Source organism: Gymnoscopelus microlampas (genome assembly GCF_963454915.1).
Source record: "Gymnoscopelus microlampas genome assembly, chromosome: 16".
In the NCBI taxonomy this organism is placed as follows: Eukaryota; Metazoa; Chordata; class Actinopteri; order Myctophiformes; family Myctophidae; genus Gymnoscopelus; species Gymnoscopelus microlampas.
The window spans coordinates 28895167-29028311 of NC_139953.1; the positions used below are offsets into that span (position 1 = coordinate 28895167).

A 133145-nucleotide genomic window follows, 5' to 3' on the forward strand; every position below is an offset into this window, starting at 1 on the left:
GGTGCCAATTTTCTCCGTTTTTCTCCATACGCTTTCAACTACGCGACCCTATCGGTTGGGGGGTGTATTGCACTCTGATAAATTATAACTATAAGACCGATCGGATTAAAATGCTTTTTATTGAACAATACGGGTACTTCAGAGGGGCGTGAATAATTGCAACATCCGTGGCCATGGGGTAAGCACTTCATATTTGAAATATGAACGTTTATGTAGATGTACTGGCCAAAAAGGGAGAAAGTGCAAACACCAGGTTGAAGTTTCGTCATGACTGACAGTCATGTTTCAGGGCTGTCGGCTACGTGGCTCTGTCACCCAGGTCTAAACAACAGTAGATAAAGTGTTTGTTTTTCTTGTAAAAAAAATCATCAGCATTACCTCGTCCCCGAAGTGGACTATCTTCTGTCCGGTCTGAAGCAGCAGCTTCGGGTAGCAGACCACCTCCTCACGTTCGACCCTGTGCATGGCGTACCGGGCTCGGATGTGAGGGTCCATCAGGCTGTGATCGATGGCGTTGTCCTGCTCCACCGGCGTCATCTTGTCCCAGGCCGAGCCGTGCTGCTGCTTAATCTTCTCTCGCTCTTGCATGATCTTCCTCGCCATCGGATTGATGGAGGCGAAATACTCGAACTTCTTCTCCTCCATCCTGTGGCCATCGAACCCCGCCATGGTCGCGGTAGCCATTTTTGTTTTACAGCTGGGTAGTGGCTAGGAATTTGCTAGTGGAACCAGCTGTGTGGGCGGGGTAGGTTGTAAACATGGTTCTTCTCGATTCATCCATGTGTTCACAGCACCATCTACTGGTAAAGTTAGTCTCTTCTAGCCCTGAAACATGAGTGACTGACTGAATGAACTTCAACCTGGTGTTTGCACTTTCTTCATTTACGGCCCGTACATCTACATACACGTTCAAATATAAAGTACTTACCCCATGGCGGCCATAAATGTTACAATTATGTACGGGTTCTTAGAAGTACCCATATCTTCCGTATTGTTCAATAAAAAGCATTTCAATCCGATTGGTGGCCATTTTCTCCGTATTTCCGTATTGCTTTCAACTACGCGACCTTATCGGTTGGGAGGTGTATTGCACTTTGATACATTATAACTCTATGAGAAAATGACCATCGATCGGATTAAAATGCTTTTTATTGAACAATACAGAAGATACGGGTACTTTTGGCTTTGGGGCCCGTAAAGAAATTGTAACATCCGTGGCCATGGGGTAAGCACTTAATATTTGAAATCTGAACAGTTATGCAGATGTACGGGGCGGGCCAAAAAGGGAGAAAGTGCAAACACTATGTTGAAGTTCATCCTCGACGGTCGTGACTCGTGACTGATTGATTGATTGATTGATTGATTGATTGATTGATTGATTGATTGATTGATTGATTGATTGATTGATTGATTGATTGATTGATTGATTGATTGATGGATGTACTTTATTTAGTAAGACATGAGAACAGACGATCGTCGTGTGATCCATGGCTATATTGCTTGAGTTAACTTACTTTGCTTTAAACCAGGTCTGGCAAAAGTGGCACGCGACACCGCATTCGCAAAACACCAGTTAAACTGGCTTTGGAGTGACGACACAAGAATTTGCTTCCTTGAAAATTATTTATTTTAAATAACTAACTTGGCAGGAATCACAGGATGCATGTAACACTCGGGTGCATGTAACAACAAGGAATTCCCCAGGAATCCCAAGACTGTACCAGGTGCCATAAACAGGTATGATGATGATCATGAGACGCGAGAGACTCCACATTTGGTCATCGGGTCATAAACGTTATAATCGCACGTTTAGTGCGAAGAGAACACTACACAGGTGACCCCCCACCCATTCGTTCTCCATGAGGACGAGGACCTTTTGGATTTTGAATACTTTATTTGGAAGTTTGCAGAGAAAAAGGCACATGGAAGTACAGTTTACAATACAAGGTCACCTAAATAGGATTGCCCAGGAGAGCCGCAATGGCTTGTTTCAAATGGGATCCGCATGTACACATACACTCAATTCCAGAGGTGGACGAAGTACTGGACCCCAGTACTTGAGTAAGAGTACAGATACTCCTTGGTCAAATTTACTCCACTATAAGTAAAAGTAACTCAGTCAAAATGTTACTCAAGTAAGAGTAAAAAAGTCATTGCTTTTGTGTTCCAAAGTACATGCTTTGAAAAATACTTAAAGTACAAGTAAAAGTAGAAGTACATTTCTTAATTTTTAGATCAATGAATTGCTGTAATGTCTTCACACTTAATTTATAGGACCTTGTAACTCTTGTTTCAGAGAAGTACTGTAACTCAGCACTGAAACCAGCACTGCATGCACTAATGTGCTTGTAGAACCACTTATACAAAGCCTGCAGAAACACCTATACAAACATAGAAGTAACTGAGGAACCAGAACTAAATACTTTTACTCCTATACCCATACAAGATGTAACAAAGAGGCGAGCGGAGGGGGAAGACAGAAACACGGCCAGTGTGAGAGCAGAAGTTAGGCCAATTGCATTCTAGGGAAGACAAGAAAACAGCCAACCTAAAGGCCAAACCACACCAAGGCAATTAGTCGCAACTCCTTGCAACAGGAGTGACAGAGTATTTCTACATTGCAGTATTGATACTTTTACGTTTTTTAAATACTTTGACAGGAACATGGGTATCCCAATGTTGTGGTGTATCTCGTAGACCAGGCCCATTGCAAGTTGCCTACTCTGTCCTCAACCCTGAGCCATCTGGCCCTAGCAAAATGAGCAGGGGTTAGATGAGTTGTATGTTTAAGGCCAAGAAGTAGCCTTACTAGTTTGTTTTGGGATGTCTGGAGCCTTATTTTTAAGGCCTTAAATTGTTGGTACATCGAAAACTTGTGAAATGGGACATTCTGCATTATGAGTACTTTAACTTTTGGTACTTCAAGTACATTTTGATGCCAATACTTCTTGAATACCTGACTTTTACTTGTAACAGAGTATTTCTACATTGCAGTATTGATACTTTTACTTAAGTAACAAATGTGAATACTTTTTCCACCACTGCTTATGAAGTTATGACGACAGAGGCCGCCGGGCGGGAAGAGGAGCTGCGGCCCGTCCCACGGGAACGGGCCATCCTGGAGAGCTTCTTCACGCAGCTCGGGATGTTCTCCTTCGACCGGGCGAAGGACCACATGGAGAAGGAGAAGGACAACAGCGACAAGAGTGCAGGAGCCATCTGGACGGCTCTGCTGGCCGCCCTGGCTCACCTGGCTGCGGCGGAGAAGGCCTACCACAACATGACATTCCTGGGACAAAAACTAGGTATCTGCACAACATGACATTCCTGGTACAAAAACTAGGTATCTGCACAACATGACATTCCTGGTACAAAAACTAGGTACTGTATCTACATGCGTAGCACAGTAAAAGCCACAGTGTTCCTTTTTCCATAATATGTTAAACTCGGGATTCTAACCTGGGTCTCCCGTATGAGACCAAATTTGTACCACCACCAGGCACAAATTGCGCTAATGATGAGCTCCAGGCACTACTACTTGTCAGCCATTAGGTGTCGCGAGTCGACACCAGGGTCTACATTTTACTGTATTTGTGCTAGTATAGTTACATTGTATTAACATACTGTACCATACAGATGAGCGTTTCTATTCATTAAAATAAGTTCCGCATTGCAGCTTTAGAAGAATGTACAAATGGATTGGACCAATGGATTGGAAAGCCCCAAAAATATATATTAAAAAAAAAGAAAGGAAACGGGACTCGAACAAATGATGCGCTGTCAGGCGTAGAGCCTAAGTGCCCGACCGCTAGGCCAGCGATCCGACCCAAAAGTGTTGATCATTAAGTAACTAACCACTACTCTCCCTGCAGGTGGGCAGTCATTCTTTAGCCGCAAGGACTCCATCCGTACGATCTACACCTCCCTGTACGATGAGCTGCATAAAGTTGTGACAATGGGACGCCACTCCGAGCCAGGCTCTGCCCCCTACCTGGAAGACCTGCTGTCACACCTATCAGAGCAGCTGTGCCACTTCACCCAGGCACGTGTGGAGATGGCTGACCTGTTCGAAAAGATGCACTCACTAGGGAGTCAGAAGAACATCAACTCGGATGATCTGGTCACTACCCTAGACGCTGTGCTTCAGAAATACAGCTATAGGTGTGTGTGTGTGTGTGTGTGTGTGTGTGTGTGTTGTTGTTTTAGCTTGTGTAATCTGGATCTGTGGACATCTTTAGATGAATATAAATATATTATTATATTTGTCGATTTGGAAGAGAGCTGATTAAGACATACTGTTAAAGGAAGGAAGACCGTGAGGTGGGTGCAGGAAGTCTTTCTGCTGACTTCACAGCAAGGGTCAGACTTTGCTCAACCAAAATAGCCATACCCTTTGCATGGTTGATCAGTGAAATAAATTGCAGCAGGTCACAGTCTGACAACACACCACACATCAGACATCACTGAGTTGGCAGTGCAGTGAGGGGTGAAGGTGATATGCTCTGCTAGCAGCCATCAGGCCAGGGGGAAATAATCAGCAGATAGAGCAACTATATAGATGGCTGTTCCACGGCTATGCTATGCTAGCATATTATTCCACAACAGTGAGTGAAACGACTATGGTTTTAGGTCGCTCTAAATTAGGGCAGCTACCGTCGCAACAGTTGTCTGGCTTTTGCTGTAATACCTAATTCCTTCTATCCAGATTCCACCACCCAATCTTGGGACAAGTGGAGAAGTGCTTCCAGGCGGAGGTGGACGTGGTGACCCAGTTACTGCGCTGCCAGACAGAGGTCTCGGAGTGGCGCTTCCTGCCTGCCCTGCTCAACCTGCATGGTGCCAAATCCAAGCTCACTGCTTGGGGGCAGCTCTTCCAGCGGCAGAAAGAGACCCCTAAGCATCTCTTTGGAGGCCAGTCTCAGAAGGCTGTGCAGCCGCCTCACCTCTACTTGTGGCTGCAGCGCTTCCACGCAGCTCTCCTGGCCAAGTTCAGCTTCTACTTCCATGAGGCGCTGAGCCGACAGACGGCATCGGCCAACATGAGGGCCCTGACGGCCCGCACCACACCGAACTACCACGGCAAGATCTGCTCCTTCATCCGTAAGCATGGCGCCAACAATGTGTCCCTGGTGTTTGACAATCAAGGCTCAGATAGTTTCCAGGGCCACGGATACCACCACCCTCAGTCATACCGCGAGGCGCCCAAAGGCATGGGGCAGTTCCCCGCCGTGGTGTCCCTGCCCTCTGGAGAGCGGCCACTCACACACTGGCCCAACATCATCATGATGATGGGAGACCGTGCCTCTGAGCTGAACACTCTGGACAAGGTGGTGCACTTCTACGACAATAAGGTCCAGAGCACGTACTACCTGACACGGCCCGAGCCCCACTTCACCCTGGTGGTCATCTTCGATGGCAGAAAGTCTGAGAAGGATTCACATATCACCGCCTTCCTGCAGGAGATCTCGGGCTCGCTGCGCAACTCCAAACCTTTCAGCGCCCTCAAGCCCGGCTCCAAGGCCTGAGCTGCTACTTGCTGTTTGAGTGACCCCATTTGAAACAAGCCATTGTGGCTTTTCTGGGCTTTTTCAATCCTATTTAGTTTTATTATTATTATTATTTGTAAACTGTATTTCCATGTGCTTTTTCCTTCGCAAACTTCTAAATAAAGTATTCGATCAATCAATCAATCAATCAATCAATTTGTCGTAACTGCGGAGGGGCGTGATAATTTAGGTAAAAAAACAACAAAAAACAGTCAGTGCCAGTTTTTAATTGTTTTCTCGGTTTGGGATCTCGCTGTCTCTCGTTTTTTGGGGGATTTTATTTTGCATTGTGTCAGAATCCCTGCTTCTCACTTTGACACACATGTAACTCATACCTGCCAACTCTCCTGCGTCCTCAAGGAGACCCCTTTTATTTGACCATTCCTCCTTGATGGCCTTTTTGCGTGGCAACCCATGTGTCAAAGGCGCGTCAAAGGCCCATATAAGACTTTCACACACCCCACTGATATGCAGCCACGGCCATTAATGTTGATTTGCGTAGTTCCTTGGGTTTTTGATATACAAATCACCATGGCAGTATTTGATCATTTTTTGTTTGAAGGTGTGAGTGTTTGTTGTTTCTAAGTAATACATTGTTACTGAATGCAATTATAAAGAGACACTTTTAAGTAATTAGTGGTTATTATTAAAGATGGCTCTTTTATTGTTTCAGTCAGACTCATCACATCAATTTCTAGGCCTACTTTTCGCTTTTTAATGGATCCTGTTAGTAAAGCCTGATAAAAGTGTCAAACTCCCAAAATCCACCAGAATACTGGAAATTACATTTGGTCAATGGTCAGTGTCACCCCCCCAACCCCCGCAAAAAGGTTTGGGAACCAGTGCCTTAGACTGAATGTCACTATCATTGTGAAGGTTATTTTAAAATACTTTTGTACAGTTCTTCATCCTTATCCCCCTTGAAGAGATACTTTGGACTCTGCCGCCAGGTGGGAATAGAAAGGCACAGACAGTCTAGTCCAATGATTCTCAACCTTTTCAGGCTGTGACCCCCCAAAATAATCACATATGACTGGGGAGTGGACCCCCCACCCTGACAAGCACTTGGAACTGTAGGATTTGAGGCATTACATTTTGTTTGACTCAGTTCCACAGATAAATATTGTGAAAATAGCAGATCTACAAGCTCACAATGCCTGGCAATGTGAGGCGCTGTAGATTGTCTATTTCATTTATTTTGCCTCTTTTTTATATTATTTGACAATTTTGCAATTTATTTGGTAAAAATGGATTACATTGTCACTTCACTATCATCTGGGGACCCTCCTGGGGGTCCTGGCCCACAGGTTGAGAACCACTGGTCTAGTCTATCCTGAATCATCTTAAAACTGGCAAATTCATTTGAATTGATTTTTTCATAACGGGGCGCTGGAGCAGGAAACCAGGAGAGAGAGGTAGCCAATCACCGACAGACACTCCCATACAGACAGACTGGGTCAGCACCCCGACCCAACCACCCAACAGGAACAAGCAGGTCTGCCTCTTACACCTACACTGCGACCTCTACAGACCTGGTCAATGGTAAGTTATATTGACCAGATCTGTAGAGGGCGCAGGTGAGTAATTACAATAATTTCCATCTGGTGGACATATTATATTTTCTGCCCAAAAAGTGTATTATTCAGAGAAGGTGGGGTCCTGAAAGGCTTCCCACCGTGGAGAATAGTCTTTCAACAACCCAAAACAGCCTTTGATTTCGATGAGTAACAAAATAGCTGTTTTACTAAAGTTGGAGACCTCACACAGTAGTGGAATGTTCAGTCGATTGGGAATAGCACGCGCTCCTAACAGAGGGAAACTCACAGCACGCTCTTGACCAGGGCCATCTCCCAACAGGAATACCTGTTCACAATGAACCGATGAGTCAGGGCTCTGCGCGCGCCCACGTGACGTCTCGTTGTCATTCTGTGAGTCAGTCATGTGATTGGGTCAGTTCCTGCTAGCCTAGCTCGCAACACCCGGGGACGAGCAGTTTGCTGTATCATGTCGCAAACGGCGCCCCAGTTCACCTCAACGCTGTAAACAACGATTTCGTTATAAAAGACAACAACATCAAAAAGAAACCTGGGATTTCCTCGCAAACCGAACCGCTGTGCATCGCTACAAATGGATCTATGGTGGTTACTGGTGGTGGTGGTGCTGCTGGTACCGTCCGGTGCAGATGGTTCGGGTGACAGCTTGTGGTACCAAGATCTGTGCAGGTAATACACCCAGACAGAATGAAAAGAGCCGTTTATGACACGCAAGCTCAGGCTGTTAATGGCAACATTGTTGCTGCATTATGTTATAAGACCCATATTGCTGTTGATGTTTTCTATTATAGCTACATTGTTTGCATTCAGTGAGTCTCTCCCCCCTCCCTTCCCTTGCTCCTGTTGTTGACTCTTTCTCTGGCGTAGACAGAACCTGCTCTTACTCTGCTTGTCTTGTGTTTAAATTGTAAAGTGGTTGGAATAGATAGAGGAGAGTAGCCTACTGTAACTGTCAACTGGCAAGACCAGCTTGGTAAAAGGCAGCAATAGGCCAAGTGAATACACCTTTACTTGTGTGTTATGTTTGTGTAACTCTCAGAGCTTTTGATCATAGCAAGCATATGGAGTAGATTTATGCAAATGCTAGTGATTTATAGGCAACAGTTGGCAAAGTTAACAGTACACATAATACCAATATATTAGTAATTAAATACAAAACGGGGAATCATTTTTATTTTCAGACCTGTACATATCCTTTTCATTGGACTATAGCTATTACCCAACACTTCCCTCAAGGGCTGTAAAGGGTAAAGGGTACCCTTATGAACAAAAGCACTTCATAAACACATGTCATTACTCCCAACATTAAGTAACTATTTTATTGCTGTATTGAATTAACAAGCAGCGAGACTCACTCACTCACTCACTGCATTTCGGCTGATTGAGACAAAACATGCTTTTGATTCTAATTGGAGATGACTGTGGTGCTCTCATGTTGCAGTTATAAATGGGAAGCCATAGACCGGGACAACGGGGTCAGGTACACCCTGAAGCTCTGTGAGTCGTCTCCAGACACGAACTGTGGCCCTGGCGCTGCTGTCTGTGCCCGCAATGTCACCACACAGCAGGAGCAGTCTGTCGGTGAGTACAGTGGGATAGAATTGAATTACAGATCCACTGAAATGAGTGGAACATACGAAAATGACTTGCACAGGAGTGGCATACCTACAGAGCTGGGCAATATTATCAATTAAAAGCATTATCAAAAATAATGAATGACCACCAAATGTCTATATTTAACATCTCTCCATGTTGTCACATTCTCTTAACTACTGTAAGTAATTCTACTTAATCTTTTATACATCTTTATTTAAATCATACTAATTTTCCTTTACACTGTGATTGATACAGTACAATGAAAATAAGAATATTTCATTATCTTGGTATTGAACTTCCTTGTTGATAGATTGCCTAGCGCGCACGCACGCACGCACGCACGCACGCACGCACGCACGCACGCACGCACACACGCACGCACGCACGCACGCACGCACGCACGCACGCACGCACACACGCACGCACGCACACACACACACACCTCCCACTCTATTCAACATTCACAATGACTCTCATCTTATGTTGCGTTTGATGGAGCCACGACACTGTGGCATCTCGTGGATGTTATGACTAATTTCCCGGCTGAGTTGAGTTGACATTGTATGACGTTCTGTGGTCATAGTAGGTTTCCTTTCCTATTCAATACTTTGGACGGCCTGAGAGATTTAATACTTTATTTTTTTTTTAATCTGACCATGTTGTGTGTGAAGTTGAAACACTACCAGGCAGTAACAATATGTTTGATGCTCTTACTGCACTCAACCCCAACCCTTAGGTAAAACCCAGCCAGTTGCAGATATAATTGCAAAAGATTTGTTGAGCAAATAGGTGGCTAGGGGGGTAGGGTAGGGGGGCTTCAAATGTGTCTATAAGGTAGTAAGTGAAACTGTAAAAGATTCCCCTCAGAGCTTCTTTCAATCGGAGGCGTTGACGTTTCCCCTCAGAGCTTCTTTCAATCGGAGGCGAAACCCAGCCGACACTAGTACCTACTACTGTCATCACAGGAGCCTCTCGCAGAGCTAAGGGAAGCTGTCAGCCCATTATCAGTACAGTATTAGCATCTGCAGATCTCATCTCTGATGGTGCAGCTGAAGGCAGCTGAAGCCAGGCCAGAAACTGTAGGGTCCATCAACCACGTCTTTGTAAGGAAAGATACGTTTAGTTGTGTAGAGCATTTCAACAAGAAGGCAGTTCAAAATGCACCATTGAAAAAAACAACACAAAAAACACACATTTATAAGATGACAATTATATGAATTATATTTATATGAAATATAACAATAGTATTGTTATATTGGATATTGTTTATTAAATTAAATATATTGCATTTAAGTTTATTTTTTATTTTTCAAAGTTTGAATTGCTTTGCACAAGCTACATTTGATTCATCTTAATAAAGAAGCATTTCTATTTGACACTATGTAAGAATATGTAATGCATTAGGTGTATCAAGTTGGGCTGTGTATTTCAAATAAGTCTAGTTTGTTTTGACAGTAAAGGTAGGGTAAGTGATATTCCTTTGTTAAAATAAGTGTTAAATAACTGATCTATATCTACTATACCTGATAGTAATCATTGCTATGGAGTGTTTGTTCAGTTAGAGGGGTCTACTTGTCTCTCCAGCTCTAAGATAAAAAGAAAATGCATTTTCAGGTTGGGATACCAATTTTATCCAATCAGGAGAGAGAACTCATACAGGATATAGGATAAACAAGTGAAATTGCACGTGATCACACAAAGAAATGAACAGACAAAATTGGAACTGGAACAATATAAATTTGAAGCTGATAAATGGGTACTCTCTCCTGATTGGTTGGAAATTTGCAACCATCTGGAAATGTATTTTCTGTTTACTAAAGAGCTGGAGAGAGAGGGAGAGCCCTGTCACTGAACAAACACGCAGTCTATAGCAATGATTACTATCAGAATATAGTGCTTTAATCTTAAAAAAAAACAACGCTTTGTTTTGAACCAAAAATATCACTTACCCTACCTTTCAATTGAAGAATAGAAAAGCAAAGTGGTTAGGTATGCGTTAATTAAATAGCTTTTCTCATAGCTTTTGCTAGCAACGAGCATTAAGTTAAATTTGTATCTTTCATTTCAGAGAGAATGTGGCCAACTATAATCTTTCTAAATAATGATAATAACTATAATGAATGAATAATGATAAATAACTGCTATTACTTTTAGTCCAAGTGAGTGCGAGGTATTGTTAAAGAGAGAGTCTTTACTGCTGTGGGTGAGCTGAAGTTCTGGTCTGTGGCTAATCACATTGTCACAAATTGATACTTAGCATTTGCAATGGCTTGGCCTGCCGTGGGGGCTGCCAACAGCATGGTGCATGCATTCACTACCGAAAACATTGAGGAATGCTTGAAAATTAGACAGCCATTGCAGAAGAAAGAAGCGACAATGAGACAGAAACAGCTTGTAAATATATATATTTTTAAATATTTATTGTATTTATTTTGATGACATGTAATGAGGTCAGTGCTAACTGAAATCAGCTCTGTCCTATTAGGCCAGCTGCCTGCCTGTGTAACGTAATGAATGCTTTCCTGGTGAGGTTGTGGAAGCTTCTCTGAGGCGGCCTTGGGGATTTCACAGTGCTCACAATCAGCATTTCTGACACAAAAGTTGTGGTACCATCACATATTTTATTCACTGTCAGTAGAGTAGGCCATATGTGTAAATATAGATTTGGAACAGCAAGACATACTGGTAAAATGTTTTACTTTTAGACTCAACCACATGAATACTAGCATCCCTATTCTGGGCATATCATAATAGGCAACGATTTGGTGAAAATAGCTGATCTACAAGCTCAACGCATCATGTTGCGAGCTTATAGATATACTGTACTGTAGCTATTTTCGGCAAAGAGATTTTGTGTAGCGGGGGGGGAAAGGAGGGGATCAAGTACAGACCTCTGGGGGGCCCCGGTCAGCAAAGTATATAGGGTTTAAGTGCTTAACCACACTGAGGGATTCTAAAATCGTAGGATAGACTAGAGTGGTCATTTCAAGCAAGATGTTCTGACAGGGTTAATAGTTCAAATATTTAAAAAGTTATTGAATGGTATTTGGTGTATTTTGTGGTAATTAACTTCAGGTCCATGCGCAAAAGCAGTTGAAAATCACAGACTTCAGGACATTTTGTCAATTCTTTGCCCCATGCCTCTCAAATCTGACAGGGGGTCTGTCAGTCAGTCTGTCAGAGTTATTTCAGAACAATACTACAGCTACTTGCCCTGCCGCCTGTGGTCATGACCTTTCCACCAGTGACCATTCGGTGTTGGGACACGCTGCCAAAGAGCATGTAGTGTCATCAGACTCAGCAGCAGTGTGTCAGAAATTGCCTGGAAGACCTAAGACCTAAGCTGCTGGTGCTAGCTCCCTCTCACCATGGTGTCTGGGGAACGGCAACGAACAAGACACTGGAACGACACAAGTTCATTGGCTTAGTTTGTTTTTTTAAATCTTTGTTGCTCAAACTCCAGCTTGGAGCTTTTGGGAAACACCATGGGGTTGGGAATACCAGGTGTTTCCTTTCTATTCAGCTTTAATTTGAGTAGTATGAGATGAAACGTGCCTTTTTCAAAGAAGACACAAATTCCGATTCAATGTTAACATGGATAGACATCCAAGCGCACTTACAGTAGAAAATGTAAGGTCAAGAAGAGTAAGTGGAACGAATTCTAGTCAATCAATGAGTGACAATAAACCAAGTAGCTACGAAGTTCTGTAACTACTGTGGAATAGCAGTGAGACACCAAATAAACCATCATACTGTCTATTACTTACTGTAGATAGATAGACTGGTAAATGAATTCATGTAGTACAAAATTAACACTAGCATCCTTTTTCTGGGCATGTCATAATAGGCTTACATTCTGCTAAAAAATTAAATATGCGAACATTCTGGAAACATAGTGAAAATAGCAGATCTACATAATGCATGTTAATGCGACACATTGTGTGCTTGTAAATCTTCTATTTTTATTTTTTCCCCCTATTTTCGCTATTTGACGAACAACGAAGTATACTGTATGGAATGAAAGTAATGAAGAGAGCGAGAGGTTTGCTATACTCAAACCGAGCCAACCACCTTATCCTTGCCACCCACACATCCACATCTTTTATTCCTCTGGCTTGGTGCTAATTATGTGACAGTGCTGCTCACACTGATCCAATCATGTGCAATCACAGGCCACAGGGCTCGAGGAAGAAAGGGAGGCAGGAAGGAGAAAAATAAGCGGTTTCATCCAAACAGGAGAGAGAGATCATTTATCAGCTTTAAGTTTATAGTGTTCCAGTTCCAATTTAATTGTCAACATTTTTTTTTTGGTTTCTTCACTTCCAATTCCACTTGTTTATGCTGTATTCTGAATAAGTTCTCTCTCCTGATTGGATGACATTTTTGTCCTGACCTGAAAATGTATTTTTTTGTTTTAAAGAGTTGGAGAGATGGGGAAATTGATGTTAGTCACACACTATTCTACAGAAATGATTTCCCCCCACTTTATTATAAGGTTTTAACAGAAGCATTCATTGTACATAAACAATTGACATATGACCATTAAATAGCTTTGTATAAATCCACATTTACATTAACAAATGGCATGTAAAACAAATACAATGATTGCTATGATATAGTGGTAATTAACAGATATTTTAACAATAAAATATCACTTACAGCCCTTTAATAGCACCCACTGCTCCTAACAGTTAGAATGTGTAAATGCAGAGGACAAATGTCATACATGTGCAAATGTACAGTGACAGAAAATACTCCAAATGAGTAGGGCCTCAATTATTATTATCGCTAAGCAAAAGCCATTCAACCAACGCTTGCTTTCCACCTCTGTTAAGTTGGTCTCATTATACCTACAGGAAATCCAGTTAATCAATTTGAAAAAAATGCTTGTTTCTTGTCCAGTGACATGGGACCCCCACACATGGGCCATAAAGTTCTCTAGATAGATGAGGTTATGGGGCAAAATATTATTAGATGTTGTATTTGGTCCCGGTGACCACCATCAAACTCTACTGTGTGGGAAACTAAACAAACATAACAGTACCGTTTATGCTAAGGGGAATCGCCCTGGCCAAGGGAGATATTAGTCTTCTGGGCTACAGGCAGGGCATGATAATCGACACCAAACATGGGCTTACAGTATGTAGCCCAGTTAGGCCTAGGCTACATACTGTATATCAAAATAAGAATCAGGAAGTGTTTTTTTAAATAAAAGCTCGCCCAGGGAATGTTGGTTGGAGGAAGAAGGGAATGCAGCCAAGAAGGATGCAAACCAGAGAACAAACAAACAGTTCAGTGTGATGAAAGAGGGTGGATGGGGTCAGAGGTGTGGTAGAGCAGCTGACCTATCACATGACACCGCCATGACGATGAGCACACCAAGGAACTGATAAATGTGGAAATTGAAAATGCCCCCGTTTCCCTACCAAAAGCGTTCGTGCGCACACACACACACACACACACACACACACCCCTCCCACTCTCTTCTCGTCCTCTCTTTCATAAACGTTCACAATGAATTTTTCAGCCTACTTTGCGGTTGATTGAGCCACTTGTGTCCCTGATCTGATCTGTACATCATGTGGATAGTACTGTAGGCCGTGTATCAGGGTCTGTCTGGGGCTAAGCTTCATCCTGTTGCATAATTGGTGTTAGTTAGTAGGTCACGGAAATGTTCAGACCCTGTCCTCCTAGCACTGCTGAATAACATTCCTTTATGGCCCACTAGAGATAGGAGAACCTGCAGTGTTGTCACACATGCATGTACACACACACACACACACACACACGCACACACGCACACACACTCAGTAGTACACTCACAGTAGACCTATTAGGTTAGTGAGAGTGTTGTTGCTTATCAGTACTCTGCCAGGGGAACATTTTACTTGTGTGTGTGTGTGTGTGTGTGTGTGTGTGTGTGTGTGTGTGTGTGTGTGTGTGTGTGTGTGTGTGTGTGTGTGTGTGTGTGTGTGTGTGTCAGACAGGTCTGTAATCTAACCCTAATCACCATTACACCAGACACCATTCAGCAGTTTGATCTCAGTGGGAAATTTGGAACTGGCTGTGGTTCTAGTTAGAGTTTTTTTTTGTTTTAATGAATAGTACATAGAATGGGACCTTTAGACACATTGATCAGTTAATGTTGTTTGTAATATTGTTGTTTGCAAATTGTAACGGTATACTATACTGTAGAGTGACTGTAGACATGACTGCAGTTGGGAGAGTGAGATGTGTGACTGACTGTCACTCTCAAGGGACAATGACATTCTCCAGAACCATATGCAATTAATGAGGACCACAATAAACTTTATTGTGTTATAACTTATCCTCAAAGACGTTTCATTTGATGCCATCACTGGTGGTTGAATAAACAAACAAACAAACAAACGGATCAGATTTCCTACTGTCTCTCTCCTGCACTGTCTCCATCTGAGCCTTTTTTACTGTCGGTCTCTTATACACTGTCTCCCCCCCAGCTTTCCTACTGTCTGCCTCTGAATTTTCCTACTGTCTCCTGCACTGTCTCCCCCCCAGCTTTCCTACTGTATATCTCAATAAAAAAACAACAAGGGCAGTATACTTCCAACTACATTTGGAAAAATTACAATGAATGAATGAATGACAATCAAATATGTTTAAAACCTTCAAAATCTTACGCTTTTATCGAACGTGAAATTGTAATGTAGCTAGTTTAAAAAAAAAGTATAATATGAGTAATGTTCAGGACCTGTCTTAGCTGAGCTAGTAGCTAGCTTAGTGCATTTGTCTGTGTGCTGTGGACTACAGAGAGTCTGTCTGTCTATGTCTCTGTCTGTCTGTCTGTCTGTCTGTCTGTCTGTCTGTCTGTCTGTCTGTCTTCTGTCTCTCTCTTTCTGCCTTATTTGAGCCTCTACACACACACACACACACACACACACACACACACACACACACACACACACACACACACACACACACACACACACACACACACACACACACACACACACACACACACACACACACACAGGGTCTCTCATTCTCAGGCCAAGTTTATCTCTACATAAGACGCCAGTGGACAGCCTGGCAAAATAATGTTTTGACCTGGCCAACCTCTCCCCCGACCCCCTGTTGCCAGTATCTCTCACACACACACACACACACACACACACACAAAGGACCTCAACTCTAGTCTGTAACAGCCTGACCTTACTGTAGACAGGCTGCGAACACATCCAGTCAAAACATATGCTGTCATCATTCGACTACATAGTAAGGTCAGAGGGGAAGGCAATGGGAAACGGCTGCTTGTGACTGATCTTCCTGGTTCTTTTGCTTCTAAAGGGCTGCGAACAGTTTACATGCATAGTATCTGATGATGCACGGATCATTGTCTGCCCTTATCAACCTTTAAACCTGATTTATAATTTTCTGTACGATGGTGTCGCTCACAGGAAATAGTTAATCTACAAGCTCACAACCTGTCACATCATGACACGTTGTGAGCTTGTAGATCTGCTATTTACGGAGCTGAACAGAATATAGATAAAGTATTAGTTTAGGGCCCAAGTTATCCTACTAGCACATACTGTAGATGTTTTGACTGTTTGAAGTCGCAAGATCAACTTGACTAGAATTATCCTACTAGCCCATACTGTAGATGTTTTGACTGTTTGAAGTCGCAAGATCAACTTGACTCTCTGAATGGCATTAGTAATTTAGACTAGAATCTGATAAGATCAGACATTGAACTCGGTTCTCTCTCTCTCCCACGCAAAATGCATATTGCTGTGTTTATCATCACTTCTCTATAATTTACATACCTGCTGTCATCTGAGTCATTTGAAAATAAATTATGATTTTAAGTATTCCCAGATTGTTTCCATTACGGTCCGGTCTCACTGTCACCATTTTACTAGAGGTGAACTTCTGTGTCCAAAATGTAGTTGTATGTAGATTGGTGACACATTGATTGCATTTACTCTATTAATAATGAGACCAAATGTGTCTCCGACCACCTTTCAGCTTTTGACATTTTGGATTTTCAATGCATCTCGGTTGCATTTACACCTGAATTCATGAGTTGTGCTGCGATCCGATTGCGTCACCCTGCCTGGACGCATGTTAATGCCAGGTGTGCTGTAAAGGCGGCTAAACTAAGCTCTCTTCTACCAGTATGTTTGTGAGACACCCATTTGCCTTTAAAACAGTTTGGAATGGCTGCCGTGGTTTCACTCTTTATCACAGGTCTGCCATATACGGTATACGGTACAGTTCTCTCTTCTCTGCTGGAATTTGACCTGTGCTTTCAGTGGATGATAACCAACTACCGGTACACTGTTAACCACTTTAACCCTGGCATCAAAATGTTTCAGAAATAGCCACTGTACAAGCTCACAATGTGAGCTTGTACAGTGGCTATTTTCGAAACATCTAAAAAAGTTTTTTTTTTCTTCTAAATGGGGCTTAAACAGTCTGTCTACCTGGCCCGTTGTAAACACTCTGTTGTTCTGTCCTTTACCTGACCAGGTGACCTGTCACAGAGCTTGGCTACTGGCTTGGTGTTGGACTACAACACCACCAGCAAATGTCCCACCAGCAACAACAACGTACAGACCAGCGTCAGCTTCCTGTGTGGAAAAACCTTGGTGAGACACATTTTTCTTTCTCTACTTGGGGGCAAACACGGACGTTTGGCCCGAGCCTTCCAAGTCTCTCAACAGCTGTGGCATAATTCCCAATGTTTATTCACTGACTAAATGCATAAATAATAGAGTATCGGCCTCTACTCCTAGAGGCCATTCTGTTATCTGTCTGTCATAGACAGAGAACACAATAAGGGTATCATACTTCAGAATGTCAGTCAGACAGTCACACTGCCCCCCCCCCCCCCCCCCCCCCAATTATGGACGGATTATGGTGGGTTACACAAAAATAAATCTCTACCCATTTAGGCCTGATTAGCAGAAAATGATATATAATTGTCACTCATACAATACTGTAGTGTTTTCGCAGTGCTACACCCTCTGTTCTATTTTTCAAAGTGACCATTGGTAGTTTTCAGACTGGATGCGTCCTGTTAGTGCTCTGTAAAATCCTGAGGGTGAACTCTGAGAGTGTACAAATGGATAAATTGAGGATTGTTAAACCATCCGACTTGGTCCAGAGCCGCAGTGTGATACTAATGTTAACTTTATCCTATTGTATCCAATGTATGTATCCAATATCCAATGTTGCTGGCTGTCATGAAAACCATAATATTAACTTCAAAACAAGTGGCACGTTAAGGGAGGTTTTGTAATTTACATTAACCTCTCAGTTAAAGTTCATTTAAGTTTTTTGTGGCTTGACTTTGAAAACAAACTGATTCTTTTTTATGTACAATTGTTACACTTTTTAAAATGCTTCTCTGATTGGAATAGCCTTGAGAGAACACACTGCATGAGAAACTTACTTCTCAAGCCTGTTTATCAAATTAATCTTTATTATCACACATTTGTTTCAATCTGTGATTGACTGAAAGGTAAACTCATTTGAGAAAAATCTTGCTAATAGTTTAGTCAATCGTTTATGCATTCTAACCCATGTGGCAGTGTGCAAATATTTGTATTTACTGTAACAAACAAAATTGTGTTCTTCATGACAGGCGCTCTTTATTTATTTTAGACGGCTTTGAAAACCTGTTTTCTCCAGATCATGAATATAGCCTGTTGTGTAGGTTATGCAAGGCTGCGTTAAATATTTCCTTAGCCTATTTTTTAAACAGAATACAACTAGGCTATCCTTCTGTGTGCGTGACAAGGGTGGATTGGGCATCTGGCATACCAAGCATATGCCCGGTAGGCCGACCATTGATTAAAAAAGATGAATTAATGAACATTTCTGCTAATAATTACATGACAAGTGTCATGCATCGACCATGTTGCCTAGGCAGCCCATATGGGCTTAAAGGACATTGATCAAACATATCGTTTCAGTCACAGTGTTATTGTTTTTACTGACCTTTCAAAATGTTTACAGGGTCATACATAGCTGTTATTAAAAACACTGAATGACTTTGCTGTTACAATAAAACAACTTATTTTGATACACACAGTACGCAAATTACAGCCTTTGCTATGTATAAGTAAGGCATATCCTGTTATGCCATCCTCATACAGCCTATAGATCTAGCAGCCTATAAAAGATGCATTCTCAGATCATTATAGCCTACCCTTGTTTTCTATACTTTAGCAAACTAAAGTTCCGATTGCATGCCGACAATATTTTGCATGTAATCATGTTCATACACCCATAGAATATAGTCTTCTATTGCTCATGTCCAGGTTTGTAATGGGTCCAATACATCATCTCCAGTGGAGATAATTTCCCCAGTGTAGGGTAGCTTGCTGCCATGCCATGATGTGATTTAGCCTGCATCCTCCTTATAAGAGCAACACACTCTCATTGTTTGTGAGTACTGTAGGCTAACTATGATATTTATGGGTTGTAGTTGTGTGTATGGTTTATCATTTATTTTACTCAAGGCTCCAGAACATGGAGGGAGGCTTTTCAGTAAAAGTGGTGGTATTAAGGGCATCTGCGTTTGTATGTGCCTCGACGGATTGGGGCAGTAGAGTATCTGCGCGCCGGTTGTGGTGGGCCGGTCTGGGCCAAAAAGTCCCAGTCCAGCCCTGGTGCGTGCACGCCTGGGCGCGCATGCTTTCTCTATAGATTTATAGGCTGTTGTCGATCCCTATGAACCCATGACATCTTAATTATCTAAGCTTGGGGAAATTAGAAATGTTGAAAAAAATATTGAAATTGTTCTAATTGTTTGTTGCTCTAAAGTCCAGTGCAGTGTGCACTCGAGAGAGTGCAAATCTCTCCCTCTTTCTGTCTGTCTGTGGCATGTGATGATTACAATTATTGGGGTTGTGTGCATGTATGCACAGGGCTGTTCGGGGAAGGTATATTATAAAGGACTTATTACATCATTATGATACTACCAGGGGAGACAGACAGGCTGTATATAGAGACACATCTTTGGATGGTGAACACAGCAAAAAATAGTATGGTATGTTGTCATCACTAGGACAAACATGAAGTTACAATGTTATAGCCAAGTCCAGACATAGAATACACAGAACTACTATACACTGGAACTAAAATGATGCAACAGCAGACCTTAGCATATGTCAGCCTGGGCATGCAAAGGCATTCACGTACCAGTATGGCTCAGTATGAAACTGTTTCAAATCGATATGCACTATATTGCAGTGAAAAGCTGTTTCAGCTGCTCTTTCTTTAGACTTGACAAATGTAATGAGCTTTGCATTATTTTATCTGGCAATTTCTCACAAATAGGACTATAAATGTATTGATATGTAATGTGAGAACGTGATTAGTGTCCTGAAAAGGAATCCATGGCATTTGTCAACAACAAACTATGGAAAACTTTGCTTTCACAAATGGCCAAAGTAGGAAATTGATCGAGACCATGTTGAAACTGCTAAGCCATATCATGACTGGAGTCAACTATGACAAGGCAAACGGCTGCAGACTGTCTGTCCCTGTGCCGTCCACACACTGTATGGACTATGTCAAGCGGCACCTTATTGCAATGGGAGCGTGAAACTCCTAGCTCCAATGTCAGCACGTAATTTCTGTCATTCAATGTTCTGTGTACTCTTCTAATTATGATGGTTAATGCCTTGCATTAATTATTGTTTGTATCACCAGTTAATGAGAGGTTGCGCTGGGTTTTTCCCCCCTCACTGCCACTTCCAGTGTTCGAGTACTCCACGGCAGTTTCCATTAGGTATCTCTCTAAATGGACATAGAGATTTTTATAATCTTTAACTACTTAACAAGAACAATGTTGGTGTGACTAAGCCCAAAAAATATATTTTTAAATATGGATTATCAACTACAATGCAACATTGACAAGTTGGCATTCCGGAGCCTTGGCTTGTGCTGGCAAATTGAATGCCTACGAATGACTAGTAGTGGTACATCCCATGAGCCAGAGGGACATGAGCATTGTAATTAGCTATTCAGTAGTGTAGGTCCGATAAGCCGTCCGGACAGATTGCACCTGACTTGCTAGTTTTGCTCTATACCCACGCGGGATATGTATTCTGTTACCTAGAGGGAATTGTGCTTGGCCTGCTAGCGCCCCGCACAATAACTACTGTATGACACAGCTTTGTGTTCACAAGATTAGCTGTAGACAGACAAAACAGACAGACATAATGCAATATCTCTGCCTGGTGGAGATAATGAGTGTGTCTGATCTGCACAGCTGAAACAATGCATTAGTTGTAATAATCTATTTTTTTAAATACGGAAAATAGCAGATCTACAAGCTTGTAGCCATGCAATTCTTTTAGCTTAAGCCATATATGCAGCACATTTCCCTATTGTATATAGGGCTTAAGTGGTTCAAAATGGTAATTTGAATTCATCAAATGATTGTTTGCATATTGTGAGGCAAATATGAGCAATGAAGAACAGAAACAACAAGTTGTGACGGTAATGAACTCCCAATGATTCAGTGTGCATGAGAAGTATGCCTCACATCTGGGTTTGAAATGATGGAAGTAGGCCTAACACCTGGCTTTGAAATGATGTCTCACTGGAAACAACATATTGACTTGACACAATATTTATTTCCTGCCAGTGGGTTCAGTGGGCTGCTCTGTGTGTGTTTGTATGACAGTCTTACAGTATATGTTTCCTGTCAAATGCCGTTCAACGGGGGTTTCATACTAAAAAGAAGACTAGAACAGACAGTTGATGAAATGAAAGTGGAGGAAAAAAAGTGTCAAAAAGAGTGATAACACGTAATCAATTAAGATTGATGAGTTTTTATTGGTGATAGAATGCATTGCACACAATACCTACGCCTCTATTTCTACCTACTGGTAGAACACCTGACCAGACCATGCGCAGAGCGTTAGATCAGATGTTAAGTCATCTTTTTGCTGTCTTTTACATTACATTGTTATCCTATTTTTTGCTAGTGTTACTATTTATTCTGTACCTGTTCTCTACCATTACCTGTGTCTTTGTTTGTTCTTTACTGCTGACCTGAATTTGCCTCTGGATAAATTAAGATTTATATACTGTATCTGTCTGTCTGTCTGGCTGCTGTATCAGTCTAATCCAGGGGTCTTCAACGTTTTCAGCCCAAGGACCCCCTCTCTGAGAGAGAGATGCAGCAGGGACCCCCACTATGTATTGCATACAATTGTGTTGCAGATTACAGCTTTTCATAGATGTTGGATTCATGTTAATGTGTATTTTCAGGCATTAACCACTTAAACAATCAATACTTTCACTTTGTACTTGGTCTGCTCTTTTTCCCCCTATCTTTGCCGAAAATAGACGATCTACAAGGAGGCGTGGTGAGCTTGTAGATCGGCTATTTTCGGCTAAAGTTGTCCTTAGACTAGGGTTCATATAGGGTTCAAGTTATTAATGTAAAAAACAATGATCCTATCACACAAAGATTTGATGGACCCCGTGTAGTACCTCTGAGGACCTAGGGGTCCCGGACCCACTGTTGAAGACCCCTGATCTAATCTATTTAACTAATCTATCTGTGTATCTAAGTATATACACATTTTGTCTTTGTTCCCCAGGGGAGCCCAGAGTTTGTCACCGTGTCCCAGTGTGTGCATTACTTTGAGTGGAGGACCTACTTGGCCTGCAAGAGTGGCAAATTCAAACCACATAAAGAGGTAGGTGTCTTTAGTTTTTTTTTGAGAGACCAACTGACTGTAGGAAAGATGCGTCATGTCTGTGTGTGCGTGTGTGTGTGTGTGTGTGTGTGTGTTTGTGTCTGTGTGAGGAGAGTGTGAGATGCATTTCCACGGTGTGGAAGGTCGCACTGTCACATGAGTCCATCCAGAGAGACAGTGCGCACATTACATTCCAATACAGCAGTGGTTCTCAAACGTTTTCAAGGACCCCCAAAGTGTATGTATTTAGCTGCGGGCCATAAAGATTTTACATTTTCAAAAATGTTCAAAGCCACATAACGAAAATAGCAGATCTACAAGCTTGATCTTGCAGCTTGGCTGTTTAGCTATTTGTCGGACGACAGTGTATTATGCACTGTACAGCTTAAGTGGTTAACCACTTGAACCCCAGCATCCATATTCTGGGGGGAACATTAGCCAACAATGGCATATCTATAAGCTCACTTGTAGAGATTTGGTGTAGACAGAGATTTGGTGTAGAGTTGTCCAACTCAGGTCCAGTTTACTTTAGAGGTTTAGAGGATTTGAAAGTGGTTAAATGTGTTGAAATGAAGTGGCTGATCTTCACTGGGTCCTCTGTCTGTGTCCAGGTGCCCTGCTATGTGTTTGACACAGACGGAAAGAAACACGACTTGACCCCCCTGATCAAATTGACTGATGGCTACCTGGTGGACGACTCTGATGACGAAGTGGACTTTTACATCAACATCTGCCGCAGCCTCAGTATGGACATATGGATGGATTGATGGATTGACATGAACATTTTATTGAATCATGATCCAGAGTCTTCATTCTTTAATGTTGTTCACCCTCTCTCTCTCTCCCTCTCAACCTCCTTTCTCCTCCTAGACCGTCCAGGCACCTGCCCCGAAGGCTCGGCGGCGTGTCTTAAAAACAAGCAGGGTATCTACAGCATGGGCTCTCCCACCCACCAGCTAGAGCTGGTTTCTAATGACAGGTACGCAGTTAATGCTAAACCATATATTACACACATACTGTACTGTCCATCTAGCAGCAGTGTGCTCCACCAAGGCTGATGCGTGCCTGTCCGTCCATTTGCTTGAATGTAGAGGAAGGATAGGAGTCTGGGTTGCACTGTCTGCTCACTACTCTTAATCAAAGTTTGCTCCTCTCCTCTCCTCCTCAGATTGCAGCTGAGGTATGAGGTCAGTACTGTGCCTGGCTCCTCTGTTCCAGACTTCTGTAATGGACACACTCCTGGTGTCACCGTTACCTTCATTTGCCCTTCGGGTAGACAGGAGGTGAGACACGCACGCATGCATGCACGCACATACATACACACAGAACAAGCAGCAGAAAAAAACATAAACATGAATACATCTTTCATGATGAATTGGCCATCATAATGCATCATGTCCACGTACAGTACAAGTTAATTTATTGAATGTAGTCCCGAATTTAATTGTCTTCAGAATACGGTACGTTTCATTTTCTACCAAATGGAAGTGACTAAAAATGTGAAGACAAAATGTCACATTTTCTCTAAACTGCCTAAAAAGTGGTTCTAGGCAACTTCAGAGATCAAAAAAAGAAAAAAACTGTTGTCAAACGGATTCAAACTCGGCTCCGCCCCTCCACTCCACCCCCCCCTCATCTCCCTCACCCCCCGCTCCTCCCCCTCTCAACGTCACACTGAAGTAGCCTGGTAAACCCCCCTCCCTCCGGAAATCTCATTTGCATTTGATTTCAGGAAAGAGTCTGGCCTACAGTAGCCTGAATTTTCTTTTCGTTTCACTCCATTATTCAGTCTGAAAGCCCTCTCATTGCAGCTGTTTTCTGAGATGGGGGCGTGGCCAAAGTTGGACTCTTTAGCAATTGGTTCATTCTGGATTATTATCCCAATCCCGATTCGCCGTACAGATTTTCAACCGAGAAAAGCCCGCCTTCGACAGCGTCACCAGAGCCTGAATGCGAGGCTAGCGATTCAGGGGGTGGAGCCAGGCTAGGCCTACAGGCCTGTATGGGCAATTTGGGAGCTGGGCTGGTTTAGTACCGTTGACTGACAACCCCTTCAGCCAATCAGCAGTTCGTTCCCCCTCAGCCAATCAGCAGCTCGTTTTCCCCACCACCAGCCAATATGACGCAAGGGGACTTTTGAAGGGGCTATGCCAAAAATAGGTTACTTTATTCGGATACATACGTGTCACTGCCCGCCCCTGCTGGTTCTCAGAATTTTTATTTTTAAATAGGCTCTGTCATGATTAATTGACAGTTTTAAAACCGAAACATAAATAGTAGGGAAAATACGGATTTCAGAAAGAGGACTGTGTTTCAATGCAGGAAAACACCCCAGCATTATTATATAGTGGCTGATAGAGGGGAAAAAATACAAAAAAAAAAAATATATATACATATTTTTAAAATTTAGGCTTCAAGTTACCTAGAATCCCTTTAATAAAATAATTCAACAGCAAAGAGTAGTACTATGTCTCCGTATTGTATTGACATTAATTATGGAAGTCAGCCGTCTGAGTAACGCAGGTTAAAGAGGAAGAAACAGAGATAAGGGTGAGAGGAGATGCTTCGGGTGAATTGTTTTCCTTTTACACAGTTGAGAGACCAGAGTTCACATCTCAGCATTCTACGCCCAGGGTCAAAGGTCAAGGATTGTTGCTATAAATAGAATATTTTGTCTCCGCTCTACCGCCTCCATTTGGGGTCTGATTTAAATCTAACTTCATTCAGGGGTTCAGTACCAACATTGCATGAACGAGTTCATATTTCACCTTTCTGCCTATTCAGATCATATAATCCCACTTTCAAACCATACTACTATTGTACAGTATGTACCTGATGCTGTGATCTTATTCATAATGTTCAGTCATCATTTTCCATTTTCCTCATCTCCCATGGTGTCTAGGACCCCAACCTTTTACAATACTCATTATTTTTAAACCTACCCTTCTGTTTTCCCCCTCCCCTCTCCTCTCCAGGGGACCGATCCTAAGGTCACAGCCAGCGCCAACTGTCGCTATGAGGTGACGTGGGGGACGGAGTATGCCTGTCACAGAGATTACCTGGAGAGTCACACCTGCAAACTGACCAGCGATCAGCATGACGTCTCCGTAGACCTCACTCCACTCACACTCGAATGTGAGTGCATCATGTACACACACACACACACACACACACACACACACACACACACACACACACACACACACACACACACACACACACACACACACACACACACAGTAGCGTGTGCCTTCCTGTCCAGTCTGGCCTTTGCTATGTAAGCTATGAGGACGTATTTTTAGCCTCCTTAAAAGGGAAGTAAGTTTATGAATAATCTTAAGTGACCTTAACCTTCCTAGCTTGCCCTAGCTCATTGTTATTTCCAGTCAAATCACGTGCTCTGACACCCTCTGTGCACATTGTGACTCAACACATTACTCAGTCCATGTATCGGTACATCAAACAATCCATGTTATGGGACAAATCATTGCGATTAGACGATTATGTAATAATTGTGACAGGCCTATTAATATAGCTTCTCAATAAGTTTATCCACTTGAAGCTTATTTTATACCTTGGTTATTCGAAAATAGACGTTCTACAAGCTCACAAGGTGTCGCATCGCCATGCGTTGTGAGCTTGTAGATGCTATAAAAAAAAGTCTTTTTTTTAAACACAAATCTTGTCTCCTGCGGGTTCCTGGCGCAAAATCCTTTCAGATGGGGCAGTCAAATACATATCAATTTGGTGGTCCTGGGCATGAAAAGGTTTGAGAACCACTGCACTAAGCTGTGTAACTTTGTTGTAAATGAGATGCACATAGATTCCAGTGTCAAAATAATAATGCTTGAAACGGAACCTTCCGACAGTATGAACATATTTGAAGCCTCTAGCTGTACTAGAGATTCAACCTATTCAACGCTGGTCAAAATATGGGCATTTTCCTCTGTCTCGTATGGATTATCATGTGGAATAGAAGTGAGCCATGTCAGCCATCAACTGTCCCAATGTATTCATTCTTTTGCTTTAAAGTCTTTACAATTAGAGAAGTAGACCAGTTTAGAACTAACTCATTTTTCGTGTGTGTGTGTGTGTGTGTGTGTGTGTGTGTGTGTGTGTGTGTGTGTGTGTGTGTGTGTGTGTGTGCGTGTGCGTGTGCAGACACTGGGGCTGACCTCTACCACGCCGAGACCAGCGGCGACAACAACTACGTGTTCTACCTGAACGTGTGTGGGCCAATCAGATCGAGCATCTGTGGAGATGAGAACTATGTATCAGCCTGCCAGGTGAAACCCAGTGGAGACGTCAAGAAGGTCGCTGGCAGATATCAGAACCAGACACTCCGGTAAGGAGAGAGAGAGAAACCAGCCAACTATCTGCTGTTTCTTTAGCTATCTCACTAGTTCTCAACCTGTGGCCCGCGAGGGTATTGCCAAATAATTGTAAATGGTAAATGGTGCATTTATATAGCGCTTCTATCCGAAGCGCTTTACATTGATTGTGCCATTAACCCATTCACACACACATTCATACACCGATGGCGGAGGAAACCATGCAAGGCACCAACCTGCTCATCGGGAGCAATTAGGGGTTCAGCGTCTTGCTCAAGGACACTTCGACTCTAACTCTAGGGGAGCGCCCCAGTCCGGGATCGAACTGGGAACCTTGCGGTTTTCCAGTTCACTCTACCCGGCCACTCTACCCCTGAGCTACTGCCGCCCCATTGTCTAAACACTAAGATTTTAATGATAATATAACATAATATTAAAAGTTTACACCAATAAATGACTTAACTTAAAGTATACCACGTTAGTTCTATTGATCCAAAGTGGAACTTAATCGATTGCTTGATCAATAAAATAAACATGCTCTGAAAATGCGTGCGGGTGGGCTGCTCACGATTTTCAAGTGGGCCCTGATCCAGAAAAGGTTGAGAACCACTGATCTATGTCTCTTGTCTGTTAACTGTAAATTTGACTTTATCATTTATTAGACTTTACTTAACTTAGTTTTATCCCCACTCCTCTCCTGACTTCCTGTCTCACCCCCCCCCCCCCACACACACACACACACACACACACACACACACACACACACACACACACACACACACACACACACACACACACACACACACACACACACACACACACACACACACACACACACACACACACACACACACACACACACACACACACACACTCAACTCTCTAGCTATTCTGATGGAGACCTGACTCTCATCTACCCAGACGGTAGCAAGTGTTCCACGGGCTTCCAGAGGATGACTATCATTAACTTTGAATGCAACAAGACAGCAGGTGAGACCCCAGTTTAAAACCTATGGAAGAGGACAGAACATACTGTAGGCCTGACATAAAGTAGTAAAAGTTGCATTGTACATACACTACAATACAACGGTTAAATCAATATTAAATCACATAAGAGATCAAAACGTGCAAGATTAAAAATGTTGTGCAATGAGAAATTCATAATTTCTATACTCATTTCTTTCTTTATAATTTCATAATCATGGTTTTAACACCTTACATTTCTGTTTTACCACTCTGGCAACTGTTTTGTGTGTTTGTTTTTAATCCTCAGGCAATGGTGGTCCTGTGTTCGTGGGTGAAGCCGACTGCACTTACTCTTTCAACTGGCCGACGGCCTATGCGTGTGTGAAGGGAACGGAGGACCCGCTGTGTAGGGTCTCCAACAAAAACAACAAGCACTATGACCTCTTGCCCCTCACGCGATACCCTGGTGAGACAGAATGTATCTCTAACTACGTACATGAACAATAGTGCCCCTATTCTGGACATGTCATAATAGGCAAACATTAGGCGAACATTCAATGAAAATAGCAGTCTACAAGCTCACAACCTGCTGCTACCTTGCTAATGAAAACAACAATACACCCTTTTGCAAAAAAAGCAGTTTAACTTTTGTGCAAGCTAGTGAGGTACAATAAACTCTCTCTCAATCTGTGTTCTCTCTCTGAACCCATCTCTCCCTCTCTCCCTGTCTTCATTCAGAGTCTGAAACAGCCCAGAACTGGGAGGCGGTGTACGCCAGTGCGCCAGAGAGAGACACAGGACGCTTCTACCTCAACATGTGTCGCAGAGTCATTCAGAGAGGACCGGCCACCCACTGCCCAGAGGACTCTGCCATCTGCGTCGTAGGTGAGGACAGACGCACGGGCAAACAGAGGGACGGAAAAGCAGGGGGGATTTCAATGACTAAGAACAAAAGAAAGAGTGGGATTTAAAATACATAGTCAACTAGCCATGCACATCCCTAGTGTCCTGCTGATGTCTTACGTATATCCTGCTGCTTTTGTGGCTCTGTTACTTCAGATGAGCACACTAATAAATCCAAAAGTCTGGGACTGTTCCTGTCCTCGGCACCGACGAGCGAGCCAGGAGGTGACATCAGGCTGGTTTACACTGACGGGGACAAGTGCACGAGCAACACCAATATCAGAACCATCATCACGCTCAAGTGCAAACCAGGTGTGTGTTTGTGTGTGTCTCAAGTCAAATGTAATTTGTGTCGCATTAAATCCTGTGAGAAAGTCATGCTACGTGCATCTGTGAAAAAAAAATTGCTATATTCCCCAGTGTGTATGTGGGGCTGTGTGTGTGTATGTGCATGCGTGTGAGTTGCTGCTGGCCTTCACAGTGGATTCTATTCTCGACTCACATTGTCACGTTTTCATGTTCGCTGTCTTTGGGCCGTTCTTGCTGTCCTCTCATCAGGTGATCTGGAAAGCGCTCCCATCATGCGCAGCGTGTCGTCTGACGGCTGCATGTACGAGTTTGAGTGGTACACCGCTGTGGCCTGCGTGCTGTCCAAAGCAGAGGGAGATGACTGCAAGGTGGACGACCCACAGTCCGGTAGGACACGCAGACACACACACAAATATGTGCACGTATACGTCCCATAACAACCGTATTAACCCAGTATTGATTCTACAAATGCCTCCTAAATCAGTAGTCAATATCTGTCTATGTAGGTGTGCTTGACATTATTGGACACACAGGCTGCCACTGACTATCGCCTTCCTCTCTGTCCCTTTTTACCGCAATGCCCCTCTCCCCCGCTCCAGACTTCACCTTTGACCTGTCCCCTCTGTCCAAGCCCAATGGTGGCTTCTACAACCTGTCCAGTGATGTGTACGACTATTACATCAATGTGTGTGGCTCCGTCACCGCCCCCACTGCCTCCTGTCCAGAGAAGACTGGCGCCTGTCAGGTGGACAAGAGGTGAGGAGCAGCGAAAACACGGCACTCATGTGTCATGTACCTCGTAATCCGTTAGCCACACAGTAACATCCTCTGTGATAACGGGTCCATTTGTTTATATTCGTAACCTAGAGTTTTACAACGCAATATAATAATAATAATAATACTTTGGTTCCCGCTCCTTTGGGGTATTTTAGTCACAATTTGTCCTCTGCAACTATTAGGATCAGTGAGCTCAATTAGCACAGCGCTCGGGGAGCAGTTAGGGTTTAAGTGCTAAAATAGTGGCAACGTGTTGTGAGCTTATAGCGTCTGTTTTCGCTGAATGTTCAACTATTATGACCAGAATACTGGGGTTCATATGGTTAAGTGGTTAAATGTGATGTTTGTACTCAATTGTTTCCCAAAACCTGAGGAAATCGATTATTGTCGAAGCGTTGGTTTATCCTTTAAATATAATACGTTTGCATCGTGGCTACGAGCTGTGCGACCTCCTTCTTTTTAATATAAGGTGGTTAAATAAAAAACTCTTGTGTCATTGACATGACTTTTTCTTTCATTTAGCTTGAAGTCGTGGAGCCTGGGGGAGTTTAACTCCCATCTGTCCTACTATGACGAGGTAATCCAGTTGACCTACTCTAATGGTTCCCAGTACAACAACGAAGGACACACCCTGCGGTCTACACTCATCACCTTCCTCTGTGACAGAGATGCTGGGGTCGGACAGCCTGAGTTCCAGGTAATCTCTTCTCTTCTCTTCTCTTCTCTTCTCTTCTCTTCTCTTCTCTTCTCTTCTCTTCTCTTCTCTTCTCTTCTCTTCTCTTCTCTTCTCTTCTCTTCTCTTCTCTTCTCTTCTCTTCATAAAGCATAAACCGTGTGTATACATGTATTTCAGGTGGAGGACAATTACACATATATCTTCCGCTGGTACACATCCTACGCCTGTCCTGAGAGACCCCATGAGTGTGTGGTTACCGACCCCAACACTCTGGAACAATACGACCTATCCAGGTAACATTGCTCTACACACACTGTGCACCGAGAGTTGATCTGATACCATGATGTGAACCATGGTGGGCAATATCCAAAATGTAATATGCAAATGCTGTCCTGCTGAAATATCGAATGTGCTGTTACGGCTGACATTCCTTTCTGACTTTCTGACATTCCCCAAGTATCATGATATTCAATATTGATATATCAATATTACAATATTAAATGTAAGCAGAAAATGCAGCAAGACAATTATTGAACATTCCATTAAGGATGGGACACCTTCCGTTAAATAAACTAACTATTAAAACATTTGAGTTCTCCGTATTGGTCCCTCTCACTATCTTTGTGTCAATACCACTACGCTCATCTCACTCGCTCCTTCTTTTAACTCCTTCTCGGCACGGTTCTTTTGCTTTGTCTTCCTCTCTATTCTTCCCCAACCCCATCCCTTTCTCCTCTCTGTCCGTCTCCAGTTTGTCTCGTCCTGGCTCCAGTAGGAATTGGCAGACCATGGACCTGTCAGACTCCGACAACTTGAAAAAGTACTACATCAACGTGTGTCGGCCCCTGGTGGCTAATACGGGCTGTGACCGCCAGGCGTCTGTGTGTCAGATGAAGTACGAGATGCAGCAGGTGTGTGGTGTAGTCCCACGTGAGACTGGGGAGATTGTGAAGTTAGTGTGATATTGTAAAGACGGATTTATACTGTACTTAGTTGTGAGCTTATAGAATGTGAGCTTATAGATTGGATATTGTTTGTGTGTGAATACCACGCGCAATGAAGTATATATCAAGCCCTTAATGCATTGCAGGTTTCTCTCGGTTGGCCTTTTGCTTCATCTTCCTTTACTACTGCAAGCATTCTATTCGCCTTTGTATAATTACAATGAGCACTGGCACACTGGATTTTGGTTTGCAACATAGCGTTTTTTGTTTAAAATTGAGGGTGAAGCTTGTTGCTAATCATGCCCAACCAAGTTATAAAAGCATTAATATACGTACGTAAGAGAGGCCATGTGATATAATATGGTATTTTATCATACACTGGGCATTCTACGGCAACAACACCGTAGCCATGTGTGTTGCCATGATATAATCATGATACAGGGGTGGCTGTAGCTGAGTGGGTAGAGAGACTGGTGAACTGGTGACCTTCAGATTCCTATCGGAAGGTCTTCAGTTCACCCATAATGCAACGTGTTGTGAGCTACAAGCCTTGTGACCTACATGCATTGCGAACTTGTAGATGGGCTATTCGTCACACGACAAGGTATAATGTAAGTAGTTAAAATGACGTACCTGCATTGCATTGTCCTATTGTGTACTCCAGTCAACAAGACAAATTCCTGCACATTGTTGTGTACAGTTTTAGTGATTGTGTTTCTTATTACAGATATCATGGTTATACTATTTTCTCCCTCCCAATAATACTATTATTTCTAGTCCTGCCAATGTTTGTCTTTAAGAGGATCTTATTGGCTTCCATTTTGCTCCAGTTGTTGACTGATTGATTTTGTGTTATTCTATCTTCTATCTGTACGTCGTCCCCATTTTTGGACTCTCCATCGTTGAGGCCCAAAGCCAAAGTGCTGCCATGGCGTAGCACTTTTGTTTTGGAGCCAAATGTCATGTCACATAATCATTTCCTCAGCTTGCTGAGACTGCTGTGACCTGAGGTTATCTTGCCATTTGTTATGCTCTGAAAGTTGGGCCAATTCTTTCATACAATAAGTGTGCAGCACATCGTTACAGTGGCCTACATATAAGCTGCATGTTTATTGTTTTTGACCAGCAGGATAACGTTAGAGTTACTTAAAGAGCTACTTATCCCATTTAGACCTGAGGCCGATTATAAAAACGGCTTCTAAATCCTGACCCAAGTTTTCTGAAAAACTTTGAAAAATAAAATAATAATAATGTTGCTATATACTGTATACTGTAGCAACAACTACACACATACTGTAGGTGTTCCTGGCTTGATAGGTATAACAATGTATAGGTGTCTAAATGGGTGATAGCTACTTTACGGTGTGGCTCTGCACCAATAAGCGTCAAATTTCTTATGCACACTTTTTTCTAACAAAATGGCAGTAATGAAGGTGTGGAGTTAATACTACCAGTGGTGACTCTGTCTTTGTTTCTCAGGGCGTTCTAGCAGAAATGGTGTCAGTCGCTAACATGGGCGTGGCCAAGCGCGGGCCCATCATCGAGGGGCGGGACAAGCTGTTGCTGGAGTATACCGACGGCTCGGCCTGCCAATCAGACGGCCTACAGCTTACTTACACCACACGCATCCACCTGGTCTGCTCCAAGGGAGCTGTGGTGAGTCTGCAGCACGTGTCAATGCTACACTGATGAATTGAGTACAATGGGATAACAGTCTCCCTCATGTGTGCCTTATTTGCACAAAGGGTGAGGCACAGAATCAGGATAGTACACATATATAAACATGAATCTTTGGCATGTGCCTAATTTATCTGTCTGTGGTGCAATTTTACAGTCGTCGGCTCCGCGGTTCTTGATTTACCAGAACTGCACTGCAAACTTCATATGGGAGACCCGCGCTGCGTGTGCCATCAGAACGACCCAGAACAGTGTAAGTGTCAAATGATGGGCTGTTGATGTCCTCAGTGAGACAAGAAAGTTGAAGTTTGATGATCTAAGGTTGCTTTGTGTGTGTGTGCATGTTCTAGAGCTGTTCTGTGGTGGACCCCAACACTGGATTTGAGTTCAACCTGCAGCCCCTGGCCTCTGAGAAGGGTTACACAGCCACGGGAAATGGCAAGACGTTCATGGTACGCTGACACACACACACACACACACACACACACACACACACACACACACACACACACACACACACACACACACACACACACACACACACACACACACACACACACACACACACACACTTACTGTGCAGTATGTGCATGCAAATACGTCTGCAAGCTGAGTTGCTAAATATTGTAAAATGTACCATAGCATGAATTCAAAGGGGTGTAATCTTTTTTCCCCCGCCCCTTTCAGTTTGTTTGTTTGTTTGTCTGTTAGCAAAATAACTTGAACAGATGGGCAGATTTTCATGGACCTTGGTGGGAATAATCAGTAGGCTGGCCTATGGAGATGATTCACTTTTGGGTTGCCACTGTCAAAATTACATGTATATAACTGCATTTTGACGATAACGGATTATATCACTTTTTTATTATCAGTATACAGTACTATTAATACAATTGTTTTACTTGTGCTTTCATTTACCACCATGGATTTTTACAGTTTTGTTCTTTTGTTTGTTCTGCTTTGAATATTGCCCACTCAACATCTATTGCACACCTGTCTGCCTCATCTAGGGCAGGGCGTGTCATTTGCTTACTTTGTTAAATGTGGGCCTGTAAAGCCCTTTGTGGGTGTAACGGTGAGAGCTATACCAATAAAGTTGAGTAGAGGTACTCATAGTGTAAGCCAGTGGTTCTCAAACATTTCTATGTCAAGGATCCCCAAATGTATATGTATTTGGCTGCCCATTTGAAAAGATGTTTTCTCAAATAAGAGAATTTTCAAAAGAAAATAACATTTTTGGAAAATGTTTTAAAAAAGTAGCCGCTCACACTGAGTTTGAAGATGAGCTATTTTCGAATAGCCAAAGTATAAAATATTGCTCATTTTGCTGGAGAACCCCTTCAAGGACCCCTGGGGGTCCCCGGATCCCACTTTGAGAACCAGTGCTGTAAGTAAGTGTGTCCTCTTTCCTCTCATTCAGGTAAATATCTGTGGGGGGGCAGTCGCGTGTGGGTCAGGGGCAGCAGGCTGTGAGCTGGAAGATGGCAAGGCCATAAGCCCTGTGGGAGTGGAGAAGACCCTGCAATACTCCACTGACGGACTGCTCACCCTCACATACAAAGGAGACCTGGATGTACCCACAGGTAACAGTAGACTGCAGATCTGCTCTGTTTTCCTTCTACACCGAATTTCTTTGCAGAAAATAGCTGATCGACAAGCTCACGACACGTTGTGAGCTTGTAGATCTGCTATTTTCGCCGAATGTTCGCCCCCAGAATAGGAACTCTGTGGTTCAATTGGTTAAACTGCTATTGAAAGGTGAGAAATTGAAAGAAAAACACTGACTTATATCCCCTCCCTTTTAATGTGTCCTCCCTCAGGCACTCGGAACACATTCACCATTACCTTTGTGTGTAATGCTGACTCCCACCCCGGCTCTCTGAGGCTGGTGCGAGAGGAGCTGAGCTCCTCCACTCACACCACCCACGACGTCTTCCTGGAGTTTGCCACCGCGCTGGCCTGTATCCCTGCCCCAGTAGACTGCCAGGTTACTGGTAAATCCAACAGAATCATCATTTGAGCGTTCACGTGTCTGAACACTTAAAAAAGAAAAACTGTGTTTTTAGCTTCTCATATACAAGTTAATGTATATAACTAAATAAAGTAGCTACTATATAATATATTACATACTGATGTCATATGTTGGTAGAGTCTATAATTAGATTCCTTTGTGTGTATAGATTCCCATGGTAATGAGTATGATCTGAGCCGCCTTACTCGGGATGCGGAGGACAGTCCCTGGGTTGCCATAGATACCTCACCCCAGGCCAAGACGCGCAGTTTCTACATCAACGTCTGTAAACCCCTTCCCAGCATCGACGGCTGTCCCGGTAAAACACACACACACACACACACACACACACACACACACACACACACACACACACACACACACACACACACACACACACACACACACAACCATGCACGTGTGTAAACTGCTGAGGAACATCTACTGTACGTACCATTGACATCAGTAAAGGACCTTTACCGGTCGAGTCTTGAATCACGGCATTCTAGTTAACATTACTGCTGATGATTTTGCAAAGCATACACAGTTTATTTGATTATGGAATAATTGCCTGATTATTGTCTCTGAAAGTTCTGAAATGAATGGAAGGCAATGGCTTCCTCCAAAATCAAACAAACCATTGTATGCTTTGGAAGAAAGTTGGCAATAATGTCAACAATACTGTGAGTCGTATTCCATGTGCCAGAACATTCCAGACCACCATTATGGTCCTTTTAATGAATTAAAAGGACAATTCTATTCAATTCATGTCCTCTCCCTTGACTTCTTCTAACCGCTTTGACTGCATGCTTATTAACATGCATTAAAGTACATCAACATGATGTCTTACGTCAGATTTTAACAACATGACCTCTGCCTGAATTTGACACAAGCCTCTCATGACCATTTACCCTGTTGTTTGTTGACTAGAGGTCTTTACTCTGTCTTTACTCTGATCTTGCACTTGCTAAATGCCTAAATTGTAATTGTGTTTTGTCTGGGCTTGGCATTAAGTCTATCCATGCATGATCATAATATAATTTGAATAATCTCTCTCTCTGTCTCTGTCTGTCTGTCTATCTGTCTGCCTCTCTGTCTCTCTCTCTCTCTCTCTCTTTCTCTCTCTCTCTAGTTGGTCCTCTCGGAGCATGTTCTAGGGTTGGCAGTACCAGTTTGAACATGGGCTATGTCCAGTCCAGTCCACAAATGGCTGACGATGGCTCCATTACCATCGTCTATCAGAATGGAGACCGCTGCGGCGCTGCTTCCCACTACTCAACACGCATCATCTTCCAGTGTGTTGACAACCCTGTGAGTATGAGAGCACTGTGCCGATTGCCAAGAAAACCTCACATTACACTCTGATTACTTAAGTCATTTCCTCCGGGATTTTCTTTTCCAGGGATGTGCCGATCAATCGGGGTCTGATCTAATTTGTGTGTGTGTGTGTGTCTGTTTAGGGCTCGCCAATGTTTGACCGTCAGGTTGGCTGTGAATATGTGTTCATCTGGAGGACCTCTGTGGCCTGCCCTATTAGGAAAACCCAAGGTACAGTATGTGTGTCTGTGTGTGTTGGAAGACTGGAGGATACTTAAAGAATTACAGAGAGGTCAGTGATAGCTTAGTGACTACAGACCTAGAATTTGTTGGGAAAGGCTTTCCACTGTCTGCCATGGTAATTGGGCAAGTAGAGCATATAACTGGCATTATGGAATATCTGTGACAATGTGAACCTGAGCAATATGGCCGCAAGCATTTCAGGATCCAATTCCGTGATTAGATTTTTAGCAACACCAGTTGGTAGTGTGATCCATTACAATAAACATACATTGATTGACCTGCCATTAATGCAGAAGAATGGTAAGTGTAACTCTCTTAAACTTTTGATAGAACTAAAAGACATCGGCTGTTAAATACTTTGCATAATGTATTTAACTACCACTTCGAAGTCAGTGGCAACTAGTTAAAGGCTGCCATCTAGTGGCGACATGAGTGACAAATGTTGCATTCCAGCAACTTGCCTAAGGGGGCATTAAACCCTTGGCTGATTTTGTATTTATTTTCCAGTTCAGATAAAAAACTACATCAGATTAAAAACATTGCAGGCAAGCTACGCAGCTAAAGCAATTGATAATGGGTGTGTTCTGGGAGCCCAGAGCCATGGGCCATGACAAATAGGGAAGCAAGATCGCCATCTCCGGTTTACTTCCCATATCTGCGTGACGTAGGTGGCCGCCTGGGATGACGGATCTTCCAAAATAATTGAGTATCTTTGCCATGTCTGTGCCAGTGTGCAAGCATAGATATTATGCTTGCACATAGATGTTATTATCTACATAGATGTTAGCCTGATTATCAGACTGAAGCTGCGTGGAGCTTCAGTCTGACATTGGCTCCAGTGTAGGCGATTACAAGGGGGAGGGGATTTGAATTTCCCTAAACCAATCATAAGGGATCCCCACCCCCACCTCCGACTCTCATTGGACATTACATTTTGTACCGAATAAATCCTAGGTTCACATTTACAACACTAGACCAAGAGGCAGTCCACTCAGAGAGTGGGTGGGGTCTATGGTCTGGAACCAGCCTACATACAGTAGATGTAGATGTTAGATTTAACATATTCATTATTAATTTGATTGGCTGCGTTGGCTTGTATCACAATGTGTTTCGTGTTCATAAACATAACTGGGTGTTTGCAAGGGCAAAACCGCTTTGACTGAAACATAAATAGCAGTCAGCTGTGCATGATTAGAGTCAGCTAAAGCCGCTAGCTGCAGTGCATGATCATTTGACCTCAAGTACAAGTCTGTCTCAAACTAGAAATATATATGTTCCAGACATGCTGTAAAGAAGACTGCAGTTTCCCCCCTTGTTGCGCAGAAACCTGTCTATAAGGTCAATGTTATGAAGCTTGCTTGTTTTTAGCCTGCTTTGGTTTTTAACCTGACCTAGAGAAAACACTACAAAATCAGCCTCGGATTTTTCATCGGATTTATACAGAAGCTAGCCTGGCACTACACTTATTAATGGCCATCAGCCTGACCATTATAATGTTGATTTGAACAGACACACCCGACACACCCCTTCTGTCCCATCCCAGCTCTGTACTAATGACACATTTGAAGATTATTAACCACTTAAGCCCTTTGACGAATATCGACAAATAGGGAAAATTGCTTATCTACAAGCACACAGCATGTTACATCACAAACTTGTTGATCTGCTATCTTCATTATTTAAAAAAATGTTATGATATAATATCTTGCCCAACATAGGGACACTAGGTTGAAAGTGGTATAAGTTGTTCTTCTTCCTTCTCCCCTCCTCCAGGTGATGACTGTCGTGTTAAGGACCCCCGCAGTGGCTTTGAGTTCAACCTGAGCTCCCTGAGGGACAAGGATTACCCAATACCGAACGGGAAGTACAAGTACCACCTGTCTGTGTGTGGCGGGCTCAAGCGGGGGGTGTGCACAAACAAGGACAAAGGGAGCGATTTGGTTTCCTCCTGCCAGGTGGAGGGAACTACACACAGGATAGCAGGTATGGACATTCACAAATATATACAATATATAACACAAATCACCTGTTATGAAGAAAAAGCCCTGCCTAGTGCCCTTTTTCTGCTGAAACATTACATTACATTACATTACAGTCATTTAGCAGACGCTTTTATCCAAAGCGACTTACAATAAGTGCATTCAACATAGGTAGGGAACGAAAACTACTAATCTGTGCATTTTCTGCAAAAACAAGCAACCAAGAGTATACCTAGCGCTAAGGTAAAAGTGCAATATATTAGCTACCTACTTTCTTAAACAGATGAGACAAAATAGCAAAATCAAATGAGCAAGAGCTAAAACAAATAAGTGTATCAACTAAACAAGATCCAAAAACAATACAACAATAAAACAAGCGTTCGTACAACTAGTTAACAACAAGTAGGCCAGGCAAAGAGGAAAGGTAGTGTTTCCTGAAGAGGTGGGTTTTCAGCCTGCGGCGAAAGATGGGCAGTGACTCTGCTGTCCTGACATCAGTGGGAAGTTCATTCCACCACTGTGGGGCCAGAACATGAAAGACGGGACATCGTCCTCCCCCAACAGTGGAATGGGGTATATCTCAACCTTGTCTAGGAGCTCCATCGGGACAAAGTTAGTTTAAAATCATACTTCAGACTATTTAACAAGGGTCAATTTACAGACATTTTGTGAAGGGTTGGGCCAGCAATCTTGAGATGCAATTTATCGTGATTCACCAGCTGATAAAAAGCAGCCCATGTCATATGTGCAATTCTCAAAAAAGTATCAACTATGCTCAACTTTTGAAAGCACTCTGCTCGTCAAAAAAGTGGCCACCTTTAAAATAGGACAGTGTGAACATACCTTAGGGCAGGCCCTAAGGTATGTTCATACGGTCCCATTTTCAAGGCTGAGGTTAAAGTTAAAATGAACAATTGTTGGTTATTGTAACTAAGAATTGCATCTTTTCTTGCTATTTTTAATCGGACTGCGGGTTACTGTCGAGGTGTGACTGAAAGATATCAATTTCAGAGAAGGTTGCGAATTCATGGGGAACAAATACTTTAGACCCACATTTATATTACAATATTCCCTTGTAGGACACCACAGTCGATATGACCAGAAGTTATAAAGTACAGCGCTCTGTTTTGCAGGAATTCTGTAACAAACCATCATAGATTATGAATGTTTTATAGGCACACTTGATCTTGGCAAATAATTTTGTTTTTTACATAAAGGAATTCTAAATTCTAAATTCTAACTTATTTATTAAACGCAGAAGGCTTTGAGTCTCTCCTAGGCTTGGGCAATATCTAAAATTCAATATTGTAATATGTGGGGGATAATTAGTTAGTATATTGTGGGATCATGGAAGCATTGCAATATTCAAGTCTTTTATGTCTGCTGTTTTGTAGCTGGTCTCTGTAGGCTCAGCTTTATTTTGCTGTTCATTCTGTGTGCTTGTGATGTATAGGCATGGCGTCTCAGACTCTGACCTACGTGGGAGACCAGCTCATACTGAACTACACCAAAGGAGAGACCTGCCACAAGATCTACCAGAGAACCACAGAGATCCACTTCACCTGTCACCCTGATATGCACCCAGTAAGATACAAGCACGCACACACACACACACACACACACACACACACACACACACACACACACACACACACACACACACACACACACACACGCACAGGCATGCAGTGTTTGTAATGTGGACATTAATATCAACACGAGACGGCGGTACTACAAATACTGTTGATATCCCGAATTCTACCTCTAACAGTGCCTATCTCCCAGCCTACTGTATGGACCTATGGGAAATACTGCAACCACAGTAGTACTGCACTACTGTGCATAGGCAGAAACAGCACCTACTTTTTAATGTGCCAACTGACATATTGTTTTAAAAGGAAAATGTCACCCCAAAATGCTGTTCCACTATTAGAAGTAGTCAGGAATTGATGTTCAAGAACTGACGTGGTTACCACTGAATTATTATTCAAGATATTTTGGTGTACCCATATTCCTCCAACATAAGTACATCTAAATTCACATCCATTCATGACTCGTGCTAGTTTTCCATAATTACTTCCTCGATACCAGTTTCAGAACATTTGCCATTCAATGACAAATGCAAAAAGGTGCCACCACCCCGTGTATGTCAACAGCTGATTATAAAGCATTTTATAGCATAGGATGTTGCATATCCTATGCTAATGTCACCATGAGACAGTTCAGATAGCTGTATGTAGAATAATGAAAATTCAAGTCCAAACGTTAATACATTTAAGTATATATATTTTTGATAGTTTGGGAATTTTAATTGAATTTTTCCTCTTGACAATTGGTGTGAACTGTGTATGTTGTGTTTTGTAGGGGTATCCAGAGTTCATTAAGGAGACTCCAGAGTGTACCTATCTGTTCAACTGGCGCACCGCCCTGGCCTGTGTTGCCGTCAAAACCACCAGCTGCTCTTACAAGTAAACACCTCCACCCAACACAACATGACAAAATGCAACTTTGATAAATGTAGTGTACTGTTCTTTTTCAATTGTAGAATGCAAAAATATTACTTTTATAACTGTGTGTGTGTGTGTGTGTGTGTGTGTGTGTGTGTGTGTGTGTGTGTGTGTGTGTGTGTGTGTGTGTGTGTGTGTGTGTGTGTGTGTGTGTGTGTGTGTGTGTGTGTGTGTGTGTGTGTGTGTGTGTGCTCATCCATCCTCAGCGATGGCCAAGGCCACTCCTACGATCTGTCATCCCTCGCCATGGACAACAGGAACTGGGTTGTGGAGCCCTCTACTAGTGACACAGAGCAACGCTTCTACATCAACGTGTGCAGGTCTCTGGTACCTCTGGGAGGTAGGTTTGCCAATCATATATACACACACACACACACACACACACACACACACAGACACACACAGACACACACACACACACACACACACACACACACACACACACACACACACACACACACACACACACACACACACACACACACACACACACACACATACACACAGACACATATACATTTGTTTTAGTTGACTAAAATCGTATTATTTAGTCAACTAGCTATACTAAAACTAAAACCTTTCAGATGACTAAAATATGACTAAAACTAAATGAAAATGTGCTGTCAAAATCAACACTGCTTTGATCAAGCTGAAACCTTTCCCAATTTTTAAATAAATCTCATAGATGACTAATGTTACAGGCTGGACACATTTTATCAGAGTGATACAAAAAAAACTGAAATAAATCCATATCCCTGTGTGTGATAGGTCCATGGGCATGTCCGTCAGGCGCAGCGTCCTGTCTAAAGGACAATGACGACTACGTGAGTCTGGGGGAGGCAGAGAGCGCCCCCCTCTGGGACCGAGGTGTGCTGCAGCTCAAATACGGCAATGGAAAGCTGTGTTCAGACCAGATCAGGAAGAAGAGTACTGTCATCCGCTTCCAGTGTGACAAAGATAAAGTGGTGAGGAACCCTCACACACCCACATGTTTTTTATTTCAGTTAACTAAAATGTGTTTGTTCTAGTTATCATTATCTTGAAGAATTGAGAATAATGAACTAACTTCATTCCATCTCACTGTGTGTGTGTGTGTGTGTGTGTGTGTGTGTGTGTGTGTGTGTGTGTGTGTGTGTGTGTGTGTGTGTGTGTGTGTGTGTGTGTGTGTGTGTGTGTGTGTGTGTGTGTGTGTGTGTGTGTGCGTGTGCGTGCGTGCGTGCGTGCGTGCGTGCGTGTGTGTCAGGACTCTCGTCCCACCCTGATCTCAGAGGTTGAGGAGTGTGTTTACACCTTCCTGTGGTCCACTGCTGCTGCCTGCCCTCTGAACAGCAGCCAGCATGATGACTGTAGAGTTATCAACCCTGCTACAGGTCAGACACGCACACACACCCCCCGAGTCCTTGCAGCATATGCTTGCTTCTCTTTATTCTAATAAGTGCTGCAACAGTTGATTATTTTCTTAGCGATTATTCTTTCAATTACTTTTTTTAAATACTTTTTTTATGTATCGATGATTAAGATATAGTGAAAATAGCAGATCTAAAAGCACACCGCGCATCGCAATGTGATACTTTGTGAGCTTGTAGATTTTCACCTTTTTTTTCTTCTTTCTTTTTTAAACTTTTCTCCTATAATGGCATGCCTAAAACGCCAAACGATTATTAATCAATGATTTTTTTTTCATAATCAATTAAATCGATTGTCAGCTTGTATGTGTGTGATGTGTTGATGGCGTGTAGGTTATCTGTTTGACCTGAACTCCCTGGCTGTGGATGAAGGCTACACCGTCTACGACCACAGCGACCGTACCAACATGTTCAGGCTCAACATCTGTGGAGAGGTCGCCAATGCTGGATGCAGCCCTGGAACTGGTATGTAAAGGCTTGGGCTGATGTTCGATAATGTCAACTATTGTGATACTTTCGCGCTATCAATCTCATATTGCATTTTGGGTTAACACAAACAGGAAAGTAAAACAGCAAACCTCCCACATCTAAGTATTTGTGAAGCCTCACAAAATCTCTCATATGTCATTATTGCTTCTGGAACAAGCAGATTTCCTATCACTTCAACAAACCACTCAGTGGGGATTGTTTCGCATTAAAATGACTGAGGTGCTGCTAACCTCTTTCTATATTAAAAATAAAAGAAAGCCAACATTATCAAGCTATGGTTCGATCCAGCATTGAATAGGCCTTTGAACAGAAAAGCTGCTAATTAAACAGTTTCCTACCAGACACATTGTCAGAGAGCCATCTGGGCTCCATGTTACACATTAGTTCATGCTGAGACAGACCCAGTGTTTATATTCAAATGGTTTATGCAATAGCACAAGACTTGCGTCACGGCTTCTTATTCCTCCATGGCACAACAGTGTTGGATCACAACTCTACCGTAGGTGCACACCTCATAAAATAATTGTTACCAGGATGTCACATACTGTATCATTCCTTTATTCCTAAGTTAGATTGAAAACCAGAGGGAAAATGAACCCAGTAAATTGTCTGTGTTAAGGTGTCATATACTGTAGAATATTTTAGAAATGTGTTCTATGAAGTATTGTTGCACTAATGTGAGACCTGTAGTCCCATGTACCTTTTTGGTAGTGTTCATGGTAACACTTGCCAATGTGAATTCCCTGTATTAAACTGATATTTTCTCTCAGAGCTTCATCCTTAAATATTTGGGCCAGTGTTTGTAAAATGTGGCTTGTAGTTATTGTGGAGACTAGAGCAAAGGACTCTTAGGGCATTTCTACCTTTTCCCCTTGAATTATGGCAGCTCTCTATAAACAATGTTTTCCTTTATTCCGTCTTTATCAGTCTAAAAGCCCCAGGCAAAACCCTAGAGTCCATGCTGCCCCTTATGGAAATTGGCTCAGGGTGGACAAAACACATAGGATGTGAAACGTATTTTTTAATGACATGATTAAATGTTAAGTTAATGCAAAGTTGCAACATCATGCCTCAAGTCCATGCTTTATGGAGCATGCATGCCTCAGCAATTTTCATGGCAATTGGCCATTTTGATATCTTGTGTTCAATTGGAAAAAGCTAGAGGAAAGGACCAAACCAGAATTTAATGTAAAACTGCTAATCGAGTACTTTTGTAAATAAAATAAAAAGCACCACACAATGACCAGACGCCTCAACCTTTTTCTTGGCAAGTTTGCAGTCGATGGAGGAATGGTGCGCAGTGCAACTCCGGGCACAGTGCAACACACACATATGCACACACACTTGTCTCCAGTTATAGTAGAGGGATGTACTGAATGCATGTGCATGTGTTTCAGGAGTGTGTGTTAAAGGCCGCAACAGCGCAGTAAGCGGGGGACAGGAGAACAGGAAGTTGTCATACCAGGACCAGGTGTTGGAGTTGACCTATTTGGGAGGAGATCCATGTCCTGCCAACACTGCCCTCAAACACAAGAGTGTCATCAGCTTCATATGCAGGTCTCCCTCTCTCTCTCTATCTCTCTCTCTCTCTCTCTGTCTCTGTTTTTCATTCTTTTAACTTACTAAAATGTACTTCTTTGGTCTGTGGAGGTATTGGTATTATTCCCAAAGATGTGATAATGTAAAAATGATGTCCTGGTTTCCGCTGTAGGTCTGCCGGTTCTGGGTCTGCCTCCACTGAACCCGTCCTGATTGCCTCTGACCCCGACACCTGCACTCACTTCTTCTCCCTACACACAGTCCTGGCCTGTGAACACCTGGTAAGAGTGTGTGTGTGTGTGTGTGTGTGTGTGTGTGTGTGTGTGTGTGTGTGTGTGTTAGGGTGCAGTAAATTGCATTTAATCAAGTGAGTTGGAATTTTTAAAAGTATTTAAATGGGTAAAATACGCAGCAAAAACCAGAGTATTCACTTAACTCTAATGAAAAAGTTTAAGGGTGTAAGAAATTACACTTATGGGTGTAGACTGGCTGAGAAGTTAAATGAAAGCCAATTGTGTGTGTGCTTCTTTGCTTGTACTTGGAGTATTTGTCAAACTAGCATGTGTATACCCGCGCACACGTGTGCATGTGCGTGCGTACATGTGTGTGTAGTGTGTTGTCCAGCTGTGATATCAGTTGCAGTCTAGACTTGTTACTTATTGCAGGAATTAGCTAACAAGCTAACCAATACATCCATGACGCACAGTAGCCCAGCAAACTGACAGCAGAGATGTGGCAGGTTTAAGTTCATGGTCTGCATGGTTAATGTGCACAAGTCGTTTCTATTGGTCAAGTTTACGCTTGACTCTGGCTCATGAATTTTTTTTAATACTACATATTAGTGCTGGCTGGGCAATTAGACGAAAATATATCAACATTTTAGAACTAATTAACGACATTTAGAACCAATTGCTGACTTCATCTTGCTCATTGTAGGTTAATCGAATACTCCAGAAGCAGGGTTTTCAGGGTCTCCTATTAGAAGGACAATATCAGTCACCAGAACCAAGGACAGGTGTTTTCAATTAATCTAACAACACAGTTACAATGGGTTTGTATAGGAAGGGGGCGGGTCTGTTAAAATGAATATCAATGATCTAAATACCCAATCAAGCAAGTTAAAAACTGTCTGGGGTGCTCACAAAAGCCAGAGTAGACGTTAAAATGACCCCAAACATGTTTGAAAGTGAAATATCCCTTTTAAGTTAAGTGTTAACTGGTAGTTATAATGTGCTGTTCCACTGAGTTTGTAATGCATCATGACCAGCACTTATAAATTATATTAGTATAATACTTCATAAACCTTGTTATAAGTTGTTATGCATAATTATAAACATGTATAAGTGTTATAATGCCATATACATGCATTATAATACATTATAAATGTGATTATAATGCATTATAGACCCGACCTTTAAGTAAAGTGTTACCCGTTAACACAAATCGTTCATTAATCATGAGCGAGGCAAAAGTTTGAAATAATGGTGATATAGATTTGAAGTCATATCGCCCAGCCGTACTGCATGTAAACAATACAACTGTCTGCCTTTTTTTTTTTATCCATTGAGTTTTTAACACATCCAATACAACACAGGAATCTAACTGGGTTCGATTGCACAAATTTCGCACCGTCACATCCCCTCCTTGGACGGCAATTTCGGTGTAGGTGTGCAAGAGGTCATTTTAGATGTTCCTCATACTTGTTCTTTTGTGTGTGAATAAAACTGACTGTGTGTGCAAGGGCCTTAACTCTCTCTCTTCCTCCTCTTTCACACAGGTAACATTGCAATATGTACAATTCATGCATTGCTGGTTACTAGTGATGCGCAGGTTGACCCGTAACCCGCGGGACCCGCGGGTCAACCCGCGGCGCGGGTGGGTCGAGTCAGAATTTCGGAGGCAATTATGCGGGCTGCGGGTGAGCGGGTCAGCCGCTCTCACACGCAAAAAAAAAAAAAAAAGATCGCATTCTCTTGTTTTGTCTTTATTCCTAATAAGAATAAGAATAATAACAATAAAACAGTTTGAATACACTTGGGGATTATTTTCTAACCATGATTTTACAGAATAAAAACAAATCGCGGGTCGCGGGGCGGGTTGAACCATAGATTTACATATGGGTTCGCGGGCGGGTTGAGGCGGGTTGGGTTCCGTCGCGGGGCGGGGCGGGTCATGAAAAAACCCGACCCGCGCATCACTACTGGTTACATCTTGTGTCTTCAATAATCCCTGCCTTCCTTCTCTCTCTCTCTCTGTCTGTCTGTCTGTCTGTCTGTCTGTCTGTTTCTACATCTCTCTCTCAGGTGAAATGTTCTGTGCTCAATGGCTCCTCTCTCATAGACCTGACCCCTCTCATTCATGTCAGTGGTTACTACACTGCTACAGGTCAGCACAGCACTGGAAACTTGATTATGTTGTTCTTGTGGTGGTCTTGCCAATACATTACACTGCGATGCGAAAGTACGCATTTGAACAAAATGTGAAAGAGTCTTTCTTAACCACAATAACCTTTTTGTGTCCATATTTTAGGGAACATTTTCTAAGTTTTCCAAAAATGTTTAAAGTAGCACAAATAGCTGATTTACAAGCTTGTAGAGCAGCTATTTTCGCTAAATATAGAGGGCTTAAGGACTTAAAGTTTCATATTGTTTAAGTTGTACGCTATGTGACCTGTGTTCTGTGTGTAACGTCTAATGCAAACCCTTCTTTCCTCGTCACTGTTGTCTCGCTAAGATGATGACGTGAACCCAGACGGCGGCTCGCCAGACTTCTACATCAACATCTGTCAGCCCCTCAACCCCATCCCTGGTGTCACCTGTCCCCCTGGGGTCACTGTCTGCATGGACCCCGATGATGGACCTCCAGTGGTTAGACACACAGTCACACACACACACACACACACACACACACACACACACACACACACACACACACACACACACACACACACACACACACACACACACCAAATGACTTTACCTTGTATTTAGTTGGGAGTAAAATACAAAGATTTCTCCTCTCACTGCGTCTCTCTCTCGTTGTTCCTCAGGACATTGGGCGGACAACGGCAGGGCCTCAGATCAACGTGGCCACCAATGAGGTGTCAATCACCTACAGTAGCTCCACCCCTTGCAAGTCTAACCTCACCCTCAACTACACCTCCACCATTGTCTTCATCTGCCAGAGGGGCCTGGACCTGGTCTGTCAAACACACGCACGCACACGCACACACACACACACACACACACACACACACACACACACACGCACACGCACACGCACACGCACACACACACACACACACACACACACACACACTGCTTCCCCCTGTCTCATTATCACTCAGCACTCAGCAACCCATCACTTCTTTATTTCACTGTCTCTCTCTCTCTTCTGTCTCCAGGGTTCCCCCCAGATGCTGCGACAGCAGGGCTGTGTGTTCATGTTCGAGTGGGCCACCCCCGTGGTCTGCCCCGACGCCACGCAAACCAGCGGCTGCCAGCTCACAGACGCTCAGCTCCAGTTCACCTTTGACCTCTCTTCCCTCAGTGGGGAGATCCAGGTAAACAGCTCTTGCTACACCAAACCCTTCACTAGCACTATGTTGAATGCGAGCCCCAAACTAGACGATTACTGGTGGATGTCAGGGGAAAGAGAGAAAGAGACAAAACTGAAGTTACTATACTAGGTTCAGGTTGCTTTTGTGATGCACACTCAAAGATACAGCTAAAATAGTGTTACAGATGAAACACCTTTTGATACTGGTTATAATACAGTTATTAACTCTAAAGGCTGCCGGTGAAGCCTAGCTTTGAAGCTGCACGCACGCCCGCACATGCACCATTCGCAGTTTCCGCACCTCGCTAACAAAACCTGCCGATTGACGCCGAGCAACTTGAATAAACAGGAATGACCTGGCTGGATGCGTATCAATGGTCCATTGTGTGACCTGCTAATAGCCTGTAGGTGTCAGATGTTCTGTTTCAAGCAGTCAAAATAGTTGGATAACAGTGGCTGATGGTTTCATTAACAAATTAAATTACAGGTGACGTCTGCAACACTAAAGTTTCCCCATTATGCAAGTCAATAGAATCAAATTTGATATTCAGTATATTGTGGGTTAATAAATAGGCCTACATATTAAAGAGGTTATTTAAATCTGCGACCACTCACGTGCGTGTGACGTAGCGCTCCACTAGCTAAAAGATCCACAGCACACCCCTGTATATAGCTAAATTCTAAAATTACAATTCTTTCCCGGTTTTAATGGGTTAAAACCAACCTCCCATTTTCTTATGCATGCTCACTGTGTTTGTGTGTGTACGTTTGTGTGCGTGTGCGCATGCTGTAGGTACCAGAGTCAAAGTACCGGATCAATGTGTGCGGCTCAGTGGCAGAGCCGGCGTGCAGTAAGGGCGCCGTATGCCAGGTGACGAGCTCGGCTTCCACCACTGCCGCCGCTTCGTTTGGCATCACCCACGCCATGAAAATGGATTATAAGCATGAGGACCAGGCGGTGCTGATGCAGTACGGCGGCGGAGATCCCTGCCCGCCAGGTGAGACCATAGCAACACTGTGAAGCTTTTACACAGTGCAAACATGTATTACTTTATGGATTATGGATTCACACCCTCACCCTCACTGAATAATGCTTTTAATTAAATTACCTTGAACATTGGTTCTCAAACTGGGGTCCGGGGACCCCCAGGGGTACTTGAGGGGGTTCCAGGGGGTACCCAGCAAAATTTGTTAATATAGCATCACAATAATTATGACCTTTTATACTTTGGCTATTCAAAAATAGCAGATATACAAGCTCATAGCGCAGCACCGAGTGCCGCGCTATGAGCTTGTAGATCTGCTATTTTTTAAAAATCGTGAAAATGTGTGCAAACCTTTGAATATATATATATTTTTAAGCGAACATTTGTTGCTCAAATCTTTGCCTCTGGGGGGTCCCTGGAACAAAATATTTGAGATGGGGGTCCGCGGCAAAATACATATCATTTTGGGGGTCCTTGACGTGAAAAAGTTTGAGAACCACTGACCTAGAATTATGTAAATGTAATGCACTGGCAAGCGTATAGCAGCACAACAACCGAGATGTTCTTAGCAAGAAGTATCAGAGAAAAATAACCTAACAATGCATCACCCGTTAATTAAAAATAAATAAATTACATTACGTTTATTGTCTACTTTTGTGTGTGTGTGTGTGTGCATGCGTGCGTGTGTGTTTTAGTGACCGAGCGGGAGGAGCAGTGTGTGTTTCCCTTCACCTACATGAACAGGACATACACAGAGTGCACGGCAGATGGCCCAGACGGCAGGAAGTGGTGTGCCACCTCTGCAAACTTTGCTACCGACAGAAAGTCAGGATTCTGCGCCAAAGGTAACGGATTGAAAGAGTCTTGTTGTGCGTGGCTCAATGATGGCGACATGAATACGCCATTTTCCTTGAATGTTGCAATAATAATAATAGTATGATGCAAGTTTTTCACTTTATAGCAGTTGGAGAAAAATGAACGATTGGTGGGGTGGTGACTATTTAGGCAAAACTAATTGTTTTATTAGTTCATTAATCATTAGCCTAAAATAATTTGCCTACTTTAGATGTGCTTGCATGTCTATTCCCTCCAGCAGTCTGCTTCTCACACCTTTTTGTGGTCAGAATGAGACCTTTTTGGGTTGGTTCTTAGTAATAATAATGATGATATAACCCTAACCCTAATAATAAATAATTAAATAAATAATAATAAACCTCATAAAACTTAAATGAAATTATTCAAACATTGCCAAATGAATAATTATTTTACTAAAGAATAAATATGATATAATATTGCAATATGTAACAATAGGCAATATACTGCATCGTGCAGCCGCTCTGCTCTGATGAACTACAGAGTTTAAGGAAACATGTTGTGTTTTTTATATTCCTTTCTCTCTTCTAATGCCTCTCTCCTCCCTCCTCTCCCCCAGTGTCCAGCAAGCGTCATTCATCCATCTTGTTCGTGTGTGACCAGCAGTCGGGGCACGGCTCCCCCCGCCTGCTGTCGGAGACGGGCGGCTGTTCGGCCAGCTTCCAGTGGCGCACCAACATCGTGTGTCCCCCCAGGAAGATGGAGTGCAAGCTGGTCAGCCAACACCAGACCTATGACCTCCGCACACTGTCCTCCCTCACTGAACCCTGGAAGTTTAGCTACCAGGGTGACGCGTAAGTTTGACTGCTCTGTTCCACAAATAAATAGTGTAGGTACAGTACATTATGTAGAATAGTGGTTCTCAACCTTTTTAATTTCAAGGACCCTCATAACTCTGAGAGTGTACAAATGTAACCAAATGGACCCGTAAGGGTCACAATTCTTTTCATACAGTGGCGCGCTCATCACATCTGTCAAAATGTACAAATACATGGTCATGTGTATGCTTTTTGGGTCAAATGTCAATAATATCCAAATCAATCAATCAAACAGACAGAATATCTAAATGTGTCAATATTGTGCATTGAAGATTAGATATCTGTAATAGAAATTTCCCTTAAATAGAAAGACAGAAAATTACTTTTACATTTACAATGTGGTCTTTATCCAGAGAGCTGCTTACAATTGTTTCTAACAACACATTACACACAACACACGTGCTTATTGTAGTTAATTAAACACAGAGGAGTCCATTTGGTTACATCAATGGCTCTGGGTTACATTATTTTGTACACTAGTCTGGAGATGTCTAATCTGACAGCAGACTTCCTGACGTCACTGTCCTGCCACGCCCACATTAAGGTCCCCCTGTGTAATTTTTCATGCCATGCTATTTTTTACTGCCCCTTTTTATTTTTAAATGTTATATTTATATAGGCATTGGTCGACCTTTACACTGTCTCTCTTGTCTTACCCTAACCCTTTTTTGTCCTGTGTGTGTAGTTACTACATCAACCTATGTCAGGGGATCCACGGTGGACTGATAGGCTGTCCAAAGGACGCCACCGTGTGCCGGCGCACAGCAGCGGGCAAGACCGAGAACCTGGGGCGTGTTTACACCCAGAAAATGAGCTCCACTGGTGGGTCAGAGATTTCAATTGGTGGAGACCTTATTCCTACTAGTGCAATCCTGGGTTAACATTTTTTGGGGGAAATTCACAAAAAAAAAAAAACTTTTCTTAAAAGATTACAGTTTCCAACTTAATTGGCCAACTCTCCTGCAAAATCAAATGACAGACATCACAATTGACAAAATTCAAACCACGTAAAAACCCTATACTTAGTTGACTGTATTCCTATGGGCTCTATGCTAGGCCCCCTCAAGTGGTTAATATCGGTGGCTATGATTTATCTGATTAGAAATCTGATGTAATATATCATATTTCTAATCAGATCAATTTATCATAATGATAAATTGTGTCTTCAGATGGTAAGATCCTGGTGAGCTACGCTATGGGAGATTCTGTCTGTGACAACGGCCTGAATGCTAAGACTGTGATCCAGCTCACCTGTGGGTCTACTGTGGGACACCCCATGCTAATCAGGTAAGCAGCCTCTGAGTAAAAGTAGACTGAATTTCTTTGTTTTTAAATGTTTATAACCATTAAAAAAAATGGTATTATGTGTAAAAAAAAAGTTTTTCCTTAGTCATTGGACTGATTCAATGTGTAAAGTTGTGTGTAACAACAATGTGAGTGCTGATTTAAGGTTGGGGACTTGCGCACATAGAAATAGCCGATCTACATCAACACGTTTTTCAAAATAGTAAAATTGCCAAACAAGTTTAGGCATAAGGGGTAAGGCCTCAAGATAGGGCCCCTAGGATTCGGTCATATCAGCAGGATTGTGTGAAAGTGGCAGAATAATTGTTGACCTCATTGGCATCCTTTGGGAAATACACTGTTTGGATCTTAGTTGCAATTATTCTTATTTTTTTTGTAGGATAGAACATTTTTTATTTCTGTTCCTTTAGCACTAAGGCTTGCAAACAACTCCACATGGATTGTATAATCTACATGTACAGTACCAGCAAGCAAACACACACACAGGGTTCATTTTCCCATGAGAAATATTTGTGTACTCGTTTAATGTACCCTAGGGTTCAGAGAGTTGAACTAGAGCACAACAGAAACTCCCAATAGATGACACATTGGCAGAGGGGACTTTACAGGTATTTGAGTAAGATGCAGCTGTGTATCATGAAAAGGAAATTCCAGCTGATAAGCTGATGTACAACATCAGCGATCTGAGGAATGACAGTAAAGTACAGTTAAGTACAAAACAGGTCCAGCCTCTACACAGTCTTAATACAATAGTAATTAGTAACTCAGCTGCTCAAGTTCATGCCAAATGGATTCACGTGCGATGGAAAGATGCTGAGCATTGTCCTGTTTTTCATTCAGTTAACTCTCATGTAAAACAGGCTCTCCATAATCTAAACAACACACACATTCATTTACTCTGCACTTATGGAGTGCAGTGGGATGCCTAACTAGCAGAACGTTGTGTTTGTCTTAAAAAGTTAAAGTTTTTCTCTGGTGACTAGCCTCACTTGCAGTTCCTTGAAAGATCATCTTTGCGTCCCCTTGAAAGTTGTATTGAGAGAGAGACCCAAACGCACACACGCACGTATTACACACGCTGTGCTGTGATGTACACATACAGACTGCAGTGAGAACTCAAGCATACCTGCATTTATACAGTATACTCACATGAACACATAATGTTAAAGGTATCAATTAATCTATCTTTTTTTCTGTGTGTGTGTGTGTGTCAGTGTGAACAAGGCAACATGTGAGTTTGTGATTGGTTGGGAAACTCGTGCAGCATGCGCCGTCAAACAGCGCCAGGTGGAGATGGTCAATGGAACGATCCGGGTCCCAGATACTGGGGTCAATATCAGCCTGGGTGCACTTTACTTCAGGTAATTGACCCGTCCTGCCCATTTTGGCACTTTTGGGGTTAAATGAACACTCAGTTAACCACTTTCACACTGGTGTCCCTATTTAGGCATGTCAAGTGAACATTTCTAAAATGGGTCAAAAATAGCAGATCTACAAGCTCACAACGCCTCATGATGCAGCGCTTGAGCGTGTAGAATGTCTATTTTTGAAAATATTTGAAAAGTGCTTAATCTCTGTCCCCCATAGCATCTGTCCCCTTCTTTTGCTGTCTTTTCATTTCTGTTGTCTACCCTCCGTCCCCCTCAGCCACCACCAGGCATCCGGAGACATCCGTCCAAACGGCGACAGATACATCTATCACATCCAGTTGTCAGGCATCACCAACAGCTCTCTCTCCAGCTGTCTGGGAGCCAATATCTGCCAGGTCAAGCTCAATGCCCCCTGGAACCGCAAGATCGGATCCTCCAACAGGACCAAGTACTTCATCAAAGGTAATTTATTACACATTACTGTGTTCCTGTAAAGGTAATTTATTACACATTACTGTGTTCCTGGAAAGTCTGACAAAGATTGTACATACTTAAGCCTTGTTTATACATAGATGCCCGCCAGTGTAGGGCACCAGAAATGGCAGATCTCCAAGATCTCCAACACCAATGCTAAACAGTACATGGCTAAATAGTCAATCAAAATGAAAACTAATAATATGAGTTTGTAGAGATTTGATGCAAAGGCGAAAAAGGAGGGAACCAAGTATAGACCCCTGTGCTATACTTGGGCCAGTCAACTAATACTGACATTGAATTTAGTTACATCAAGTACAAGTGGAGGTATACACTCCCCTAGGAAAGCCAAGTACTACCTGTAAGGCAATTTACTACACATTAATGTATTCCTAATGCCTACTACTGAGCCAGCTACTTCAAGCAAAATTCAAACAAAAGGAGTTTCAGCAGCAAACTGGCCTGCTATTGAGTGACAGCCTGCTTTGAACCCTCTGCCAGGAGGCAACCTGGATGTAACGGTGCCGTCCGAGTCGGTGTGCGGCCGTGAGAAGTCGAAGACAGTGTATTCCACCATCATGTTCCACTGCAACCCAACGGTGGGGATGGGCATCCCAGAGTTCATGTTGGAGACGGACGGATGCCAGTACCTTTTCATCTGGCACACCAACGCCGTGTGTGGTCTGACGTGAGTAGAGACCGTAGTGGCAGACACACACACACACACACACACACACACACACACACACACACACACACACACACACACAGATACGTTTTGGAAAAGAAAAGTACATGGAAATGAATGGCTCAATTTCTCTGACATTTAGAGGATCCAGACTCGCAAAGATGAAAATGACCTCCTATACTGATGAAGTGCAATGGACAACAATGGAAACAAGCCCCCTGGGGCTTTTTGTGCTGTGCTATTAGCATAACCTTTGACAGTACTACCTGGACTGTTAGCAATCGTGTTAATAAAGTATTCATTCAATCAATCAATCCGTGAGAGAATTTGTGCTATCAAGAACATTGATTGCATTTTTAAAGCATAACCATCTCATTTTGGTACAAAGAAATGCAGACCGAGGGAGACGCACATACATTTGTAAATGCACACAAAATTGCAACATACTGTACACAGAAAGACTGTTGTGACGCACACAATGACACTGTATCAGAAGAATGCATTGAGTATGAGCAAGTAAGAAAAACATCCACATATACATTCAGTATGTGCATTATAATTATAATTTTCCCATCTGTCCTACAGCACTGTGGTGGACAGACAGACGTTTGACGACGGAGGGGAGGGGGAGGGTCTGTCTGAGCGGAGTCAGGCTGTTGGGGCAGTGCTGGTCCTCCTATTGGTTGTCCTGACCCTCTGTCTCCTGGTGCTGCTCCTGCATAAGAGAGAGAGGAGGTGAGAATCATCTTTATATCAATGGAGCAAACAAGACTCCAACTCATTTCAATCTCACTGAGCATTCTTACCGGGTGCACGGTCGGGAAAAGTTACTTGACAATATATCTCTTTAAGAGAATACCAGCACTCACGGAACAGTCCTTTAAGGCACTTTTATTTAAATATATAAATTGGCATGGTATGCTGCAGGGCAGACAGCACAACGTACGCGTTTCGGTGTCAAGCCTTCATCAGCATTGTATCATGAAGGCGTCAGATGAAGGCTTGATGCCGAAAGGCGAAAAGCTCCAAGTTCAACACCCCTGTTGACAGGTGCCCTTGACCAACCTGTATTTGTGCAATGACAGAGATCCCTTCCAGCTTCCTCCCACAAACAACCAATTGTGTTTGTTGGAACGCCCAGCCAAGCGGTGGTGGGTAGGAACTTTACCCCTGCGCCAGCCAGGGGCCAAAACACATCCCATTATTATACCTTTTAGCTGTTCATTCATCCTTATTGCTTTATTCCTTTTCATTCTGAATATTGAGTCTGTTGAGTCATTCAGAGTCTGAGTTACAAGAACCAGCTGTATGTAACATCTACTGTAAACTTGAGTGGCCTGGTGGTTTGCCTCTGCCTTGTCAGTGGGAGACAGGCCTTTCCCCATTCTGCCGTTAACCATATTCACATAAGAAGTGACAAAAGCTCCAATACGACCAAGCGTGGCCAGCTGCATTGCAGCCACTTAGCCATTGAAGTGTTGTTCAAGCCACACTATGATATGTAAATGAAAAGGGTAGGGTTAAAAATCATAGGGAACTAGTTAACAGCAAAAATGGGGTTTACTTCCATACAGAACAGCAGGAATTGGAGAGAGAAGGGGAGTGGAAATGGTGAAACAAAAACATATGATTGGTTGACACTTCACTGCGTCATTGGAGTGCTGAAAAAGGTTGAAGCCAGCTCAACTTTTTTTGTAGCTTGTCACATCCATCACGCAGCGTCAAGTGTCAAACATCAGTTTGTAGCTTCATGCAGCTGGCTTCCATTGAAAATGACATGTAGCCTGTTGCTTTGTCGCTGCTGGTGTGAACGCAGCAATATACAGTCAAACGGATACTGCTTTTCTGTTTGACACTCAACTTCATAGAGAGGGTGGTGTCTGTCAATATCTTTTCGTTTTGCAGGGAACTGGTGATTCAGAAAGTGTCTGGCTGCTGCAGGCGAGGCAGCCAGGTTTCCTATAAATACTCCAAGGTACGTATGTGTCGATGAATGAACAACTGAATAAAACATTTTTCTTACACACTGTGTGTGTGTGTGTGTGTGTGTGTGTGTGTGTGTGTGTGTGTGTGTGTGTGTGTGTGTGTGTGTGTGTGTGTGTGTGTGTGTGTGTGTGTGTGTGTGTGTGTGTGTGTGTGTGTGTGTGTGTGTGTGTGTGTGTGTGTGTGTGTGTGTGTGCGCGCGTGCGTGCGAGTTATGCTCTCTGGGTCAGATTTGATTAAATGTGTTGTTTTGGAGGGCTTTGACTCTTGAGTTGCAACTGTGTGGCTTCAGGTAAAGAATGCTACCCATCAACAACCAGACACTTCTTGTATTACTTCCCCAGGTCAACATGGATGAGGAGGGAGGCGAAGAGGAGATGGAGTGGCTGATGGAGGAGCTAGAGGCTCCTCTCACCTCCTCCGGCTCCAGCTCTTCCCGCCGCGGCAAGAGTCACCATGGCAATGGCCACATCACCACCAAGCCGGTGAATGCGGATGGCCTGCGCTCCTTCTCTCTGGCCGACCAGGAGGACGATGACAGTGAAGATGAGGTGCTGAGTGTGCCTGGGGTGCGTGTGGTGAAGTCCTCATCCGCACCTCCCAAAAGCACCACCGGAGGGGGCCCTGCCTCCTCCTTTGCCCGCTCCTCATCGCTCAGTAGCGCGTTCCTGCAGGTGGGTCTCGGGTCCGAATCAGACATAACTCAGAGTCGGAGAATGTTGTGACGTATTGCAGGGTTGATTGTTTGGTTCCTACAGAAGACAAACTGCTGGTCTATTTTGCATGCATTTGAAGAAATGATTTCCGCTGTATTAGAGAGTATTTTGAAGCAAAGCAAAGGTAGCGAGAGGGAGTAGATAAGGTTTAGATATACAGGTAGATATACTTGAGGGTCTCCTTTGTCCAAAATAACTTGATGAAACGGCTACTAAAAGAAACGCAATTATTTTTGCATAATCGTCTCCATGTTGATTTTTTTTCACACATTTTACATGTGTAAGATTATTAAATATGTCAATAATTTATGTGTCATATCTGCCCTGTGCAATTTTTTATTACGAAGCCTAAAAGGAAAACAGACATTTTATTTGTATTCATGTTCCAATGTTCAATGTCAAATCGTTAATCGGAATTATTTGAGTGACAATTAATGATTGTGTGACACTGGTGTTTGTCGCTGTGCTCTGTTGTAGGAGGAGAGTGATGAAGACCTCGTTGGACTCCTGGACGACTCTGACAGGAAGAGGAAAAGCAAGTTATGGCCAACCGCCAGCGACACGGCAGCCAACCAGAAGCCAGATGAGGACGACAGTGACGAGGACCTCCTCAGGGTGTGACACCACTTCCTCCTTCTCTCCTCCACCGTCCAATCAGAACTTATTCCCTGCTATCTCTGGTGAATGTCTCCACAGCAGCAACGGCAATGGTGAGAAAAAGAAAAAACAAACCCCTGCAGCGACCGCGACTACTTGACAAATGCGGAAACGGCCCCTCCCTCCCCTTTTTTCTGGACTTTATTTTGTTGGACTACACCTTCGGTCGCCGCCACTGATACCTCCAAAGGTCCACCAAGACAGACTCACCAAAACTCCGTAAAATGCACAACAGTCGACGTTAGCGCATGGTTTGTCGATCTACTTATCGATAGGTGAACGTTTAGAAAGCTTATCCCGCGGACGCCGGCAGCCCGAGGTGTTAGCTTCTGAGGTTTCTAAAGGGAATGAGGACACAGGTGGTCTTTAGTGCTGTTTACAGATGCTACGATAGCAGATCTTTCTCTACCACCGCCCCACTCCACCCCCGAAAAGAAAGTGCATTGCCTTCCTGATTACAAACATAGTTTTTGTTTTGTTTTATTTTCAACAAATCACTTTAACAGAAGGATTGATTATTTCTTTTGGCTCGCTTTGAGCATTGGTGATGATGTACACAGATGATGTTCTATTCAATGGACTTTTTATGTTGGTTCCTGTCCTCGCTGGATGAATTGCTTATGTACTTGTTTATTTTTTTATTTGTTATTCTTATTTAATTGTTTGAGCTGACTGGCCATGTGCATCTCTGTTCTGGTAATAGTGCAATGAGCGGACTCAAGATGGCCTTAAGTATGAATGGGTAGTCAAAAAGAACAGAGCTTCTAAGTTGTTATGATTCATATTATTTGGACACACAAAGTTGTTTGGTTGTTTCGTTTTTTGAGTACCCCTCCCCTACCCAATCACAGCAAAGACATATTTATACAACAGAACTACCACAGATGTGTGAAGTCGTCATGTTGGTTTTCCATTCACACTCCCCCACATGCTCCATCTGCAAGCTTAGTTTTGCAACATGGCTTTATGCTTCAGTGTTCTGCCTGACTGTAGGCCATGTCAGGCAATCCAAGGTATTTTTTTGTACTGTTGAAACCCATTTTTTTGCCAAATGCATGTCATAGTTGAACAGATGTAAATGACAGCTGTTGTGCCATGAATATATCTGGAATGCAAGTCACTTTCACACATACATTCAATCAGTTTTGACAAACTGTCCATCGGTTTTACATCTCAGCAGAGGTATGTTCTGTAGACATGTCATTTGATTCTTTACATTACTGCTTCTGAACTGAAGTGAAGCTGACTCCAATCTTCCAATAATTTAGTTCTAGGTGTATTTGCAGTGTCATCAAGCCTACACAGTATAAATCATCCCTATATGAGTATTAGTTGCCTTTCTGGTGAAATGAATAGATTCATTTTTATATACTGTAATGTTCTTTTGACATTCTTGCACAGAAATAGCACACAAATGCTGGCTACTTATTTATTCCATTGAGCGTAATGCTTTTGTGAATGTCTATGGTACGAAATGAGGAGGTAAAGAAGGCAGATTCTGTGATGTGATTTCACAGGATTCAGGGATAATCTTCAGCAGCTTGGAGTTGTTGCGAGACAGATTTATAGAACCATGACCCAGGCACTTGATGGATATTAGCACATCTTTAACCACTTTTGTGCAATATCACCGCTCTCTTTTTTCGAGTTGAACTCATACCGCTTATATTAGCCTGCGCTGAAGAAATCTTAAATCATATGCGATGTCATTGAAAATGAATTCTTGATTTAAATCAGGCACAGCCATAGGTATTCAATAAAAAAAAGAAACACAAAAAACAAAGTTTTCTCTATTCAGGGTATTTCTAAATAAAGCTTTGTACACAAGATTTGTTAAAACAAGATGAGAGCTTTTGTATCATGAAGATCCTCCTCCCAAAAAATGCATTTGTTTCACGATTAGGAACTGGCTGGTCAGGTTGAAAACGTTTTGAGTTGTGCCATAATTATGAAAACTTATATCACTTGCCATCCATTTACCATAAATATAACCTTATAAATTCATCCTGAATTTCTATGTGTATCAGATCACAAAATGAAAAGGGATCCGCTGTGATCATTATGAGGTATATTTCGGATGTATTTCTTGTGCGAGGTGAAAGAGTGAGGTGCGTGTTAATGGATGGAAGCCTTGTTCATATATTGTTCTATAATGAATCTCGGATCAGATAACGTACTGATTTTGAATGTGAATGTCAGTTGTTTGTATCTCTTGAGCAAGACATCTGATTCTACAGTATACCTCTCTGTTCACCCCCATAATGCATCCTTCCAAGCAGACAGACGGAATCCTCTCTTAAGAGTTGAGTTGTTGAAAACGAGAGAACTTTCCAATGGAATGTCAAGGCGAGATCTTCAAGTGGTACAATGTCATGATGGAAGCAAATGTCAGTCCAAAGAAAGATGTCCCAGGCCATGTAAACTTAATAAATAAGGCCCTTTACTAGCACAACAATTGAATGATCTTACATTTTGGGACATTTTGAGAATGAAGACGTAGATTCATCATCTACTGTACGTATATGAGGGTGCTGGGGAGAGAGCACTGCTGCCTCTCAGATGAGTGGATAACAGAGAGCAGTCATCATGCTTGGTGTGTGAATGGCCTCTCCTTTGCTTGTTCATGTGTAATGTCTATCTCTGCTGTGTCAAGTACCAAAGCACCTGGTACTGTATGTACATTACCATTCATGCCAAGGTTTTCCAGTGCTCTTTCTTGTTCGTGCATCAGAGGCTGAGTGATTTCAGCTGGGCTATGTTGCCTTTGATCTAGAATGGCCTCTTCCTTATAAAGCCTGATTTATACTTGGTTGCGCACAGATGTCTCGCCCGAACATAGCCGTTCTACAAGCGAGAAACACTGTGAGCTTGTAGTTCTGTAGTCTCACGTAGCCATGCGATCGGAGATAGCCTACTGATCGACCTGGTGACATCTAAATTCAATGATGTACTGTATAAGAATAAAAGTCCACACACAGGCAGCTGCTGCTCCGAATAATCTTTATTGTGCAAACTAGTCTCCCCTAGTTTGCACATTTAAGATTGTTTAGAGCAGCAGCTGCCTGTGCAGACTTAATTTATTCTTATATATTTCGTATTTTTTTTTCCTGCAGCAGACAGTACATTGATGTGCAAAACATTTTCTTTTGAATCCAAATTCGACGAATCAGCTAAAATTGGGTGGAAACAATTAAAAAAAAAAAAAAAAACGGCATTAAAGAGCCAATATAATGACTTTATATTGGTTCTTCATATTGGTCTCAGGATTGGTATTCAGTGGGAGTAGGTTGGTTAGCACTGGTTTTCTCTGTCCATGCCCATTCATTGAATTTAGATTTTCCCAGACTCTGTAGATGGACAGCTCTGATCGTCTGGCTACATGAGACTAGTAGATCTGCTAGTTTCCACGCAAGACATGCGCGATTAAGTATAAATCAGGCTTTACTTGTCATCAGCCTTCCTCACTGAATATCTATGGCAGTGGTTCTCAAAGTGGGGTTCAGGGTCCCTCAGGGATCCTTGAAGGGGGTTCCAAATGGACTCTTACAGGTCTGTAATATGTACACCCCCCATAACTCTTGAATTTTAAAAAGTTTGAGAACCACTGATCTATGGTGAGGTTAACAGACTTCAGACAAGGAGAGATTAGGCTGGCCCGTTGTTGTAAAGCAGTGTGAAAAAAAGAGCATCAGAGCTTCTCTGCGAATTGGGTACTCTTGGGATCATGTTTTACTTGTTGTCGTTTAATACTTATTTTATTTGTTGTAAGTTATGTTCTCTGTTTTACTGCTTTTTTGCCTGTTTTCCTATTTAAAGAAAATGTTGATGTACAAAATATTGCATTATTTGAATAAATAAGAGATCAGCAGTTGTCTAGGTTGTGGTTCACCGGTAAACATGTAATCGCTGAACGAGTAATCGCTGTTATTTGAGGCTGATTCTACATTGAATTCTAAATCAGTAGTTCTCACACTTTCAAGATTTTTCAAAAATGGAAAAGAAATAGCAGATTTTTTTTTTTGCATTTCAATTAAAAAAAATGTTTTTGGGGAAAAAATAAATAAAAAGAATAATGAAGAAATAAAAATAATAAATGAAAAAAGTAATTGAAGAAACGGTCTCCTCACGCATTAGAAGGACAATATCAGTCACCAGTGTTTTCAGTGTTTTCAATGAATCTAACATGGTTAAAATGGAGTTTGAAGTTACAATGGGTTTGGATAGAAAAGGGGCGTGTCTGTTAAAATTAATATCAAATATCTGAATACAGCCACGTAGGCTGGAATACAATTTTGACCCGGCCAAATGTTTTAATTGATTAATTAAACGACTATAAAACAACAGTAACAACACACTACCAGCTCTGGGTGGCCCAACGGATGCTTCGCTTCTGTCTAAATACTGAATCAAGCAACTTAAATACTGTCTGGGGTGTTCACAAAAGCCCAAGTAGACCTAAAAATTACCTCAAACATGTTTGAAAGTGAAATATCCCTTTAAGCGTATCACAACACAAGCCTTGCACTCTCTCTCAGTTCAACATTCATGCTGACGGTATTAAAATGGACTTAAATAAAGTTTTGGGAAATGAAGTTATCCTGGACACATTGAGGTTAAACAGTCAGGACACATTTTACTAATGAGGCTGATCATATAATAAGCAACTTTCAATTAAGGTCAACTCCCAAACATCAGTTTGTAAACATTTTTGACAAATATTACATTTGCATTTTATTTGTACCAAACTGCAGGATTAGAGCTTACTAATAAAATATAAACATGATTGTTGCTTTACGTTGATGCATTATTTGGATAACACTTAGATGGAAAATTTGAAAACGATCTCGACCTGTTAAACACATACAGTATTGATAATGGAAATAGAAAAATGCTAGTACAAGTGACTATGTAATCGTCATTCTGTGTGGTGAATACAGTCAACTTCACAATTGTTCGGTAACGATGCAGGAACTGAAGGAGCACTATAGAGTTAAAATGACCACTGGTCTCACATGGTGTGTTTGAAATGTTGAAACCTGAATCATACGAAAACCATTAAAACTTGACCTTTGTTGGATCTTTCCTTGAGGATGTCAATAATTGAATGAGGGTGTGAGTGTGTATCGGCGTCCCCACACTTTTCTGTGCATTTGTGTCTTTGAGTGCGTATGTGTCTGACGTCTGAATTAGTGATCGCAACATTTTAACGCATCACTGGCCAGATCTTGAGCCAAGGTCAGCTCTAACGGTGGACCTTTGTTCCATGTGGGCCTGTTATAAACCCTGTGAGCAGCACTGGGCACACAGAGGAGACCAGCTCAGCATCCGCCCTGGAGTCCTTTACTTCTGCACACACTGGTACCGCACACATTACAAAGACTTTGCAATATACCGTAGCTTCACTTAATGAGGGAATAGACTGAGAAGAGTCAATTCACATACACACAAATTAAAGAGCTCCACAGCACAACCATGGCCTCGTTTGATGACATCTTGGAGGAAGCCGGAAAGTTTGGCCGCTGCCAGAAGCGCATCTTTCTCTTGCTGTGCATGGTCTCCATGCCCTGGGCAGGCGTGTACGTTGGCATCGTGTTCCAGGGCTTCACTCCGGACCACTGGTGCCGTGACCCGGCCGTGACAGAGATGAGGCAGAGCTGTGGCTGGAGCCAGGCTGACACCCGGAGGCTAACTGTTCCCCTGGTCAACAACACTGGAGAGCTGCTCCACAGCACCTGTGAGCAGTACGACCTGGACTGGAACACCACCGGACTCACCTGCGACACGCAGAAGATGGACCTGAGCAAAGCCCCCATGGCTTCGTGCAAAAATGGCTGGGAGTATGACTATGAAGGAAGGCAGTCATTTGTCACTGAGGTGAGGACGTATGAGGTTTAATTATTCTTCATTAAAATTTGAAGAAGATTTGGCCCATATTGTTGTGTTTCCTTCAAAACACACTTTTTGATATTACTCTACATAATCTACTCTACTACATAATCTACTCTACTACATACTATTTTGTCCAAAGCTCACACAAATCGGTACACATTAACTCTGGAGTATTTTTGCAAGAGAGGCCCTTTTACAAAAGAAAATCAGGAATCATGAACGATTTGGGTCTGGTCCAATTTCACTTTGGGCCATTTTTTTAATTACAAAAAACAAAACAAAAAAACACTATCTTGGCAGGAAGAAATATAATTAAGATGAATACTCTGGGTGGTGCCTGGTGGTTCAGCCAGTTAGTGCACAGACAATACCGCATGCTCCTAGTGAGTGTGAAGACTCGGGTTCAAATCCAACCCCAATCTTGTCTAGCATGTCTCTCCTCTCTCTGGCCTTGGTTTCCTGTGTCTACATTCTCCTCTCGTTTTACATAAATATACAGTACACTGATATTTCATATTACATACAGAATATCCTCTACATGTTTTTGTTCCTTCCTGGCACACGTTACAGTATGTGATAATATGAATACAATTTGATTGAGAGAATGAATTTCAAGACAAATACGAGGTTACATTTGCATGTGTGTTTGTGCTTGTGTGCTGTTCTAGTTTAACCTGGTGTGTGCAGATAGCTGGTGGGTGGATATGTTCCAGGCCACTCTCAATGTGGGCTTCCTAATTGGCAGCATCGCTATTGGTTACCTGGCTGACAGGTAGGACCAGGATTGGTTTCTATCTTATTTGTCTGTTCCTCCATGCATGACAAAATACAGGTATAGGCACATAATGAGCTAGTCAGTGGGACAGACCAGATGATTCAGACCTGCTATGAGCATCCCAAACTGTTCTTGAATCGTTATCCTTATTTCGTAGCACTATTATTGATCACCCGGACATAACATTTTGTCAAACAATTTCTTGCTGAAAAAATGCCAAAAATATGACTCTTGCATTTATGTCTCCAGGTTCGGCAGAAAGATGAGTTTCCTGATGTCCAACCTGTTGAACGGCATAACAGGGATGATGGTGGCTTTGGCTCCTAACTATGTGACCCTCCTGGTGTTCAGAACTCTCTACGGCTTTGGTGTCAAAGGAGGCTGGGTGGCGGGATATGTGCTGAGTAAGGACACTATTTCATTGAAAATTAGGAAACCTAGTAGTTGGCACCCTCTGGCATTGGCACCCTCTGGTGGACAGAGGGTAGACAGAGTGACATACATAATACTGTAGGCCTACACAAACAGACAGAAAGACAAACGGACATTACAATAGTTTATAACTCTCTCTCTCTCTCTCTCTCTCTCTCTCTCTGTGTCTAGTCACAGAGTTAGTTGGGGTGGAGTACAGACGGACAGTGGGGGTCCTGTACCAGATGTTCTTCAGCGTTGGCATTCTCCTCCTCCCTCTACTGGCCTACTACATCACTGACTGGCGTTGGCTGAATGTGGCCATCACTGCACCCTATTTTGTCTTCCTGTCTTATTACTGGTGAGAAAACATCTTAACCACTCGGCTATCAGGTTGCCACAGGGTGGGGCATTTTGAAAGACAATAGTGACCTACTGTAAACTTATCAATAGTGACCCGAGATTCCGAACAGTTAGAAACGTTGTTCTAGTTTCCAGTTTCCTCCCAGGAAATCACCTCCAAGATAAAATGGTGGATTGATAATTCATCATTGGTATTAGGTCTCAGAGATTGAAAACAATCCCAGAACTAATACTACATTGTCTTTGTTAAAATCATAGAGGGCCCCATGGTGTGATGGACGGATTTATGGTTTCAGTATATATCCCTATCCATTTATATTGTTCTCTGTGTGTGTGTGTGTGAGTGTGTGCGTGCGTGCGTTCCTTATATCTCTAACCTTCAATCTTTAGTCTGCGAGGTTCATGCAATATTTTAGCACGGCTAAATGTTGTCCCACAGGTTCATTCCAGAGTCTCCCAGGTGGCTTCTCTCTCAGAACAAGTCTGCTAAAGCTGTGGAGATCACTGAGGCCATGGCCAAGGAGAACAAGAAGACCCTCTCCAAGAACATTGAGGTTGACGACATTACAGGAACACACTTAAAGGAATCGTTCCCCCAAACATTAATCAGCCTGTCACTAAACCTCATGCCAGTTGAAACGCAGGCAACGTTTCTTTGTCCACACAAGGAGTTTGCTAACCAAATATTGTTGCAACTTTCTCAAAGCAACTGAAGTCACTGGTGAATGAAAATGGCAAAAAGATTACCATAATTATATGATATTGGCTACAGTAATATTATTTACTTATATAAACAGCTTCACACCTATTAGCTATTAACAAATAGGCTAATGATTTTCAAAAGGCAAGAGCGGTAATAGACCAAAAAGACATACCTAAACAAGTAATGCTTTTGTGCTTCCAGACTATGACAGATGATAACGTAGAGACCACCACAGTCTCCTTCATGGACCTGGTCAGAACTCCCAAGATGAGAAAACACACCTTCATTCTCAGTTTCAACTGGTGAGTCCTTCTGTCCCCACTGGGACTGCAGAAAAACATTCATTTCATCAGCGAGGTGAGCGGTGCTGCCGACGCATTTACACTCCGATGTACTGCTATCTCGGCTGCCCACGGACAGTATTTCAGGTCTTTCTTTATTTTTGGCCAAGCGTTTGTTGCCCCCCTGAGCTTGGTGCCCTGGTCTGCAGCCCCTAAAGCCTGTGCATTAAGCCAAGGTTACTTAGTTTTATTGGGCTTTAAACTGACACACTTGACACCATGTAATAAAATAAATAAATGAAAATCACATTTATGTTTGCCTTTAAGTCTTTGTGAACATTTTTTTTTGGTAAATATGACAAATAACTTAAATATATTAAGAAATGACTGACAATGAGTGGTACCTATAATCAAAATAAATCATTTAATCATATAATAATTTCAAATAGAAAAAAGTGAAAATAGACGATCTACAAGCTCACAATGTGTTGTATCGCGATGGGTTGTGAGTTTGTAGATCTATTTGTCCCCCCACTATTTTATGAGGTTGTAGATCTTTTTTTTTTGTCCACTGTTTTTGTTTCATGCCTGGACTGCTCCTACTCTCTGTATCTCCTCCAGGTTCACCAGTGCAGTGGTGTACCAGGGCTTGATCATGAGACTGGGCATCCTCGGAGGTAACGTCTATGTAGACTTCCTGATAGCAGGCCTGGTGGAGTTCCCAGCTGCTTTCCTCATCCTTTTCACCATCGAGCGCATCGGCCGCCGTCTCCCGTTTGCCACCGCCAACTTTGTAGCCGGAGCCGCCTGCTTTATCATCGTATTCATTCCTGAAGGTTAGTCTAATATCAGATAAGATAGATCATGATGAAGCTTTCCATTCATCTCCCAAACCTGTGACATGGTCTCAGTCCAGAATCAAACGGTCAACAATTTTCTGAATACTCTGGAAAGTAGAACCTAATCGTTGCAGATCGGATGCATCTATAGTGTTAACATCCTACTTTTTCACAAACTCACGTCTCCCTCTGTTTTCTCATCAGATATGTTCTGGTTCAAGACAGCAGTGGCCTGCATTGGCCGGTTGGGGATCACAATGACCTTTGAGATGGTGGTGTTTGTCAACACTGAACTCTACCCCACCTTTATCAGGTGAGAGACATAATGTATAGATTTCAACGTGGGCATCGACTGACTAATAAAGTATTCAATCAACGCCCCTGCCCCCCCTGCCTTCAAAACATAGAACTGTAATGAATCTTGAAACCAGGACATTGTGTAGCATGTACGTATGCTGTAATTAAAATTAACCAATGAAACATCTCAACTCTTTTCTTTAATCCAGGAACTTTGGAGTGTCTGTGTGCTCTACTCTGTGTGATGTGGGAGGGATCGTAGCTCCCTTCATGCTCTACAGGCTGGCTGTCATCTGGCTGGAGCTCCCACTCATTATCTTTGGTGGGTAATTACTGTAATTGAATTACATTTACACATGGCATTGACATTCCCGCTATGAAACCTGATGTCTTTCTCATTCAAAATACAGATTGAAGCGCTCGTCTCTTTCTTGTAATATTTACATACTTTATGAAGAAGGCAAGCATTCACAGCATTACTTCCATACCCACTGGCGTACAGCAGCCACACGCGATCTAGCAAAGTGTTTCAGTGCTTTGCTCAGGGGCACTATGGCAGAGCTGATGGGTGCTGTAGATGTAATGCCAGCCACCCTCCAGTCATCACTACACAACTGGAATATACACCTGCCTTGATGTGGCAATTTGGTTGGGCAGCCTCCCTGCCACTCGACTGCTGCCATCCCTAAGTGCTTGTTTACACTTCAACCCGAGGCACTGTCCCTTTTTTACATTAACTGGACGTACAGTACATGATGTGGCTGTGCACAAATGTTAATTTCCTTTCACATAGTAGATCATACTAGGTGTTAATGCATTGCAAAAACTGTGTTGTTTGGGCAGGGTGCCTGGCATTCCTGGCAGGAGGGCTGGTGCTATTGCTTCCTGAGACCAGAGGAGTCCCACTGCCTGACACAATCGATGACATTGAGCATCCTGAGAGGTAAAAGTCCCCCAAATATGTTTTGGTTTTGCTAAAGACTGATGGTCATTAGCAACACCTACTGTACTGTACATGCTGAATAACATGCATGCTAATAAATGACATGCTTATTGCATTGTCTCATAATGTGTTTCTCTCATTTCTCTTCAGAGCAAAAGCGAATGCTGCTCTGAAGAGTCAGCAGCTTACTGTCCTTCTGCCCTCCAGTAACGGAACAAGCAACAAAGAAGTCTGATTTCTGGCTGCATCACCATAGTATTTATTTATATAGTTTCATGAGTGTGATTGTTGTGTCGATATACTGAAAATGATACTTGTTGCATTGAAATATAATGTATTGTACAGATACCTCCCTTGATTTTGTTCTCAATAATGTAGCCTTGGTTCTGTCATTGGGTCTATTTAAGACTTTTTTTTTGATTGATTGAATACTTTATTAACAGTTTGCAAATAGTGCAGAGGTACAATTTTACAATGATTGTTAAACACAAAAAGCCCTAGGGGCTTGTTTCCATTGTGGTCCTGGTTTTAGAATCATACAGCCCCTACAAATTTAAGGTATTAGGCCCATTTGAAATCAATGGTAATTCGGACTGGTAATCTTACATTTTCAGATGAACATGAAGTCAGGGAACACTGTATTGGGAACCCACTTGTATAAATGTATTTATTTGTCACTAGAGTTAGAGGAATAAGTGACATTGTGTTATGAGCAGTTTAAATAAATAAAAACTTTTGTAAGACTTTACCCAAACATGCCTTGCATCCTTTTTTCCTTCTGCAAAAATGTACCCTTGACTAGAATTTTACATCGACCTCATGTTTGTTTGTAGGTATAAGCTACAGTAGGATTAAAGAGAGATTGGCTAGATGGGAGACAACAACATATGCATTGTAACTCAGGCAACAGCTATACTCAAACATTTGACATATAATATATTTTTTGCATAGAGTGGCACCACTGTGTTTCCAGGTGTACGATAATTATATATTTTTTCCTCCTGGGCTTTTTCTGTCTTCATTGATAGTAAAATGGAGAGAGACAGTTCTAGCTTTGTTTTTGTTTTTACTGTGAAACAGTCATTCTCTTAATGTGTACACATTTACACAGAATTGTTTGTTTTGGCTCCTGTATTTGGCATCTCCATCTAACCCTATTAAACAGTAACATGGCATCTCCATTTCTATTCTTAGTGAATATTCAATCTAGTTACACTTTTTGGACTTTAACTTCTGGCCCACCAGCAAGAGTTTGCAGAGTAGCCTACAGTAGCCATATCAGATTCAGAAGCTGTCCAATACATGTCAGCATTGTTAAAACGTTTCAGTACTTCTGAAACAGACAGCAGGTCTTTTCTTCTTCATCTCAAGCAATATCTTAGTATTTTCAATCTTCAGACAGTAGCTATCTCTCAAGATAATAGCCTGCGTGATGACAACTTTTGATGATATCTTGGAGGAGGTCGGCAACTTCGGACCCTGCCAGTTGCGCCTCTTCGCATTGCTGTGTGTTGTGTCACTGCCGTTCACTGGCTTGTACGTTGGCGTTGTGTTCCAGGGCTTCACTCCGGAGCATTGGTGCCGTAACCCGGCCGTAACAGAGATGATGCAGGGCTGTGGCTGGAGCCTGGCGGACACACGCAGGCTCACTGTTCCCCTGGTCAACACCTCTGGAGAGCTTCTCCACAGCACATGTGAGCAGTACGACCTGGATTGGAACGCCACCGGACTCACCTGTGACACACAGAAATTGAACCTGAGCAGAGCTGGCCTCACGGCATGTAAGGTGTGTACTGTTTTCTTTATCCCTTATCTGTTTTACTAAATAAAACACAGCAAATTCTGTTTAGCAACAAGGTGGTGAAAAAAAACCTGCGGAAGGAGTTTCCTGTGGTGGGTGACATCATAAAGAGATTCCAAAAGTGGGAGAGAGAGAGACAGTGGGGGTGGACAGAGAGGGAGGGAGGGAGGCAGGGAGAGGGAAGATGGAGAGAGGAAGAGAGAGCCTGTTTCACCCACACAATAACCGATGCTGGGTACCAGAACCTGAACACGCTGCTGTCTGTGCAATAACGCTGGGCAAGATGAAAAAAATATTAAAGACTTTTCTCTAAATACGTCTTGCACTCTTTTCCTTCCTGAAAAATGTGCCATTGACTGGAATTTTACATTGACCTCATGTTTGTCGGTAGGTAGGCTAAGCTATAGAAGGAACCAAAAAAGTGTGCTCTTCGGAGCGCAGTTCTCCTCCAGGCTGGGTTGCCTAGTATCCAGGGCTCTCTTGGGTGCAGCTGTCAGGACATGAGGAATGTAGCATTTATGATATATAGCGTTTTTCTGAGAAAATAGGCCCCACCTACAGATTTTTTAAGGCAATTATACTGTAGGTAAACAGTATGGAGTATCAAAACACTGTTTGATGATCATTGTCACATCGGACCATTTGTACCTAATTTGGTGGGGGCATTTGTATTATTTGTGGTGCCCCTATTCGTGTAATCGCTTTTGGCTTTGTGTTTGAGGCCCCTCAATGTGATGACCATGTGATATTGAAATTTGACCTCTATGTTGTGTGATGATCCAAGCAATTCAGGGAAATTATGATTGAATGTGTGACCAACGGTTCACGAAATATAGGCCAAAACGTGAAGCAGTCAGTTATAGCACCACCATGAGGACGTTTTGAGAAATGTGACTTGCGGGTTCTTCCTTGGCCTAATTTTGCCCAATTTGTCCAGCGGTGTCTAAAATGAGCTGTTCTCAGACAGACACACACACACACACACATGGTGCAGGCCTATCGACCTGGCAGAAATAATAAAGAGAGACTGGCTACTGTGGCTAGATGGGAGAGAGCAACATATGCATTAGACCTCAGGTAAAGAGCGTACTCACATTGACATATTTGACAAAATGAGAGTGGCACCACTGTTGCCAGGTGTGCGATAATTATTGTATACTGTATGTACGATCATTTTACTCGATCTGAACTTGAAGTAATTTAAAAAGACAGGTTGCGTTTTTTTTCCAGTCAAAGCTTCATGCTTAAATTAATGCATGACGTGCTTGTTCCAGAGCCAGCACAGCTGTCGTTCTCCATCAGAGTGTGAGAATAAGATTGCGGGTGGGCGTGGCTGTGCAAAGTTTACACAGTGCCAATGATTCTAATGAAGGCTCTGTTCCATTCTGGTCAAACAGAGTCAGGGTGCTGATGTTGTGCATGTTGGCTCACTAGAAATACTGGGTCTCAAAGTGTGGTCCAGGGACCCTCATGGTTCCTTGAGAGGGTGTAACTCTGAGAGTGTACAAATGGGTCCATTTGGTTCCATTTGTACACTCTCAGAGTTATGGGGGTCCTTGAAATTAAAAAGTTTGAGAACCACTGTGCTACACTAAATGGAACAGAGCCTTCATTAGTGTCATTGGTAACACCTGTGAAGGAAGCAAGGAAGGGGCCCAATTTCTGTCCAATATGGCTGCTGTGCATAGAGCCTATTATGCTCTTTGACCACAACAAACTGGTAACAGAAAATGACTGCCACAGCCCAACCTTCAATACACCCGCAATGGGCAGCGACTCAGAGTTTGAATTTTAACTCACAGACTAGGTTATGCACTGAGACTTTTGGGACATTTTGAAAAGACACAAATCTTGTGAAAAGTACAAATCTTATATTACAGTCATATTGGTGCCACTGTTGCACCGTATAACTACAGTAGCCTACCCCTAGGGGTGGCACCGCAAAGCAATCATTAGGCTATAGTTGAGGCTTGGGACTTTCCACAGTGAATGAATGAATGATTGTATTATTTTTCGTGTCTTGTCATAAGACCCATTCCTTTTGTTTAAAAGATATTTTTTGGGGCTTTTCTGCCTTTACTTTGAGAGGGGGGGGGGGGGGGGGGTACTCGGGGGTTGATTCTGTTTCTGGACGTTAGAATCGAGACCCGCCCACTGACAGCTGCGTCTGTGTACAGTACAGCGCTGGAACTGTGATTTGGGTCCTGACCAAGATCTCTGCTGTTTGTTTACCTCATTCATATTATGCTTTGACTTGCCGATTTTGCAGTCACTTTCTGGCCAAGAAGTGGATAGAGTTTTAGGGTTGGACACATTCGACGCTGGGAAAAGTAAGCCAGATTTATGCACTATAAAACTCGCAACCGTTTTATTTATTTATTTTACTCCAGTTCATTTTTGTGAGCTTTAATTTATATGTGGATGACTAATAGCTAGTGGTAATCATACAACAAAATAAATAGCCTATACGTTGAGGTGGAAATTGTTCCATAACTATTAGGCTACCCTTAATAAAATGATGTGTGACATTAGGATTAGGATACCACTTTGATGTTCAGGTTAGACCTGCTATGTGAAATTACAGCATTACCCAGATTTGACAAAGTGCATCAAACAAAACCTGTTTCTCAATTTCTGCAGTCATTACTAGAAATGTCTTAAGGTATCCTATACCAAATATAGTGTAAATCAGCTTCAAAGCTTTCCTTTATAAAGCTTAGAAAGGAAAAGATACAGTAGGTTACATACTGTACATTACATTACTGAAACACATCACATTGCTGCTAATTGAGTGATGTTAAATAAAAGAGGCTCATCACACTCATAACTCTACTCTACTAGGCTAATTATCTTCATCAACATCAGTTTCTCCTCTGCCCTCATATTTTTTTCACAAGAAGGAGAAAGTGAAGAATTTTCATTTGCCTTCACTTCCTTGTCTGTTTCGTCACCCATCGTTTCATTTGTGTAAGTTACTTGGATTTGGACCGAGACTAATGTCTACCTGCTGAAGGATCTACTGTACACCCACCTGGAGTGGACCCTGGGGACACAACAAACCATATTCTTTGACTTCTCCAGTGCCTTCAACACCATCCAACCACTCCTACTAGCTGCTATCTGCAGTGCAGGTGGACCACAGCCTGGTGGCCTGGACTGACTACCTCAATGGTAGACTGCAATACATCAAGGCGCATCCCAGGGCAGAGTGCTGTCTACCTTCCTGTTCACCCTTCGTTCATTGGTCAAAAACCCGGATGTGTGTCTCAAAGAATGACATTGCGTACAGTCTATTTTAGATAAAAGTGTTCTTTATCAAACATATTTGATTGGGTTAAATTACATTTAGGAATGAACACTGGAAGCTGCCTACTTTTCATTAAGCAATAGTAATGTATCAAACACTTAGCACTAATCGGAAATCGAATCGGAAATCAATTTATTGTTACATCCCTATTTTCCATCTTCAGACAGTCTCTCAACACACCGCGGTGAGATTATAGCCTACGTGATGACAACTTTTGATGATATGCTGGAGGAAGTCGGGACGTTCGGACCCTGCCAGAAGCGCATCTTCGCAATGCTCTGCCTTGTGTCACTGCCGTTTGCCGGTGCGCTCATCAACGTCGTGTTCCAGGGCTTCACTCCGGAGCATTGGTGCCGTATCCCGGCTGTGACAGAGATGAGGCAGCGCTGTGGCTGGAGCCTGGCGGACATACGCAGGCACACTGTTCCCCTGATCAACACCTCTGGAGAGCTGCTCCACAGCACATGTAAGCAGTACGACCTGGATTGGAACGCCACCGGACTCACCTGTGACACACAGAAAGTGAACCAGAGCAGAGCTGGCCTCATGGCATGTAAGGTGTGTACCTCTTTTATATTTTATATACACTACGTATACCTGTATAGTATATATACATGTACTTACTTGCTTATATAGAAATGCAAACGTGTATGTCATAGAAAAGCTATTTCCCCAGCTGCCTCTGGTCCTGATGGCTGCAACGACTTGCACAGCCCTGGGAAGGCCACCCAGCCTGGCGGAGATATAGACGGATTTCCGCGCGACGTCATCACAGAGCAGAATGCGCAATCTGCGCATGCCCGGGTGAAAGGCGCGTTCGAAAATACAGCCCTGAGCGGCAGTGAGCGCACTGGCCAATACAAACTAATAGGCGAGTGTGCTCCGGTGCGTAATTTCCAAACGCACCCATAGGCTTCCCCCTCCTCTGCGCGGTCATATTCCTCTCATGTTTACTAACAGGAAACCCGTCTATACACCTTTCTAGTTATGCACTGAAGTTGTGTCCCACAACATGCATGCAATCCTGTCACTGAAAACTGTTTATCCTGGCAGAGGAAGAAAAATAAATGTGAGTCACGTGACACAGAGGAAATTACATCACCAAGTTACCTACAGTACTAACATCATGGGTAGACCAAAGGTAGGTTCTCTTTTCTGTTTTTCATATTATAATGAATGAATAAACAGAGGCGACATTATTCCTCAGTCTGAAAGGACTTTGACTACTGTCAAAGGTCATGTAGGTCATGGAATGTCATGGAATGTATTTGTTAATTGCAACCCTGTTACTGTAAGTAGAGTAATAGGGTCGCACTACAGCTGTCCTTAGATGGTTATTATTATTTAATTTGACATAAAACCATTTGTGTGATTTTGGGATTACATTGCAAAACTTTTCATCATCATTTTGTTTAATTTCTGACATTGTTGTTTAATTATCATTCTAGGAAGAAACTAACTTGAGCTGACTGAAGAACATGTCACATGCTACCTGAAAGTGGCTTCAGTTTGAGATAGGGGACAAAAACTGCAGCCAATGGACAAAGACTGACCATAGTTGAGCATACAGTAGAGCTTCTGTGTGAAGTCACTGTTATTAACTTTGTATTTCCTGTTGCATAATCAAAGGGCTTAGTCATTTATGTTGAGTGCCAATTTACACTGACATCGGTCTGTGTGATGTGATGTCCACACCACAGTGCCAGGTGCCAAATATTATAGGGGCATGCCAAATATTGACATGCCTGATGCCGCATTATTGACATCATGCTGTAGCTGAAATCTCCATCAGGAGGCATGCCCCTACTTCCCTCCATCACTGTGTCTGTGTGGTGACATTGTTTTGATGTTGTGTGTGAAAAGGCACAGGGCATGATGGGGGAAAGGGCTATGATAAATGAAGCTGATGGTAAATGGTGGTGGCGTCAATTACGCCAGACTGAGAACACAAATCAGGGAAGGAATTCGAATGACAGCGGCCATGTCTGTACAAATTGATATAATTATAAAGCAGGCAAGCAAAGCATGGCAACCAGCTGATCTGCCTGATCAGATGGTTGTATTCCTTTCTATTTTCTGTCTATGAAAGTTATGAAAAATAGACATTTTCAAGGAATTGCATGTGTGGTTGGCCCAACGCAAGTCATGGTCAAGACCTGAGGAATCTGCGGATGAAAACTGTGTTTCTATGACATACAGTTCAGCGTCACATGTGTGGTGCTCCTATAATGGAAATCTCTTTTGGAGGTGCTTGCATGTATGTGCATTGATGTATTGTTTGAGCTTGAATGTAATTCTGTCCATTCATGTGTGTGTGTATGTGTGTGTGTATGTGTGTGTGTGTGTGTGCGTGCGTGCGTGCGTGCGTGCGTGCGTGCGTGCGTGCGTGCGTACGTGCGTGCGTGCGTGCGTGCGTAATGATTACACAAAACAAAGTTGTTTTAAAAGACGAGGAGAAGGTAACTTTTGTGCTTGAAAATATTTTCCATTTTGGATATTTGGAATGATGTATTTTCTTTCTTCTTAAAAAACGCAATATAACATGCAAAGGTTTTAGTATTATGATGAACGTATTACTGGTGTAATACTTAACCGATCTACAAGCTCACACCGCGTCGCAGACATAGGTGCGCAACTAAGTATAAATCACTTTTAAATGTCCCTTGGTCCCAGTTTGACCTGGTTTGTGCAGATAACTAGATTGTGACTATTACCTGGATATTCCAACTCCATCTTTCTAATCACCAAAAAGATAGGTTGCAACTTTTCAATGGTTACTGGCAATCAATATGCAGAAATCAACCCAAAAATGTATGGATATAGGGAAATGCAACCCTGTAATATTATATACCATACCTAGGCACTTTAACGTGAGCTTCCTGGTTGCTTAGTATAAATCAGGCTTTAGCCTCTGAGTGAAGTTGTAGTTAATCTAGGCTGTAATCACATTAACAACCCACATTCGAGAAGTCCTTTTTCATTATACCTTCCTAAGGCATAGATCTTCTTTGATAAATCAAGGCATTTTGCTTAATTGAATTGAATACATGTTTTTGTTCTTGTCCTTGAAGGGTGGCTGGGAATACAACTATGAGGGGAGGCAGTCCATCGTCACAGAGGTGAGTGACAAACTGTCTACTGACTGAAATGCAATGTTGTCTTTCACTCAATGATACATCTCTGGTTATCTGGCACCAGTCTACTAACTGTTAGTTACACTAACTGTCTAAAACAAACAGAGTTTAGTATGCTACACATACGTTTCTGGAAGATACTTACAGAGGTTCTAAGGCAACCTTTCAGATAATCAACCATTGATTGAATTTCAAGTGGTGAATTCTTGAGTTGATTCTGATGGAGTATTGAGCCAGAGCAATGAAAAGTGTGCACAGAAAGAGTACAGAGAAAACGGGTTTCCAATGTGGGACCCCAATGTGCTTGGTGCATATAAAGTGTTCAGGGGAACATTACATTTCTTGGAAACATGAGCTGTAATCAGTGGAATTCCACTTGTTGGTGGCTGAACCGAGGGATGCTCTTACACAATACTCCTAATCACCTTGTTGTTGATAATAATGAGTAAAACCATAATGTGGCCATAATTCTTCCTATATTTTTCTGATAATATTCTTTCTATTTCTTTTTAAATGCCTTTTTAATGCCTTCTGTAGAAACTTTGAATTGCCTTTGCGTATGAAATGTGCTACACAAATAAGTTAAGTTACAGAGGATACAGTAGTATTTAAATAAACAACATGTTCTCTTGGTCCTAGTTTGACCTGGTGTGTGCAGATGCCTGGGTGGTAGATATGTACCAGGCCTCCCTTAATATTGGCTTCCTGGTTGGCGGCATCGTTACGGGCTACCTGGCTGACAGGTATAACTGTGACTAATTACCTGATAGTCAACATGTTTTATTTTATTTTATTTGTATCAGTTGCCACCTGGCTTATGGGTACGCTCTTGTAAATGGTTCCTGTTCTTTGCAGAAGGGTACACTTTTTTAATTCAATCATCAAATAACTATGCCTAATAATGATATAGCATTATACATTGAGGTTTGTGTAAGAGCCTTCCCCCATGAAATGTTCTGCATTGCGTACAATTTAACCTCTTATGCATTTAAGAGGTATAACATATCAAATAACCCTTTATTTTGAATTGGCCTGCATTATTATAATTCTACTGTGTATCTACTATCTACGTAAATATGGATGGACTTTAAACTCAGAGTATTATGCACCAGAATGAGTTCACATCAGCAACAGTGTTCTGCAGTTAATATTGAGAAACAGTTACATTCTATTATGAAGACAAATGCATGATTTCCATGAGCTAAGAGGTTTAGACTGATGTATGCTGACATACAGTATAGTAGCCTACTAGTGGGGTGACTGAGGGTGAATCACACAGGACTATAATATTCTATTATTTCTTGCACTGATTGGAATCCTCTCACTGTTTGTGCCAATGTATGTCTCTGTGCAGGTATGGTAGGAAGATGGTTTTCCTGATATCCAACGTGTTCAATGGGATAGCGGGGATCCTTGTAGCTGTGGCTCCTAATTACATCTGCTTGTTGGTGTTCAGAACCATCTGTGGCTTTGGTGTCAAAGGAGGCTGGATGGTCACATACGTATTATGTAAGGACAATAATCATCTATTGTTAAGTGTACCGATTCATGTGAGTTTTGGACCAAATCTGTAGGACTATTAGCAAAAAGTGTGTTTTGGAGAAAATAGAAAATGCTAAATGTTGGAAAATCTATTTAGGCAGAAATCTATTTAGGCAGAAATCTATTTAGGCGGAAATCCATGTGGTGTAAAGCGGCTTGTTATAGCACCACCATGAGGTCGATTTGAAAAATTTGGGGTGGAGTGAATCATCAAAATGCTCACAAACTAATGAACTCCTCACACTCACAGTACATTCTGACTTATATTGTTTATTTATGTATTAGCACCTATGCTGCTACCAACATAGATGCATTCTATCATGCATTGCATTGCATTAGATTGATGCCATTAAGAACATTTCGTTGTGCACTTGTGTTCAATGACAAAATAAAATCCATCCATGAATGACCTCACAGTGTTGCATATCCCATAATTAAATTAGTAGTAGCCTATTCATTATGTTACAAAATATCCCTCCAAAAGCTCTTCTGCTGGTGAATTTTAAGCACATATACTGTGTCATATTGCAGTGACAGAGATAGTTGGGATGGAGTACAGGCGGACGGTGGGGATTCTGTACCAGATGTTCTTCAGCGTTGGTAACCTCATCCTCCCTCTGTTGGCCTACTACATCACTGACTGGCGTTGGCTGCAGGTGGCCATCGTTGCACCCTATTTCCTCTTCCTGTCCTACTACTGGTGAGAAAACACCTTCACAGTTCTTCTCTTGTACAGTGCATGGATGACCTCCTGGCTCAAATGATTGTTGGTCTATGATAACTGAAGATGGGACGGCGTGTAAAGAGTTGCTGTGAAGTCAGTCTACTACCTGTGCATATCTATCTTTCATAGTTATACATAGTCTTTGTCTGATAGGTTCATTCCAGAGTCTCCCAGGTGGCTTTTCTCTCAGAACCAGTCTGCTAAAGCTGTGGAGATCACTGAGGCCATGGCCAAGGAAAACAAGAAGAAACTCTCAACGAACATAGAGGTACATTAGTAAGTTCTTTGCACCCACTGACGCTGGAGTGTGCTGGTGCAACCAGCCTTCTCGTTTTAAGAGACTTTTTGCACTGAATTTAAGCCGGTTAAGGGACTTCCTTTTGCATGTAATTTAGGCTCTCATGCAGTGCTTACAGTACTATACCACCCACAACAAGGTCCACCAATCAAGCGGTTATGTTTAGGATTAGGTGGTTGGGGTCTGCCATTTCTGCCAAAGGAATCAAGATTTGTACCAGCCTAAGAGGATGTGCCTGAGTCTGAAGGGCAAAAATGTCTCCTCTGCAGCCGTCTTGCAGTCTTCTCGCTGATTAAAAGTCTTGCTGTGTGTTCTGCTGATGGAGTTTTGTTGATTTTGGTTTCTAACATGTTTGAATTGCGACAGAGGGAGATTCATGAGAAATGGATTGAAAGCACAGAGGAAATACAGTACCAGTCATGTTTAAGAGCCAGTACTGTGCTAAACAAAAAAATCACTTTCATTTTTGACATAGTGGAAATATTGAAAGTCCTGATTTTATATATAAATCATATTCTGTATCTTGTTTTTGTGATCAAGTATTCGTATTGCTTTCCTTCTTCCAGACACTGACAGATGATATCGCAGATTCCCCTACTGCCTCTTTCATGGACCTGATCAAAACTCCAAACATGAGAAAACACACCTTCGTTCTCATGTTCAACTGGTGAGAGTCTTCATAAATCACAGGTCTTTAAGTCAGGCTGATCTGTTTATGATGAATGGCTTCACTGACGCACTAGGGCAGGTGACTTAGCCTTGTGAATCCTTTAACGGAACACCCTTTTTTATCTTTAGCAATGCATGGTAGGACATCTGTTTGTTTGTTTGATTGTTTGTTTGTTGGTTGTTTGTTAGCATTATAATTATTTGAGATCAGATTGTCATGATACTTGGAGAGAATAAATCAGTACGCTGCCTCAAAGAGATGATTAACCATTGGGTCCAAAAGTTCAAAGTTCAAGGTCACAATCAAGGTCAACGTCTGTTACCAAAATAACTGGGCTGGTATGTGGGCTGGGTTTGAATGTTTAATTGTTTATATACATATGAATATAAATTGAAGCTATTTCTAGATATGACACTTCAAACCTACAGTACATCTTTTAATTACAAGTAAAAGGAAAGATCAGATCTTATGATTTCCATGCTTGTAGGTTCACCAGTGCTGTGGTGTACCAGGGCCTCATAATGCGCGTGGGGATAGTAGCAGGAGGAAATGTCTATGTAGACTTCCTGATTTCAGGCCTGGTGGAGTTTCCCGCCGCTTTCCTCATCATCTTCACCATCGAGCGCATCGGCAGGCGTCTGCCTTTCGCCACCGCCAACATCGTAGCCGGAGCCTCTTGCATCATCACTGCCTTCATTCCTGACAGTGAGGAAGCCCATGGCCAAAGACTAATTCTCTTCAGTTGAATAGTTTCAAACCTATTGTGTTCTTTTCCCAACATGTGTACTGTACTGTAGACAAGTAGTGGACAGTAACTAAGTACATTTACCTGAGTACTGTACTTAAGTACATTTTTGGAGTATTTGTTTTTTGTTTTTGTTTTTTTGCAAGCTGATGACTCACTCCGCTACATTTCAAGAAATGTAGAAGAGTTGTACTTTTGAATTACCCACTTAAGCCCTTTTTCAAAAATAGTGAAAATAGCCGATCTACAAGCTCACAGTCACAACGCATTGAAGCGTTACACGTTGTGAGCTTGTAGATCTGCTATTTTCTCAATTTCTTCACATTTCTGAAAATGTACTTCATCATTTGTACTTTTGAATGCTTGAGTGTTTACTTGAGTATAATACTTTGTCCACCACTGACTGTGGCACTATAGGAATGTGTGCTTTAACTACTTTTACATCAGGTATGTTCTGGTTGAAGACAGCAGTGGCCTGCATCGGCCGGCTGGGGATCACCATGGCCTTTGAGATGGTGGTGTTTGTCAACATTGAACTCTATCCTACCTCAGTAAGGTGAGGTTTCATGTTTCTATCTTCTATATGTTTTTGTAGGCTGTTTATTCACCAAAAACTGTGGCCTTTTCGATACTTCCTAAGTTATATTATTGCGATGTATTCTTCTTGTAAGTTGTAAAGTTGTGTTGACAATATTGGATTGATTCCATGTTGGTTTTCTGTATGGGTTGTTGAGTATTATGGTGTTAATGTCCCTGCAGGCCCTTGAGCCCCAACAGTGGTAATGGGATGATTGCCCATTACCACTGTAACATCTCTGTTTGCTTTCGTGTAAATCTGGGTGCAGAGTACAAATGTTCTATTGCCGTGAACAGGAACAAACTAGTATCTGGAACTGTTACGTTCATGCTTTCGTTCTTGCCCCCCCCCCCTTACACAGGACAGGAGGGCGGTCTAAAAGCATTTTATTTAGTGTGATTTCCTATTTTTTTTTTTCTCCTATAGTTTCATATTATTATTAGTTTGACAGTTGTTTTGTTGAGCCACTTGATTTATCTTTTATTAGAATGGTGGTTAGGAATGGAAGGTGATTTTTCCTGTCTTCAGTTTATTTGATGGCAGTTTCAGTTTATTATTGAGGCATATGAACTTTTTATTTTAAATCGCACCAGTTTGATTTCATAGTTGTTAGTTGTTTATTGGGTTGTTTTTGAGATTTGATTCTAGAACATTCTGTTTATAGACCCCTGACCTTAATACTTGTGCCACGCTGGCATGGAAGATACAAATGAGAACGAAATACTTAACCTCGTAGAATTTTGATGGAGAGTGAAAATGTGCCTAATGGTCTTGAACCCAAAACCTTGTGCTTTCAAACCACTGACTGCAGCTCTCGTGCCACAGAAGGGGGGAACGTTAGGCCAAAATAGCCGATCTACAAGCTCACATCACTTTTTTGTGAAGAGAATTGGTGTAGAGGGAAACAAGCGGTATAGTTGTGCTCCCCCACTTCTAAAAGTAGCACTACACACCTGACTATGATTTGACATCACATACTGTGATTTGTTTGAGGACATGAGAAGATTGTCTATCCAAATGCAAGCATGTGTACAGAGAATGCTGTAGTTAAAGTTAACCAATGAAACGTCTCAACTCTCTTTAATCCAGGAACCTGGGAGTGTCGGTGTGCTCTACTCTGTGTGATGTGGGAGGGATCGTTGCTCCCTTCATGCTCTACAGACTGGCTGCCATCTGGCTGGAGCTCCCACTCATCATCTTTGGTGGGTCAAGGTTCAAATGTCAAGGTCACAATCAAGGTCAAAAATCCATCAGTAAATGCTCAGGTGGAAATGGCATATCTTGACAATCTCATGGTTTTGAAGGAGGTATTCAATTAATTAGTTCATTAGTTCAATCTACCTAGTTGTATTATAATTCATGTTTTGAACTGATTCCATAACATATTTGTGAATCACTAATGTATCATCATCTTTGGCCTCCATGTCGGGTTTCCATACAGGAACTGTAGCCTTGGTAGCCGGGGGTTTGGTTTTGTTGCTACCTGAGACTAGAGGAGTCCCCCTCCCTGAGACCATTGATGACATCGAATTCCCTGGCAGGTTAGACCTTTTTCTCAACACTCAGCTACACTGCAGGTGAAAAGAAAACCATTCGTAACATGTGGACAAACATACAAATTGTTCCTATCAGGTGGAAACCTTTATGTCCAAAACCATTATACTGACAGGATAATAACCATGACTAACCATGATACTGACCATGATACTGACATGATAATCACTATGACTAACAATAATACTGACCATGATACTGACATCATGCTGATCATGATACTGTACTGAGTCTGACCATGATACCATACCATTATTAAAGAACATGTTCCAAAAAAAATCACAATCTCTTGTTAACACATCGGGTGCCAGCATTTTTTCATAACAACTTACCGTGGGTGCCAGCATTCTCCCCATTGACTGCGCTTTGCTGTTTAACGTTTCCGCGTGCGTTACAAGCAAATCCACGCAAAAAAAAGCATCGATTCATGTTCTGCCATGAGCCTAGCTACAGGCTGGAACCATAACATTCTCCTCGCGGGTTACAACGGGGGGGGGATCGCGCATCGCGCATGACCGTTTTTCCCCACAGGAAACAGATTTGGAGATATAGGCGTTTCAAAGTAGGAAATAGACAGGAACCGGATGGGGGGAAAAAAAGTGTTTCCGGTGAGCGATCTGGCACTTCCTTCGCAGGATTACAATGGGTGCTCCCAGAGCTGCTCTAGCCCCGCCCGCGCGGAGAAAAACGAAAAAAACAAAAAGACTGAAATCACGGTTCAGACCGTGAACAGCACCGAAGCTTCGGAACCGCCACTATGTAAACACACGGTTCAGACCGTGTTTGGCACCCGATGTGTTAATAAGTTCCCAACAGGCATCATCCTAATATTTATAAAACCCACAGACAGAGTTAAAGGTACTGTAGGGTAAGTGATATCTTTTGGTTAAAACAAAAAGTGTTTTGTTAAAAGGTCAAAGGTCTTTTTCTATTCTATTCTGATAGTACTCATTGCTGTAGAGTGTAACAGGAGTAACAGGAGTCTCCCCGTCTCTCCAACTCTTTAATAAACAGAAAATAAATTTCCAGTGGGCCGCTGGACATTTAAAGGGAAAAAAGTACAAACTTTGGCAGGCTACTACTAGTCCTACATACTTACGCCTAGAACCCCCATTCAAACTTTAAATGTTCAGAGATTTATAATGGAGGCCGATGGAAGACTTTGGGACCTCAAAAAAACACTTTCACCTAGAAACTCTTGTCCATTTTGCCATTGACCATCACTGCTTTTATAGATTTCAGAGTAAAAAGTACAAACTTTGGCAGGCTACTAGTCCTACATACTTACGCCTAGAAACCCCATTGAACCTTTAAAATGTTCATCTTACTGTGAACAATGTTTGCCTGAAAACGAATCTTTGAAATGTTTCATAGGTTTAGAAATGTACTCCTTTAAAAGTTTTGGCAACTCAAACAACGCTTTCACCTAGAAACTCCATTCACACTTTTTATAATTCATCTTACTGTGGACACAAATGCTTGAACTTTTTACTTTGAAATGTTTTGTAGTTTTTGAGATATTTAACTTTAAGCGCCCAATGCATTGTCAATGGCAATGGATATAGAGCACCGAAGTCTGAAGTCACTGCCAGTAGAGGGCGCTGTTCCATGGTTCGTGGCTTTATTTTTTGTGTTGAAATCCCCATTTGGGAATCTTAGATCATGTCATATAAGAACTGTGTTCCAAACATAAACACACCACCCTGGCGTTTTTGTCAGGGGGGTGGCTACATTAACCTATAAACTTGATTCACAATTTAAAAATTCCACCTTACTGTGGATATGTATGCTTGAGATTGACACAGTGGTTCTTACTTATCATGTTCACTTGCGTGCTATTCACTGAAAGATTACTGTAGATAAAGGTAAAAGCGCCGGAAAAAAGATCTGGCTGGATTTGAACCGGGATCCTTCTGGTTGCAAGCCCTGTATCTAAACCACTGCACCACAATGGTTCATACTTATGCTGTTCACTTGCGTGGTCTTCAATGAAAGATTAGATAAAGGTAAAAGCCAAAGTTTGTACTTTTCCCCTTTTAAATGTCCATTGCCATTGACAATGCATTGGGCACTTAAAGTTAAATATTTCAAAAACTACAAATAATTTCAAAGTAAAACATCTCAAGGATGCATGCCCACAGTAAGGTGGAATGTTTTAACTGTGAATGGAGTTTCTAGGTGAAAGTATTTTTTTGAGGTCCCAAAATCTTCCATCGACCTCCATTATAAATCTCTGAACTTTTAAAGGAGTACTATTCTAAAACAATGAAACATTTCAAAGATCCCTTTTCAGGCAAACATGTCCATATTAGGATGAACATTTTAAAATTTGAATGGGGTTTCTATTCTATATATGACATTTTGAATCATTACAGTCAGTTCACCTTCTTTTGGGTCTTGAGTCGAACCAATTACTCCCGCGGAGACATCAAATTTCTCTTTTGGGCCTTGAGTCTTGGGACTTAAGCCCCAAAAGAGAAATTTGATGTCTCCGCGGGAGTAATTGGTTCGACTCAAGACTCTTTTGGGTCTTGAGTCTTGGGACTCCAGACTCAAATCCTGGAAATGGCAAATCAGCATGTGTGGGATTTGAAGGTGCAAGAGTCAGGTAAAAGTTGGAAAAATGTCGAAGTTGGATTTGAACTGTGAACCTTCCAGTTGTAAGCCCTGTATCTTAACCACTGCACCACAGTGATTCTTACTGACTTTGTTCACTTGCGTGTTGTTCACTGAAAGATTAGATAAAGGTGCAGGAGTCAGGTAAAAGTTCAAAAAGTGTCCTTGTTGGATTTGAACCAGCAACCTTCTGGTTATAAGCCCTGTATCTCAATCACTGCACCACTGTAATTCATCCTAATTCTGTTCACTTGTTCTTCATTGAAAGGTTAGATAAGGGTGAAACAGCCACGTAAAAGTTGGAAAATATTCCTTGTTGGATTTGAACTCAGAACATTCTGTGTGCAAGGTCTGTATCCTATCCAGTGCTCCACCATGGTTCATAGTTTCTCTGGTCTCTTGCAGGCTGTTCACTGAAAGATTAGATACAGACCACAAGAGTCAGATAAAAGTTGGGAAAAAACCCTAGTTGAATTTGAACCTGGAACCTTCTGGTTGCAAGCCCTGTATCTAAACCACTCCACCACAGAGGTTCTTATTATTCTGGTAACTTGCGTGGTATTCACTAAAACAGTGTTTATCAACCCTGGTACGCGTGACACTTTTGTACCGCGAAGTAATGGTAGGTGTTCCGCGTAAAATTTCGAATGAAAAAGAAAGAAGTCAACCCCCTCCACCCAGAACAATAGATGCGTCGTGGACTGCTGCTGCCTTGAGCCATTGGCTCATCGTCCATCGCGGACACACATCCAGTGAATCGACCCTCGCACATATAAATGCAAATGTGTGGCTTTGTCTTCACGGGGCCATCACTGTACTCGCCTGGCAGGTACTCAGGGGTGAAAGTGGGTCGGAACGGGCCGATACGAAGAGGGGCTGTTAAAAGCCCATATTATAATCTGCCATGTTGAATGTCAAACAATAAAACACATGTACTAACGTTAAATCAACATACGTGTTAGATTTCTTACAAAGTGCTTCTAAATGGCTCCAGGGTGTTAGTGTGAACGTAATCCGTGGTTTGTTGTGTTTAATTACTCCACGGCTGCTGCGAGCCTGCGACGTTGACTGACTGGGGTAAGCGAAAGTCTCGCCCCAATGCACGCTACCCCCATTTGTTTTCGTGGACCTGCGGTTCTTGTATTTGTTTTACTGAGGATAAGGTTAGAAATAAGTTTAGGATTAGGCATAGTTTTACTGATGTTACGTTTAGGAATAAGGTTAGGTTTAGATATAGTTTACTGAGGTTACGTTTAGGAATACCAGGCAGGGCTGCCAACACTACTGGATCCCGCATGAGTCTCCTGGTTTTTGACCATGTCTCCTGACACTCTTCTGGATCGTCATTTCTTCTGGTTTTCTACTGGATTTGGTATCAAACTGACAAACTCCCAAAATTCACCTGGGGGAGGACCCCCAGACCCCCCGGTTTGGGGGTGTGGTCAGTGCATGCCATCATACAGAGACATTAACTTTTAAGTAATGAATGGTTATTATTAAAGATGGGTCTTAGACTTTGTAGTGACCAAAAAAGTCAGTACAAAGTACTACCAATCAACTCTAAATTGCCTGAAACGTACTCCTAACAGGTTTTTGGGGGGACGATTTTGGCCTCCACACTTAGTGATTTTTTCGGATTTAACTTTCGTTTTGGTAGTGACAAACTTTTGTTTCGGTAGTGACACAATGGTGAAAAAAAAATGTACTAAGTCCAGAGCTCGATGAATTTTAGGGACCAAAAAAAAAAGTCACTACAAAGTACTACCAATCAACTCTAAATTGCCTGAAACATACTCCTAAGAGGTTTTTGGGGGGACGAATTTGGCCTCCACACTTAGTGATTTTTTCGGATTTAACTTTCGTTTCGGTAGTGGGTAGCGATACAATGGTGAAAAAAAAAATGTACTAAGTCCAGAGCTCGATGAATTTTAGGGACCAAAAAAAAAGTCACTACAAAGTACTACCAATCAACTCTAAATTGCCTGAAACGTACTCCTAACAGGTTTTTGGGGGACGACTTTGGCATCCACACTTAGTGATTTTTTTTATTTAACTTTCGCTTCGGTAGTGACAAACTTTCGTTTCGGTAGTGACACAATGGTGAAAAAAAAAAATTACTAAGTCCAGAGCTCGATGAATTTTAGGGACCAAAAAAAAAGTCACTACAAAGTACTACCAATCAACTCTAAATTGCCTGAAACGTACTCCTAAGAGGTTTTTGGGGGACAAATTTGGCCTCCACACTTAGTGATTTTTTCGGATTTAACTTTCGTTTCGGTAGTGACAAACTTTCGTTTCGGTAGTGACACAATGGTGAAATAAAAATGTACTAAGTCCAGAGCTCGATGAATTTTAGGGACAAAAAAAAAAGTCACTACAAAGTACTACCAATCAACTCTAAATTGCCTAAAACGTACTCCTAAGAGGTTTTTGGGGGGACGATTTTGGCCTCCACACTTAGTGATTTTTTCGGATTTAACTTTCGTTTTGGTAGTGACAAACTTTTGTTTCGGTAGTGACACAATGGTGAAAAAAAAATGTACTAAGTCCAGAGCTCGATGAATTTTAGGGACAAAAAAAAAAGTCACTACAAAGTACTACCAATCAACTCTAAATTGCCTGAAACATACTCCTAAGAGGTTTTTGGGGGGACGAATTTGGCCTCCACACTTAGTGATTTTTTCGGATTTAACTTTCGTTTCGGTATTGGGTAGCGATACAATGGTGAAAAAAAAAATGTACCAAGTCCAGAGCTCGATGAATTTTAGGGACCAAAAAAAAAAGTCACTACAAAGTACTACCAATCAACTCTAAATTGCCTGAAACGTACTCCTAACAGGTTTTTGGGGGGACGACTTTGGCATCCACACTTAGTGATTTTTTTTATTTAACTTTCGCTTCGGTAGTGACAAACTTTCGTTTCGGTAGTGACACAATGGTGAAAAAATTTTTTTACTAAGTCCAGAGCTCGATGAATTTTAGGGACCAAAAAAAAAGTCACTACAAAGTACTACCAATCAACTCTAAATTGCCTGAAACGTACTCCTAAGAGGTTTTTGGGGGGACAAATTTGGCCTCCACACTTAGTGATTTTTTCGGATTTAACTTTCGTTTCGGTAGTGACAAACTTTCGTTTCGGTAGTGACACAATGGTGAAATAAAAATGTACTAAGTCCAGAGCTCGATGAATTTTAGGGACAAAAAAAAAAGTCACTACAAAGTACTACCAATCAACTCTAAATTGCCTAAAACGTACTCCTAAGAGGTTTTTGGGGGGACGATTTTGGCCTCCACACTTAGTGATTTTTTCGGATTTAACTTTCGTTTCGGTAGTGACAAACTACAAACTTTTGTTTCGGTAGTGACACAATGGTGAAAAAAAAATGTTACTAAGTCCAGAGATCGATGAATGTTAGGGACAAAAAAAAAAGTCACTACCAATCAACTTTAAATTGCCTGAAACGTACTCCGAACAGGTTTTTGGGGGAACAATTTTTTTTTCGTTTCGGTAGTGACACCATTGTGTCACTACCGAAACGGAAAAAAAATTACTAAGTCCAGAGCTCGATGAATGTTAGGGACCAAAAAAAAAGTCACTACCAATCAACTTTAAATTGCCTGAAACGTACTCCTAACAGGTTTTTGGGGGAACAAATTTTTTTTTCGTTTCGGTAGTGACACCATTGTGTCACTACCAAAACGGGAAAAAAATTACCAAGTCCAGAGCTCGATGAATGTTAGGGACCAAAAAAAAAGTCACTACCAATCAACTTTAAATTGCCTGAAACGTACTCCTAACAGGTTTTTGGGGGAACAATTTTTTTTCCGTTTCGGTAGTGACACCATTGTGTCACTACCGAAACGGAAAAAAAATTACTAAGTCCAGAGCTCGATGAATGTTAGGGACCAAAAAAAAAGTCACTACCAATCAACTTTAAATTGCCTGAAACGTACTCCTAACAGGTTTTTGGGGGAACAATTTTTTTTCCGTTTCGGTAGTGACACCATTGTGTCACTACCGAAACGGAAAAAAAATGTCTAGGTCCAGAGCTCGATGAATGTTAGGGACCAAAACAAAAGTCACTACCAATCAACTTTAAATTGCCTGAAACGTACTCCTAACAGGTTTTTGGGGGAACAATATTTTTTTCGTTTCGGTAGTGACACCATTGTGTCACTACCGAAACGGAAAAAAAAGTACTAAGTCCAGAGCTCGATGAATGTTAGGGACCAAAAAAAAAGTCACTACCAATCAACTTTAAATTGCCTGAAACGTACTCCTAACAGGTTTTTGGGGGAACAATTTTTTTTTCGTTTCGGTGTCACTATCGAAACGGAAAAAAAATTACTAAGTCCAGAGCTCGATGAATGTTAGGGACCAAAAAAAAAGTCACTACCAATCAACTTTAAATTGCCTGAAACGTACTCCTAACAGGTTTTTGGGGGAACATTTTTTTCTTAAACGGAAAAAAAATTACTAAGTCCAGAGCTCGATGAATGTTAGGGACCAAAAAAAAAGTCACTACCAATCAACTTTAAATTGCCTGAAACGCACTCCTAACAAGTTTTTGGGGGAACAATTTTGTTTTCGTTTCGGTAGTGACACAAAATTACTAAGTCCAGAGCTCGATGAATGTTAGGGACCAAAAAAAAAGTCACTACCAATCAACTTTAAATTGCCCGAAACGTACTCCTAACAGGTTTTTGGGGGAACAATTTTTTTTTCGTTTCGGTAGTGACACAACGGAAAAAAAATTATTAAGTCCAGAGCTCGATGAATGTTAGGGACCAAAAAAAAAGTCACTACCAATCAACTTTAAATTGCCTGAAACGTACTCCTAACAGGTTTTTGGGGGAATATTTTTTTTTTCGTTTCGGTAGTGACACAAAATTACTAAGTCCAGAGCTCGATGAATGTTAGGGACCAAAAAAAAAGTCACTACCAATCAACTTTGAATTGCCTGAAACGTACTCCTAACAGGTTTTGGGGGAACAATTTTTTTTTCGTTTCGGTAGTGACACCATTGTGTCACTACCGAAACGGAAAAAAAATTACTAAGTCCAGAGCTCGATGAATGTTAGGGACCAAAAAAAAAGTCACTACCAATCAACTTTAAATTGCCTGAAACGTACTCCTAACAGGTTTTTGGGGGAACAATTTTTTTTTCGTTTCGGTAGTGACACCATTGTGTCACTACCGAAACGGAAAAAAAAATACTAAGTCCAGAGCTTGATGAATGTTAGGGACCAAAAAAAAAGTCACTACCAATCAACTTTAAATTGCCTGAAACGTACTCCTAACAGGTTTTTGGGGGAACAATTTTTTTTTCGTTTCGGTAGTGACACCATTGTGTCACTACCGAAACGGAAAAAAAATTACTAAGTCCAGAGCTCGATGAATGTTAGGGACCAAAAAAAAAGTCACTACCAATCAACTTTAAATTGCCTGAAACGTACTCCTAACAGGTTTTTGGGGGAACAATTTTTTTTCCGTTTCGGTAGTGACACCATTGTGTCACTACCGAAACGGGAAAAAAATTACTAAGTCCAGAGCTCGATGAATGTTAGGGACCAAAAAAAAAGTCACTACCAATCAACTTTAAATTGCCTGAAACGTACTCCTAACAGGTTTTTGGGGGAACAATTTTTTTTTTGTTTCGGTAGTGACACAAAATTACTAAGTCCAGAGCTCGATGAATGTTAGGGACCAAAAAAAAAGTCACTACCAATCAACTTTAAATTGCCTGTCCTTCTGGTTACAAGCCCTGTATCTAAACCACTGCACCACAGTGGTTCTTACTCAATCTGTTCACTTGTGTGGTCTTCAATGAAAGATTAGATAAAGGTGAAGGCCAAAGTTTGTACTTTTAGTTGGGTCATCTGTGGCACTTCCGTGACCGTGGAGAGCGAAGGTCCGTTTCTCAATGGATTTGTCATCTAGGAGGGTTATTAAACAAATTTAGCCGGGGTGTATTTTTAAAAGGGTCGGGGAAATTTTTTGAGAGACCAAAATCCAAAATGGCGACCGTGAAAACTTTTTAATGGTTTGACCTACAAAGATGCACAATACATGGTTTCAGAGCTTATTTTGGTCAAGGAATACATATTTGGTGTTTATATAATGATTTGACCTATTGTTGACCTTCAAATGCAAGATGGCTGCCAATTATGAGCTCCAAAAGGTTTTTCTTTCAAAATCGTCACAGAGCCTTCTTATTAGGCTCTAATGAAAGCTCTGCTCATGATGAGTTGAATAAGATACAGTATAAGTACACAGAAGTCATCTCTGAGGTCAATACAGTCAATGTTTGTGTGTAAACAACAGTTACTGAGTTGCAGTTTCCCATTAAATAGTGTACAGTAGGCTACTGAGAATATGGTGTCCAGTTCATCCCCGGTAACTTGGGGCAACGGATAAATTGACTGATATCCTTAGTGATGCTTCCCTTTGCAGACTAACTTCTAGAAAAACAAGTTAAAACCACCAGGAAACCTGTAACTCGCAGCCAACAGCATAGCTCAACTGGTAGAGCGTCTGTCCAATAACATGACTTGACTTGACTTGAGTGGGTTCGATTCCCACTCGAGTCAAGTGTCCCCGGTAACTTGGGGCAACGGATAAATTGACTGATATCCTTAGTGATGCTTCCCTTTGCAGACTAACTTCTAGAAAAACAAGTTAAAACCACCAGGAAACCTGTAACTCTCAGCCAACAGCATAGCTCAACTGGTAGAGCGTCTGTCCAATGACATGACTTGACTTGAGTGGGTTCGATTCCCACTCGAGTCAAGTGTCCCCGGTAACTTGGGGCAACGGATAAATTGACTGATATCCTTAGTGATGCTTCCCTTTGCAGACTAACTTCTAGAAAAACAAGTTAAAACCACCAGGAAACCTGTAACTCGCAGCCAACAGCATAGCTCAACTGGTAGAGCGTCTGTCCAATAACATGACTTGACTTGACTTGAGTGGGTTCGATTCCCACTCGAGTCAAGTGTCCCCGGTAACTTGGGGCAACGGATAAATTGACTGATATCCTTAGTGATGCTTCCCTTTGCAGACTAACTTCTAGAAAAACAAGTTAAAACCACCAGGAAACCTGTAACTCTCAGCCAACAGCATAGCTCAACTGGTAGAGCGTCTGTCCAATGACATGACTTGACTTGAGTGGGTTCGATTCCCACTCGAGTCAAGTGTCCCCGGTAACTTGGGGCAACGGATAAATTGACTGATATCCTTAGTGATGCTTCCCTTTGCAGACTAACTTCTAGAAAAACAAGTTAAAACCACCAGGAAACCTGTAACTCGCAGCCAACAGCATAGCTCAACTGGTAGAGCGTCTGTCCAATAACATGACTTGACTTGACTTGAGTGGGTTCGATTCCCACTCGAGTCAAGTGTCCCCGGTAACTTGGGGCAACGGATAAATTGACTGATATCCTTAGTGATGCTTCCCTTTGCAGACTAACTTCTAGAAAAACAAGTTAAAACCACCAGGAAACCTGTAACTCTCAGCCAACAGCATAGCTCAACTGGTAGAGCGTCTGTCCAATGACATGACTTGACTTGACTTGAGTGGGTTCGATTCCCACTCGAGTCAAGTGTCCCCGGTAACTTGGGGCAACGGATAAATTGACTGATATCCTTAGTGATGCTTCCCTTTGCAGACTAACTTCTAGAAAAACAAGTTAAAACCACCAGGAAACCTGTAACTCTCAGCCAACAGCATAGCTCAACTGGTAGAGCGTCTGTCCAATAACATGACTTGGCTTGACTTGAGTGGGTTCGATTCCCACTCGAGTCAAGTGTCCCCGGTAACTTGGGGCAACGGATAAATTGACTGATATCCTTAGTGATGGATAAATTGACTGATATCCTTAGTGATGCATCCCTTTGCAGACTAACTTCTAGAAAAACAAGTTAAAACCACCAGGAAACCTGTAACTCTCAGCCAACAGCATAGCTCAACTGGTAGAGGGTTAGGGTTAGCCATGTAAAAGTTGGAAAATATTCCTTGTTGGATTTGAACTCAGAACATTCTGTGTGCAAGGCCTGTATCCTATCCACTGCTCCACCATGGTTCATAGTTTCTCTGGTCTCTTGCAGGCTCTTCACTGAAAGATTAGATACAGACCACTTGCTTTGCTTTTTCAGGAAAGAGGATGATCTGAAAAACCAACGCTTGAAGAACCTTTTACAATCAGATCTGTCGAATGACGGAAAGGAACCGACAGCAGTATGATTTTCACTCTTAGTGCATGTTTGTGTATACACTTGTGACTTTCTTCATAATAGAATATTCACCATTATAAAAGCAGCTGAGATGTACACGTATTTTTTAATACATTTTATTAAAGCACAACTTCCTCATGTTTGGGGTTTGTACATTTTTATTCTTCAAGAACACTTTCAGATCTCCCCCAACAGAACCAGGAAATGAACATGGCACACAAACACAATACAAATATTAAGAAAATGCAATTGAACCAATAACTAAATTAAATACTGTGTTGTGTGAAATACCAAACAGTAACAGAATAAAAATCATAACTTTAACCACATGAACCCTCACGTCACCATTTTGCACATTCAATGGAAATAGCACTACAAGCTCACATGACGTGACGCGTTGTGAGCTTGTAGATCAGCTAATTCGACAAAGAGAATTGGTGTAAAGGGAAAAGAGGGGGCCAAGTATAGACCCCATACGGTTTAAAGGAGTAGTTCACCCAAACAATTACTTATTCTCTATCAATTACACACCCCAAGAAGCCTTGAATTCATGGATTACTTTAGTTTTTTGTCGCATTCCTAAGCCAATAATTTGATGATAGCGGGAAAGATGCTAATGTCTCCGGTCGGAGACTCAATTGCAGGCCTATTGAGTCTCCTACTGGAGACTCCGCCGGTCATCAAATTATTGGCTTAGGAATGCGACAAAACTTTTTTTTAAATCGCGATGAATTCAAGGCTTCATGGGGTGTTTAATTGATATAGAAAATACATTTTTGGGTGAACTACTCCTTTAAGTGGTTAATAAATGTGACTGGAGAACTGGTTGTGCTGTGCTACACAGCCTTCAAGCCAGATGTATTCAAATAAATAAATGTCCCTTGGTCCCATTTTGAACTGGTGTGTGCAGATGGCTATTGCCTGGATATTCCAAACCAGTCTTTCTAACCAGGACATCTTTCAACTATGAGAACATGACTGGGAATCAAAAGGCAGAAATCAACCTGAAAACGAACAGATAAGGCAAATGCAACCCTATAATAATATAGCTGGCCACTTTAACGTGGGCTTCCAGGTTGCTATGGGCCTGGCTGACAGGTAAGACTGTGATTGGTTACCTGATAACGAACAAGTGGTTTGTGTAACAACCTAGCTTAGAGGTGATTACTGTACTGTGCAGAGAGGTAAATGTTGTATTGCCCATTTGTCATCATAAAAAGAAAGAAGAAAAAAAGACTTGTGTCAAAGCAATATTAGTATTCTGCGTTGTGTACCAAAAATTAAAATTCAAAAATCATGCTCTGGTATAGTCAAGAGTACCGTAAACACATTTGCATCTTTCACACTATTCCTGCAGTCTCAGTGTTTAGTTCCTCCAGGAGTCATTATTCTGCCCGTTCTTTTTCGTAGTTTAACAGCAAATATTTCTACGTAATGTTTCAAAGCAGCAGCCATCTACCTTTTATTTAACTTAACAATGAAACTGCTAATTGCTGAAATGTTAGCTGGCAAAATAAGTTTTGAATCAGATATAGTATTAGTAATTGTTTTACTAGAAAACACGCACAACAATTATTGGGCACTCAAAATCGAGTTAAATAATGTCAAGAGCATAAAATGGAAGTTTCAGATTGGAGTTTGGATGTTTGTTCCTCCATCTGACAATCCCTCCGAAACTCAAATCCCTCTGGCTGTCAGTAAACCAATACTTTACAGACTTAACAATTTAAGGGTGAAGGATTCTCTCTCTCACACATCACAATAGCCTAAGCTCAGGTGGCATTTAAATAGCCAATGATGTGTAAGCTGCACACACCTCTTGTAAATCCCAACCAAAACCTTGGCTTCATTAACACATCTTAGAAAGTGCAGTAAATATGTACATTCAAATAAACATTTTACAACTGTGTCGGCACAATTCTAACCCTGTACACATGCAGCTTCTTTGCGTAATAAGAACGATCCAGCTGAGGTGCACTGAATCAGCCGACTTGCATATTATTGGAACATACAAAAAAGAAATGGCGAACTAAAAATGGGCATTAAGATGATAATACGTCTGCTAGAAAAATGCTGTTTCATACAACATTGTCACTCTGGTCCTGACTACAGCTCGTTTCCACAGCTGGTGTTCCACGCCTAAATTAGTTCTCTGTTCGAGCGCTACAACAAAATCCAGCAGTATTTTGGGTCTCTAATACAGGAACTGGGGAACCACTGAAATACAGGAATTGGGAAACCACAGCAAATTCTGCTATATCAAATTGGGCTAGTGGGTTAAATTCTGGGTCCCAAGTTAGCTGACTACCACACATGACACCAACGCTCTATATCCAACTCTAAAGCTCTCCGTCTCAGTCCGCCCTGAAACAGGACAAAACGGCCGGTTTCCTTCAGGCGATGAAGTTGTAGACGAGGAAGGTGGGCGTATTGCTGTACTTGGTGGCGAACAACTTGCCATCAGGGGTGGGGTCAGAGAAGGCGATCTCCTCCTTCGTCAGATGGCCGCCAAATATGAAGGTACTCCTGGGAAGAGTTAAAGACCATTATTATACCAGGGAGTCAGGGAACAGGTCTTTGGGCCACTTCTGAAAGAGCCCAACTCAAATGAAATACCACTGATGTTATGAATATTTATATTTCCTATAGTAGAGAAGGTCATAGGACCACACCACATATGCTTACAATTAAATATTTTAATTTCAAGATCATAAAGATGCGCTTAGTGGAGCAGAAATCTTCACGCCAGGAGGCACAGCCCAATATGTACAGTATATGAATATTTTATATGAATATGTATGCTTAGCATACATGACAACATAGCTATGTTTTTTCATTTCATGTGCAAACATGTAAATGACAAATAAAGTGAACCTTGATGTTGTCACGCTTAATATATTGGTGGTAATCAGACGAGGGATTTAATTGAACTCTACTGTGCACATGCATCATAGGTGCGTGCCATGGTCCCCATGTGTGTCTGTGTACGGCTTGCGTATGCATGCACGTCAAAGGCGCGGCGGTATCTATATGTGTGGGGTGCACGTGTCACAGGTGCGCTGCGTGGAATAGACAGATATAGCGATCCTTATGAACTTACTGCACCACAATAATGTCGTTGCAATTAATAGAATGGCTGGAAAATATACATTTTTGCATGAACTGATTGTAAAACTATGAGGCAACAGTTGTACAGCTTCAGCCGAAGAGAGGAATGAATTGGCATTGGATAGAGCTCATATGCTGGATGGACAGCATGCGGGAAGGAGTGGTTTTGCGTTTGATTGGCACCTACAAACCTGCCAGAAAGCCTGTGGCAAACTAAACTCTTATAGCATGATGTTGTGAACTTGTGAGGACAGTAAAACCTGCTATCGCACCTGACTGTGTCCAGCATGCGTGTGGCGATGTTCTGCCGCCGGGCCAGGCTGAACACCCAGATGCGGCTGATCCCACACAGGGCCTTCTCTGGGGTGCTAGAGCAGCACCAGGCCCTGTGGTGCTCCATGAAGTCTTCACGGTTCATGTCCCTGGCCTGCTCTGCCTGATCCAGCACACGGAACGCCTGGTGCAAGGAAGACAAAGAAATCCACCTGTTCAAAACCTACACATCATAGAGCCATACATATAGGTCCATGCACATGGTAAGACGGTACCTTACAGTGGTATAAACCGATGTGCCTTTTAAATGTTTGGATGAATTTGTTGTAAATCTGGGTAATCTACAGTTGTAAGAAGGAATGGAAAACCCTATCTATAACATGTCATAGACAAATGGGCTGGCCATATATTTATTATTCATTATGCACATTAATGTGCCAAGTCTCCATGCCCGATTAATCAGCCTTCTCATTTCATGTCTCGACATTAAGGGTCAGCATCTCACCCCGGTGAGAGGGATTCAATATGCATCTCCATACGCAATGAATGATCCGATACATATAGAATAATTTTAAGCATTTTGTTGTCTGCAGGTGTAGCGATACCAAAATGTTCTGTCATTGTAATACTTCAAATGACCAAGTAGTCTCACTGAATATATCACAAATATAAATTGCACTTTAGCCATAAACACACACACACACACACACCTGTCGTATGTGTTCAGCGACGAGGCAGCCAACCACCTTCTGTTCTGTGTTGATGAACAGATAGGTTGTGGCCTGTGTGACACTGCTTAGATTCTGGAAGCCCAGCTCATGGTCTGCCACGCGACGCACATCCTCCGCCTGCCACAAACAGATGGAAAGGCATGTAGAACCTTTACGGGTCAATCTTTACTTAGTTAAATTAACTTTTACTGTGCACAAGCAAGAGTGACACGTGTATGAAGGCACAAAGCTACACACACAAATGACAAAACAAAACTGTCAATCATCATAGGCACACAAACAACGGCATTTGGAGAAAAGTGCACGTCCATAGCAAAAGCCCCACCTTTTTAACAGTGTATTTGGGATCGTCTGGTAGGACGAGGATGATTTTACCATCCCAGAACTCGGCAACCACCCTCTCCTTCTTCCAGCCCTGCCAACACCACACAACAAAGAGAGAGAGAGAGAGAGAGAGACACACAGACAGACAGACAAGGAGGGAGGGAGAGCTATGGTGACAATTCAGTACAGGTAGAGGCCTGGTTCCAAAACGTTTTCAGCTGAGACCCAAAACATAAATTTGTCGTCTCACTCGGACCGAAACTTACACTTAACTTTTTGCTGATTTTTGTTTAAAAAATATTTTGAAATAATGAAATAGAAATCGTAGGAAATGCAAAACATATACATTTACTCACGACAAATGTTTTTTTTTTATCCCCAAAAATGAGTCCCGACCCATTGTTTGGGCAACACTGGCGGTAGAGAGAGACAAGTCCACGTGTTCCATGTTTGAACCACACACACCAGAGACTTTGGTATGGTGTTCTCCACTTGATTAAAATACTGAAATGCTGAGAGATGGACGAGTTTAGAGGGAAAGAGCGTACCACAAACTTGAGGCTGTCCAGGAAGCGATGGTGGTACTGGTTGTGTTGGAAGCTGTCCTCTGGGCTGTCAGCACTGTACACCATCCCACAGGAGCTGCAGGTGGACGCCCCAAACTGCTTCTGGCCCGCATCCTGATTTGCCAGAAGGGAGGGGTTCATCACACAAGAACGTAGAACATGATTAACATCCAGTTATGGGCAAGCTACTGTAGCCAGCTAAGCTACTACGGTAGTTACTCTTCATTAAAAGTGAATGAGCTGCAGTACAAGCTCTTTTTCAAAGTGTGTAGCGACAGTCCACTACATAATTCAGTAGCGTGTCATACATTTTATTTAATCACTCAGTGTCATAACATGTCCTCAGCCACATTACAATTACCATAATCACCATTATCAGGTACAAAGTAGCTTCAATGTAGCTAGCTTCTTTTCCCACTCTACACCAAATCTCTTTGCCCGAAAATAGCCAATCTACAATCTGTACAGTTGTCGGGGTTCAAGTGGTTAAAATGTGTTTGATTAAGTAGAGCCTTTTATGTATTCTGCTGTCTGAATGCATGTTTCACAATGTAGTATTACTCCAGCTTGAGTCCTGTATGTTTATGTACCTAGTCTATAGTCTTATATGTGTTATGAGTCTTGTCAAAGGAATTAATTGAATGAATCTCATTTAATTCTACATTCAGGTCACAACGCACAGAGGTGTAAATTACCCCCACCCCCACTAATCGTTCATACAATGATTAGCTGGTCTTCATCCCCTTTATCCTTCTTTTTGCGCGTGCTGCGCTCCTTTACGGCCACAGGAGTTATGGCCACCGGGCCAGATGGGGTGCTGCTAGACACTGGAGGCCGCAGAGTTGCTTTCCTCTGTGACCTAGAGAAGACAGGGAAAAAGTACAGTAGCACACAAATTGTTTAATGGGTGACTCATTAGCATGAAAGCTTCCTACAGTATCACCTATTACAGTACGTACGTAGTTAGAAACGTTCCACATTAGCTACCAGTTTTTCTAAAAACAATGAATTGAGAGACAAGCTAGAAAGGCAGCATCATGTGACTAATGTACAGTTTGACGTGTGCCTCTGGTACACATCAAGTCTCTTGCACAGAATGCACACATGGCACCAATCAAGTTAAAATGTAAGCAGACATAAAGAAATAGTCCTTGCAAATGAGACAGAGCCATGGTATATTTAAGGACCACAGCCAGCTGGACCATTTGCTGCATGTCACCCCCCAACTCCTTTGATATAATAACAGAAAAAGAACAAAGGAAATGTTATGTTATTTTCAACATGTTGTCTCACCTCTTTGCAGCAGAGCCGAAGATGGGAAACACAGCTGTAGATTCTAAAGAAAGACATGTAGGACAAAGCTTTTAACCAATTTAAGGATCGTTTCAAAAGTTTTCAAATGATTACTTTTTCTTCCTACACAAATAGCAATAACAGCCAATCAACAAGCTCACAACACATCGCAATTTTTTTTATAGGGCTGAAGTAGTTAATGGAGTAATCATAACTTATAGATACATATAATGACAGCCAGGTGTGTGTGTACCTTTGACAGGGCTGGAAGCGGCAGTGTTCAGGCTGATGTCATTCAGATCAAAGGCAGGCTCAGAGCCTGCGTCTATCAGAGAGTCCTCCTACCACAGATAGGAAGCAAAACCAAAATATTACTAAATGGCGCAGTGATGTGTGAGGTGCGTGTGTGCTTGTGAGAGAGAGAAAACAAGGCGATAAAGTGAACAGGTAAAGATTCCTATCAACCAACTCAGGTAGACTCACAAGTAACTAAACTACGTTATTCTACGTTTGAAGTAACTAAACTATTCAGAGAACAGGAAAACAATATTGAAAGAGGGTAGTTTCATTCCAGTTACTGTATGCTCTCATGTGTTTTCTTATTCTTCCACTTCTTATACACTTTTACACTTAAAATAGTTTCTAGAAGCACACACATAGTTAGGTTTCTATTTTATTTTGTCAATGGTTGGTCATGTATGCCTTTTACAAAAGCATTGTTTCACAAACCTTTGTAGGCAGTTGGCACCTTAAGATAAACAAAAAAACATGACATTTGGAGGGTCTGTATTTACTTATTGGTTTGACAGATGGCAAAATGTTACCATGTGGTGGTTTTGGTATGTCAAATTTTTAAGAGCTGAGCCCACACTGAAGCTCAAATCCTCGATTGGTCCCTGGCTTAGCCCCAATCCAGTGTCTGCTAAACATGATTTAGCTCCAACACAAAGATATACAAATCTCCACATTGAACTAGGTACACTCCCAATACATACTGTAATGTACGTACGCTCAATAAACATTACCAACAAACTGCTGACCTCAAAACACATGGGCCCACAGAAACACACACCTGAGTGTTGATGACTGAGGCTGTAGAGACAGGACTAGATGAGGATGACCTGCTTAGTATAATCTTTATCTGTTTGGTCACCCCATACTTTTCGAACACTGTGGGTGAACTGAAAAGAGACAGAATTATTCCACAGTTCTGTTCAAACATACTAAACTGCTCAAAAAAAGTTCGGAAACTTAACTTCGGTCAATTATATCTCCCCTTTAATAATACCAATTGGTATTGTGTTTTATATCATTTTTATCGTTGATTAGTCACCTTTACAACGAGGTACAGCTTGTAAGGATCGTGCATTTGTGGAATGAGCAACACAGCTAAACGTGTGGGTAGCGCCGCCAAAATCACCCAATATGTTTCTGTTCGTAATCACTCTTGTTTTGAGCAACCTGTCAGCACACACCTGCTGAGGTGTGTGCCAGTAGTCACAGGTGTGTGACTGCCTCACAGGTGAGTGAATGGCACCTGAACATGGGTTCTGCAACTTTGTTGAGTTTGTACTCCAAGCAGCAACACTGCCCCCATGGAAAGATGCCACGTTTGTCCCTTCAGGATAAGGCCCGTGCAATAGGGCAAGTGAAGCTGGTGTTCCGTTATGCAGAGTGACAGCATTATTTGGTGTTAGCCCTGGTACCTTTTCCAAACTTAGGACCAAGTTCTGTGAGACAGGTGAAGTCAACAAGGAAGACAACATCCCAAGACCCCTTGCTTCACTGAGGAACCATAGATTTACAGGCAAGATTTGCACAACGGTACCAAAGACAGATGTCAAAGTTGCAGGGTCCATGCTCAGGTGCCAGTCACACACCTGTGACTGGCACACACCTGCCTGCAAATGGTACCAGGGCTGACAACAGGGCTGACATCAAATAATGCGTAATCTGCGTAACGGAACACCAGCTTCACTTGCCCTATTGCACGGGCCTTATCCTGAAGGGACAAACGTGGCAGTCCATGGGGGCAGTGTTGCTGCTTGGAGCATACATAAACTCAACAAAGTTGCAGAACCCATGTTCAGGTGCCAGTCACTCACCTGTGAGGCAGTCATACACCTGTGACTACTGTCACACACCTCTCAGCAGGTGTGTGCTGGCAGGTTGCACAAAACAAGAGCGATTACCAACAGAAGCATATTGGGTGATTTTGGCAATTTTTTTGGAGGCGCTACCCACACGTTTAGCTGTGTTGCTCATTCCAAGAATGCACGATCATTACAAGCTGTACCTCGTTGTAAAGGTGACTAATCAACGATAAAAATGATATAAAACACAATACCAATTGGTATTATTAAAGGGTAGATATAATTGACCGAAGTTAAGTTTCCAAACTTTTTTTGAGCAGTTTAGATTAACAAGTCGGAATACATGGGTGATACAAAGTATCAAATTACACCTAAATGATAAGAGATATTTGAATAGAGACATCCATACATTTAGATTAGGTTTTATTGCATCTTTCAACAGTGGAAAAATAAATCTTCAAAATCCTCTCTTCTCTATCTCCACTGCCTTTAACTAACGTGTTATTCAGAAGTTTGATTGAATAAATAAATTAAAAACACGGAAGTACATTAATAAATTGTGCAACTATGCAAAATTAAAGTCAACATGTCAACTAGAGAGAGTACCAATGTTTGGAGCTGCATTGATTAACACTACTTTCCGATATAGTTTCTCTTCTCTCATTAACTGAAGAACAAATATAATATCAAATACAATGTATATCATTTTATACACAAGGTTCCAATGATCCAATAGTTGACCAATCTGGACATATCCTATTCTGTGAGGTACCTTAGTGTCTGCTGGGAGTCTGGCTGGCTGTCATCAACATCTGGCTGGCTGTCATCAACGTCATTGTCCAGCCAGTCATGTGGGTCATACTTTTCTCTCTGCTTGGCTACTGTGGGTTCATCCTCTTCTCTCTGGGTGACTGTCTTGGCAGCAGAGCCAAAGATGAGATACACAGCAGGAGAATCTAAAAGGAAAATATGTAGAATAAAGTTTTTAATGTTGCACTCATAACGTGTTATTCTGATGACATCAATTAAACCATTTAGACATGGAAAGCCTATACGTTGTTATACCTTTCAATCCAGGAAAGCATCGGTGTAATTTTAGCGCTATATCCATCTATCTATCTATCTATCTATGTTTTTCAGAAAACTTAGGACTCGGACAGAAACCTCTTATCTCCATATTCTAACTTTGTGTTTTTTTGTAAATGAAAGCCCTACTTGATCATACTAAAACGCCACACAAAAGTACCTAAAGTAGCAGATCTACAAGCTCGAAGCGAAGCCGGTTTACACTAAAAAGAGACGATACTGTATATAGCAACATAATTCTTTTATTATTTTTTCCCACAGAAAACTTAGGTTGGATTTAGAAGGCGTTTTTGGAATCGGCCTCAGGTACAATGGGATAAACTATGAGACTCATCGTCAGACTGTCAGGCGTGCACGTACCTTTGACTGGGCTGGGAGCGGCAGTGTTCAGGCTGCTGTCACTCGGGTCAAAGGAAGCCTCGGAGCCTACGTCTATCAGACTGTCCTCCTGGAGCTACAGATAGGAAGCAAAACCCAAATAACACTAACACGAGCAGTGATATCAATAGTACATGTTAATGATCACTAATCTTTAGGATGATGTAGCTGCAAACAAGTTAAAGTACACACACCTGAGTGTTGATGGCTGAGGCTGTGGACGCAGGACTAGATGAGGATGACCTGCTTAGTATAATCTTGATCTGCTTGGTCACCCCATACTTTTCTGACAACACCTTGGGTGAACTGAAAAAAGATTATTCCCCAGTTCTCAGTTAAAATATACTAGATAAGTCAAAATACACAAAGTACGGGATGGGATATTCATCACACACACACACACTCTAATAATTCTTCAAAATCCTCTTCTCGATCTGTCTCACTGCCTACCTAGAACCTGTTACCTGTGTTTTTCAGAAGTCTGATTTGAATAGCAATTAATAAACACATGGAGGTACACTGAATTGTGTACCTACTGATAAGCAAAGTTAAAGTCAACATGAGAGTAGAGAGATACTGAATAACAATGTTTGGGGCTTCAACAAATAACACTGCTTTCAGTATATAGTTTAAACTTTATATCAACTGAATATATTAAATACAATGTTTATAATTGTATACACAAGGTTGCAATGATCCAATAGTTCAGCAATCCTATCATATTCTGTGAAGTACCTTAGTGTCTGTTGGGAGTCTGGCTGGCTGTGGTCGTCATCGTCATCGTCCAGCCAGTCATGTGGGTCATACTTGTCTCTCTGCTCGGCTCTGGTTTCATTCTCATCTTTCTGGATGGACTGGACACCACCCTGGGTTATTACAATTGCCGTTTCCATGGTTAGCTGTGTTAAACATTAATCATCAAATCGATCACAATTCATATTTTCATGACATACTGTAGCTCATTGGCCATGATTGCAATTCAATTTAACCTTCTTAATGAGTACAATAACCTGTTGAGAAACAGTAAATGACAAGCACGAGCTCCACGGCAGAAACGACAAGCACAAAAGACTTTATTCCTCACCGACTGAGCCTCTTCCTGCTGTGGTTTCAAAGAGTCAGCCTGGGTCGGCAGAGGTGAGGCTGTCTGATGTGGCTTTTCTCGGAAGGCCTCCAACGGCGCTGCCTTTTTCTTCTCCTTGGCCACAGGTGGCTTGGAATAAGACTTGGGGGTAGATTTCCTCGTTTTCTTGTACATGGACGAAGCCTTCTTGCCTGTACTAAAGAAGGCGGCTCCCACAAATATTTTAGGCCTGGGTTTGAGGACGCTGAAATTGATGACATTTCCCTTCTTGGCCTCTGTTAGCTTGACAGTGGTGGTGGTGATAGCTGGCACCGTTTTAGCAGTGTTTCTGTTGAATTCAGATTTTTTTTTTGGACACAGATTAATGGTTAGATTAGTAGTATTATCATTACCCAAAAAAAATGAATTCAATTAAATGCAAATTAGATAAAAAACAAATCTAAAGTAACTAACTAGACAATTGAAACAAAAGCAGTGTATTGCATAAAAAGAAGAACCTAGGAATATGCATCTATGAATATATGCTAGCACCTCTTCACCTAGCAAGTGTTCCACGTCTCAAACTGAAATTTTGATTAACTGCAGTTAATTTCTTAACTGCAGTTAGAGCTCAGAAATACAGTTGGACTTTACCTGACTGCAAAGGAACAAAATGTAAACAAAATAAACTTTAATTTATGAAAGCTTTTATTATCAAACCAACAAACCTGCAGTTACTCAACGTGATCTTCCTGGGAGGCACAGAGAAGTCCTTCACCCTCATCTTCAAGCCACCAACAGTAGTAGTGGAAAATCTATTCTTTGTCTTTCGGCTTCCACTAGCCTTCTTGCTGCCATTCTTCTCAGCCGGCAGAGACGAGCTTGAAGTGGCCTGGGAGACAAGAGGAGGGGGAGGCTTGGACTCCTTCAGTGCCTTCCGCTCCAGCGGAGTGAGGTACATGATGGCCTTCCGTTGGCTGTAGAAGGAGCCTGTCACCACAATTGGCTCAAAGGGGGACGATGTTTTGCAGGGGGTCCTGGCTGGGGATCCTGGAGGAAAGAGGAATGCGTAAGATATTTCTCAAATCTGGTCTATCATCACAGTACATGTTATGCAATGTCTTGCATGTACACTGTTCTTTGTATATGTAAACAAAATCATTTTGCACTCTGTATTCACATTCCAACCACACAAAAAAATCATCATCACCACCATGTACAGTTACTAAGGTCAGGTGTAATTAGTAGGCGTGAGCATTTAGCACAACTAATCAGTATAGGTCAGGTAAAGGTCTGTAATAAAATACAAGGGACAATAAATATGATAATCAGCACACGAGCAGGAAAAAAAGTTCATGATTAATGTTTAGACAAATATACTTTTTCCACATTAACAACACCATACCAGCCAGTCTGTGTGGAGATCTCTGGGGTGAAGGACAGTTCTCCTTCTCCAGCCCCGTTTTCTTCCTGGCGGGAGATTGCTGATGAGGTGGTGGCTCCCAGGGGGACCGCCTCTTCAGTGGGGAGCCCTCCTCCATCACTCCCCGCTTGGCGGGATGACTGAGGCAGGTTAAAGTGGACAGAAACTTCATTTAGACTGACCACTGCAGTGGTTCTCAAACTTTTTAATTTCAAGGATAACTCATAACTCTGAGAGTAAGTAACAGACCTCTAAGGGTCCACTTGGAACCCCCTCAGGGAACCCTGAGGGTCCCTCTACCTCACTTTGAGAACCACTGGACCAAATTACTGTACATGTCAAAATATCTGATAACATGATTGATTTCTTGTCATCATTATGTCAACATCATGTCAACTCTGAGAAGTCTGAAGCTAATTGTGTCTGATCTGTTATGGATGGTCCAAAGTAAAGAAAGAGACATAAAACATCTTATGTGCTGGTATTTATAATTCACCTGTTAGAGTCAGGAGAGGGCAGTGTCCTCTTCCTGTTGGTATGGGTCATCATCTTCATGAATACACCTAAACAGCAAAATATGGACACCTTTACATATGTGGGGAGGGGGGGGTTGCCCAGAACTATCTGCAGTACTACAGCAGATAAGCTTGAAGTAAAAGTATCAATACTGCAATGTAGACATAGTCTGTTACAAGTAAAAGTCCGGATTTCAAAATTGACTTGAGTAAAAGAGTAAAAAGTTCAAAAGTATTGGTATAAAAATGTACTTAAAGTACCAAAAGTAGAAAGTACTCATTATGCAGAATGTCCAATTTCACAAGTTTTCAGATGTATAAAGTGTGTTAAAAAAAATAGGCTATTTCCAAATGGCCGAAGTAACTATAGCAACTAAAGTTTTCAAATAATAGTGGAGTAAAAGTACAATATTTGCCTCTGAGATGTAGTGGAGTAAAAGTACTGAAAATGGGAAATACTCCAGTGAAGTAAAAAAAAAAATACCTCAAAATTGCACTTAAGTACAGTACTTGAGTAAATGTACTTAGTTACTTTACACCACTGGCAGTATCAGACTGTCTGCTGCAGATAATTTGCTAAATCCGTTAGCTTAGCTAACGCTCTGGTCCAGAACTATTAGTTCAAATAAACTAATTCAGGTTAAGTTTCTTTGATCAGTTAGAGTTTTGTTTAACCAAAACAACCTAAATGAAATGACAACTCGACACTGCGCCGCCGTCCCGTCCCACATCCACTACTTTGCGTTGCACAAAAACCTAAACAACTACTACTAGAAAACATGCAGCTAATAATCTACAACAACAATAAGACATCACAGTCTGTTAATGAAAGAAAATCGATCGATCTACCGAATAGGATCCAGTTGTCAGAAGTAAAAGCGTTTAGTATAGATTCTTGGCGGGTCTTCTCTCTAGGCTCTGCAACCAAACTACACGATATAATGTTTTCAAATACCGCGCGCGGCTACCCGGAGTGCGCGCGACGCGACTCAACTTATGATATAAATCCCATAGCCTGGGGAGATCGTCACGCTGTTATTGGCTTGTTGGTTGGCGGGGTAACTGCTTATCTCCGACACTCCAAATGGGAAAATATAAATACAAAGTTTAACTAGCCTGGTTCCAGACCATAGATCCCGCCCAGCTTCAGTCAGATAATCAGGCTAAAGTTTAACCATTCACAAATGTGTTAATGTGGCATTCTCTACCCCATACAGATTTGAAAAAAATACATTTTATTCATAAAGTTACATAGTGCCACTTCAAACCTTGGCACAAAATATTTTACATATTACTTTGGGGGTCCTTGATATGAAAAAGTTTGAGAACCACTGATACAAACAACATTTAGGAAAGAAGCGCAAATAAGCAACTACACTTTAGAAACAAGCCCAACAAAAACGCAACCCGCAACTACCAATACAAGCGATTTTGGATAAAAACAAGCCCAAAGTCGCTTATAATAAGCAGACTTGGCAACAGTGGTCCATACTTGGCAGCCTGTGTAGACTAGATTCCTCCAGGCTATGGGATGGATATAAAACAGTTTTGACATGCGCGGAACTAAGCATCAACAACTTCCTGGGTCACTTCAGATCTACAAGCTCACAGCCTCGAAGTGACGAGTTGTGAGCTTGTAGCTCTGCTTTTTCTTTGGCAAGGGACACCGTAGTAGATTGTGTAGATTATTCAGCATAAGCATCCCGCCATAAAACTAATCACATTACTCCCCTCCCACCCCCTTTAAAAAAAAAGCGAACTGACTTATGTTTTGTGTTATTTTTTTGTTTGATGTTTTTATTCATTTATGAATCAATTAAATATTTGCACAATAATCTTTCCTGTCTCACACTTCACACTCTGGTCTAGTCCAGCTGGTAGCGGTAGTGTACACTTCTAACAAATGCCAGCGTTGCCAGATTGTACGAGAGAAATAAGCAACCAGGTCTATAAAAACCAAGGAATTTGAAAACAAGACTCAAAGGAAGCGACTAGTCTACGGCTATGTTAAAATAGCAGACCTACAAGCTCAAGACGCGTCGCAATGTGACGCATTGTGAGCTTGTAGGTCTGCTATTTTCAAAATAAGACAACAAGAAAATAGTTTTGGGGTCCTTGACATGAAAATGTTGCGCAACCCGCGCGTTACAAGCAACGTTACCGTAAAATAAGTCCAAAGTCGCTTGTAATAAGCGGACATGGCAACCCTGCCACCAACCCCAACGAAGAAGAAGAACAACAACAACTTCCGGGGTCACGTGTACATGCGAATAGGGACAGCAATAGCATACAGTTATTGCAGTTATATTTGTAGTATTGTTGTTCTTGTTATTATTATTATAATACACTTAATATTCCTTAATGAACCACAGCCAGAGCGTTACTAGTTCATACATCTGACACCGGCCATTTAGAATTGAACTTCTATTCACTCAAAGATGGTGTTTTATTTCACAAGTGCTGGTAAGTATAGTAAGCTAGGTTAGTACACACTAGTAAAACCATCAGTGTTCATTTCTCTTGAAATGAAACCAAACGACCCTCACAGGCTCTTTGGTTTCATTTGACACTTTAGTGTGTGTGGGGTCCATTTGGGTCAATATTGTGTACTCAAAGTTATATTAACCACACTTAAAGTCTTAAGGTTTTAACTGTGTATTTAAACTTCTTGTTGGTGGCAGAGATCAGCTCATTGATAAGGTTGTCAGTCTGTAATTGTGTTCCTTGTTTTGTAGTGGTGGAGCCTCCCCACACAATATATATGGGGAAGGACAAATATGAGAGTAAGTAAACTACTACCCAACAATATCATTGTTATAACTTGTGTTAACACTCTGTCTGTCTGTCTGTCTGTCTGTCTGTCTGTCTGTCTGTGTCTCTCTCTCTCTCTCTCTCTCTCTCTCTCTCTCTCTCTCTCTCTCTCTCTCTCTCTCTCTCTCTCTCTCTCTCTCTCTCTCTCTCACACACACACACACTGAGCTTTGCAAATGTGAAATTTTGTCTAATGTGTTTTCCAACAGATGAGGATCTAATCAAGTATGGGTGGCCTGAGGACATCTGGTAAGTGATTTATTGTATTATAAAATATATTTTTAGGTATATATTTCTATATTTTTCAAGTGTTACATAACTATGTTCTTCAAAGGATTAGTGTCACAAGGTAGTGTCCAATGCCTCCATTAAGAGGAGTAGAAACATGTGATTTCCTTTTTATGAAAATCAGCAAGAATAGTTTGGTAAACTACAAACAGTCTGTCATTTCTTCCCCCCAGGTTTCATGTGGATAAGCTGTCCTCCGCTCACGTTTACCTGAGAATGCCAAAGGTGACAACAAGCCGCCATAATCATGGAATTAAACAAACATTTTAATCCCAATGTTGAGGATGAAACTTGATCATACTCAATATAATGTGATTATGACACGTTACTCCTAGCCTGGTAAACCCCTCTCTCCGGATTTGGGGGGGGGGTTTACCAGGCTACGTTACTCCTGCTTGCAGCCATGAATCTGTGTTTTCTCCTCTTTTTCAGGGTCTGACGATAGATGATATTCCCAAAGAGGTGCTGATTGACTGTGCGCAGTTGGTGAAAAACAACAGCATACAAGGTAAACCTCTTTTGACAGCATCATCATCAATAGTGTCGCATCAGTGCCTGCCTGGCCAATTCCAGTGCTTTGTTTGCACGTTGCTCACCACCTGCTGGGTTTGCTTAACCTGTTCATTTTCAGTTCCATAATGATTATGGAACTGAAAATACATAACTTGTCCATGTATGTACTTGTAAGTACGTACTGCTGTAGAGGCTAAACCGAGATCTGTGGTAACCAATGATTCTTTTTGTTCTTTTTGTTCTCATCCTGAATATGAAATAACGATGGACCTGATTTGTTGTCTATTTTGTTTTAAGTTTTGTTGAGAGTTGTGTGCTAATCTTCTGTGCTATATCCAAATGTTGGCTGCTGCAATTACCCAACTTTCCTTCTATGAAATGCAGTCTTATCTTAAGTTCTTGTTTTCAAAGGTTGCTTGAGCTATGTCGTTGTAATGAATCCGTATTGTCCCTGTAGCAAGGCTGACTGTGGTTTGTTGACAGGCTGCAAGATGAACAACATCAACGTGGTCTACACGCCGTGGGCCAATCTGAAAAAGACTGGAGACATGGACGTCGGACAGATCGGTTTCTATCGACAAAAAGAGGTAATTGAACCAGCCTCTATGTTCTCTGTTGGAGGCTAATGTGGTTTATGAAATAAAAGGAGCTGTATGGACTACAGAGTAAAGTTATTTGTGTAGCATTTGTGTAGCAATTGAAAGGTTTAAAGTGGCACGTAACTTTATGAATAAAATGTAATTTTGTCCAATCTGTATGGAGTAGAGTATGTCAATACAATATAACTTATACAATTAGGGTGGTTGTATTTTGTCTCCCTGCTCTTCTATTGAGACATTTAGATCGAGTCAAAGGTCTTAAAATATATAAACATATATATTCTTTACCCCTTTTTCTTGTCTCTTTTAATAGAGCAGAGATGCTAAATAATAATAATAAAGAGCAGTGCAGCTGATCTGTGCTTCGCCCTGCAGGTGAAGATTGTGGCCGTGGAGAAGAAGGTCAATGAGATAGTGAACCGACTGGAGAAAACGAAAGATGAGAGATACCCCGACCTGGCTGCCGAGAAAGAATCCAGAGATAGAGAGGAGAGGAACGAGAAGAAGGCCCAGCTCCAGGAACATAAAAAGAATGAGAAGGAAGAGTTGAAGAAGAGAAAAGAGATGGAGGAACTCAAGTAGGTTGACAATTAAAAGATGTTTGCCCTAAAGACATTTTCACTTTTAAAGGACTATACTGGTGTCAATACATGTTATTATCTACATAGACCGTTTGTCTATGTAGGCATATGTATATGGTGTTGGCATTTTTAGTTACAATTTTGTTACGTCAATCTTTGCTCCAGGGACTATTTTCAGTTACACTTTTCAAATTGATCTGCTCTGGGAGTGTCTCACCCTGTGAAACCGAATAGATATGCATTTTGATGTGATCATTGATCCAATACAATAAGACACATTTTAAGCAACCAACAGATCAATATGATTTGTTACAGCCCCGTCCCGATGCAATAAGATGCGGTGCGATATGAGGCAATACGTATTTTTATATACAGTATGAACATACCTAGATAAAATATAAATACGTCTGAGAGCTTTCTGATATCTACTGCCTCACATTTAAATTCTTTGCAAGGTGGAATCTAATGGTTTCCTTGAAAATCTAACAAACTATATGCTATGGAAAATATGTATACAGTGAGTCATTTTCAATGGGCTAAACATGTCAGACCACTAGTATAGTCTTTTATTGGTGAATAGATTTTTAAATAAATAATCAAAGCAGTAGCTGCACAGGCTGGCAGCGGAAAATGTTGAATCCTCCCGGTGGGGGCTCCTCACTGGCAGGGGAGCCAATAAAGAAAACACCAGTGGCAAACAGTGGGAGGAATTAACTGGCATAACGACTAAATTGGGAGAAAAATATGTGGCTAAGAGTACTACTCTAACTTAAATTTTAAACTTTTTCTGTAGATATTTCTAGGTTATTTTGTGCTAGAACCAGTAAAAAAGTTATATTATGGTTGTTTTTGAACAAGTGAGCCCTAGGTCTATATACATTAGGCTACATATTGACTCTTCTTTGGTTTGTTTTTCAGGAGCTATTCTTCTCTCATGACAAGTGATAAAATGCAAACTAATGAGGTACGTATCGTCTTCACGGTTGAAAATTAACCCGCTTCATTTTGAAATTTTTAACATAACATGAACATAACTGTCTTTTCCAGGATGGCAATGACTCTGATGACTTCATGTGAGAGCAGGAACAGGGCAGCCAGCAGAGAATCTTCTTCCAAGAAACAAATATGTTGTTGGGTCGTTTTTTCCCACACTGCTTGCCTACCAGTATGTTGACACTGGACAATGACAAATGGAACACTTTGCTTTTTGACGCTTGGAGCTGCAAGTGAGCTACTGAGGGACAGCACCTGGACAATTCTGTTTGCTGATTGGTTCAAACTGTTTCCAAAGTGAGTCCATTGGTTGGAACTTGTCAACAAAGGATGACATTGTAAGAAGTAGCACAGCACAGGACGACATTGTTAAAGCATCGCTGCAGTTTGACTTCAGTTTGGCCTGTTTTTTTAACCCATTAAGACCTCAGGCCGATTCTACAAAGGGCCTTCTAAATCAGTATAGTTCTCACACTTTCAAGATTTTTCTAAAATAGCAGATGTACAAGCTGTGAGTTTGTATATCTGCTATTTTTGAATAGCCAACGCTAAAAAATAAGATGACACAGATGCCTTCCCGGTTTTAATGGGTTAATTGGGATTTCACTGTACGTACCAGTCACACGGATATTAGGAAACTAAAGATGTCACTTCCCAGAGAGTCACCTTCCTTGTATTTTATTTGTACATGACCATTGCATGCCATTGATTCCATTAAATACAATTCAATGTATGCAATTCATTAGTTTTCTTTTCATCGTGTTAAGAAGTATTGACACCTGTCAAGTCCTTTTGTTTCAAAATGAGTTCCTTGATGCAATTCTTGATGTATTCCAATGACATTCTCAGTTTGAAATGGCCTATTTTTGTGTTGTGTGGGAATCAGGGGCCCTTCATTTCAGTCTTATTCTATGGGAAAATGTTGAATTACATGTTCAATTGCAAGGGATGCCAATAATTTTAATAACTGCATCTTTCTCTCGAAAGGGCCATTCAAAACAAGCACTATAGCTATAATGATAACTATATCGTTCACCATTGTCTTCATTATAGTTGTGGTGTGGACTCTGCCATCCACTTGAGTTAGAACGATTTAAAACTATAACTTTATAGTTATAGTGATTGTTGTGAACGGCCCTTTACAGTATTACATCTAGCTTTTGGGTTCCATTTGGTTTAACACGTTGGATATTGTTAACATGCTGAAAGAATTGAAACTCAGTTGTGATGTCTTTAGATTAAGGGAAATGTTTAGGTCTTGGACCATTGTTATGATTGCAACAATCATTAATTAAAACCATCTCCCCATCCCTCATGTGGCAATTACTTTTTATAAAGCTTGTTTGTCGTTTATTTTGTTTCATTAGAAGACCTTCAAGATAGAAATGAGGCGCAAACTGCATTTGAACCCATGTCATAGGGCCGAGTCACCCATGATATGTATGCAAGTATGTAATATGACAATAATATACCTTAACTGCTTAACAGCCATGTTGCTTGTGGAATGACTGAAGCAAGACAAGTGAACACATGTTAATTTGTAATATATTTTGTATTATATAAGAAAGTAATGCAGGATGAGTCATGTTGTTATTGAAAGATACTGGATATACAGTATCATGTTTTCACGAAAAGTTTATATAGGCCTATATTAAAAAAAATAAACAGTGGCATGCATCCAGTCTCATATAGGCAGGTTCACAGCCCATAGAAATGGTTGTGGCCCAAAAATGAGTCAGTGTTGTCCCATTGTTTGGGAACCACTGTTAAATGCCTAAATTGTAATAGTAATGTATAATGTTTGCCCTGTCAAAGGGGATTATGATGTAGGGGTTAATGAATGTTGTGAAGTAGAGATTCCCGTCAGTGGGCTAATCCCTGTGTTGTATTAGCTCTGGACTTGGCTGTGTCTGTGTCTGCAGCCAGGTTTCCACTCATTATGGATCTGTCCTCTTGAGCGAGGTTGTCTGGCCTATGACTCAGCGCCTGAAAGGGCCCACAGTCAGCACTTCCCGGAACAGCACGTTTGCTGACACTTGGCCTCATTCAAGTGAGGGGTAAACACACAATATTGTGCAGAAATCGTTTACAATTCTGGAAGAATCAATTGATCCATAGATCTCCCACGACACATTTGAACCTTTCTGCTCAAAATTATGTGAAGAGTCATTAAAAAACGTTAACAGTTTGTTAAACTTCATAGGCTATATATAATACTGTAATAGGCTTATTCCCTGAAATACTGACGTCTTATGTTTTATGTCTTATGTCAATAATCTATTTGGTTTATATTATAGCTTATCTTAAGAAAAAAAAGAGTTTATTCTTTAGACACAAGGTGGCGTATGCATGCTTTCATTAAACTGAGCATAATAGCTATGACAGGGCAGTATTTACCAGGCTTTCCGAGGACAAACAAGTCTTGCTTACTGTAGGATAGACAGTAGAACCATACATCATGAGAGGGCTTTGCCAGCAGATAGCTACATTTTAGAGTGGAACTGCAGGATCTAGCAGCCTTTATATCATTCTGATTATGTCAGTAAATGGCTGGCTGAGTGAACAAGTGAGTTGGCTGGTTGGCCTATAGCAATGGACTAGCCAATCACAGAGAAAAGAAGTAGTAAAGCCATCATAGTGTGTGTTACAGAGACTTACTACTAGTACAGAAACCTACTACAGACAGAACTACAGTATATGTAAAAAAAAAAACGTACGGAAAGAACTTCATACAGAGAAAGAACACATGGTACAATTAATTATATCCAACTATATAAAGGTAGGCTATGTATACTCTGTAAGAAATATATTTCTTGGTACATCTTTTTTTATTTCTGACAGTCATTCCAAATTATTTTTGGTTGTTTCTTTGAATCAAGATGAGTTCAGTGAACCTCTCTTTGGCAACACTTTACAGTAACCTGTATAAGAAAATATTAGATCAATCAAACCTATTTAGACAGCTGGAGCTTTTATGGGCAAGTATTGCTCTTGCAACTACATTCATAACCTTTTTTAATTAACAGCTTAACCATGTCATGTGAGATGCTACTTAAGTACACTTTGTTGTTAAACTGGGACCACTACAGAAAATTGCAGATTAACACTTCATATCCAGCATTTCACATACTGTACCTCTAACAATTTGCCCCTGTGCAAAACACATTGCCCGTACAAGTTACAGCCATAACTGAGTTTTGTCTTGTTTGTGGATGCAACTAAAAACAAAGAGCAGAGTGGCTTGCCGCAATGGCATTTATCATGACTTTAATGAAAAGTAAGCATTTCATTTACATCTGGACACCCTGAGAGTTGAGTTGGTTTGCGTGTGTGATAGGCCTTCAGTGTCATATGCTGTAAGCTGCGTCATAAAGTGCAAAAGTTGGCACTTGTGGGATTAAAGATGAAAGACTGATGTCTGGAAAAGCTTTTTGACATTTCTTTGTTTATGACTGATGAACTGTGGAATCCAGCAGCTAATTGGGTACTGTCTGGAGACTTGTTTGAAAGGAAATAACATTTTTTTATATAGCTGGGTGTGTGCAGGGGTGAAAAGTTAGGAATTTTCCAATGACTCTGTTGTGCTGTTTCCCTAGGACGCCATGGCTTATACATATAATAGTTAGGTGTAGTCCAGTGTATATGCTAATGAGCCCAGAATTTCAAATGGTATGGTGTGTGCCTGTGTGCCTGTGTGTGCCTGTGTGTGCCTGTGTGTGCCTGTGTGCCTGTGTGCCTGTGTGTGCCTGTGTGTGCCTGTGTGTGCGTGCGTGCGAGCGAGCGAGCGTGCGTGCGTGCGTGCGTGCGTGCGTGAAAGACACAGAAATGTGTTGTCACAACTAAAAAGGGATGATCAGTACTAAGTGTAAAAAATGATCCAAATACCTTAGATTTATTCTGCAATGAAAGTACATTATTTAGTGTTGGTTCAGAAAATCTGAATATGATTGCCATGCAGTTAACCACATGAACCTATATAGGGTCCCTATTATAGGAATGTCATTATAGGTGAACGTTTGGGGAAAATAACAGATCTACAAGTTCACAAATTGCCATGTTTTGAGCTTGTAGATCTGCTATTTTCAGCAAATGTGTGTTTTAGAAGGAAAGGAGGGGACCAAGGAAGACTCCTGGGGGACCCCGGTTAACGAAGTATAGGCTATAAGGTTTAAGTGGTTAAGGACCTTCTGAATCGAATTAGCGAATTAGAGAAAGCGGGGACAGGGGGTGGGGGAAGGGGCATGTAAACTGCAGATGGTTATCCACTTAAACCCTATAGACTTCACCACACAATGAACGAAGAGCTAAAATAGCTATTAGATGATTAGATCTGCTATTTGCACTATTTGTGACACATTTTAATATGTGTGAAAAGTTTTGATATATTGCCGAAGGACACTAGTGTTGGCTGTGACAGTGGGGGACAGTTAGCCTAACACACTGAATTTTCATTTTGTTTCACTCCAGGCTATTCAGGGTCTGGAGCCAGGCTAGGGGACAGTCAGAGGCAGTGTGGGCAGGACAAATCAGGACAGACTTCTCCAGTTCTCAGCCTCTCTGGCTCTGTCATTGACACTTAATGTCACATTTATGAGGCGAAATGAGCGAGATGTCCTGCCAAGCGCCCACGATTCCCATAATATCTGTGTGTGTGTGTGTGTGTGTGTGTGTGTGTGTGTGTGTGTGTGTGTGTGTGTGTGTGTGTGTGTGTGTGTGTGTGTGTGTGTGTGTGTGTGTGTGTGTGTGTGTGTGTGTGTGTGTGTGTGCGTGCGTGTGTGTGTGCGTGCGTGCGTGCGTGCGTGCGTGCGTGCGTGCGTGCGTGCGTGCGTGCGTGCGTGCGTGCGTGCGTGCGTGGGTGGGCATGATTATATGTTGTTGAAGCCCATTGTGTGCCAGCCCCTTCCTAATTTGCAGTGTTTTTATTATTCTGAGGCATTATAGCAGAAAATCGAGGCCACTGGAGTGCTGACTATATCGCTGTAATGAACACACCCAGGTCAAACTGTATTAAAAAGATAATTCATAGAGTTTCTTTTCATTACCATAGACTCAGAGTATGAGCTGGGTCGGTTTGACCACATCATGACTAATAAAAGAAAGTCAGATGAATTGTCAGTTACAGCTTATTTAATTGACTTCAAAATTAATTCATGCAACAACCTAAACCTTCTGGCACATACTTGGCAAATTTAAAGTAGACTAAAACAAACTTATGAAAAGTATTTGCTAACAGTTTTAAACCAGGCCTAGCCCGCAGGGATGAAATTAAAGATGGCTGTTTGGTATCATAATGAGGATAATTAACTATCTAGACCCCAGGCAAAAAATATCAAGCGTACTACATAATTGTTTGAATTGAGTCAACTTCAATTCAAAAAATGAATTATACAAGATGGGACATTGGTTAGCAGAAGATAGGAATAAAGAAAAAGCCATGAAAAATGCCCAGTGATAAAAGCATCCAAAAAAAGAGACTGATGATAAGAGCAGAGGGAGTCTGCAATATGAACACAAGATGAAGTAACCTATACAAAATCCCCAGACTGTGCAAAACAAAACATTTTGTCACTCTCTGGGAGAAACCTTGTATGTCCATATTTCAACTTTTTATGTTTTTTTCGTAAATAAATGCCAACTTCGTCACACACACACACACACACACACACACACACACACACACACACACACACACACACACACACACACACACACACACACACACACACACACACACACACACACACACACACACACACACAGGTTCAATATTTATTATACCCACAGACTATCTAAGAGCTTGTGACTAAATAAGTCCATTGGATCCATTGAAATACCTGTTTTTGACTTGCGTACAAGGTTTCCACCAACAGCAATGCCATGCAAATAGCAGACAGTTTAAACAGATGAAGATGTAACATTCCAATGATACTACAGTAAATTAACACCTGGTTCTTGAATTGGGGTTGAAACGAGCTCAAGTGACCTCTAGGGGGCATCAGCTCATACTGTCGTCTAAGAGAGTGTGAGCTGGACCAGAACCAAGAAGATGTCTGGGACATTTTTCATGAAGAGATACCATTATAGCTTATGACAAACCATCAGGAGCAGAATTATTTACCATGTACGGTACATGGTGAATACATAAGTAGCCTGTTCTCCACATTTACATTTATACATGCAGTACGGGTCAGGAGATAGACTCCAACAGATAGACTCCAACAGATAGACTCCAACAGACGCCGCAGACTTTAAACGTGACATCCGGACTTGTGATGTGCACTGTTGCTCTGATCTGCACCAAACTTGGCACAAACATTGTTCAGGGGACTGCCATGACAATGTGGCCCCGAAAGGCCACGTAAATGGCCTCCGTGGGCCACAGGTACACCGTTGCTCCAATCCACACGAAACTTGGCAAAAACACTGTTCGGGGGTCTGCCATTGAAATATTCACACCAGCAGTGTTTAACACTTCAAATGGCCTAACTCTGTGACCATTGTTCTGATCAGCACAATAAAAAATCCCTCAAGGCGTTCCTGAGATGTCAAGGTATGAGTGCAGAGTAGGACCCAATTACAGGACCAACAGGCAGGCAAGGATCAATTCAAAAAGGTTTAGGGCAGGCATAACATAAACCGGAACTAAAACACGTTTCACAGAAGTATCAAACCCTAAACACACAGTATAGTACAGCAGATTAATGACAAAAGAATCGTTCACTTTGTGATGCATCATGCAAGCATGACATTTGGCACAAATACTCTGTAAGAGCCACTCTTATGGAAAAAGATGCTGGCCACTAAAAAATCCAAGATGGCGACCATTTTTTAAAGATAGCCGACGGAGCAGATAGTGATATATAATCTTTCAGGTTGTGATACAAGGATGACATTTGGCACAAATACTCTGTTTGGGCCACTCTTACGGAAAAAGGCGCTGGCCTCTCAAAAATCCTACATAAAAGTAGATCAAAGATCAAATTAGCTTCTATACAACCACCTTCATCCAGCCTGGCTGGGTCCAGGATCATTGGCATTTGATTGATCTCATGAAAGAGTGGAACATTGGTGGCAAGCATGGTGTAGCCATCATGTTGAGGAACATGATGGGTTGGAGGTGATACTAGGGCACACATGGGCAACACACGGCCCTTTGACCATCTCAATCTGTTTTCTGTGCCAAATTTCATGTTTGCATCACAGTGAACGATTATTTCATTAATCTGCTTCACTAGTACTCACACCTACAGTACACTGAACAAACAAACTGACAACCATTCACAGAAAACAACAGATCAACAGATATACAGGGAAACAATTAGGCACAGGTGAACGATAATTAACACACGATTGGCAACACAGTACAACACAGAAAACAGGAAACAATAAAATGACACTACACTACCTGACAGATATCGTGAGGATGGGACGGACATACAGGGGTACAGGCGGATGGATGACCCGAAAACATAATGCTGTCAGAGGCATAAAACATACTCCCAGGGAGCCACAACATCAACATGGTTCTGTGAAATGGAAGCCAGTGGAAAGCCATGAGGCCTGAGAGCCAAAAGAACTGGAGACAACCGTCACTGGACCTAGACCATGGGGGAAGAAAGCTCTCATTCTGTGGCGCAGGGCGTGAACCTGGCTAGTTCCTGGAGCTGGCCAGGAACACACAGACGACCCATGTTGGAAATAATGACCTGTCTTCCCCTGCCCCAGTCCTCATCTGACTCTTGGCCTCTTTCAGTCTTGGTGCCACATCTGATGCCTGTGTTTAACTTACTGTAGTTTTGTTGAAAAGCGATATGTCAGCTTGAAGATCGGATGTTTTCGGTGCGTGACACCTGCACACAACTAAGTATAACTCAGGCTTTATGCCCGCTCTTACAACTTTTCTTTGTGTGTTTTGTCCATCTGTCTGCAATTCTGCATGCATATGTACGTGCAGAGTGCACATATGAGCATGGCCACGTTTGCGTTTATTTGCATGCGCTGTACGCTCATCTTCTCTGTGGGAGTGAGAAAAAGATTTAAGCAATAACTTTAAAAACATTTTGAGTGCTACTTTCACTGCAGTTTCTGCTGGTGTAACCTATGACCTACATTTTCTTCCAAATCGTGAGTACTTTTATACGCCACTCTCTGAGCGATAATCGGAAATGTTTCACCCCGTTCTCCTCCGTTGTTGAGGCATGTTAAGCGTAATTTAGGCTTTTCATTCAAAGACAAAGCAATTTGAAAATACTGAAGTATCACACAGTTTGCCAAATACTCAGTCTACAGTAACTAAGTTTGTGCGTGTGTGCTTGCGTGTACTCGGTGGCTCAGCCGGTTGGTGCCATGTGCTCCTGGTGGGCACGAAGACCTGGGTTTGAGTCTGACCCCCGTTTTGTCTTGCATGTTTCTCCTCTCCTTCCAGTCTCTCTACACTGACCTCTCTGTAATAAAGCATAAAAATACCCAAAAATGAGTACAGTAAGTGTTGAGACACAAAAATAGGAAAAGAAAGAGAGAAGGGAGGGAAAAGGAGAGCAGGGAAAACAGGGAGAGGTGGTCTAACACCACTATTATTTCACTTTATATGCTTCCAGTCACAATAACCTTGACCACCCTTGTGGTGGTCGTACACACACACACACACACACACACACACACACACTCAAGATGGAAATAACATCTACCACCCCTGTGCTGGTCACCCTGACATCTGCTGGTGGTTGACAGTGCTAGGAGAGGACCACACACACACACACACACACACACACACACACACACACACACACACACACACACACACACACACACACACACACACACACACACACACACACACACACACACACACACACACACACACACACACACACACGTGTATGTGTGCATGCATTGTGATAGCTGTAATGGATGGTAAGGATACTAGACCACCCCCACTCTAATCATTATGATGCCACACATACTTACGCAAGAAGAATGCTCACACATATACATTAAACATATAGAAACATATGGAGACACACATGCACACACTGTGGTCCACTATGTCATCCCCAGCTAGCTGGCCGGATTCTCCAACAAAAGCAAACAAGGCTGTTAAACACAGTTTGGGGGGAGAGAGAGAGAGAGAGAGACACACACACAGACAGAGAGATTGTGTGAGTGCGTGTGATTGTGTAGTATGCATGTACAGTATGTATGCATGTATGGGTATATGGTGTGTTGCCTCTACTTGTACGTATACTGTGCGTGTGTGTGTGTGTGTGTGTGTGTGTGTGTGTGTGTGTGTGTGTGTGTGTGTGTGTGTGTGTGTGTGTGTGTGCACGTACGTGCGTGCGTGCATGCGTGTGTGCATGCGTGTGTGTGTGTCAATATGGTCAACACATGAGGTCTGACAGACTATTTTCTGCCTTGGTGATGAGAAGATAGATAGTGCAAGCGTTGCAACTCCTCATGGAGCCGTGTGCGTGCGCGTGTGTGTGTGTGTGTGTGTTTGTGTGTGTGTTTCGCAGGCATGCTTGATAGTGCATGCAAACCAGCCACCCACGATGGGTTCAAAAGGTTAACATTCCAACGTCTTTATCAAACACATGTACTTTTGCTGTGTGTTTTCTTGTCTATAAGCAGAGCTTTGCACACTGTGATTTTGCCTACAAAGACGTCAAAGATTTGCTTGGTACAGAGAGACAGATGTTGGATGTAATGAGAATCTGTGAATAGCGTCCATTGTTATTTATTGTTTGCACACACTTAGTGTTAAACTGCAATCTGTATAGGACAGTGGTTCTTAACATGTGGGCCGGGGCCCACTGGTGGGCCATGAGGATATTGCAAGTGGTCCCCTAAATAATTAAAAGTTTTTAATGATAATATAACATTAATATTGAAAAGAATATTGAACAACAAAGCAAAATCATAGTCTTTTTCCTTTAAAATCTTGGGGGGAAAAAAGGTTTTCACTGTGATATGTTAGTTCCAGTGATCCAAGCCACAACACAATTGATTGATGATTAAAATAAAGATGCTCTGCAAATTCATTTCAAGGTTCTCAAGGTGTGGATGTTCCCTCCTAGAAAGCAAAAGATCCAGATGACCTCAACAAAATCAAACAAAACGTGCTAGTTGAAGCTAGATCCTATAGAATAGAATAGAATAGAATAGAATAGAATAGAATAGAATGGAAGACAATTTCAGCTTGGATATTCATTCAACCTTTATTTAAGATTCTCGGAGAGATCATTGAGGGAGACCCTCATTTACAATGATGCCGAGATTACACACATATAAATAACATAAGAACAACAAGGAAACACAATAAAGTTGACACAAACAGTTAAAACAGTTGCATGTTAACAGTCTAGCAACTACATTAAAGGACGACTTCACCACTTTTCAACATGTCTTCATATAATAGGTCCTCACTAATGCTCATGATAAAATGATACAAATGTTTTCTACTTGGTCTGTGTCTCATAGGAGGGCTGTGGACAGTCCAGAAACCCGTCTACCAGTGACATCATCGTTAGGCAGGATTTTCCCCCCCAAAAAGATTACAATTTTTTTATTCAGATTTTTATTAAGGCGAGAACAATGGGATCTATTATTGCATTGCAACTTTCCAGGAATAGAAAGCCTGCAGTTTCTATTAGCTTTGATTTCCCATCGTTGATGTCACTGGTAGACGGGTTTCTGAACTGTCTACAGCCCTCCTCTGAGACACAGACTGATTAGAATTTTTTTTTACCATTTTATCATGAGCATTAGTGAGGACCTATTATATGAAGATATGTTGAAAAGTGGTGAAGTCGTCCTTTAATGTTTTTTTCCCCCTAAAAACTGTCTTGCCAGTTGTTTCGTAATACAATTGTTTACGCTTGTATTATGCTTTGTCACATTTTAGATTTTTTGGCAGTCATATGAGGGGTTCGATCAATGTTTGTTTTTCACACAATACATGAGAAAAAGCACCATGTAGGCTAGCCAAGCTTGGGGTTTGTGTGTGTCTTTGAGTGTGTGTGGGTTGTGTGCAGGGGTGCAATGCTCACTGGACGGCCTTGCACGCCGTGCCGGAACCTATTTGACCAGGAGCACACGCAGGCACACGCATAGATTTAAAACTAAATGTCACTAGCCAGTAGTGTGTGTTGTTTTGGAAAGTTCACAGACATGCTGCATCTGTGTGTCTAAAAATATATATATATATATATATATATATATATATATATATATATGATACAAATGAGCAATTCCTGTGCACTTCTGGAATGGAGGAGGTGCTGGCCCGGGTAAGCAGGTAATGTATCAAGACAGGTGAGATGAGGCCGCACACTCCAATGATGAGATGGACTTTTATATTTTCATTGCTTTTATTTGTGCACAACGCGTTTCGCCTTCTGGCTTCGTCAGGTGCATTCTGATTAGGCATGGTACATACCCTCATTTATAGAATTAGGCAACACCCTGTGATTGCAATGCTCCACCCACTGATCAGTCAATTTCATGCTCTTGAGTAGGTGGGTCAAGGCAACAAATATACATGTTACAGACATACACATTTCGTCTTGAATAATATTTGTAGAAAAGTATAGAAAAACATTTAAAATAGAAGATAATATTTACAAATTCATGGTTACATAAATATATATATATATCTATCTGTACCATTGGATGTGTGTGTGTATGTGAATACACACTCACATCCACAAAAGAGACTTAGGTTACCTCAGATGAATGTAAGACATATATATATATATATATATAGTCCTCAGTGTTAATGTAACTGAGAAGAGTGTATACAGTAAATGGAACCAGAGTTAAATCAAGGCTAAGGATTTAACTGCTTTCTGTATATCTATGTGTTTGTACGTACAGTATACAAAACATAATGGCCCCATGCATGTGTACATTTGTGTGTGTGTGTGTGTGTGTGTGTGTGTGTGTGTGTGTGTGTGTGTGTGTGTGTGTGTGTGTGTGTGTGTGTGTGTGTGTGTGTGTGTGTGTGTGTGTGTGTGCGCGCGCGCGCGCAGGTGCGGACTGGCCATTTGGCATACCGGGCATATGCCATATATTTGAAAAATATTTTTGCTCCCGTTTTAGGATTATTACGGTCATTTCCGGGTTGCGCGCACAATTATTAGTTACTGTAATGTTTGGGTTTTGTTTGTTTTCAGTAAAAGTAAAAGTGGTGGTATTAAGGACGTGCCTTGACGGTGGGGGGTGGTATGAGTATCTGCTATCTGCGGTGGGCCGGTCTGGGCCAAAATGCCAGGCTAAATTTTGGTCCCAGTCCGGCCCTGAGCTGTAGCAATCTTCTCAGGTCAAGAGAGGAGAGATTCTGCCGAATCTGTCAAAGGAATGTTTGGACATTTGAATAAAGCAGAGAAACAGTATGATGCAATACAGACAGAATTAAACAAATCAAACTTGATTACCGCTATGTATTTATTTTTACACTATTTTTATTGTAAATCTGCAGTGCAGAAGAGGCTGTGGAATAAATGGGGTTGCTGTGAATACTTGGAGATTGTGTTTGTGGCATGGTGGTTAAAGGAACATTTAGAACTAAAGAATATTGTCAGGCAGGCATGTGCACACATACTGTAGGAGTCAGTGCCTGCGCACCTGCCGATTGTCTTCATAGGAGGAGAAATTCCCTAATAGAAATGTCAGAATGATTAGAATAGAATAGAATACCATTTTCCACCATTTTCTCCAGCAATAAAACGAGGCAGTCAAAGTTCTGGGAAATGCAGTCAGTACCTGAAGAAAATTTAGCCTATGTTCTGTATGTTGGATTAAAGTGGGTTCACCATAGAAGTGCTGTATAAAACAATATTTTGTCAGTTGACAGCAGCTGGAGTGTATTTATGTCAACATATCACAAGCAGTGCAAATATTCCTTAAAGGAGCTACACCATGAATTTAAAAAATAATAATAATATTTGATATCATATTGTTTATGTCCCTCAAACGTTTTTCAAAAGGTTTGAGCCTAAATCAAGCCTCAGATATACTCATTCCAACTAACTTCTCTCTGGCTTATAAAGCACTTTCACCTGCAATACCACATTGTCCTGTTTGGCACGGGGCGCTATTGAGCCAGTTTGTATGCATGTTATGTCCTGGTTCTGTGTGGAAAAAGTAAAAAAAAATAATAAGAAAACAATTTAAAAAAAAAGAAAAATGAAAAAAAAAAAAAAAAAAAAATTGGATTTTTTTTTTTTGGGTTAGAACTGAAAAACGGCAGGAATTGTTCCCAGACGTGACGTAGGGTGGGGGAACAAATCTGACGGACTGTTTTCAGACCAATTTACATAAAAACCACAGATAGCCTATGAAAGCCTGCATGCTCGAAGTCGGGTATTTGTTGGAACAGAAGAGAAGTGGGGGAGACCAAAAACACACAAAAATGAAGAAAAAGTTAAAATTCATGGTGTAGACCCTTTAAGACACCCTCTGTCTTTTGATAGGAACCTCATGTATCCAGCCAGAGCCCTATCTCCGTACTATATGTCCCCTACTCTTGTCTCCTTCTCTCTTTTCATTTAGTCTGTCTCAGTAAAGACAAAAACTAATGGAGGTGCCTGCCTCAAACATTAAATAAATAAAAAGCTTTTATACTTCACAAAGGTTCCTAAATACCACCCGAGGTTTACATTTTTCACATGCACACATAAATGTTTGTGCATGTGTGTGCCCAGTCAGCATTTATGTGTAGGTGAGTGAACGTATGCGGTTGCGTGTTGTACTACTTGTGTGTGTGGTGGGTCGTGTACACACAAGTATGTTTGTATGTTCAAGCCAGTGACATTCCAAACATCCCATAATTATCTCTGATTGCCACAGGGACCCCTGACTCCTGCAAAGCCACAGCCGTTCAACTCCTGACACTGTGGTTGGAAGGCTGTCACATTCACACACACACACACACACACACACACACACACACACACACACACACACACACACACACACACACACACACACACACACACACACACACACACACACACACACACACACACACACACACACACACCTCCCCATGGAAATAATTATCTGTGTTGAAATGTGTTTATTTACCCAAAACCAATTCTCTTTTGGGACCTTTCTCTACACTGTACTTTGGACTGGGTCCTGCCCCTAAAACCGTCCTGTGGTTTGAACCCAGAAACATTTGCATTGTTTCAAAATACTATGAAGCCACACAACACCTACTCAACAGACACAGCTAGACGCAAAACAAACTGCAAAAAGTCTAGTTGTATTTCATAATTTGTTGCTACCATGCACAAAATGTTGAATTTTGGCACAAAGGTTCTGTTTCATTTTATTTAGCAGACTATATAATTTTACTGAGGTATCTGAAGAGCACAGATATGTTTCTCACTGGGCATTATTTGCTCTGGCAGGTTCGTCAGATTTCCAGGCTAGACAGCCCAGTCAGGACCTACTTATTGAAAAACAAGAGACCAGAAAACAAAGCGTGAAATGTCTTCTTTTATTTTCCTGAACCGATAATTTAACAAAGGTTGTCATAAAATGTATTCATATCCTTGTGAACCATATCCATTTGGTTCCATTTGTACACTCTCAGAGTTACAGACCTTAGGGTCATTTGGAACCCACCAAGGACCCCTGAGGGTCATTTGACCCCACTTTGAGAACCACTGTCTGCTCTACTCTGTCCCTGCTCTTGGTTTCCTGTCTCTCTACACTGACCTATCTGAAATAAAGCATAAATCACCATTTAGCCTACTTACTGCATCTGTGGCCCTGAAGCAGGACTAAAGAGCTGACCTGGCTGCCAGTGAGAGCTGCAGTCTGCAGAGTCCAAAATAACCAGCAGCTCTGGTTTCTGTTTCTGTCATAATCTAAAAGGGATTAGTTTATTTCCTTCATATTTGTTTTAGTGTTCTTTGTGTTTGGGGGAAGCATAGTAGCAGCAGTATTACTGTGAGGTTATACAAAACAGACACAGGAGTGTCAAAACCAGGTACAGTTCAAGATGTAGGCCTACAGCAGTGGTGGATTAAGTCCTCAGGTTATTTACTTGGGTAAAAGTATACCCCAATATAAAAAATACTCAAGTCCGGTATTCAAAATTTGACTGTTGTAAAAGTACAAAAGTTTTGGCATCAAAATATACTTACAGTACCAAAGCAAAAAGTACTCACATTTTTCAAACATGTTCAAGAATAGCAGATCTACAAACTCACTACGCGACGTATTGCAAGAGTGAGCTTGTAGATCGTCTATTTTCAAATAGCCGAAGTGTAAAAAAAAGTCTGTGTGTTCATGTATTTAATAGGGTTTAATGTATGTTTTGTATTAATAATCTAAATCTGCAAAATAACTAGTAACTAAAGCTGTCAAAATATTTTTCCTAGTGTACAAGTATAGAAGAATGTAAATACTTAAGTAAAGTACCTCAAAACTGTACTCAAGTAGGGTAATTGAGTAAATGTACTTGGTTACTTTCCACCACATGTACAGTAATGGTCACTTACAGGTGCATGAGTTGCGAAATGATCGACAAAGTGAGCATCCCAAAAGAGGCTTGCAAAGCAGTCTATGAGGTGCAACAGAAATGTACAAAACACATTTTTCTTTTCTAATAGCGTGCAGATCCCTTCTGATTTCCTGGCAGAAGGAGATGGGATATACTGGGAGCACATTCTGCAGTATAATGTTGAAATATGTGTGCAATGGATTCGTGGCGTGCAAGAAAGCAGAAAAATAAGCCTGCATGTTGTTTACAGCAGTGGTGTTTTGATCTTACTTTAGAAATATTACTCATACTTCCCGTACACAGTCCCCTCACCCCCACCTCCTCTCTCTCGCGCACGCACGCGCGCACACACACACACACACACACACACACACACACACACACACACACACACACACACACACACACACACACACACACACACACACACACACACACACACACACACACACACACACACACACACACACACACACACACACACACACACACACACACACACACACACACACACACACACACACACACACACACACACACACACACACACACACACACACACACACACACACACACCCCTCTCTCTACCTGTGATGATAGCTGGGTGTACTGCGTTTCCACTAGTCTGAATTTGTCTTGCTGAAATTGTCTCCTCTCCTCTCACTGCTCGACCCAATGCCTCATTACCTCCCATTCACATGCACACCCTTGTCAGGTCCTCCACGTCTTGGTGGCATCTGGTTGCTGTTAGCTCGCCTGCCACCCACCTACACCTTCCACACACACACACACACACACACACTCTTATACCCAACTAACTTTACATGACACACCCCAACACACATACACACATACCACCCGAGGCCTCGTCACAGACAACCACACAGCCCTGAGCTCAGCAGAAATGGCACTCCTGAGAGGAGAGGAGAGGAGAGGAAAGGTGGGATGCAGACAGACAGAAAGTATGTGAATGGTAGGGACAGTTGTCAGAAAGTTGATGGGCTCCAAGAGAGTAACGAAACACAAATGGAAATGCACAAATGTTTTTCATACTTTCTGTTAGAAACCAAACTTAATGTGCTCCTCAATAGAACACAATACAAAGACTTAGAACAGTAAAGTGCAGAATTCCATGCAAATGCAATTCTTAGCATGCAAAGAATACAACTCCAGTAATTGCCTGCTCCTGTTCACACGCACACACTCAGACACTCAGGCAAGGCTAAAACCTCATTCCCAGTCTACTAATGTTCTGTGCAGGCCAGTATAACAGGATAACAGAAGTTGTGACACAGGCTTTAAACTGACTGACTCCAACAAAAAAATGCTAGGCTTTGGAATTTGATGAGTTTGGTCTACTTTGATGACAAAAAAGCCATGGCTGTTAGTTTAGGTTTTGAGGTTTGAAAGGCTTGCGGTAATATATAGAAGAAGAAAAATGACTTCTGGGTAATTTACTTAGAGTTTCAAGAGCATACAATGAGGTTTGTTGCATTGCTGGTGGGCGCTGCAGTATAGTATATATCAATGTTAATACATTGCCACCATTCAGATAGCACTGGAACCCTTCACAACTGGCACAACATCTTCTAGAGCGCAGGACACATATTAATTTACTTATTCTAGTGTGTATATGCATGCATGTGATGTGTGCATACACTGCCTACATCTGTGTAATGTATATGCTGTATGCAGTGTGAGGTGGGGCGGGGGCAAGTACAAGAAAGAAAAACATAGTTATCCTACACCTACACTGTACAAGTACAGTATGGAGGGGTGGAATCTGGTTGTGTAACAGAGTGACTGTTTCCATCTGTAATAGCTAACATCCTCTCCCTCTGATGGCGCTGTCACATTGAATACATGAAGCACTCCTTCACTCAAGGAGAAATGGGGAGAGAAGGGGGGCTGAAGGCGAGTGGGAGGTCAGGGCAGCAGTACGATGGGGTGCAGAGCAGAGCAGCTGGAGACATTTCTGTTATTCTAAAGACAAGGAAATTAAGAGGCAATTTTACAGGACGGCTCCAGCCAAAAACTGTGCATGGATGGTGTGTCATTTGTGTGCGTGTGTCTGTCCAAGTGCAAACGGTGTTGAACAGAGATATTCAGAGAAAGAAGAGAATAAATGGTCCTTTTCGCTCTCAAATTCTCACACACTCCAAACCCAGTAACAAACGAGTGTTGGTTTTGGTTCCTCCCAACACAGTTCAGCTGAAAAGCCCCCTCGCCCCCCGCCTTTTCTCATTCACTTCACTATTTTCAACACAAATGCCTGCTGCTGGGACGCATCTGACTGTCATCTGAGTTCTTGAGCTTGAGAAAACCTTCAAATGAATAAACACATGCCACAGACTTCTATAAGACAAAAGAATTTAACACTTTTCTATGTGGTTAAATTACAAGTGTTCCTTGTTAAGTAACCCACTTGTCACATTGACGCAGCTTGGATTAGAGTAGGCCTATTTAATCGTGCAGTGGATATATTTTCAACACAAATGCTGAATTGGGGAGGGTCTGGGTGGGATCTGCAAAGTGAATGCAGGGATGGCGATGGGGCTTTTCAGCGGAACTTGGTTGGGAGCAACAAACACCCTTGGTGACCTCACAATTAACGTTGAGATACTCAATCTTTCCTCTTATGCTAGCATCACAGCAAAAACAGAAGAAACTTTCTGGTATGTGTTTACTGAAATAGAGTGTACATTCATTCGTCTGGCAGTATTCAAAAATGTTTACGGAGATAATTGGAAATATGGTAAGTTACCAGTGTATGTAATTGATATATGCCTATATGGGTATACTGTACATGTTTAGGTGTACAGGTGTCTGGCTACTGAATTGTTCCAATCACTAGAACAAGCTAAAGCCTCTTGTTCAGTTTTATTTAATCACTATGTATTAGAATTGACATCTTTGCTACTTTCCGTTTTTCTTTATGTTAATCTAACTTTATGTGTGGGATCCGGGAATCTGTGGGGCACATGTGTATTTGTATGTTTGTGTATCATTTTTTTTCTAAAAATCCAATAAAGTACAAACAGAAGTTGCAACATGTGCTAGCATCATGCTGTATTCAGGTTAAAATAACCCAGATGAGGTCCAGATGATGTTGCATCAGGACACTCGGACCCAAACACAGGACAAGCACAAAGCAGAGCAGATTTGTAAATAGTCAGTCTATTGGCAACCTAATCTCTCAAGAACAGATTCCGACCTGCGGTGGAATCTGTCGGAGCGGTTCGTCCTAACCAGTGCGCATTGGCTAAAAGTGGGCGTGCCTTCAGATCAGGAAGTGGGCCGCGCTTTACCCAATCAAATGTAGTGGGCGGGATTCACGTGTCCATCCACCATGATCCACCCTCCCCCCCTCGAAACTAGCCGAAACTAATTTAACAATAGCGTCCTCGGAGCGGACAAAACCACGGAAAGATATTCACATTTTAAATTACTCTTTCATCATAGAAACAAGTGGGCTTATAACCAAAACCATCCATGTTCTCTGGGAGAAGTGGTGTTAGTGTTCCGTGTAGAAATATTGTTAGTGGGAATGAAAACATGGTCGCACCAACCGGAAGTGATGCGCTATAGGCAGACATGAAACCGGTGTTTCCCTGCGCTCTAGTCTAACATTATACTCCTGCCAGACTCCACAGAATATCAGAAAAGCAGAGGTCGCTGTTTTTCATTTTCTGTGGGGTCTGGCTACGCGAGACTATTGGCAACCAAACCAGAGAAAGCAGGCGATATAATCAGAAGTCAGGGACAGGCAAAAGGGTATAACACACAAAGGCAGGTAGAACTGAGTATGAGGCAGGACTCCGAAACACTGCTAACAACTAGGAGTTTATATACACAAGGAATGTTTTACTTGAAGGCTAAGTGGCCAAGACAGAACACGAATATGTCATCAACTGGCAAGGACCGGAGAACACAGAGGAGTATAAATAGACAAAATGCTTAACAGGACACAGGTGAACATAATGAGCAATCAACACAGGACTGGCTAGAGGGAATGAGCTGAGGTGGTCAGGAATGTGGGAGTGGCCATAGGGTGTAAAGGAAGAGAGTCAATCGTGGACCCCCGGTTGCCCGTTGACCCCCGTGGACTGGGGACCCCCTGCCACCACAGGGGCCCCGGTGGACCCCCGGCTGCCAAAAGGCAAGCTTTTCACTTGTAGATCTTCGATTTTTGGCCGAAAACAGGCGATACCTCCGGAACGGTGGAGCATCAGAGAGAGAAATTAGAAAATTATTCTAAGTGTTTCAGCAAAATCTACCTTGTAACAATTCTGCCCAATGATATTTTTACAAAAAACAATCACAGCATGGTGTAAACACACCCACTTGTGACGGCACTTGGTGTGAACATGCCCATTGGTGTGAACACGCCCATGTTCCAGCGCCATCTTTGCCTGCAGTTACCCATGTCTCCTTCTCCATTTCAGGATCAGTAAATCTGTGCTCGACCTCATGGTCTACTGGGGAAGACGTGAACCCGCATTCAGCCTGGCTTGACAAAGTCTGGCTCGACAAAGTTGCTCCTTCTCAGCCTGGCTTGGCGTAGGTGGAACGAAATAAATCAGGCTGTACTGAGCAGACTTTGTCAAACCTGAATTTGGCTTAAATCCAGGATTATTTAATTCTGCCTTCGTGAAATAGGCCCCTGTTCTCATGATGACAGTCCAGTACTGGCCAGTCAGAAATCTGCTCTGGGGGTGTCTGCCAGAATTTAAAAAAATGTTTTAAGCTTGTACTGTCCAGATAATTTGATGTTGGCGTTTGGGTGAATCAGCCAGTTAGCACACAAAAAAGTACGACCACTTTTCTGTTGTGGAAAGGTCAGCCCGGCATGAGTTTTCAGTGGTTGACACGAAGAGGCTTTACCACATCCATCTATAGAAGGCCAGATAGATCAGAGTTAATCACGGCACTCAACTGTATCTGTGATTTACTCATATTGGAAACACATGGCTTCCTCTGCTTCGTGCTATATATCAAATGAACATTACTGCCCGCTCTCTCCTCTCAGGGTGTTAAAGATCCAGGGATTATCAGCGGTGACTTTCCATGCACTGAAAGTACTGGGATGGAGAAGCCTACACACCATGGGTGAGGTTAGAAAGGGGACAGAGAAGGGAGAGAGGAAGAGAAAGAAAGAAAGAACAAGATGATACACAGCAAAATCCAGTGTATTATCTTTCCAGTAAAGATACCCTTTAATTTTTACACTTTCAGAGTTAAATAATCACATAATATGTGGAAATAATGTCTTTAGGAGTCCGTATGTGTAGTCGCGGGTGTGTGAGAAAGACGGAGACACCATGACGCCACTACTGTAAAACAAAAGGGCCACATTGGCCAACAATACCAGTTCCGATGAGAATTACTGGA

At 41.9% G+C, this 133145-nt stretch overlaps 6 protein-coding genes across 9 annotated transcripts in view; 4 read left to right on the forward strand and 2 right to left on the reverse strand.

The window, feature by feature from the left end:
• Nucleotides 1-695, reverse strand: part of cUnh1orf198 (chromosome Un C1orf198 homolog) — a 6762-nt gene extending 6067 nt beyond the window's left edge. The window contains exon 1 of the mRNA XM_084082544.1: nt 379-695. Within this exon, the coding sequence (XP_083938670.1) occupies nt 379-684 (306 nt within the window). The 5' untranslated portion in view covers nt 685-695. The remainder of the gene's footprint in view (nt 1-378) is intronic.
• A 2360-nt stretch (nt 696-3055) lies between these two features.
• On the forward strand, nt 3056-5543 carry LOC311063190 (KICSTOR subunit 2-like; the record flags this gene model as incomplete). The annotated part of the gene is made up of 3 exons (XM_084082468.1): nt 3056-3305; nt 3873-4161; nt 4706-5543. The coding sequence occupies 3 exons, from the start codon at nt 3056-3058 to the stop codon at nt 5523-5525; spliced, it is 1359 nt and encodes a 452-aa protein (XP_083938594.1). The 3' UTR covers nt 5526-5543.
• Nucleotides 5544-7524: 1981 nt separating this feature from the next.
• On the forward strand, nt 7525-61771 carry igf2r (insulin-like growth factor 2 receptor). The gene is made up of 51 exons (XM_084083115.1): nt 7525-7768; nt 8541-8680; nt 17207-17325; nt 22303-22401; nt 23013-23145; nt 23272-23380; nt 23570-23684; nt 25377-25536; nt 26563-26746; nt 27619-27722; nt 28006-28164; nt 28437-28583; nt 28758-28913; nt 29160-29297; nt 29510-29666; nt 30210-30384; nt 30541-30656; nt 31115-31274; nt 32787-32963; nt 33142-33237; nt 33335-33436; nt 34405-34567; nt 34805-34978; nt 35165-35314; nt 36128-36306; nt 36456-36543; nt 38329-38538; nt 39988-40118; nt 40899-41002; nt 41248-41381; nt 41810-42006; nt 42285-42411; nt 42781-42912; nt 44334-44493; nt 44648-44756; nt 46779-46860; nt 47209-47342; nt 47525-47674; nt 47879-48037; nt 48827-49031; nt 49715-49864; nt 50452-50686; nt 51396-51532; nt 51880-51997; nt 53230-53376; nt 53663-53847; nt 54361-54547; nt 55133-55282; nt 56453-56522; nt 56875-57204; nt 57724-61771. The coding sequence occupies exons 1-51, from the start codon at nt 7674-7676 to the stop codon at nt 57865-57867; spliced, it is 7482 nt and encodes a 2493-aa protein (XP_083939241.1). The 5' UTR covers nt 7525-7673; the 3' UTR covers nt 57868-61771.
• Nucleotides 61772-63375: 1604 nt separating this feature from the next.
• Nucleotides 63376-93643, forward strand: slc22a2 (solute carrier family 22 member 2; the record flags this gene model as incomplete). The annotated part of the gene is made up of 25 exons (XM_084082152.1): nt 63376-63777; nt 64461-64564; nt 64817-64971; nt 65171-65339; nt 65781-65895; nt 66246-66346; nt 66947-67161; nt 67369-67477; nt 67671-67783; nt 68305-68404; nt 68555-68633; nt 69963-70190; nt 72475-72535; nt 73676-74070; nt 76584-76631; nt 77286-77389; nt 78001-78155; nt 78720-78888; nt 79066-79180; nt 79777-79877; nt 80368-80621; nt 81043-81181; nt 82292-82404; nt 82644-82743; nt 93528-93643. The coding sequence occupies 25 exons, from the start codon at nt 63376-63378 to the stop codon at nt 93613-93615; spliced, it is 3732 nt and encodes a 1243-aa protein (XP_083938278.1). The 3' UTR covers nt 93616-93643.
• A 111-nt stretch (nt 93644-93754) lies between these two features.
• Nucleotides 93755-107413, reverse strand: LOC311063875 (N-acetyltransferase ESCO2-like). Of its 4 annotated transcripts, XR_014602650.1 has the most exons (19): nt 107308-107413; nt 106440-106506; nt 105926-106083; nt 105249-105570; nt 104542-104869; nt 104193-104356; nt 103652-103763; nt 103440-103533; nt 102766-102949; nt 100967-101081; nt 100154-100241; nt 99901-99943; nt 99328-99466; nt 98590-98721; nt 98043-98132; nt 97697-97834; nt 96986-97170; nt 95169-96131; nt 93755-95032 (listed from the first exon to the last, which is right to left on the reverse strand). XR_014602650.1 is itself a non-coding variant. In XM_084083493.1 (18 exons), the coding sequence occupies exons 2-18, from the start codon at nt 106496-106498 to the stop codon at nt 95999-96001; spliced, it is 2451 nt and encodes an 816-aa protein (XP_083939619.1). In that variant the 5' UTR covers nt 106499-106506; nt 107308-107413; the 3' UTR covers nt 93755-95998. The 4 variants fall into 4 exon arrangements, 3 of the variants coding, with proteins under 3 accessions (XP_083939619.1, XP_083939618.1, XP_083939620.1); XM_084083493.1 differs by having other exon boundaries at nt 93755-96131; nt 104193-104323; XM_084083492.1 differs by having other exon boundaries at nt 93755-96131; nt 100973-101081.
• A 1306-nt stretch (nt 107414-108719) lies between these two features.
• Nucleotides 108720-113075, forward strand: ccdc25 (coiled-coil domain containing 25). The gene is made up of 9 exons (XM_084083048.1): nt 108720-108921; nt 109194-109241; nt 109479-109518; nt 109731-109782; nt 109990-110065; nt 110554-110657; nt 111045-111247; nt 112169-112214; nt 112298-113075. Exons 1-9 carry the CDS (start codon nt 108897-108899, stop codon nt 112325-112327), a joined length of 624 nt encoding a protein of 207 aa, XP_083939174.1. The 5' UTR covers nt 108720-108896; the 3' UTR covers nt 112328-113075.
• Nucleotides 113076-133145: the final 20070 nt, after the last annotated feature.

Bases quoted from the DNA above. Each gene is read 5' to 3' on its own strand.
- igf2r (XM_084083115.1), top strand. From the start codon at position 7,674: ATGGATCTATGGTGGTTACTGGTGGTGGTGGTGCTGCTGGTACCGTCC. The intron at 25,537-26,562 runs GTGAGTGCATCA...GTGCGTGTGCAG, and splicing joins CACTCCACTCACACTCGAAT to ACACTGGGGCTGACCTCTAC. The intron at 40,119-40,898 runs GTAAGATACAAG...TGTGTTTTGTAG, and splicing joins GTCACCCTGATATGCACCCA to GGGTATCCAGAGTTCATTAA.
- ccdc25 (XM_084083048.1), top strand. From the start codon at position 108,897: ATGGTGTTTTATTTCACAAGTGCTG. The intron at 109,519-109,730 runs GTAAGTGATTTA...TCTTCCCCCCAG, and splicing joins GGGTGGCCTGAGGACATCTG to GTTTCATGTGGATAAGCTGT. The intron at 111,248-112,168 runs GTAGGTTGACAA...TTTGTTTTTCAG, and splicing joins AAAGAGATGGAGGAACTCAA to GAGCTATTCTTCTCTCATGA.
- LOC311063875 (XM_084083494.1), bottom strand. From the start codon at position 106,498: ATGAAGATGATGACCCATACCAACAGGAAGAGGACACTGCCCTCTCCT. The intron at 99,944-100,153 runs GTACACACACAC...GTCTTTCTTTAG, and splicing joins CGCTTCCAGCCCTGTCAAAG to AATCTACAGCTGTGTTTCCC. The intron at 98,133-98,589 runs GTACGCTCTTTC...TGGTGTTGGCAG, and splicing joins TGGACAGCCTCAAGTTTGTG to GGCTGGAAGAAGGAGAGGGT.